At 38.4% G+C, this 144,179-nt stretch overlaps 4 protein-coding genes, 4 long non-coding RNA genes and 1 other non-coding gene across 11 annotated transcripts; 5 read left to right on the top strand and 4 right to left on the bottom strand.

Annotated features, from left to right (window-relative positions):
* Positions 1-54,786: 54,786 nt before the first annotated feature.
* Positions 54,787-65,323, bottom strand: LOC110866375. 3 transcript variants are annotated; one of them, XR_004875876.1, is made up of 4 exons: positions 65,186-65,323; positions 64,639-64,704; positions 55,567-55,632; positions 54,787-54,934 (listed from the first exon to the last, which is right to left on the bottom strand). It is a non-coding gene; the product is annotated as an uncharacterized LOC110866375 (long non-coding RNA). The 3 variants fall into 3 exon arrangements; XR_002551379.2 differs by lacking the exons at positions 64,639-64,704; positions 65,186-65,323 and adding an exon at positions 56,114-56,251; XR_002551380.2 differs by lacking the exons at positions 54,787-54,934; positions 55,567-55,632 and adding an exon at positions 63,859-64,006.
* Positions 65,324-65,575: 252 nt separating this feature from the next.
* On the top strand, positions 65,576-66,457 carry LOC110866744 (fibrous sheath CABYR-binding protein-like). Its single transcript, XM_022115887.1, has one exon. The coding sequence runs from the start codon at positions 65,576-65,578 to the stop codon at positions 66,455-66,457; it is 882 nt and encodes a 293-aa protein (XP_021971579.1).
* Positions 66,458-71,834: 5,377 nt separating this feature from the next.
* LOC110866745 (protein FAR1-RELATED SEQUENCE 5-like) lies at positions 71,835-72,969 on the top strand. The gene is made up of 3 exons (XM_022115888.1): positions 71,835-72,169; positions 72,254-72,512; positions 72,709-72,969. The coding sequence occupies exons 1-3, from the start codon at positions 71,835-71,837 to the stop codon at positions 72,967-72,969; spliced, it is 855 nt and encodes a 284-aa protein (XP_021971580.1).
* Positions 72,970-77,091: 4,122 nt separating this feature from the next.
* On the top strand, positions 77,092-78,422 carry LOC110866376. The gene is made up of 2 exons (XR_002551381.1): positions 77,092-77,596; positions 78,015-78,422. It is a non-coding gene; the product is annotated as an uncharacterized LOC110866376 (long non-coding RNA).
* Positions 78,423-88,920: 10,498 nt separating this feature from the next.
* TRNAR-ACG lies at positions 88,921-88,994 on the bottom strand. The gene has a single exon. It is a non-coding gene; the product is annotated as a tRNA-Arg (tRNA).
* Positions 88,995-90,721: 1,727 nt separating this feature from the next.
* LOC110866377 lies at positions 90,722-91,775 on the bottom strand. The gene is made up of 3 exons (XR_002551382.2): positions 91,424-91,775; positions 91,006-91,069; positions 90,722-90,905 (listed from the first exon to the last, which is right to left on the bottom strand). It is a non-coding gene; the product is annotated as an uncharacterized LOC110866377 (long non-coding RNA).
* Positions 91,776-100,909: 9,134 nt separating this feature from the next.
* On the bottom strand, positions 100,910-102,583 carry LOC110868182 (gibberellin 20 oxidase 1). Its single transcript, XM_022117290.2, has 3 exons — positions 101,889-102,583; positions 101,472-101,793; positions 100,910-101,394 (listed from the first exon to the last, which is right to left on the bottom strand). The coding sequence occupies exons 1-3, from the start codon at positions 102,431-102,433 to the stop codon at positions 101,131-101,133; spliced, it is 1,131 nt and encodes a 376-aa protein (XP_021972982.1). The 5' UTR covers positions 102,434-102,583; the 3' UTR covers positions 100,910-101,130.
* Positions 102,584-110,044: 7,461 nt separating this feature from the next.
* LOC110866746 (uncharacterized mitochondrial protein AtMg00810-like) lies at positions 110,045-110,992 on the top strand. The gene has a single exon (XM_022115889.1). The coding sequence runs from the start codon at positions 110,045-110,047 to the stop codon at positions 110,990-110,992; it is 948 nt and encodes a 315-aa protein (XP_021971581.1).
* A 3,886-nt stretch (positions 110,993-114,878) lies between these two features.
* LOC110866378 lies at positions 114,879-117,217 on the top strand. Its single transcript, XR_002551383.2, has 3 exons — positions 114,879-114,989; positions 116,159-116,248; positions 117,073-117,217. It is a non-coding gene; the product is annotated as an uncharacterized LOC110866378 (long non-coding RNA).
* Positions 117,218-144,179: the final 26,962 nt, after the last annotated feature.

The following is a 144,179-nucleotide window of genomic DNA, read 5'->3' as shown; positions in this document are numbered from 1 at the left end:
GTGCTTGCTAGTCAGTGGGATCGATGTAATTCTATTGTTCTTACCTGGATTTTGAACTCTGTTTCTGATGAGTTATATGTTGGTCAAGTTTACTCTAAACTTGCCTCAGAAGTATGGGATGATTTAAAGGACACCTATGATAAGGTTGATGGGTCAGTTGTGTTTAGCTTATATCAAAAAATCAATTCAGTAAGTCAAAATGGCTCTAGTGTCTCTGAGTATTATCATAAAATAAACACTATGTGGAAGCAATTTGATGCTATGTTACAACTGCCTTCTTGTACTTGCAATGCGTCGTCTAAGTTCAATGAGTTTAATCAGTTAATCAAACTTATGCAGTTTTTGATGGGCCTTGATGACATTTACCAACCTGTTAGAACTAATCTCTTGACTAGGGATCCTCTACCTACTATTAAAACTGCCTTCTCTGTTATCTCTAGAGAAGAGTCCCATAGAGGATCAAATAGTGGGTCTAAAATTCCTAATGTTGGTTTTGCTGCTAAGTCAAGCAATTTTAATGACAAAAAGAGATTTAACAAAGGTCCAAATCCTAATCTTAAATGTACTCATTGCAATAAAGTTGGGCATACTGTTGACAAATGTTTTGAACTACATGGCTATCCCTCTAACTATAGACAAAAACCAAACAGTCAGTGGTCTAAGACAAATAATTCTGTCAGTAATGGGATTAGTCCTTCTGTGAATAATTCTGTGGGTGATAAAGGTGGTAGTTCCTTAAACACTCTATCTGCTGATCAATTTTCTAAGTTGTTAGGGCTGCTGAATGAAAATAAAACTGAAGATTCTAGTAAGTCCAATGTGGGAGGTAAATGCTTTAACTCCTTCTCTAATTTCAAAAACCTTTTCTGCTTTAACTCCATGAACTCCTCTGCCCAGAATCTGAACCGGATCATAGACTCTGGTGCAAAGCAACACATGGTCATGTCCAGTAAAAATATGTTCAATTTGATTGATGTCACTGAATATAATATAACCATTAAGCACCCTAATGGAACAGATGCTAAAGTTACTAAAATTGGATGTTTTAAACTATCTAATTCTATGATTCTAAAGGATGTTTTTGTTGTGCCTGAATATTATGTGAATCTCATCTGTCTATATGTTAGCTAAAGATAATAAGCTTAGAGTTATATTTGATGAGAATACTTGCTACATTCAGGATTCCTGCACCAAGAAAACCTTGGTGACTGGTAGACAAACTGAGGGTTTGTATTTTTGTGGTAACCCTCTAGGCACTATTTTTTCTTGCTTAAGTAAAACTGAAAGCATAAAGCTCTGGCACTCAAGGCTGGGTCACCCAGCTGAGCAAGTGTTAAAAGTCTTACAAATTAAAACTGAATCAAATGATGCAAATCCCTGTGACATTTGTCACAGGGCCAAACAACATAGGGCACCATTTCCTCTAAGTGACCATAGGTCAACTAAAGTAGGGGATCTGGTGCACTTAGACGTTTGGGGTCCCTACAATGTCACCAGCATAGATGGGTACAAATATTTTCTCACTGTTGTCAATGATTTCACCAGATCTGTGTGGGTGTATCTAATGAAATCCAAATCCGAAGTTTTTGAAAACATACAAAGTTTTTACAACTTAGTCAAAACCCAATTTGAAGTTAATATCAAGGTTCTTCGAAGTGATAATGGGTCTGAATTCATTAACTCTCAAATGTCATCTTTTGTTAAATCTAAATGGATCATTCATCAAACCTCATGCACCTATACCCCACAACAAAATGGGGTTGTTGAAAGAAAACATAGACACTTGGGGGGGGGGGATATTCCACGGTCCTCCCAACCGCCGAGGTGATCCCACCTCGCAGACCGCCACCCAGCAAGCCTGAGTCTGGGGGTAAATCCGCTACCGTAGGGGCATTGGGAACGAGCAAGACTCGAACCCGCCTCCTCTGGGTTAGAATGCGGGCTGGTGGCCATTGGGCTGACACCCAATGGTTAGAAAACATAGACACTTGTTAAATGTTGCAAGAGCTTTATTATTTCAGTCTAAAGTCCCTCTTAAATACTGGTCTGAATGTGTTCTTATTGCTTCTTACTTAATCAACAGGCTTCCTTCCTCTGTGCTACATAGTTGTTCTCCTTATGAAATGCTTTTTGGTTTTAAACCTTCTCTTGATCACTTGAAAGTGTTGGGTTGCCTTTGTTTCTACACCACTTTAGACATTTCTGATAAACTTGAGGAACGTGCTGAAAAATGTGTTTTTATGGGGTATTCTAATTTTAAAAAGGGGTATAAGGTCTGGAGCTTGGACCAAAGAAAATTTATTTTTTCCAGAGATGTCAGTTTTCATGAAATTGTTTTCCCTTTTAAAAATAAGTCTCCTGATCCAATTAATACAAACTTGTTAAACCAACTAAATTTTTTTGACAACCTTGATCCTTCAAGTGATACAAATACCAATGATGAAGAAAAGGGTGTCACTGACTCAACTACTGTGACTCAGCAACACAGTGATGCAGTTGAGTCAACTATTGATAGTGACACTCAACATTCATCAGGCATTGATGATGTGTCTGGGCATAATGAGTCTATAGGTGTTACAACTGAACCTGTGAGGGCTGAGTCTAGTAGTGTTCATGATGAGTCAAACCTTCCTAAGGGTACTCAAAACATTAGAAGATCTTCTAGATTTGCCTCGGCCCCTAAAAGATTTGATGACTTTATTGTTGGGAATGCTAAATATAGTTATGATAAAGTTGTTGATTATTCCAACCTACCCACAGAAAATGTTTGTCTTGCTGCCAATATAAATAAAATTATTGAACCACAAACTTATAAGAAGCCTTGAAAGATAAAAGGTGGATTGATGCCATGAATGATGAATTATCTGCTCTTTATAAGAACAATACCTGGGATATTGTGGATATTCCTAGTGGTACTAATCCTATTGGTTGTAAGTGGGTGTTTAAAGTAAAGTACAAATCAACAGGTGAAATAGATAGATTTAAAGCTAGGCTTGTAGCTAAGGGATTTAACCAACGTGAAGGGAATGATTTTGAGGAAACATTCTCCCCTGTTGTCAAAATGGTCACTGTTCGATGTGTTATTAGCCTATCTGTTCAAAATAACTGGCCCCTATACCAACTCGATGTTAACAATGCCTTTCTTTATGGCAATCTTAGGGAAGATGTCTATGTGACCCTTCCAGATGGTTTAAATATTAATCAACAAAGTAAAGTGTGTAAGTTGAACAAATCTTTATATGGGTTAAAACAAGCCCCTCGAATGTGGAATGAGCAGCTTGTTCAAACCTTAGTCAAAATTGGGTTTGTGTAATCTAAATGCGATCATTCCATGTTCATTAAATCCGAAAAATCTGTCTTTATTGCTCTCTTAGTGTATGTTGATGATATTGTGTTAACAGGAAATTGTGAACATGAGATAAATAAAATCAAAAGTCTTTTAAAAAATGAATTCTTGATCAAAGATCTTGGTTTACTAAAATACTATCTTGGAATACAAGTAATCAAATCTAACAACGGTATTTGTCTTTCTCAAAGAAAGTATTGCATGGACTTGTTAAATGAATATGGGATGAGTGGTAGTAAGCCCAATAGTTGTCCTATTGATCAAAACCATGTTTTGACCAATCTGACACTCAATAATTCAAAACCTGTTGATACCACACAGTATCAAAAACTGATAGGTAAACTCATTTACCTATCTCACACTAGACCAGATATTGCTTACTCTGTTCATTACTTATCTCAGTTTATGCATAAGCCTACTGTTTTGGTCAAAAATCACACAAGGATAATACAACCAAACTTTATGTAAACGGGGTATGATGCTTGGTTTATAGAAAAAGTAAAGGATCACTTCAGTGTGAAATATGCAAAGACACAATGATTTATACGAGGAAAAAGCCCTTGATCAATGTATGATCTCCGGCATAAAAAACCTCGGGTGATGGCAACTACCGATCACCAAACTTCAATATATCAAAATATGGTTACAACTTTGGATGATAATGAGCTGAGTACAAGGATCACTATAGTTTCGAGTGTCTAAGCGTGTGAGAATTGTGTTGTGTCCCCTTCCGAATGGGGAAGAGTGTTATATATACAAGTGTAGGTGACCTATTTTAGGTAAAAAGACTAATAATCAGCTCATTACCCCTTTAGAAACAAAAGTAAATCTAGCCTAAATTATCGCCCTTAAATCATGCCAAGTTTCCATATCCTTCACAGCGTCCATCTCCGATTAAGCACATGCTATAGTTGTAAAGACGCGTCCTTTGATTGTGATGCTTAAGAGCGGATCCTGCTAGATATCCTGCAAAACAACATTAAATTCAACGAAAGCAACTGTTAACATGAGGATCCTATGATGGTCCGTGATCCTGATCCTGGAACTCTGCTGAGGATCACTATCTGCCAAAGAAACAAGGATCACTGGTTTGGATCACATGTGAGGATCATGTATTATAAAAATCCAGCCCTAACAATTGCCCCCAAAATATAAGGAGTTTATTGTAAATTAATGAGTTATATTTTGTTCTGATCTTATCTGCAACAAACAACTCGGATAACTAGCTGTTAATCTCGAACTAGCCGTTGCAACCTTTTCGTCATTGAGGTGACATCCCTGCAAATCATGATTATAAATAGGAGATAGGGTTAGGATCAATCTGCATTTAAATTCAAGATATACTCCCTTTATAATCTCAACCGAAGATCAATCAGGTATTCTCTTCTTTTCTTTTCCTCTCTATTGCTCTGTTTTTCTGCTTTTACTCTGCCAAGAGTATGTTGCTTCGAAATTCCCCTCACAAGGATCACAAGAAGAGCAGTCCCCTGAAAAGCCAAGGGATCGTCAAAGACTCTCCTACGGAGAGGTGCTGCTTTACTGATGCTCATGTTGATAGGATCCGTCACTGTTTTCCGGCGGATACCGTCTTCAAGTCTTTTACTTCCACCGCTCTGAGTGATTTCGTTTCCGATGCCTGGGTGGCCTTTCCTGCAACTCCGTTTACCATAGGATATTCATATCCTTTTCCAGCCTTCACCCAATCCTTCTTTTCTCTGACCGGCATGTCCTATATCCAAGCCATGCCGATGGTCTGGAGGGTTCTGTGTACCCTTGAGAGGATCATTGAGCAGGAGGGGATTGACTTAGGGATGTCGGAGCTGGCCGAGCTATATGATCTTACCACGTTTGGTTCTTATCGGTACTTGTTGAAACGGAAAGCTGGAGAGGATCACCCTGTTTTTAAGGTCACAAAAAATGATACCAACTGGAAGCGACGATTCTTCTTTGTTAGGAGAGATACCATTCCTAACGGGGAGGATCTGCCCAAGGAGTGGGCTACTCATGGTAGGATAGAGGATCCTGGAAGGATCACCATCAGACTTGTCTCTCATGATGAGGATCACTAATGTTTTCTTTGTCTTTTGTGCAGCCATATCCGTTGCTCATCTCAAGTTAACTCCTGCTGCAAGAGAGAGAGTTTTAGCTTTCAAAAAGCTTGATCCTGAGACCAGAAGTTTTCAAGTCACCGTCCAAGATTCACAAGAAGTATCCTCCGCATCTGCCACTATGTCAAGTAAGTATCCTTATTAAAAAGTAAGTAATATGTAAGACTGTTTAGTTAGTAAGGGAACTTATCTTGTTTTGATTGTGTAGGCACTGGGAAACCTGCTAAGTCTGCCAAGTCTGCCTCCAAGTTCGGGATTGATGAACTTGCCAATGTCAAGTCTTCAAGAAAGAAGACCCCTGCTGCTAGTCCCTCTGCTTCTGCCCCTAAAGCTCCTATTAGGGGTAAGGGAAAGAAGAGAAAGGCTTCTGAGGATCTTCAAGGATTTCCCTTGATTCGCCAGCAGTTTCTTGATTCTGTCAACGAGGTTAGGATCACTGGCCCTGTTGGTTATCCTGATGGTTTTTGAGGATCACCTGTGTCTGACGTCATATCTTGTTGTTTTTGCAGAAACTTACTGAAATAGAGACTTATGTTAACCACGTTGAAGATCAAGATCGCCAAATTGCCGACCTTCAACAGATGGGTGTGCTGAAGGATCTCAAGATAGCTGATCTTGAGAAGGAACTCCAGGCTACCAAGGATGAAGCTGTCAAAGCATTGATCAAGTTTGACTACGAGAAGCATGATATCACCCAGGATGCTAAGGTCTCTGCTGCGATAACCATGTATAAGATCCAGCTGCAAATGGCTGCAGAGGCTCAGGATCCTTCTTTTGACAAAGGCACATGGGACGTGAAAGGTTGGAAGGCAAGGCTGGCAGAGTTGGAGGATGATGATGATGCTGAGGATATCCCTATGCTTGAAGGCGGTGATGCTGGCAAGGATCCGGGAGAAGCAAGTGGAGCTGGTGGTGATGGTGCAGCGAAGGTTTGAGCTGCTGGATTGGGCGATGATGGATATTTCGAGACTAGGCCGGAGCCCAATTTTTTGAGTTTGGTAGTGGTTTGTTTGTGGTTGTTGATGTTTGAAACAATTATGGTTTGTAACTTGAACAATAGTTTTTAGGGTTAAGGATCATGGATCCTTTGGACAATAGGTAGGATTACAAAAGGTGGAGGGATCCTCTGTTTGGGGGATGAAGCCTTTGTGATCCTGCCGCCTTTACTTTCCTGCACCTGCTAAGACCGCATAAACAATGGACACCCTTTGCCAACCCATGTGGACGGGCCACGTTTTGCTGGTAGAAACGTGGGTTGGCAATTTTGACAACTTTTTGAAAGGGTTTAAGATCCTTTTTGTTAATAAAATAACTTTAATCTTTCTGGCTTATCTCGTGTTGTTATCCTTTATTTATCCTCTTTATTTTCCAGTTGTTTTAGAAATATATTTGTTAGAGTAACAAGAGTTGAGCAAACCATGTTTAATAATTTTAGGATATGATCCTAGGTCAAATATTTTAACACTGAAAATCAATTTCAAGGATCATAGGTTTAGTTGTCAAAGTGTAAGGGTTGTTTAGTATAATCAAAATAGTCAAGGATCATACCTGAGGATCCAAGTTAGGATCCTAACCTTTAATCAAGATAACCGTAGATGAGATTTTGATGGATAATAAGGATTAAGGATCCTTATGTGTCTAACTTTAAAAACCTGAAAAATGAAACATAACTTGGGACTAAGCCAATGTAAAAGATAAGTTAGTAGCTGGGGACATGCCCAAAGGATAACTGGGGATGATCCCAAAGGATCACTGGGGACAAGCCCAAAGGATAACTGGGGACAAGCCCAAAGGATAACTGGGGACAAGCCCAAAGGATAACTGGGGACAAGCCCAAAGGATCGTATGTAAACTGGAGTATGGCCCTGACTGGCGACTATCCAAACTTTAGTGACATGAAAATGTCAAAACCTTAGCTAACGTGAAAACGTTAGAAACCTTAGGAACGGATGTATGGTACGTCTACCATTATACGGAGGATCCTGGGTATAGCCAGTACGATGAGGTTGTCAGCCCCGGAAGTGGGTACTGGTCCCAAAGACGTGAACTATATCAGGATCATCGTGCGCTGCTGGCGGAAACTGGGGATAATCCCAAGGATAACTGGGGTTGAACCCAAGGATCTGTGGTGCTTTTGAAGATCTTTAACGATATGCTGAAGATACCTGAACTATCATAACTCAAATGGTTCGTGAGAAGAGGATGAAGGATACATGATCCTTATCCTTAGGTAAAAAGTAAGGAAATGTAATAGTTTTAGGATAAGGACATTACCAGAGTAAGGATCACTGACATCACCGGGATCCTTCGAGGATACTTCAATGTAAGGATCACCTGCTTGAAGGATCATGTTCACATAAAGTATCTCTTTAAGTGAACAGCATTCCAGGCTCTTGGTAACAGGTTTCCTTCCATGGTTAGCAATCTGTATGCCCCCTTTCTTGCTTCAGCTTCAATCAAGTAAGGGCCTTCCCACTTTGGTGCTAACTTCCCGTCAGCAGGATTAATAGTGTTTTGGAATGCTTTTCTCAACACCATATCTCCGACTTGAAACTTCCTTATCTTAACATTTTTGTTGTAAGCACCAGCCATTCTTTGTTGGTAGCTTGCCATCCTTATCCTAGCCAGATCCCTGATTTCCTCAATAGTATCCAAATCCTGAGCCAGGATTGTAGCATTCTCTTCAGGATCACGAGCACTTGTTCTAACAGTTGGGATCACCATCTCTGTTGGGATCACTGCTTCTGCCCCAAATACTAAAGAGAAAGGTGTTTGACCAGTGGCATTCTTGGGAGTTGTCCTATCAGCCTATAGCACATAAGGTAACTCCTCTGCCCATTTTCCCTTCTTGGATCCTAGCTTCTTCTTCAGATTGTTGATGATGATCTTGTTGGATGATTCTGCTTGGCCATTGGCTTGTGGATGAACTGGTGTTGATGTTATCATCTTAATTCCCCAACTGTCACAAAAGTTAGTGGTTCTGCTTCCAATGAATTGGGAACCATTATCACATACAATTTCGGAGGGAATGCCAAATCTAGTTATAATATTTCTTTTGATAAAGGATATAACTTCCTTTTCTCTGACTTGAGCAAAGGCTTCAGCTTCTATCCACTTAGAGAAGTAGTCAGTCATGGCAAGCATAAATACTTTTCCACCAGGTGCTTTAGGGAGCTTGCCAACTATATCCATCCCCCATCTCATGAATTGCCAAGAGGATGGTATAGGGTGTAGCAATTCAGCTGGTTGATGAAGGATATTGCTGTGTCTTTGACAAGGATCACATTTCCTAGCATATTCTACAGCATCCCTTTTCATGGTTGGCCAGTAGTATCCTGTTCTAAGGATCCTTGAGAACAATGCCCTGCCCCCAGTGTGGTTTCCACAATCTCCTTCATAGAAGTCTCTCAACACTTCTTCAATTTCAGGATCCTCGATACATCTTAAATATGGTCCTGCAAGAGATCATTTATATAGCACATTATTTAAGATTGTAAATTGAGATACCTTAATCTTGAAAGCTCTAGGATTTTCTCCTATCGGAATCTCCCCGTATTGCAAGTATCTCATGATTGGTGAGATCCATGATCCTGCATAAGATTGAGCTTCTTCACTAGGGATTACTGCAGTATCCTCTTCTATTTCCATGGCCACCTGATTTTCAATAGCAGGAGCCAGGATATGGATGATAGGGATACTTATATCTTCTGGAATCTTTAAGGATGATCCTAAGTTGGCCAATGCATCAGCTTCCGTGTTATCCTCCCTTGGTACCTGTGTTAAGCTGAAAGAAACAAAAGAGAGTGCTAATTCTTTGACTATCTCTAAATATTTGGTTAGTTTTTCACCTTTAACAGCATAGGATCCATTAAAGTGATTGGTGATCAATAATGAGTCTACATATACTTTAAGATATTTCACCCCCATATCCTTAGCAATTTGCAAGCCAACAATTAAGGCTTCATATTCAGCCTCATTGTTAGTTGCTTGGAACTCACAGGCTATGGAGTGGGGTATTATGTCCCCCTGTGGCGATTTTAGTAGTATCCCGAGCCCTGTGCCCTTGACATTTGAGGATCCATCAGTGTGTAGTATCCAAGGATCCTTGGTCTCATCCAGCTGCTGGACCTCCAATTCTGCTTCTTTTTGTAGATCAGTACTGAAATCAGCCACAAAGTCAGCTAGTGCTTGGGATTTAATGGCTGTTCTTGGCTCATATTTTATATCATGGGCACTAAGCTTTACTGCCCACTTAGCCATTCTTCCGGACATCTCTGGTTTCCTGAGGACATTCTTGATTGGAAAATTAGTTCTAACAACAATAGTATGAGTTTCAAAATAATGCCTTAACTTAGTTGATGCCATAATTAATGCAAGAATAAGTTTTTCGAGGTGTGAGTACCTGGATTCGGCATCAAGTAAACTCTTACTTACATAGTAGATATGATATTGTGTACCTTCATGATCCTTAACAAGGACAACACTTACAGCGGTTGAGGATACCGCCAAATATAAGGATAACACATCTCCTTTTTCGGGCTTTGTTAATGCTGGTGCTGAGGACATATATTCTTTAAGGGCTTGTAAAGCATTCTCGTGTTTCTCAGTCCATTCAAACTTCTTGTTCTTCCTTAGGATATCGTAAAATTCTTTACATTTTTCTGAGGATTTTGATATGAACCTGTTCAGAGCTGCTATCCTGCCTGTTAGCCTTTGCACATCCTTAGCATTGGCAGGGGACTTGATGTTCACTAGTGCTTTAATTTGCTCCGGACTTGCTTCAATGCCTCTCTGAGTTACCATATATCCTAGGAACTTTCCTGCCTTAACACCAAAGTGGCATTTTGAAGGATTAAGCTTCATGTTATATTTATCAAGGATATCAAATGCTTCTTCCAAATCCCTTAGGTGGGGTAATGGGAAAGGATCCTTGGGACATGCCTTATGGAGTCCTTGGAACTTTCCTGCCCCGCTGTTGCATCCACCATGGAGTCAATGTGGGGTAATGGGAAAGGATCCTTGCGACATGCCTTATTTAGATCAGTGAAATCGACACATACCCTCCACTTTCCGTTTTTCTTTTGGACAACGACCACATTGGCTAACCATTTTGGATATTTTACCTCTCTGATCATACCTGCTCGAAGTAGTCTCTCTACTTCTTCTTGGATAATGGCATTCCTTTCTGGTGCAAACTTCCTCCTCTTTTGATGGATTGGTTTGATAGACCTGTCAATGCCAAGTTTATGAGTTATGATATCCTTAGATATACCTGTCATATCTTCGTGCTTCCATGCAAAGGTAGACTTTCTTCTTTTGAGGAAGGATATCATGTCTTCTTTCATCTTGCCAAGGATCCCTGATCCGATATAGATTTTAGATTCAGGATCACTAGGATCCAAGAGGATTTCATCCACATCTTGTTCCCTTGCCTCCAAGACATTCCTCGGAGGATACTGTAATTGCTATTGCTCCCTTGGCTTCGAGGTTGGCTTCATGGATGATGTATAACAATCCTTAGCCTCCTGCTGATCACTGTCGATCTTGATTATCCCCCATGGGCTAGGGAGTTTCACACATTGATGATAGGTGGATGGGACTGCTTTCATATCATGTATCCAGGGCCTGCCAAGGATAACATTGCAACAAGATAAACAGTCAATAACACAAAATTTTTGATAATTATGTAATCCTTCCACGTAGATTGGGAGTTTGATGTCCCCCAGAGTTTTCTTCGTTTCTCCACTGAATCCTACAAGCACGGAGGATCTTGGCGTGATGTCTGATTCTGGAATACCCATTTTCTTCAGAACATCAAGCTGGATAATGTTCACTGAGCTTCCTCCATCGATAAGGATCCTGCGGACAAAATGGTTAGAGATAAAGAGAGTAATAACTAAACTGTCATGATGAGGATCCTGAATGTTAATGCGATCATCCTCATCAAACGTTATCATCTTCCCTTCTGAGACACTTGATGTTCTAATAGGTCTTTCTCCATTATCCATTTTTGACTCCTTTGCATGCCTTTTGGCCGCCGAGAAGGATGTACCACAGATGTCTGATCCTCCAGAAATAAAGTTGATCACTTGTGCATTTGCCGGAGGTGCTGGAGCCTTTTCAGGGATCCTTTCACGATCCTGAGTCTTTTGCTTTTTTCTTCCCAACAATTCTTTTAGGTGCCCCTTGCTTAACAGATATCCAATCTCTTTTCTTAAAGCTATGCATTCTTCAGTTAGATGCCCGAAATCCTCATGGTATGCACACCATTTTGACTTGTCTTTAGTCCCGAATGGTTTATCATTCTTCCTGGGCCACCTAGCTTTTTCTCCTAGATTCTGCATTGCAAGGATTAGATCATGATTATCAACGGAAAAACAATATTCTGAGATTGGAGGATAATCTTCATCATCCTTGTAACATTTGTGCTTGTAATCATTGTGAACAGTTCAATTATCAATAAAACAATGTTATTTTATCCCAATGATTATTTGATTATGTTTTACATTTTTCATGTTTTGACTTTCGTTCAATTTCAAACTCTACATCGCTTTCTGGAGCATTATACGCAAACTGGTGCGTAAACGTACTCAGTTTAATGCGACAAATACTCCGGAACATCAACATATACTCAACATACCTTAAATAACCTTTACATAACTTAGAAATAAGTTTTGAAGGCTTTGGTATAGCGAAAACAAGTTAATTCGCTTACAGGGACTAAACTTGACAAACTGCGAAAGTATGCCAATTTGAACTGTAACGGACATTCCGGAACATGTCCATAAGTTAAACATACCATAAATATCCTTTACATAGCTTAGAAATAGGCTTTGAGGGGTTTGGTATGCTAAAACAAACTTTTGGATCATTCAGGGACTAAAAGTGTCAAAAAGTGCATAAGTTTGCACTTTCGCGCATAACTTACGTTCTGAGTACATCCGGACATCCAAAAATTTATGTAAGCATCCTTATATTATGCCTTAGTGTTTGGCATGAGAAAAATCCATTCGTCGCGTCATTTGGATCGTCTTTCACGCTTATGCGCATTCCGTCGTAATTAAGCGAACATCGCGATCGTACGGCCAAACGAACCGACATCCGACATATTTTTGGGCATGTTTCATGTCCACAATGTTTAGGCATCATTTTAGGGCCTTAAAGATGGCTTTACAGGTCTTAGAAGGGCTGGAAATAGCTTAAACACGCAACAGGGACCAAAAGTGTAAATTCTGCAAGTGGTGCAGATCAGAGAGGGCCAGGCGGCCCGCGTGAGTTTTGCCCAAATGTGAGGCGGGCCGCGTGGGGATGTCTGACAGAAAGATTTCGCATTTAATGCAGAATCTGGCCTTTCGTTCGATCAAGGGGCAATGCCTTTTCACCCAATGAAGAGCCAAGGGTCAAGTTCACTGAACTTATCCACTAGACACATGTACGCCCGTGATCAAGGCTCGATATTCGATAAAACGATCCTAACGGTTCCACTTTTCCTATAAATACCCCCCCCCTTTAGTGTAAAAATCACAAAATCAGATCCTAAAGCTCTAAGTTGAAACCATTGTTTCATACCTGAGTTGTTTGATCTTGATTTGCACTCGGGGACCCTCCGTAAGTCTTCTTTCGCTCTTTTATTCGCTTTTCGAGTCCGAAAGTCAACGTTTAGTTGACTTTCTGCATTGACCAGCTTATGGTCGATGCGAAGTTCATGGAACTTCATAACGTGAGCGTGATCACGATGGTAATGGTCCGTAGTGACCATACCTACTGATTACCCCGTTATCTAGGCTCAGTGACGAGTCGTAGTTTCGGCCAAAATGTGCATTCTTGCATATTTTGTAACCAAACTACTCGTGAGCATCAAAGCGTTTGTTTTGATGTCAAACCTGTTTTCAAACTTAGTTAAGCATGTTCTAACATGCTTAGCTCGTCACTTTTAGTTTAGTGCTTATATAGGGTCGTAAGGTAAGCGATCTAAACCATCGCTTATGCTTTCGAACCCGACCCATTTGGTCGGTCATTAGGACCTGACCAAACACATTAGGTGACCATAGCTATAACCTTCCGAGGTTATACCTTGTGGTCACGATGTTAGGCGTTCCAGACGCGTTCTACGCAAACGACGCGTAAGGTGGCATAAGCTACCTAAACGGGTCGTGATGGACCGTAAGCACTTAGGTTAAGTTTCATTTTAGTATGTAGGCTTTGTTAAACCATATTACACGAGTCTCCATACTCGTTTGGTTTTCGAACCCGCGTACTGTCCGATCCTTCCGATTTGGTCCGGTATATTAACATAAGCTACCTATTAGGTGCCGTTGATATTCCGTGATCTTTAGCATTATCTGGTTATTATACAAGGAACCCAAAGCAATCTCAGGTGAGTACATAGAACCCCATCTATTACTGTTTTCTAAACTGTTTTGGGGTGAAACACGTGTGCCTATCTGTTACATTCATGCTTTTCATGTTTTCACATCATATGCCTGCTATGTTGTTAGTACATTATAGTACACGTTTTCATTACATTTTATGCTATGTATGCCCATTGTGTGCGTACTTAGTACATTGATTTACACAACATTATTTGTTGCATATGTTTACTCAGCATATGGGCACATCGATTTACATGAACATTTCTGTTGCATATGTTTACTCAGCATATGGACACATTGATTTACATGAACATTTTGTTGCGTATGTTTACTCAGCATATGGACACATTGATTTACATAAACATTTCTGTTGCATATGTTTACTCAGCATATGGACACATTGATTTACATAAACATTTCTGTTGTATATGTTTACTCAGCATATGGACACATTGATTTACATGAACATTTATGCTTTGTATGTTTACTTAGCATACTTAGTACAATTGTTTACATCACATGCCTTCATTTTGCTATGACATTTGGTTTGTTTAACATGGGACAATACATTCATTAACATTAGCTACGCCGTTCGTTAGTAGGTAGTGGTACCATAGGAATTGACAACTCCCATTCCTGAAGTCCTGGGTTTGATAGGACTGGAAGGAGTGACCGAATTCGATATACATAACTTAGATAAACCTTTAATTTGTTTAAGGGTTTATCGCCACAGTCTCAAGGCTTGGATGTATGCATAGTTTACAATACCACATAAATGTTAATATCAATAGAGCATGCATTTCCCGCAGAACATAACGCTGATTTAAATCACGTTTTACTTCAACGACTTGTTTTGTGCATATGGTTCAAGTTGATACATTTCGCTTACCATACATGATACATTTTGGGATTACACATTACATGATTTACATTGAACATAAACACGTCGACATTGACATATACATTTGGTGGTTTACATTTGAACATAAACATTTGACATGGTTTACAATAACACTTGACATTTGGGTTACACATGAGCAATTTACATGGTGGATTGGTTTGGGTAAATGATTTAAGTAACGTGGCGTATGTAATATGATACAAACATGGTGGATACGCCGCTGGTACTTCCTATATATAAATGTTTGTATAATATTACATATCGTGGCGTTATCTAAGTCATTTCAGTTTAGACACACTACACTTTACATAAGTAACATATTCTTCACAAGACATTATTTTCACAAACAACTTATCTTATTCAACTCATTTTACTTGGTTATTCGTTTAACCTTGCACTTATCTATACACATCGTTTGATGTTATCGTTTTTCAAATGATTTACAAAGCAAAACAAATTACAAGGTTCATGACTGACTGTTATTCAACATTCTTTAAAACTCAAGTCATGAATCCCATTTTCACAAAACCTATGTATCTCACAGGCATTTTTATGCTGACGTACCTACTTTCACATGTGTTTTCAGGAGCTATTCCATAGGACGATGATCATGATTCTAGGGCGGACCTGTGCCTTAGAGCCTAAAAATGAAGTTTGAACTAGCTTAATTATGTTTTGATTTCCGTACTCTCCTTCCAAGACAATGTAACACCTTTGTTTATAAATAAAATACAACTTGTATGCCATGGTTATGAAACAATTAAATTCTGTCCACAACACTCCCCGGCGTTTCCGCCGCGGTTGCATGTTATATGCGGCCGGGGTGTGACAGAAGAGTTGGTATCAGAGCCATTGGTTATAGGGAATTAGGTTATTAGTAATGCTTTGACCTAGACTATAACTTTCTAGGACCCTAACACAAGTTATCTTGTGTTTAGAGTTTAAAACATGCACATCACCTATCCTTAGGTGATAACCACAACGGGAACTTCGGTTCCGAATCCGCTTTGAAAATTAATCATCTGTTCTAGGATGATTAATTACTAGGTTTTGAACCCTCTGTTATAAGGTTTTGAACCCTCTGTTATATGGTTTTGAACCTCTTTGGATTTCAAAAATCCCGTCAAAGTTTTGGGTTAATAGTGTGAACACGTGCGAACTGGAAGAGTGAATGCCTGTACCCTGGGTTTTCTGTCTAAGGCTAGAGTGTTCGTACAAATCCACATAAACGGACCAGTCACTCTTACCTGGGAACTCTTGGGGTGAGTGTTCACTTATAGGCGAGCATGTCTTCGCGATACACTAATCCTGACCCATTTACTTTGACTAGACATTTCATGTCGCTTATTTGCTTTGCGATGCATAACCGCCATCTTTGCTTTTGTTGATTTTGCTTCATCTCATTCTCTTCATCCAATCATCTCACTCGTTTCATTTCATGTTTTTCTCTTCTAGAATGCCTCCTCGACGCGACAACCAGATAGCTACTGCCGAACTGGCGGAGATTATTGCGCAGCAGATGGCTGCTCAATTTCCGAATCTCTTTGCTCAATGGAACCAGGCCAACAACAACAACAATGGTACATGCAAATACAAGGATTTTAGCTCGGCTAAGCCACTCAAGTTTAGTGGTTCTGAGGGAGCAACTGGGCTTCTTCAGTGGTTCGAGAGCATCGAGAACACTTTCCGTCATGTGCAATGTCCTGACAATCGCAAAGTCGAGTTTTCTTCAAGCGTGTTTCAGAAGAGGGCTCTTACATGGTGGAATGGGGTTATGAGAGATCAAGGTGCAGAAGTTGCTCTAGCTCAAACATGGGCTGAACTGAGAGCTCTTATGATGAGGGAGTTTTGTCCTCGTCATGAGCAACGAGCGTTGGAGAAAGAATTTGATGTGTTGAAGCAAGATAGTGGCGAGCACAGGGCTTATACAGATAGGTTTGAGGAGTTGAGTCTTCTTTGCCCGACTATGGTTACCCCACTCGATAAGGCCATCGAAAGGTACATCGACGGCCTACCTGACTCAGTACAAGACATCCTTACTGGTAGCAACCCTACCACACTCCGTCAGGCAATCGAGTTATCAGCGACACTGACTGAGTCGCAGATTCGGAAGAATAAGCTACACAGGAAGGGCGACAAGGGCAAGAAACAGTCGGCTGACAAGGAAGATAGCAAGAAAGGTCAAAACAAGAAGGGGAGGGATTCTGGTTCCTCAAGGGGGTCAAGGAAGCGTAAGGCTTCCCAAAATTTTGCTGTGACTGCCCAAGCTAACCAGGCAGCTCCCAACCAGCCTCCAGCAAAGAAACCCTATTCAGGAAGTGCACCATTGTGCAATCAATGCAACAGTCACCATCAGCCGCAATATCAATGCCGTTTCTGTACTAACTGTGGGAAATCAGGTCATCTTGCCAATGTTTGTCGGTTTGCTCAGAATCACGCAGTCCAGAACCCTGCTCAACAGGTTGCTCAACAACAGGGTCAGGCTGCACGACCAAACTACCCACCAGGTGCATGTTATAATTGTGGGGATCTGACCCACTACAGAAATCGGTGTCCAAGACTAGTCAACCAGAACCAGAATGCAAACCAGAATCCGGCACCGGCTCGAGGTCGAGTCTTTAACATGAATGCACAAGAAGCACAAGCAGACAACGAGGTGGTGAACGGTACGTTCTTTATTAACAATCAGCCAGCATCTGTTCTTTTTGATTCGGGTGCCGACAAGAGCTTTGTGTCATTGTCTTTTGAGACAATGCTTCGCGTGTCTAGAACGAAACTAGGTAAACCTTTGACAGTAGAGGTTGCCAGTGGTGAACCCATTGTTCTAAATTCTGTTCTGCGCAACTGTCAGTTGAACCTTAACGACCATATTTTTCCTATTGACCTCACGCCAATGCAACTTGGAAGCTTCGATGTTATTGTGGGAATGGATTGGTTATCTAAGCATCGCGCAGAGATAGTATGTTCTGAGAAGATTGTTCGTATACCGCTGTCGACAGGCGAGATCCTACAAGTTCGTGGTGAGAAGCCTGCCGGTGGTCTCAAACTCATGTCTTGTTTTAAAGCACGGAAGTATCTGCGAAAGCACTGTGTGGCTTTCTTAGCACATGTTACAGCAGATAAAGGCAAGGGTAAGTCTATTTCAGATATTCCTGTCGTTCGGGATTATTCCGAAGTATTCCCTGAAGACTTACCTGGTCTACCTCCAGCACGCCAAGTCGAGTTCCGTATTGATCTCGTACCTGGTGCAAATCCCGTTGCCAGAGCTCCATATCGTCTTGCACCGTCCGAGATGCAAGAATTGTCTAAACAGCTGCAGGAACTCTCCGACAAAGGTTTTATCCGTCCTAGCTTTTCACCTTGGGGTGCTCCCGTTCTCTTTGTAAAGAAGAAGGATGGATCCTTTAGGATGTGTATCGATTATCGTGAGCTTAACAAGCTTACCATCAAAAATCGATATCCCCTACCTCGCATTGATGATCTCTTCGATCAATTACAAGGCGCATCTTACTTTTCAAAGATTGATCTACGATCTGGATATCATCAGCTTCGTGTACATGAAGAAGACATTCCCAAGACAGCGTTCCGTACTCGTTATGGACATTATGAGTTCACAGTCATGCCATTCGGTTTGACTAATGCTCCTGCTGTTTTCATGGACTTAATGAATAGGGTCTGCAAGCCTTATTTAGATAAGTTCATCATCGTTTTCATTGACGACATTTTGATATATTCTAAGACGCGAGCTGATCATGAGCAACATCTTCGTCTTACATTGGAACTCCTAAAGAAAGAACAACTTTTCGCCAAATTCTCCAAGTGTGAATTCTGGCTTAAAGAGGTTCAATTCTTAGGACATATTGTCAACAAACAAGGTATTCATGTAGATCCCTCCAAGATCAGTGCGATTAAGGATTGGGATACACCTACTACCCCTACTGAAGTTCGTTCTTTTCTTGGTCTAGCGGGTTATTACCGCCGCTTCATAGAAAATTTTTCAAAGATTGCAGTTCCTCTAACTGCTCTAACTCAGAAGAACAAGCCATTTGATTGGGGAGTCAAACAAGAGGAAGCGTTTCAGACTTTGAAACAAAAGCTTTGCGACGCGCCTGTCCTAACATTGCCTGAGGGCAACGATGATTTCGTCGTTTATTGCGACGCATCTAAATTAGGACTTGGCTGCGTCCTAATGCAAAGAAACAAAGTCATAGCATACGCATCAAGGCAGTTGAAGATACATGAGAAGAACTACACCACTCATGATCTTGAGTTGGGTGCAGTTGTCTTCGCTCTCAAAATCTGGAGACACTATTTGTACGACACAAAATGTGTGGTTTTCACAGACCACAAAAGTCTTCAACATATCTTCAACCAGAAAGAACTCAACATGAGACAACGACGTTGGGTTGAACTTCTAAACGACTACGACTGCGAGATTCGCTACCATCCTGGTAAGGCGAATGTCGTAGCCGATGCATTGAGTCACAAGGAACGTACTAAGCTTCATTGTGTACGTGTCCAATCTGTTATTCAAACCGATATCCAAGCCCGTATATCTCAGGCTCAACAAGCTTGTGTTTCACAAGGTTTGATGGATAAAGAATTTCCTTATCACGTAACACCTGCTCTTGAATTAAAAGACAATGGATCGTACTATTTCATGGACCGTTTGTGGGTCCCGAGCCAAGATAATCTTCGTACCTTGCTTATGGATGAAGCCCATAAGTCTCGTTATTCCATTCATCCTGGCTCAGATAAGATGTATAAGGATCTTCGTATTCAGTATTGGTGGCCTGGTATGAAGAAAGACATTGCCTTATACGTATCCAAATGCCTTACTTGTCTCAAGGTTAAGGCTGAACATCAGCGTCCTTCCGGATTATTAGAGCAACCGGAGATCCCAGTTTGGAAATGGGAAAACATTACTATGGATCTCATTACTAAACTTCCGCGCACAAAGAAAGGTCACGATGCCATCTGGGTAGTCGTGGATCGTCTTACTAAATCAGCGCATTTCTTGCCAATCCGTGAGGATTATTCGGCTGACAAACTTGCTCAAATTTACGTGGATGAAATTGTAGCTAGACATGGTGTTCCTTTGAGCATCATTTCTGACAGAGATGCTCGTTTCACTTCTCATTTTTGGAGAACCATGCAATCTGCTATGGGGTCTCAACTTAATCTGAGCACAGCTTATCATCCGCAAACGGATGGTCAATCTGAAAGAACAATCCAGACACTGGAGGATATGCTTAGAGCTTGTGTGATAGACTTTGGTGGTAGTTGGGATTCACATCTTCCATTGATTGAATTCTCCTACAACAACAGTTATCACTCCAGCATCAACATGGCTCCTTTCGAGGCTCTCTATGGTCGAAAATGTCGTTCACCAGTCTGCTGGAATGAGATCGGTGAGGCTCAACTTACTGGACCTGCCCTCATTTTAGAGACAACAGAAAAGGTAAAGAAAGTTCGTGATAACCTTCAGACAGCTAGAAGCCGTCAAAAGAGTTACGCGGACCTAAAACGCAAGCCCTTGGATTTTCAAGTCGGTGATCGTGTATTACTTAAGGTCTCACCTTGGAAAGGTGTGATCAGATTTGGAAAGAAAGGAAAACTTGCACCTAGATATGTTGGACCATTCAAGATCGTCGAAAGAATCAGTAAGGTAGCCTACAGACTTGAGTTGCCTCCTGAACTTGGAAATGTTCATCCAACTTTTCACGTGTCCAATCTCAAGAGGTGTTTAGCTGATGAGAACCTCCACATACCGCTTGACGAAATTCGTGTTGATAAAACACTGAAGTTTGTTGAGAAACCGGTAGAAATCATGGAACGTGAAGTCAAGTGGCTTAAACGCAAGCGCATTCCTTTGGTCAAGGTTCGTTGGGAATCTAAGCGTGGACCCGAGTTTACTTGGGAACGTGAGGATCAAATGAAAGCAAAATATCCGCATCTTTTTCAATCAGTTTCCTCTAAATAAATTTCGGGACGAAATTTCCACAAGTAGGGGAGACTGTAACATTTGTGCTTGTAATCATTGTGAACAGTTCAATTATCAATAAAACAATGTTATTTTATCCCAATGATTGTTTGATTATGTTTTACATTTTTCATGTTTTGACTTTCGTTCAATTTCAAACTCTACATCGCTTTCTGGAGCATTATACGCAAACTGGTGCGTAAACGTACTCAGTTTAATGCGACAAATACTCCGGAACATCAACATATACTCAACATACCTTAAATAACCTTTACATAACTTAGAAATAAGTTTTGAAGGCTTTGGTATAGCGAAAACAAGTTAATTCGCTTACAGGGACTAAACTTGACAAACTGCGAAAGTATGCCAATTTGAACTGTAACGGACATTCCGGAACATGTCCATAAGTTAAACATACCATAAATATCCTTTACATAGCTTAGAAATAGGCTTTGAGGGGTTTGGTATGCTAAAACAAACTTTTGGATCATTCAGGGACTAAAAGTGTCAAAAAGTGCATAAGTTTGCACTTTCGCGCATAACTTACGTTCTGAGTACATCCGGACATCCAAAAATTTATGTAAGCATCCTTATATTATGCCTTAGTGTTTGGCATGAGAAAAATCCATTCGTCGCGTCATTTGGATCGTCTTTCACGCTTATGCGCATTCCGTCGTAATTAAGCGAACATCGCGATCGTACGGCCAAACGAACCGACATCCGACATATTTTTGGGCATGTTTCATGTCCACAATGTTTAGGCATCATTTTAGGGCCTTAAAGATGGCTTTACAGGTCTTAGAAGGGCTGGAAATAGCTTAAACACGCAACAGGGACCAAAAGTGTAAATTCTGCAAGTGGTGCAGATCAGAGAGGGCCAGGCGGCCCGCGTGAGTTTTGCCCAAATGTGAGGCGGGCCGCGTGGGGATGTCTGACAGAAAGATTTCGCATTTAATGCAGAATCTGGCCTTTCGTTCGATCAAGGGGCAATGCCTTTTCACCCAATGAAGAGCCAAGGGTCAAGTTCACTGAACTTATCCACTGGACACATGTACGCACGTGATCAAGGCTCGATATTCGATAAAACGATCCTAACGGTTCCACTTTTCCTATAAATACCCCCCCTTTAGTGTAAAAATCACAAAATCAGATCCTAAAGCTCTAAGTTGAAACCATTGTTTCATACCTGAGTTGTTTGATCTTGATTTGCACTCGGGGACCCTCCGTAAGTCTTCTTTCGCTCTTTTATTCGCTTTTCGAGTCCGAAAGTCAACGTTTAGTTGACTTTCTGCATTGACCAGCTTATGGTCGATGCGAAGTTCATGGAACTTCATAACGTGAGCGTGATCACGATGGTTATGGTCCGTAGTGACCATACCTACTGATTACCCCGTTATCTAGGCTCAGTGACGAGTCGTAGTTTCGGCCAAAATGTGCATTCTTGCATATTTTGTAACCAAACTACTCGTGAGCATCAAAGCCGTTTGTTTTGATGTCAATCCTGTTTTCAAACTTAGTTAAGCATGTTCTAACATGCTTAGCTCGTCACTTTTAGTTTAGTGCTTATATAGGGTCGTAAGGTAAGCGATCTAAACCATCGCTTATGCTTTCGAACCCGACCCATTTGGTCGGTCATTAGGACCTGACCAAACACATTAGGTGACCATAGCTATAACCTTCCGAGGTTATACCTTGTGGTCACGATGTTAGGCGTTCCAGACGCGTTCTACGCAAACGACGCGTAAGGTGGCATAAGCTACCTAAACGGGTCGTGATGGACCGTAAGCACTTAGGTTAAGTTTCATTTTAGTATGTAGGCTTTGTTAAACCATATTACACGAGTCTCCATACTCGTTTGGTTTTCGAACCCGCGTACTGTCCGATCCTTCCGATTTGGTCCGGTATATTAACATAAGCTACCTATTAGGTGCCGTTGATATTCCGTGATCTTTAGCATTATCTGGTTATTATACAAGGAACCCAAAGCAATCTCAGATGAGTACATAGAACCCCATCTTTTACTGTTTTCTAAACTGTTTTGGGGTGAAACACGTGTGCCTATCTGTTACATTCATGCTTTTCATGTTTTCACATCATATGCCTGCTATGTTGTTAGTACATTATAGTACACGTTTTCATTACATTTTATGCTATGTATGCCCATTGTGTGCGTACTTAGTACATTGATTTACACAACATTTTTTGTTGCATATGTTTACTCAGCATATGGGCACATCGATTTACATGAACATTTCTGTTGCATATGTTTACTCAGCATATGGACACATTGATTTACATGAACATTTTGTTGCGTATGTTTACTCAGCATATGGACACATTGATTTACATAAACATTTCTGTTGCATATGTTTACTCAGCATATGGACACATTGATTTACATAAACATTTCTGTTGCATATGTTTACTCAGCATATGGACACATTGATTTACATGAACATTTATGCTTTGTATGTTTACTTAGCATACTTAGTACAATTGTTTACATCACATGCCTTCATTTTGCTATGACATTTGGTTTGTTTAACATGGGACAATACATTCATTAACATTAGCTACGCCGTTCGTTAGTAGGTAGTGGTACCATAGGAATTGACAACTCCCATTCCTGAAGTCCTGGGTTTGATAGGACTGGAAGGAGTGACCGAATTCGATATACATAACTTAGATAAACCTTTAATTTGTTTAAGGGTTTATCGCCACAGTCTCAAGGCTTGGATGTATGCATAGTTTACAATACCACATAAATGTTAATATCAATAGAGCATGCATTTCCCGCAGAACATAACGCTGATTTAAATCACGTTTTACTTCAACGACTTGTTTTGTGCATATGGTTCAAGTTGATACATTTCGCTTACCATACATGATACATTTTGGGATTACACATTACATGATTTACATTGAACATAAACACGTCGACATTGACATATACATTTGGTGGTTTACATTTGAACATAAACATTTGACATGGTTTACAATAACACTTGACATTTGGGTTACACATGAGCAATTTACATGGTGGATTGGTTTGGGTAAATGATTTAAGTAACGTGGCGTATGTAATATGATACAAACATGGTGGATACGCCGCTGGTACTTCCTATATATAAATGTTTGTATAATATTACATATCGTGGCGTTATCTAAGTCATTTCAGTTTAGACACACTACACTTTACATAAGTAACATATTCTTCACAAGATATTATTTTCACAAACAACTTATCTTATTCAACTCATTTTACTTGGTTATTCGTTTAACCTTGCACTTATCTATACACATCGTTTGATGTTATCGTTTTTCAAATGATTTACAAAGCAAAACAAATTACAAGGTTCATGACTGACTGTTATTCAACATTCTTTAAAACTCAAGTCATGAATCCCATTTTCACAAAACCTATGTATCTCACAGGCATTTTTATGCTGACGTACCTACTTTCACATGTGTTTTCAGGAGCTATTCCATAGGACGATGATCATGATTCTAGGGCGGACCTGTGCCTTAGAGCCTAAAAATGAAGTTTGAACTAGCTTAATTATGTTTTGATTTCCGTACTCTCCTTCCAAGACAATGTAACACCTTTGTTTATAAATAAAATACAACTTGTATGCCATGGTTATGAAACAATTAAATTCTGTCCACAACACTCCCCGGCGTTTCCGCCGCGGTTGCATGTTATACGCGGCCGGGGTGTGACAATCCTCTTCTTGGTCAACAGCATGCACATTCTGGTTGTCGTTTCTATGGTAGGATTTAAACTTATTGCTCTAGAAGGAGGATCCATGCTTCTCCTGTTTTGAGGATCCTACTTGTCTCTCCTGGATCCTTTTGTCATCCTCTAGCCGGATGAACCTGAGTGCCCGAGTTCTTACTTCATCTAGATTCCTGCATGGTGTCATAACAAGATCATCATAGAACAATGAATCCTTAAGCAGTCCCATTTTGAAGGCTTTAACAGCCGTAGCCATATCCAAGTTGGGAATGTCCAAGGATTCTTTACTAAATTTAGTTATATAATCCCTTAATGATTCATTATGATTTTGAGTTATCCTGTACAAATCACTAGTTAATCTTTCAAATTTTCTACTACAAGAAAATTGGTTATTGAATAAATTAACTAAATTAGCAAATGAAGTAATAGAGTAAGGGGGAAGACTTAGTAGCCATTTAAGAGCTGATCCAGTAAGAGTGGATCCAAATCCTTTACATAGGCATGCTTCCTTTAGCTTTTCCGGGATTGGATTGATCTCCATCCTTTCCCTGTATTGTGCTATGTGCTCCTCAGGATCCGTTGTACCATCATACAGCTTCATAGTAGGGATATGGAACCTTTTGGGTACCTCTGCATCACAAATTGGTGGTGCAAAGCGAGATACCTTATGGCTTCCATCTGCAATCTCTGGGATAGGCTTGACTACCCCTGGAACACTTGAGATCATATCTTTTAGCTTCTGCAACTCCCTGGCCATAGCATGATTGATACCTGTATCCTGCATGAATCCATGGTTAGTGGTAAGATAATTATTTAAAGTGTTACCTCCCATTGGGTTCAAGTTAGTGAATCCATATTGCTGGGATTCTGGAATAACGGAGGGACCAGTGGAAGCAATGGTCTGCATTGGAATGAAGTCCCCTTGATGGACATCTAGACTTCCTGTTTGCAAACTTTTTAGGGATCCTGGCATCTGGAAGGATCCTGGTATCTAGGATGATCCTGGACCGAAGGAGGATCCTTGAACCTGGGATGATCCTGGAACAAAGTAGGATCCTTGAAACTGCTGCGCTCCCGGATAGGCTCCTGATTTCATGAAGGATCCCATATGCTGGGGATAGGATCCTGCCGGCTGAAAGTGTGAGCCTGATGTCTGAGTCATTGCTGTTGATCCGAGGTGCAATCCTCTTGATTCTCCCATAATTTGCACGTCTGGAATTTCCGATGGCTGAGAAGTGATCATTGGAGTGTCAAATCTCAAGGATTTGGGCATCAGTGGGGAATGATCCTCTGCCGTTCTCCGTTGTCTTTTGAGATCTCCAATTTCCCTGAGGATCCTTTCATTAGTTTCATCCTGCCGCTGCATACGATCCTTCATCTGCAAAATCAAAGTAAATACATCACTAGTACTGGGAATATAAGAATTCATAGCAGAAGAAGATGGAGGTTTAGAATTAGTAGGAGTTTGTCTCTTCTCAGCATTCTTCTGGGATCCTGCCGGTGGAGGAGGCAGAGTGTTCTGAGACGAGGTGACTGCAGACATCGCCGTGGACATGTTTTTCAATGATGAAGCCATGTAATTCTTTGAAATGATTTCGAACAGAAAGTTTTCTTATGAATGAAGCACCAATGGCCCCACGGTGGGCGCCAAACTGTTTTGGTCAAAAATCACACAAGGATAATACAACCAAACTTTATGTAAACGGGGTATGATGCTTGGTTTATAGAAAAAGTAAAGGATCACTTCAGTGTGAAATATGCAAAGACACAATGATTTATACGAGGAAAAAGCCCTTGATCAATGTATGATCTCCGGCATAAAAAACCTCGGGTGATGGCAACTACCGATCACCAAACTTCAATATATCAAAATATGGTTACAACTTTGGATGATAATGAGCTGAGTACAAGGATCACTATAGTTTCGAGTGTCTAAGCGTGTGAGAATTGTGTTGTGTCCCTTCCGAATGGGGAAGAGTGTTATATATACAAGTGTAGGTGACCTATTTTAGGTAAAAAGACTAATAATCAGCTCATTACCCCTTTAGAAACAAAAGCAAATCTAGCCTAAATTATCGCCCTTAAATCATGCCAAGTTTCCATATCCTTCACAACGTCCATCTCCGATTAAGCACATGCTATAGTTGTAAAGACGCGTCCTTTGATTGTGATGCTTAAGAGCGGATCCTGCTAGATATCCTGCAAAACAACATTAAATTCAACGAAAGCAACTGTTAACATGAGGATCCTATGATGGTCCGTGATCCTGATCCTGGAACTCTGCTGAGGATCACTATCTGCCAAAGAAACAAGGATCACTGGTTAGGATCACATGTGAGGATCATGTATTGTAAAAATCCAGCCCTAACACCTACTGAGGCTCACACTCAAATCACTTTCAAAGTGTTAAGATACCTAAAAGGTGCTCCTGGCACTGGGATTCTGTTTACAAAAAGCAACACCTTCCAGTTAATTGCGTTTGCAGATTCGGACTGGGCTAAATGTGTGGACAGCCGAAGGTCTGTCACAGGTTTTTGCATCTTTCTTGGTGGATCATTGGTTTCATGGAAAAGCAAAAAACAAAGTGTAGTTTCTCGGTCCTCTGCTGAGGCCGAATACAGGTCTATGTGCAGTGCCACATATGAAGTATTGTGGCTGCTGAATATTTTAAGAGAACTTCATGTTGATATGAATATCCCGGTTGTTCTGAAGTGCGATAACACTGCAGCACTGTCCATTGCTGCTAATCCTGTCTTTCATGACCGAACTAAGCATTTTGAAGTTGATTTATTCTTTCTAAGAGAGAAAATTGCATCTGGGCTGATCAAAACTCAAGGTGTTAAGATTGAGCATCAGCTAGTTGACATATTCACTAAAGGTTTACTCCCAAAAACTCATTCTGAAATATGTAAGTCACTAGGTCTGACCAATCTTTTTGCACGTTTAAACTGAGGGGGGATGTTAAAAATACTTAAATTTATCCAGTATAAATGTGCATTTTATATATTTTGATTCCTTTTATTTTTAACCTTTTATTTATTTTTGGTTGTTTATTTATTTTGGTTGTGAGGTTTTGGAGTATCAAGGTGTGATAACCCTCACAAATCCAGGTATCCGTACAAATTAATTAATATTTAATTAGTGCTTAATTACTCTGCTTGATCTCAATGATGATTAAACTGCTTTCTGTTTTCTGATACATACATACTTGTTAGGGCTGGATTTTTACAATACATGATCCTCACGTGTGATCCTAACCAGTGATCCTTGTTTCTTTGGCAGATAGTGATCCTCAGCAGAGTTCCAGGATCAGGATCACGGACCATCATAGGATCCTCATGCTAACAGTTGCTTTCGTTGAACTTAATGTCATTTTGCAGGAATGTCTAGCAGGACCCGCTCTTAGCATCACGATCAAAGGACGCGTATTTACAATTATAGCATGTGCTTAATCCAAGATGAACGTTGCAAAGGATATGGAAACTTGGCATGATTTAAGGGCGACAATTTAGGCTAGATTTACTTTTATTTCTAAAGGGGTAATGAGCTGATTATTAGTCTTTTTACCTAAAATAGGTCACCTACACTTGTATATATAACACTCTTCCCCATTCGGAAGAACACACGACACAATTCTCACACGCTTAGACACACATTACGATAGTGATCCTTGTACTCAGCTCATTATCATCCGAAGTTGTAACTATTTTTCTTATATTAAAGTTTGGTGATCGGTAGTTGCCATCACCCGAGGTTTTTTATGCCGGAGATCATACATTGATCAAGGGCTTTTTCCTCGTATAAATCATTGTGTCTTTGCATATTTCATAGTAAAAGTGATCCTTTACTTTTTCAACAAACCAAGCATCATACCCCGTTTACATAGAGTTTGGTTGCATTATCCTTTGTGTGATTTTTGACCAAAACAGTTTGGCGCCCACCGTGGGGCAATTGGTGCTTCATTCATAAGAAAACCTTTTGTTCGAAATCATCTCAAAGAATTACATGGCCTCATCATTGAAAAACACGTCCACGGCGATGTCTGCAGTCAACTCGTCTCAGAACACTCTGCCTCCTCCACCGGCAGGATCCCAGAAGAATGCTGAGAAGAGACCAACTCCTACTAACTCTAAACCTCCATCTTCTTCTGCTATGAATTCTTATACTCCCAGTACTAGTGACGTATTTACTTTGATTTTGCAGATAAAGGATCGTATGCAGCGGCAGGATGAAACTAATGAAAGGATCCTCAGGGAAATTGGAGATCTCAAAAGACAAAAGAAAACGGCAGAGGATCATTCCCCACCGATGCCCAAATCCTTGAGCTTTGATACTCCAATGATCACTTCTCAGCCATCGGGAATTCCAGACGTGCAAATTATGGGAGAATCAAGAGGATTGCACCTCGGATCGACAGCAATGACTCAGGCATCAGGCTCACACTTTCAGCCGGCAGGATCCTATCCCCAGCATATGGGATCCTTCATGAATTCGGGAGCCTATCCGGGAGCACAGCAGTTTCAAGGATCCTACTTTGTTCCAGGATCATCCCAGGGTCAAGGATCCTCCTTTGTTCCAGGATCATCCCACGTTCAAGGATCCTCCTTCGTTCCAGGATCATCCCAGATACCAGGATCCTTCCAGATACCAGGATCCTTCCAGATGCCAGGATCCCTAAAAAGTTTGCAAACAGGAAGTCTAGATGTCCATCAAGGGGACTTCATTCCAATGCATACCATTGCTTCCACTGGTCCCTCCGTTATCCCAGAATCCCAGCAATATGGATTCACTAACTTGAACTCAATGGGAGGTAACACTTTAAATAATTATCTTACCACTAACCATGGATTCATGCAGGATACAGGTATCAATCATGCTATGGCCAGGGAGTTGCAGAAGCTAAAAGATATGATCTCAAGTGTTCCAGGGGTAGTCAAGCCTATCCCAGAAATTGCAGATGGAAGCCATAAGGTATCTCGCTTTGCACCACCAATTTGTGATGCAGAGGTACCCAAAAGGTTCCATATCCCTACTATGAAGCTGTATGATGGTACAACGAATCCTGAGGAGCACATAGCACAATACAGGGAAAGGATGGAGATCAATCCAATCCCGGAAAAGCTAAAGGAAGCATGCCTATGTAAAGGATTTGGATCCACTCTTACTGGATCAGCTCTTAAATGGCTGCTAAGTCTTCCCCCTTACTCTATTACTTCATTTGCTAATTTAATTAATTTATTCAATAACCAATTCTCTTGTAGTAGAAAATTTGAAAGATTAACTAGTGATTTATATAGGGTAACTCAAAGTCATAATGAATCATTAAGGGATTATATAACTAAATTCAGTAAAGAATCCTTGGACATTCCCAACTTGGATATGGCTACGGCAGTTGAAGCCTTCAAAATGGGACTGCTTAAGGATTCATTATTCTATGATGATCTTGTTATGACACCATGCAGGAATCTAGATGAAGTAAGAACTCGGGCACTCAGGTTCATCCGGCTAGAGGATGACAAGAGGATCCAGGAGAGACAAGTAGGATCCTCAAAACCGGAGAAGCAAGGATCCTCCTTCAAGAACAATAAATTCAAATCCTACCATAGAAATGACAACCAGAATGTGCATACTGTTGGTCAAGAAGAGGATGATGAAGATTATCCTCCAATCTCCGAATATTGTTTCTCCGTTGATAATCATGAACTAATCCTTGCAATGCAGAATCTAGGAGAAAAAGCTAGGTGGCCCAGGAAGAATGATAAACCATCCGGGACTAAAGACAAGTCAAAATGGTGTGCATACCATGAGGATTTCGGGCATCTAACTGAAGAATGCATAGCTTTTAGAAAAGAAATTGGATATCTGTTAAGCAAGGGGCATCTAAAAGAATTGTTGGGAAGAAAAAAACAAAGGACTCAGGATCCTGAGAGGATCCCTGAAAAAGGCTCCAGCCCCTCCGGCGAATGCACAAGTGATCAACTTTATTTCCGGAGGATCAGACATCTGTGGTACATCCTTCTCGGCGGCCAAAAGGCATGCAAAGGAAGCAAAAATGGATAATGGAGAGAGACCTATTCGAACATCAAGTGTCTCGGAAGGAAAGACGATAACGTTTGATGAGGATGATCGCATTAACATCCAGGATCCTCATCATGATAGTTTAGTTATTACTCTCTTTATCTCTAACCATTTTTGTCCGCAGGATCCTTATCGACGGAGGAAGCTCAGTGAACATTATCCAGCTTGATGTTCTGAAGAAAATGGGTATCCCAGAATCAGACATCACACCAAGATCCTCCGTGCTTGTGGGATTCAGTGGAGAAACGAAGAAAACTCTGGGGGACATCAAACTCCCAATCTACGTGGAAGGATTACATAATTATCAAAAATTTTGTGTTATTGATTGTTTATCTTGTTGCAATGTTATCCTTGGCAGGCCCTGGATACATGATATGAAAGCAGTCCCATCCACCTATCATCAATGTGTGAAACTCCCTAGCCCATGGGGGATAATCAAGATCGACAGTGATCAGCAGGAGGCTAAGGATTGTTATACCTCATCCATGAAGCCAACCTCAAAGCCAAGGGAGCAATAGCAATTACAGTATCCTCCGAGGAATGTCTTGGAGGCAAGGGAACAAGATGTGGATGAAATCCTCTTGGATCCTAGTGATCCTGAATTAAAAATCTATATCGGATCAGGGATCCTTGGCAAGATGAAAGAAGACATGATATCCTTCCTCAAAAGAAGAAAGTCTACCTTTGCATGGAAGCACGAAGATATGACAGGTATATCTAAGGATGTCATAACTCATAAACTTGGCATTGACAGGTCTATCAAACCAATCCATCAAAAAAGGAGGAAGTTTGCACCAGAAAGGAATGCCATTATCCAAGAAGAAGTAGAGAGACTACTTCGAGCAGGTATGATGAGAGAGGTAAAATATCCAAAATGGTTAGCCAATGTGGTCGTTGTCCAAAAGAAAAACGGAAAGTGGAGGGTATGTGTCGATTTCACTGATCTAAATAAGGCATGTCCCAAGGATCCTTTCCCATTACCCCACATTGACTCCATGGTGGATGCAACAACGGGGCATGAACTGTTGACCTTTATGGATGCATCATCTGGATTCCAACAAATTCAGATGGAACCATCTGACCAAGAGGATACAGCCTTTATGACCCCAACCGGTTTATATTGTTATATTGCCATGCCTTTTGGATTAAGAAATGCAGGTGCAACATATCAAAGGCTGGTGAATATGATGTTCAAAGATCAAATTGGACAAACTATGGAAGTATACATAGATGATATGGTAGTCAAATCAAAGAAAGCTGAGGATCACCTAAGGGATTTGGAAGAAGCATTTGATATCCTTGATAATTATAACATGAAGCTTAATCCTTCAAAATGCCACTTTGGCGTTAAGGCAGGTAAATTCCTAGGATATATGGTAACTCAGAGGGGCATTGAAGCAAGCCCGGAGCAAATTAAAGCACTAGTGAATATCAAGTCCCCTGCCAATGCTAAGGATGTGCAAAGGCTAATAGGCAGGATAGCAGCTCTAAACAGGTTCATATCAAAATCCTCAGAAAAATGTAAAGAATTTTACGATATCCTAAGGAAGAACAAGAAGTTTGAATGGACTGAGAAACATGAGAATGCTTTACAAGCCCTTAAAGAATATATGTCCTCAGCACCAGCATTATCAAAACCCGAAAAAGGAGATGTGTTATCCTTATACCTGGCGGTATCCTCAACCGCTGTAAGTGCTGTCCTTGTTAAGGATCACGAAGGTACACAATATCCTATCTACTATGTAAGTAAGAGTTTACTTGATGCCGAATCTAGGAAACCAGGGATGTCCGGAAGAATGGCTAAGTGGGCAGTAAAGCTTAGTGCCCATGATATAAGATACGAGCCTAGAACAGCCATCAAATCCCAAGCACTAGCTGACTTTGTGGCTGATTTCAGTAGTGATCTACAAAAGGAAGCAGAATTGGAAGTCCAGCAGCTGGATGAGACCAAGGATCCTTGGATACTACACACTGATGGATCCTCAAATGTCAAGGGCACAGGGCTCGGGATACTACTAAAATCGCCACAGGGGGACATAATACCCCACTCCATAGCCTGTGAGTTCCAAGCAACTAACAATGAGGCTGAATATGAAGCCTTAATTGCTGGCTTGCAAATTGCTAAGGATATGGGGGTGAAGTATCTTAAAGTATATGTAGACTCATTATTGATCACCAATCACTTTAATGGATCCTATGCTGTTAAAGGTGAAAAACTAACCAAATATTTAGAGATAGTCAAGGAATTGGCACTCTCTTTTGTCTCTTTCAGCTTAACACAGGTACCAAGGGAGGATAACACGGAAGCTGATGCATTGGCCAACCTAGGATCATCTTTAAAGATTCCAAAAGATATAAGTATCCCTATCATCCATATCCTGGCCCCTGCCATTGAAAATCAGGTGGCCATGGAAATAGAAGAGGATACTGCAGTGATCCCTAGTGAAGAAGCTCAATCTTATTCAGGATCATGGATCTCACCAATTATGAGATACTTGCAATACGGGGAGATTCCGATAGGAGAAAATCCTAGAGCTTTCAGGATTAAGGTATCTCAATTCACAATCTTAAATAATGTGCTATATAAACGATCTCTTGCAGGACCATATTTAAGATGTATCGAGGATCCTGAAATCGAAGAAGTGTTGAGAGACTTCCATGAAGGAGATTGTGGAAACCACACTGGGGGCAGAGCATTATTCTCAAGGATCCTTAGAACAGGATACTACTGGCCAACTATGAAAAGGGATGCTGTAGAATATGCTAAGAAGTGTGATCCTTGTCAAAGACACAGCAATATCCTCCATCAGCCAGCCGAATTGCTACACCCTATACCATCCTCTTGGCCATTCATGAGATGGGGGATGGATATAGTTGGCAAGCTCCCTAAAGCACCTGGTGGAAAAATATTTATGCTTGCCATGACTGACTACTTCTCTAAGTGGATAGAAGCTGAAGCCTTTGCTCAAGTCAGAGAAAAAGAAGTTATATCCTTTATCAAAAGAAACATTATAACTAGATTTGGCATTCCCTCTGAAATTGTATGTGATAATGGTTCCCAATTCATTGGAAGCAGAACCACTAACTTTTGTGACAGTTGGGGAATTAAGATGATAACATCAACACCAGTTCATCCACAAGCCAATGGCCAAGCAGAATCATCCAACAAGATCATCATCAACAATCTGAAGAAGAAGCTAGGATCCAAGAAGGGAAAATGGGCAGAGGAGTTACCTTATGTGCTATGGGCTGATAGGACAACTCCCAACTGCTAGAACAAGCGCTCGTGATCCTGAAGAGAATGCCACAAACCTGGCTCAGGATTTACATACTATTGAGGAAATCAGGGATCTGGCTAGGATAAGGATGGCGAGCTACCAACAAAGAATGGCTGGTGCTTACAACAAAAATGTTAGGATAAGGAAGTTTCAAGTCGGAGATATGGTGTTGAGAAAAGCATTCCAAAACACTATTAATCCTGCTGACGGGAAGTTAGCACCAAAGTGGGAAGGCCCTTACTTGATTGAAGCTGAAGCAGGAAATGGGGCATACAGATTGCTAACCATGGAAGGAAACTTGTTACCAAGAGCCTGGAATGCTGTTCACTTAAAGAGATACTTTATGTGAACACGATCCTTCAAGCATGTGATCCTTACAATAAAGTATCCTCGAAGGATCCCAGTGATGTCAGTGATCCTTACTCTGGTAATGTCCTTATCTTAAAACTATTACATTTCCTTACTTTTTACCTAAGGATAAGGATCATGTATCCTTCATCCTCTTCTCACGAACCATTTGAGTTATGATAGTTCAGGTATCTACAGCATATCGTCAAAGATCTTCAAAAGCAACGCAGATCCTTGGGTTCAACCCCAGTTATCCTTGGGATTATCCCCAGTTTCCGCCAGCAACGCATGATGATCCTGATATAGTTCACGTCTTTGGGACCAGTACCCACTTCCGGGGCTGACAACCTCATCGTACTGGCTATACCCAGGATCCTACGTATAATGGTAGACGTACCATACATCCGTTCATAAGGTTTCTAACGTTTTCACGTTAGCTAAGGTTTTGACATTTTCATATCACTAAGTTTGGATAGTCGCCAGTAAGGGCCATACTCCAGTTTACATACGATCCTTTGGGCTTGTCCCCAGTTATCCTTTGGGCTTGTCCCCAGTTATCCTTTGGGCTTGTCCCCAGTTATCCTTTGGGCTTGTCCCCAGTGATCCTTTGGGATCATCCCCAGTTATCCTTTGGGCATGTCCCCAGCTACTAATTTATCTTTTACATTGGCTTAGTCCCAAGTTATGTTCCATTTTTCAGGTTCTCGAAGTTAAATAAGGATCCTTAACCCTTATTATCCGTTAAAATTTCACTTATGGTTGTCTTGATTAAAGGTTAGGATCCTAACTTGGATCCTCAGGTATGATCCTTGACTATTTTGATTATACTAAACAACCCTTACACTTTGACAACTAAACCTATGATCCTTGAAATTGGTTGCTTCAAAAATTTTCAGTGTCAGGATATTTGATCTAGGATCATATCCTAAATTTATTAAACATGGTTTGCTCAACTCTTGTTACTCTAACAAATATGTTTCTAAAACAAACTGGAAAATAAGAAGATAAATAAAGGATAACAACACGAGATAAGCTAGAAAGATTAAAGTTATATTATTAACAAAAGGATCTTAAACCCTTTCAAAAAGTTGTCAAAATTGCCAACCCACATTTCTACCAGCAAAACGTGGCCCGTCCACATGGGTTGGCAAAGGGTGTCCATTGTCTATGCGGTCTTAGCAGGTGCAGGAAATTAAAGACGGCAGGATCACAAAGGCTTCATCCCCCAAACAGAGGATCCCTCCACCATTTGCGATCCTACCTATTGTCCAAAGGATCCAGGATCCTTAACCCTAAAAACTATTGTTTAAGTACAGACCATCAATTGTTTCAAACATCAACCATGAAAACCACTACCAAACCTAAAAAAATTGGGCTCCGGCCTAGTCTCGAAATATCCATCATTGCCCAATCCTGCAGCTCAAACCTTCGCTGCTCCATCACCACCGGCTCCACTAGCTTCTCCACCCTGATCCTTGCCAGCATCACCACCCTCCAGCATTGGGATATCCTCAGCATCATCATCATCCTCCAACTCTGCCAGCCTTGCCTTCCAACCTTCCACGTCCCATGTGCCTTTGTCAAAGGAAGGATCCTGAGCCTCCGCAGCCATTTGCAGCTGGATCTTATACATGGTTATCGCAGCAGAGACCTTAGCATCCTGGGTGATATCATGCTTCTAGTAGTCAAACTTGATCAGTGCTTTGACAGCTTCATCCTTGGTAGCCCGGAGCTCCTTCTCAAGATCAGCTATCTTGAGATCCTTCAGCACACCCATCTGTTGGAGGTCGGCAATTTGGCGATCTTGATCTTCAACGTGGTTAACATAAGTCTTTATTTCAGTAAATTTCTGCAAGAACAACAAGATATGACGTCAGACACAAGTGATCCTCAAAACAGTCAGGATAACCAACAGGGGCAGTGATCCTAACCTCGTTGAAGTAATCAAGAAACTGTTGGCGGAGCAGAGGAAATCCTTGGAGATCCTCAGAAGTCTTTCTCTTCTTCCCCTTACCCCTAACAGGTGCTTTAGGGGCCGAAGCAGAGGGACTGGCAACAGAAGTCTTCTTTCTTGAAGACTTGACATTGGCAAGCTCGTCAATACCAAACTTGGAGGCAGACTTGACAGATTTCCCAGCGCCTACACAATCAAAACAAGATAAGTACCCTAACTAATTTAAAATCTTACATAGAACTGCTTTTTAAATAAAGATACTTACTTGACATAGTGGCAGATGCGGAGGATACTTCCTGTGAATCTTGGACGGTGACTTGAAAACTTCTGATTTCAGGATCAAGCTTTCTGAAGGCTAGAACTCTCTCTCTTGCAGCAGGGGTCAACTTGAGATAAGCAATGGATATAGCTGCATAACAAACAAAAAAGACATTAGTGATCCTCATCATAAGGAACAAGTCTAATGGTGATCCTTCCAGGACCCTCTATCCTACCATGAGTAGCCCACTCCTTGGGCAGATCCTTCCCATTAGGGATGGTATCCCTCCTAACAAAGAAAAATCGCCGCTTCCAATTTGTATCATTCTTGGTGACCCTAAGAACAGGGTGATCCTCCCCAGCTTTCCGTTTCAACAAGTACCGACAGGAACCAAATGTGGTAAGATCATATAGCTCAGCCAGCTCTGCCATTCCCAAATCAATCCCCTCCTGCTCGATGATCCTTTCGAAGGTATACAACACCCTCCAGATCATCGGCATGGCTTGGATATAAGATATGCCGGTCAAGGAAAAGAAGGATTGGGTAAAGGCTGGAAAAGGATACGAATATCCTATGGTGAACGGAGTTGCAGGAAAAACCACCCAGGTCTCGGAAACAAAATCGCTTAAAGCGGTGGAGGTGAATGACTTGAAGATAGCATCCGCCGGAAAACAATGACGGATCCTATCAACATGAGCGTCGGTGAAGCAGCATCTCTCCGTAGGAGAGTCTTTAATGATCCCTTGGCCTTTTAGGGGACTGCTCTTCTTGTGATCCTTGTGAGGAGAATTGCGGAGCAACATACTTACAGCAGAATGAAAATAGGAAGCAGAAAAACAGGGCAAGAGAAGGAAGAAAGAGAAGAGAATACCTGATCGACCTTCGGTAGAGATTATAAAGGGAGAATATCTTGAATTTAAATGCAGATTAATCCTAACTCTATCTCCTATTTATAATCATGATTTGCAGGGATGTCACCTCAGTAACGTAAGGATTGCAACGGCTAGTTCGAGATTAACGGCTAGTTATCCGAGTTGTTCGTTGCAGATAAGATCAAAGCAAAATATAACTCATTTATTTACAAAATCACTCCTTATATTTTGGGGGCAATTGTTAGGGCTGGATTTTTACAATACATGATCCTCACGTGTGATCCTAACCAGTGATCCTTGTTTCTTTGGCAGATAGTGATCCTCAGCAGAGTTCCAGGATCAGGATCACGGACCATCATAGGATCCTCATGCTAACAGTTGCTTTCGTTGAACTTAATGTCATTTTGCAGGAATGTCTAGCAGGACCCGCTCTTAGCATCACGATCAAAGGACGCGTATTTACAATTATAGCATGTGCTTAATCCAAGATGAACGTTGCAAAGGATATGGAAACTTGGCATGATTTAAGGGCGACAATTTAGGCTAGATTTACTTTTATTTCTAAAGGGGTAATGAGCTGATTATTAGTCTTTTTACCTAAAATAGGTCACCTACACTTGTATATATAACACTCTTCCCCATTCGGAAGAACACACGACACAATTCTCACACGCTTAGACACACATTACGATAGTGATCCTTGTACTCAGCTCATTATCATCCGAAGTTGTAACTATTTTTCTTATATTAAAGTTTGGTGATCGGTAGTTGCCATCACCCGAGGTTTTTTATGCCGGAGATCATACATTGATCAAGGGCTTTTTCCTCGTATAAATCATTGTGTCTTTGCATATTTCATAGTAAAAGTGATCCTTTACTTTTTCAACAAACCAAGCATCATACCCCGTTTACATAGAGTTTGGTTGCATTATCCTTTGTGTGATTTTTGACCAAAACAATACTCATGCATCATACCTTATTACTGTCACTCCATTAATTATACACAAATATTAGTGACAAACTTGATGCACAAAGCACAGTTAGCACAGAGAGCGGATAACCCAGTAAACATGCTGACAATGCCAGCACTAGACAGACATTGTTTTTGAGCCCAGTATGAGCCAAGAATGGAATACTACACAAGTAGGGAGTGTAGGGAGGTGAGGATCCTAAAACTGCGTCACTAGGTGATAGTTATAGTGACCGGAAGTGCCTAAAACATACTTTAAGTGCAAAATTATGCACTAAATACCAAAATTCAGCATTTAACAATGCTAGTAAAGTGCAAAAACTTGGCAAAATAATTCTAGACATTTTCCAAAGTGTTGGGAATTTAATGTGGCACTAAAAACAATATAAACGACACTTTAAAGCTTTATTTAGCACTTTAACGGATCAATATCCAACCGAACAACCGGACTTTACCCGAGACATAAAAATATTGCCAAATACATTATTTTTTACTTTCCTGAGCTAGTTAGGGTCCCCGAACACCCGAACACCCTAACACACCTTATACCATATAACACACTAATACACTAACTAGATATCATTAGATCTTAACTAAATCCTAACTAAATCATCACAACCCAACCCTATACCCCCCCCCACACTTCGATGGATAGAAGGGGTGGGACACCCCCTTGCTTCTTTTGATTATTTTATTGTAAATGTTGGACAATGAGGGACAAGTTACATGTTGGTTAATGAAGGTTTTGGGTTATAAATAAGCACATTAGACAACCATTCTCTTACTTCCAAACTCAACATCAACAAAGCTCTCCTCTCCCCTCTTCACTACCTACGGCCGCCACCACCTTCAAGCCATTTCCAAGCCATCCATACATACACAAAGGTGCAAGAGGTCATACAAACAATCTTGGTGCACTCGGAAGTTCAAGAACCACTCTAGTTTTTTTTTATCCACCACTTTTACGCCTTGTTTCTCCCCTAGCCTTGTGCTAGTAGTAAGTGTTCTAAAACATCATCTTGTTCTTGATTTTAGTGGTTAATAGATGGTTGAATGATGAAATGATAAGAAACACTAATGAACATAATCTAAAGTCTTGAACATAAGTGTTAAAGGGTGGATAAAGAGAAGATATATGGGTAAATCATGTAGACCTTGTGTAGTTATGATTATTTGATGTTGTTTGTTAGTAAAAGTAGGATGGATCATCATCTAGACAAACTAGATCATGTTCAAGAACATGAACTAGTAAGATGTAAATACTAGAAATATGAAGGATGATGAAACCATCCACCCATGAACTTGAAACTTGAACAAATATAATTTTTCTTGAAAAATAAGGTTATAAACTTGTAGATCTAAAGATCTACAAGTGGTTTTTCGAAGAACCAAGCGAAAAATATTAGTTTTGCTAAAACCCGGATATTTTATGAACTAAAAGCATTTTTGGTAGATAAACAAGTGTATGAACACTTGTGTAACAAGAAAATTTAACAAGGAAATATTTTAGTAAATCATGACTAGAAGTTGTGAAACTTCAAATTCTTTAAAAATAAAGTTTTCAAGAAACTAATCTTATTTTTAAAGATAACAAGACCTACTAAGTGTGTTAGTGATTTACTACATATTTTTACAAACTCTCAAGTTCATGAGTTATGACTTAGTCTTATTTTGTCAAGATTAAAGATTGTATGTTGCTGATTGATGATTGTTGATTGATTTTTTCAAAAGAAAATGATATGCTAAAAGCATGGGCACCTCCATTTACAGAGGAAACTCTGGCGAAACTTTTCTAGAAATATAACACTTAGAAATATTTTTCTAACAAATGTTTACAAATATATTTTTAACTTGGTTTTCAAAATAAACTTCGCCATGATTTTTATTACAAAAATACCAAATACCGGAGCTGGATTTTCGTAAATAAAACTTGATAAATATATATTTTATAGTAAAACGCTTGTGTGATTATGTGATTATTTTGTGAACTAGATATATATTATTTTTAAGGTAAAAATATTATAACTTGAAAATACCATAAAATTTCTACTCCAAAACAATACCAACGCTCTCACAAAATAATTATTTAAGATGTACAAGTATTGTTATTACAACGCGACACGTTAAAAATGTAACTTATGTATTTTTCAGAAAATACTCCTATTTGTACATTTTTGGTGAAATATTATTTTGGAAAAATTTATGAAATAAAATATAATATTTTTGGGAAAACTATATATATTTTGGAATTAAAGTATTTTTGACAAGTGATTAAAATATATTTTCAAGTGAGACTTAAAAATATATTTTCGGAATTCTAAATCACACATGTATTATTACCCCATCCTTGGGAAGGAAATACGAATATAAATTAATTAAGAAGTGTGAATAAGAAATAGTTACCTAACTATTTCTCCAAAAACGTTAAACCTTAAGCCAAGCACGGCCGTCCGTCTAATAGGAATTAGTACGTGTAGGTTGTCACGCAGCAGGTTGAGTTGGGATCGACTATTTCACAAGACGCACTTCTGTGAGTTCATGTCCCCCTTTTCTCTTAACTGTTTTCAGTTTTATAACTTCGGGGGTGAAATACATGTTACAATTATTTAGAACATTTTTATACATGGTATGGGTAGCTTAAGGAGGGTAGGGACTGTTGGTGCACGAATGTCTAAAGCCTGCGTCTTAGTCTTAGTCAAGCTTGTATATGGTCTAGGGGTCAGAAATGCTAATTATGTATAGTATATGGGGCTGTTTGAAAGTTTAGTGGTTTAATGTCCTGATTTCGCTCCTAATGACATTATGTCATTTGGAGCGAAATCACTTCTTACTGATTTCGCCCGAAATGACAAAATGTCATTTGGAGCGAAATCAGACACCTATATATAGTGGTTTGTGTTTTTTCATTTGTATCTGAATGTCGACCGTGTAGCCGAACTGCTGCCGAATTTTTCTGAGAAGTATTAATGAGAAAACGTGTTTAAAGTAATCTGCATTCTGTTTCTACTCCATTCTACTTTGATTCAAGCTGTTTGTGTATTTCCGCTGCATAAACAGTGGTGTTTAGCTCTGATTGACTCATTTGATCATCAATAACGATCCTACAATTGGTATCAGAGCCAGTTATGAGCTAGAATACTAGAATCAAAGCTTTTTTACTACATTTTTTGAGTTTCTGGACATTGCCACGGACAAAATGGACTAAAATTTGGACATATTGTGTAAAATTGATAATTAACAAACCCTTGAGAGTTTCAGCATAAAATACGGCTTAAAATTGGTAAAAAATGTCTCGAAACCTGATTTCGCTCCAAAAGTTCTAATTCCGCTCGAGCAGTAGAAGCGGAATTAGTGATTCCGCTCGTGAATTCTGATTTCGCTCGAGATTCAATCACTGATTTCGCTTCAAAGGTGATTCCGCACGGAATTACTTGTTGATTTCGCTCCAAAGTTTTCAAGTTCTGATTTCGCTCGAGATAACATTCTGATTTTGCTCCAAAAGTCACTTTCTGATTTCGCTCCAGAGAGTAACTTTTGATTTCGCTCCAAATCTTAAAATTTTGATTCGCTCTAAAATTCAGTCTAAGTGTGAAAACATGGTTTGAGGGTTTAAGTCCGTTTCGTTCGTGATATCGTGTTAGGAATTCAGTCTGTGTAGAAAGTTTTTCAGTAAAAATAATCTGTTTTTCAAAAAAGTTAAAAATTTTCAGAATTTGTCACCTAAAATGGAAAATCAAGATTTTTACAATCTTTTTGCGGGTAGCGGCATGACAGCAACACAAAGTCCGGCAAGCATTGTTCAAAATGTCAACATGGAGAACGAGCTAGGAACAATGCAGAAACCGCCAAAGCTTATGAACTTAGATGAGTATGCCGGATGGTCGGGTCGTTTCAAGAATTGGGTACATGCCAACCATTTTGAGTGTTGGATGAAGATAGAGAAAAGATATGTTCCACCTGTTGATGGAATGGGATTAGAGAAAGGCATTGGAAATTTGACTGAAACCGAACAGAATGATATTAAGGTGGAGAAGAAGATGGTCAGTATTCTCCAACAGGCCATAAAAGAAGATATTCTTGTGCTGTTACAACATGATGACAACTCGCAATCGATGTGGCAAGCATTAAAGTTGAAGTTCCAAGGCAGTGTCTCTATGATCAAAAGCAAGAAAGCCCTGATCAAGAAAGAGTTCGACATCTTTACCGGGATGAAGGGTGAAATAACGAAGCAGTTGATTGAACGTTATTGCCATCTTGTAGTAGAGATGAAAAGATTGGAGATTACAAAGACAAACGAGGAATGGATCGACAAGTTGTCCGACGCATTACCTTATGATGAATGGGGGACATACTTGATGATGTTGAAAAACAACTCGGATTTCGTGAATTTGAATCGTAGTTCATTTATCGAAAAGATAGAGGCTCATTAGTTGGAGTTGTTGAAGATAAAGAAGATGAATTCAGCAAATGTGCAACAAGACGTATCTCTTTACTACAAAGGAAGCACTCCTGTTGCAACAAATCAAAGTCCAAAGATACAAACGAGTTTTAGTGCTGATACAAATTCAAATGCTTCTACAAACACTCCACAATCAAACAAGCCCTCACCGTTTGTGAACTATGATCCAAACTTTAAAGCTCAAGAGCAGCCTTCACCTCAAAGCTCTACAAGTTCCAACAATCAAGCTTACGTTTCTGGGGTGCAATGCAACATCACGGTGAATATTAAGAATGGAAATGAAATTACTGAAACAGCCGTGAAACAACACATTGCTTTACTGGCTTCCGTTTTAGAGGCGTATGAAGGTTTAGTGGCGGGAAGGATCGGTAATCCTGATATGACAAAAGAGGATTACGACCAGATCGACCCCGAGGAGCTTGAATTGATTGATATAAAATGGTGCATGGCAAGTTTGGTTAGAAGGGCACAACGCTTTATGGAGATCACAGGCCGAAACAGTCTCTTAGGTCCTGATCAGAAGCTAGGGTTCGACAAATCAAAAGTTACCTGCTTCAAGTGTAAGGAACGTGGTCATTTCAAAAGAGAATGCCCAAACCGTGAAGTGAACAACCATCAGAACCCATTCACAAACGATTATTACGGGCAGGCGATCTATCATCGACCTCACCTACAACCTGCTGTTCAGAGGCCGCAAATCGAAAACAAACCGGAAAAGGCTCTTATCGTGAATCAAGATGATGAAAGAGTAGCTGAAGGTTTCACTTGGGATAAATACATCCCTGGAAGCGATGGGCAGGCCATGATGGCAGAAATTGTTGAAGTATCGGAGATGGTGACTGAGCCAGAAATGATTGTTGAAGATGTTTCGGTTGAGAATGTGGTTGACATTGAAGAAATCGCTGCAGAAGTTTACTATTACCAGTCAGAACAGGAGGTATTGGCAAGTTCTATGAAATCCATAATGCCTCCTAAAGTGTTTGAATCTTTTGCAGGTTATTTCGAAGAACCGACGACTGGATCGTGTCCAAGATACGAAGAAAAGAAAGAAGTTGTCGAGGAAATAATAGACGTGACAAAAGAGTTGACTGGAGAGACATTGAAAGATATCGCTGACAAAGCTCTCATGGGAAAGCCAATAGAGGTAGACACAGAACTCGAGAAGTCAGAGTCTGTCAGTACCGTGTCTGTCAAACAGGAGTCAGATCAGAAATCTGGAGTTCAGGAGGTCAAAGTGTCTGAGTCTGAGTTGAAAAATTTCGGTAAACAAGATGTGAAAATTGTGTGTGATGAATAGGTTATTGTTAGGCCTGAAACACCATGCCAGAAGTGTTTACGACCGTGCATGGAGTGTCTTGAGAAAGACACTAAGTACCAGGAATTGAAACATCATGCTGATATGCTTAAATTTGACCTTGGACAAGTCAAAGAGGCTTATGATACTCTTGCCAGGTCAATTAAAATGATCCAAAAAGAGAGTGTTGAAAATGACAAAGCAACAAAATTGGCTAAAGCAACACTTTTTGATAAACAAGTTGAGGTTAACTTTCATCTTGACATGATCGCTTCACTAAAGAAAGAGCTTGAATTAGCTAAAATTGAAAATGAAAGGATTGATAAAAAATTGATGAGTTATGTGGCTTCATTTTATGTTCTTGAACAAATTGTCCCACAGCAGCCACATGTTGCACCAGTCTTTAAGAGCGTTCCACCCCCAATATGGAATCATTATACGCAAAAATATCCAGATGGGGTGGAAGGTGCTTTGAATCTCAAGTTGAGATCAATTGAGGATGATTTTCCTGAAAGCATTGATGTTACATTCTCTGCATCAGACACCGACAACGAATCACATGTCATTAAAACCGTTGTCGATCAGGTGTTAGATGAAGAGAGTGATAACTCTGAGAAGTCTCAATCTGAGAAAGCTGTTAGTGAGTCTGAAGATGAGGGTAATTTCTTGGATCGGTTCATACCGAAATCGGACAAGAGTGCGAATGATGATCCGATTATGGTGGTATACACTATGATTGGAACGGACAAACTTTACTCCGATTTCGAGTATCCTCTTCAGAACGTGAAGTTTGAGAATGTTGAGAAAGTTTTTAAGTTGGTTGAAATGAACATTGAAGAGGTTAATAACAAAGAATTCTTTTCAAAACCTAAAAAATCGTTTGTTACATCAAGTCCTACCAGTTCGGGAAAGAAAGAGTGGGAAGGAAAGGGTAATAACAAGAAAAACAATCTTAAAAACAAAGGGATTGGTTTTGAGAAGAGGACGGCTAAACAGGTGGTTAAGCCAAAAGAGAAGATGAATGATATCTTTGTCGCTGGACCGAGTGTAGATGATGAAAAGGACTACATTTTTAGTCAAAAAACCGTGGACGATTTCAATGCAGCGAAAAAGTTGAAAGAGGAGACATCCAAATCAACTTTTGTCGAGTATGACAAAAGAGTCTGTTATCGCTGTAATGAAATCAGACACATGGCTAAACAGTGCAAGAAAGTGTTTGAGAAACCTGTTTTTGTAAAACCAGTTGTTCAAAAACAAACTGTTCAAAAACCTCAACCAAAATCACCGATTGATACAAAAGGTAAAAACCCAATGGTTTCTTCGATTCGCATTCTAAAAATAGGAGAATCTTTGAAGTCCGAGGATAAGCCAAAATCGACCTTCGAGGTTGGCGAATCTTCCAAGTCTCGCAAGACTTCAAAAATTTATCCTAATACAAAAATTTTTGAGAACCAATCATGGGTTGCGAACTCGAAACCATCTGTCGAGGTCAAAAAGATGGAAAATGCTTTAAAAAATGAAACAAAGGTTTTAAAAGATGATGTTGTAGAGTTTGAAAATGAAATTGACAAATTTCTTGCTGAGTTTCCCCCGATTAACAACAAAGTAAAACCAATTGTGAAAGATGATGTTCCTAATGTCACATTTAACTTTCCTAAAACAGATGAGAAGTGTGTTGTAGTGTTTGGTACTGTTTCTGAGGTTAAGAAATCATGGGCGTCATTGTTTGAATAAGTTTGATTTGATGTTTGCAGGGGCTGCTCAAGTCTATTCTGTCAAAGTGGATCATGGACAGTGGTGCATCGAGACATATGACAGGGACGCTAGCTCTTCTTTACGACGTCAAATCAATAAATGGAAGTTATGTGGGATTCGCCGGAAATCAAGGCGGGAGAATTATTGGACAGGGGACGTTGACGAATGGTGTCATCTCATTCGAGAAAGTGAACTATATCGTAGAGTTAGAAAACAATTTACTTAGCATTTCGCAAATATGTGATAAATCTTTCAGTGTACATTTCACAAAGAACGAGTGTGTGATTTTAAAACCGGGGTTTAAAATTCCTGATGAGATGGTGTTGTTGCACGCTCCAAGGGAGAACGACATTTATATTCTTGATATGAGCGTTGCAACACCAACAACTAATCAAAAACAATGTTTTGTGTCAAAATCAAAAGCAACGGAAAAAGAAACAATTATGTGGCATCGAAAGATGTGCCACATACATGTTCGTAAAATGAATTTTTTAGTGCACAATGATTTGGTAGAAGGTGTAAACTTAAAGAATTTTCACTTGTCTGATGATTGTGTAGCTTGTAAAAAAGGGAAGCAGACTCGGAAGTCACACACACCGAAGATACTTAATTCGATCAGGTTACCTCTTGAGAGATTACACATGGATCTCTTCGGGCCTGTCAATGTAAAGAGCATCAGTGGAGATTTGTACTGCTTGGTGGTGACTGATGACTTTACAAGATTCTTGTGGGTCGTGTGCTTAGAAAGAAAAGATCAAACTTTTGAGTCGTTGATGGTGTTGTTCAAGAAGATGGAAACGGTGTACAAACTGCCGATCCGGAGAATTCGTAGTGACAACGGAACGGAATTCAAAAACATCAAAAACAACAAAATGTACGAGTTTTGCAATGAGAAGGGAATTCTTCATGAATTCAGTGCGCCGTACACACCACAACAGAATGGCGTTGCTGAAAGAAAGAACCGGACCCTAATAGGGACAGCTCGCACATTGTTGGCCGATTCCAAACTACCAATCTTCTTCTGGAGCGAAGCAGTATCTGCAGCCTGCTACACATTGAATCGTGTACTCACTGTCAAAAAGTACAAAAAGACATGCTTTGAGCTGCTGCACCGATATAAGCCGAATCTTGAATTTCTGGAGCCATTTGGGTCTCCGTGTACGTTTATTGAGGAGAATGGAAAATTTGGTGCTAAATCAAATGAGGGTTTCTTTGTAGGTTACGCAAGCCCGCTGAAGAGGGTGTTCGTACCGTGCCTGGGGAAAGTGATACAAGTTCAGCATGTGGATTGTCAGAAGCATACTCCATCACCACAACTTCCCAGACAAAGATTGTTGTTCGATTACGACAAGCTCTGGGAGTCGTTTCAATTACCGGTTCAGCCGAGTGACGAGGAACTAGCACTTCTGTACCAGTACCAGCAATATACGTCATAGGAGCAAGTGCCTAGACCGCTAGTGGTTCCTCCACCCACCAAGGGTACTCACAATGATGAAGCAGGACCATGTGGAACAGCTCACGAACCACCAGAGGAACCAGCTCCAACATTTGACGATTCTGACGACTCAGAGGTGGAACCCACTCCAACCTTTGACGAGGAACCAAATGATACTTCGATGGAAGCTGAGGATCAAACCGTTGATCTTGATATATCGAACTTGCAATCGGAAGTAAATGTGCCCGACACCATGATGCCTAGAACTTTGTCTTATCATCCATCAGAGCAAATAATTGGTGACCTGCAAAGTGGTGTCAAAACCCGAGATCAAATAAACTGAGCTCTTACATGTTTCTATTCTTCTGTTGCTCATTTACAAGAAGAATTCTCATTAAAGTGTTTTATTTCGCTGATCGAGCCCAGAATTTACAAAGAGGCGTTGACTGAGGATAGCTGGGTAAATGCGATGCAGGAGGAGCTGTTACAGTTTGAAAAGCTGGGTGTCTGGAGACTAGTTGATCTGCCACAGAATCAAAAGTTAATCAAAACAAAGTGGGTTTTCAAGTGCAAAAGGGATGACAGAGGAGTCGTGGTGAGAAACAAAGCACGACTGGTGGTACAAGGCTTTAGTCATCAAGAAGGCATCGACTACGATGAAGTTTACGCGCCTGTTGCTCGACTCGAGGCAATTCGGATCTTCCTGGCGTTCGCATCATGGAAAGACTTTAAAGTGTACCAGTTGGACGTCAAATCTGCCTTCCTTTACGGAAAAATCAAAGAAGAGGTGTATGTGGGACAACCGCCGGGGTTCACAGATCCACTGCACAAAAACAAGGTCTATCTGCTGGACAAAGCGCTTTACGGATTACACCAGGCCCCGAGAGCCTGGTATGAGACGCTTTCCCAATATTTGTTGGCCAACGAGTTCACAAGAGGGACAGTAGATAGTACTTTATTCATAAAGGAAGTGGCAGGCCATTTGTTGATCGTGCAGATTTATGTTGACGATATCATTTTCGGTTCCACCAACGACGATCTGTGTAAAGAGTTTGAGAAAGTGATGAAGAAAAAGTTTGAGATGAGTTCGATGGGGGAGATGAAGTTCTTCCTCGGGCTGCAGGTGGAGCAGATGCCCGATGGAATATTCATTCACCAAACGAAATACGTAAAGGATGTGTTTGATAAGTTCGACATGACTGAATGCAGTCCTGCAGCAACCCCCTTGCACAGAACCACGGGATTTGTCCAGACGAAAGTGGAGTGAAAGTGGACGAGACACTGTACCGGTCAATCATTGGATCTCTAATGTATCTCACTGCTTCCCGTCCAGACATCATGTACCCGACATGTCTCTGTGCCAGATATCAGTCGAGCCCGAAGCAGTCATACCTGACGATTGTCAAACGTATCTTACGGTATTTGAAATGCTGCCCGAGCATCAGTTTGTGGTATCCTCGCTCGGGTGACTTCTCCCTATCAGGTTTCGCTGACTTTGACTTTGGAAACTGTAAGCAGAATGCAAAGTCCACCACTGTTGGGTGTTAGTTCTTCGGAACTCGACTCGTTACCTGGCAGTGCAAGAAACAAACCGCAGTGGCGCTTTCTACATGTGAGGCTGAATACTTTTCAGCCTCCAGCTGTTGCTCACAGATCCTATGGATCCAACAGCAAATGCGCGACTTCGGTTTGCAATTCTTGAATACTTCGATTTATGTGGACAACGAAGCAGCTATAAAATCACTAAAAACCCGGTTCACCATTCAAAAACGAAACATATTGAAATCCGTCATCACTTCATCCGTGATTGTCACGAGAAGAAGTTAATCCGGATTGAGCACATACACACCGATGATCAGAAAGCTGATTTTTATACAAAACTCTTTGACAAAAAGAGATTTTACTATCTTTTAAAATTGAACGGAATGAAAAATCTGCGATCTGGGAGGGTAATAGAATGTGAAGCCGAGGAGGGCGGCGATCAAACGTGAACCATGTCATGTTGTCAATTTTCTGTATAGTTTGTTTTCTGCTTTTTGATAAAAACAAAAACACAAAAATATGTTTTAGTTTTAGGGGGAGAATGTCGCAGAAAAATACAAAAACATGATAAAATTACAAAAATCCAAAAACATGATAAAATACAAAAATCCAAAAACATTAGAAATCTTGAAAAAGAGTTTGTGTAAAATAGGGGAAATGATAGTATGTAACACCCCCAAAATTCCACCTGCGGAAACCCCGCGAGGCGTGTTACGCATCAGAGTACGAGCCACCAATCACATTGAACCAATGGTAAATACTTAATAAAACATGCCATTAATTAACGATAGAAAATGTCAAACATGATATCAATTCTCAAGATGTTGTGTAGCAGAAGCATGTAGTAAATTATTTAGCAAATGTTTCGTAATAACACTTAAACCAATGTATCAATATAAGATAATCCGAAAGCCTCGATCCATGACCACTCCAGCACTCCCAGATAGCAAGTCCATGTTCCAAGGTTAACGACCTACAAGCATGCAAACAAGTGTGTCAGACTATGCTGGTGAGTTCAAGGTTTTGTTAACGTGTTTTGTTACCAGATGTATGTTAATGCGATTCAACATTGCGACACAATGTTGCTCATGCTAGATACCCTAGGGAGTGTGCCCATATGTATCCGGGGAGTGTGCCCCTTAACAACCCTAATGCTCCTAACCGAGCATTGGTAATGATCGACCCCATGTACAATAACCAAGACCCACTTTAATTGTTTACCCAAAGTTTCCCTTCCAAATGTTTACCATTTGTCCCAAACCACCGGGACGCATGCTAGAGAAATGCAATGAACTCACCTGGGTTTGCTCGGTAAGGTACACAAAAGGTTCTTGAATTAAAGGTGGTCTCCACGTCCTAACAGGGTTACCATACGAGTCAGGTTTGGTTCAAGTAAAGCACGTATGTTCCACACAAGTTAACACGTTACTAGCACGTATAGATCATGGCACACTTAACAATCAGGTAATGCATCAAGAAGCCCAAATAATATTGGCCCAGCCCGTTGTGCGATCCGCCTACTTGTGCGTTCCACAATGGGTTGTGCGGTTCAACTAACGTAGCCCAACCAGTACCCGGCCCAGCATGGCAGTCCAATTGTATACGGCCCAAATACTAAACAAATAAGCCAACTTGTACGGTTCATACATCTTGTGCGACTGGAGTTCATATTGTGCGATCCGGACCTCTTGTACGGTTGGACTGGGTTGTGTGAGCTTGTGACTTGGGCTTTAAGGCCCAACGGTTTAACAATATTAAGCAGGTGTGTGTGTGGCCCAACATCTTGTGCGATCAGCACCAGCTTGTGCGATCCACAAGATGTTGTGCGATCATGCATAACTAACACCTTGTGCGTCTGGCTTGTGTGACCAAATCAGGTCTTGTATGACCTGGTCTTGTACGATTGAGGGAAGCCTTGTGCGATCGGTTAATAATCCGAATATTATGCATATCAGTTACAATCATTCAAATTCCCAAATATGTGATATCAATTAACAGTTAATCGGTTTCCAAATTTATAACAGCCAATCAACACAATCAAAGATTCTATCCAACTCTTAAACGATCAAACAAGCATTTTCTAAGCGAATTCTTATGAACCCTAGCATGATCATCATCATAAACAATAGCTTATCAACACATATGGTTCGGTCCGATTACTTCAACATACAACCGATTACAATCATTCCATCCTAAATCGTTATGCAGACAATTCCGTGGAGGAGATATGATAACCGGTTAACATCATCATACAATTCCGATTTCATAATCATGTAGCCGATTAACAAGAATATTGTCATTAAACATCATTAACAATCATGTAACTTATTATCATCGATTCCACTAGCATGAACCCTAATGAATTTACTCAATCATATACAATCAAAACATCATCTAACAAAGTAAATAACACCAACACTAACCGGTTGAGAGGATGATCCGAACAAATGTCCTCGAAGGAACGGTTGTGCTTGCCGTCGGGTTTGAGGGAGAATGAGAGAACTAGGATTCTTGTGTGTGAGAATGTTATGGTAAAAGTGTAGAATGGTTACAACACATCATGTGTTAATCGACTAGAAGGATGGGCCGAACCCAACTTGGGCCGCCCATTGCTTCCGGTTACAAGCAATGCGGCCTAAATGGCCTTGTGCGTTCAAGTAGGTGTTGTGCGTTCGTGAGTCTTGTGTGGTCGTGTCACTTGTATAAACACACATTTACATATAAATAAACATAACATTCAATTAACATAGTTCACGTAAGCACGTAACGTTACAGAAAGTAGGTTCAAATTACGAGTTGTCATATAGTACATCAGCTAGACAGACACAGTACGCTAGAGATATGTAAAGTTTAAAATGCACTTAAGCAGTCTCGCTAAAGATGTGCCGATAGGTTTTTGCAAAATCAGTAGATCAGTTTGGGATATAAACCTAAAATTTACTTGCGTTTACGTGGGGAACACCTCCAGGATATATGGGTAACCCCCGAAATCTCGTTTGAAAGGTCCCTTATTCTGAGATACTAGGTCTTTATGCTTAGTGATAACTGGGGTATTATCCCGGGACTTCTGCTGTATGGAAATACTGACCTAGTCCCCGGATAATACTTTACGCATTGCTTGTAAAGCCTCCCCTCAGCATAAAAAATGATTAAACATTGCAAAATGATAATCATGTGCTGTTGAAAAGAAGATCCCCAACGGGGACCCACCAAAAGTCGAATCCGTTATCTCTCTGCGTATACGGATGTATCGACCTGAGCTCTCACGGCCCTTGCAATTCACCCCATTACAAATATCATCTAGGTATACTCACCTGTACGACTGAATATTGGGATCTGGATACGGGAGTATATACTGAAGTGGGACACATGTAAATGTTTAAGTCTTAAAACATTAATTCCGTATCCCGGACAGATTGAAAGTTTTGTGAAAATTTAAGAGGATCAGTATATCGGCAATCTACGCGAATTGTTTAAGGCTTGGTATGAAATAATAGCTTAACGGTGCTTGTGTCGTGTCAAATGCTGATATGATCCCCTAACACGCTCATAAAAAGATTGTGTGTACATATTTCAGTTTATTCTGTTAAAAATCCAAAAAGATTTTATTTTTTTTTTTCATCTTATTTTCGACAACCGATGTTGGGAATCAGACGATCAAAGCTTTGTGCAGATCATGTCTGTTTGATGAGGTTTGGGTAAGCAGGAGATATTTAACTATGATTGGTACATGTGTGACAGATTGTAAATGTGTTTGAAGGTTCAAAATGTTCGAAAGTTCATTAATTTGAACTATTTTCAGACTTGAAAAGTCTGCGTACTTCATAATTCAGTCAACCAAGGTCATTAACTTGAACTTGGTAGGCCAAACAGTTGACCAAGGTCATTAACTTGGACTTGGTTAACTCAGTGTGTCGGTGAACAATCAGAAATTGCTAAAAAGTTAAAAAATCTTGAAAATAATGTTCTGATTTTGCTCCTAAATGCATTAAAGTTGATTTCGCTCATGGATGCTTCATGTTCTGATTCCACTCGTAGCTAAAAGCTGATTTCGCTCGTAATTACCTTAAAAGTGATTCCGCTCCTAGCTGCTTCTTAGCTGATTCCGCTTATAGCTTCTAAGTGATTTCGCTCGAGAGACACATTGGGCAATTTCGAGCGGAATCAGACCGACTATAAAAGGTCTCTTGATTCCGCCCCAACTGTTCTCTCTCCGGCGATCTTGAGCGAAACCCACAAACCTTTGTGTTCTAAATGAATTGCTGCCTGATTTTTCATAGATTTGCTGTTATTAGTTGGTTTGCTCAACTATTAACATGGGCAAGGTTGTTTTACTGACCGATTTGATCATGTTTTGTTTTATTTTGAACTGTCGGCATTTGTTATGAACTAAAGCTTAGATTTAGGGTTATTCACTGTTAAAATTGAACAAAGATCATATGGGTGTTGTCGGTTTAGGGTATAGATCATATATTTGTGTGATAATTGTTCCAGATCTGAACAAATTGCATGTTGTCGATGAATTGTTGATACAGACTTAGATCTAGACTGTTTTAGTGGGTAAAAATGAAATCAAAACAAACCCTTTGGTCGGAATTAACAGATTAACGATTTAACATAGCCAATTTCATGATATGATCAATTTTGAGAGTTTATGTTTGATTCCGCTTGAAGATGAGAAGGTTAGGAGATTTCGCTTCTAAGTTTAACCTGATTTCGCTCCTGAGTGCATTTGTTGTGATTCCGCTTCTATGTATTTGTACCGATTCCGCTTTTGAGGTGTCATGTGATTTCGCCCCAAACATTCTTGGGTGATTTCGCCTGAAATGATTAGTCATTTCATGTGATTTCGCTTGTGACTGTTTGTTGGTGAAATTTTTCTAAGTATTGTCTCATGTTGTGTTGTTGATGATTTGCAGGGTTCAAGTGTAATTTTTGATCCACTTCACAACAGCTGTTGTGACTTGGATGTGAAGAAAAATATTGAATTAGCTAAGTTTAGCAGTATCTTGGAGTTCATGGGTAGAATCCCTATTCAAAAGGCTTTGACTGATCAACGTCCATTGTACAAGTCACATATTAAATGTTTCTGGAAGCATTCAAAGTATGATGAGGAAAACAAAGCAATTCATTCAATTGTGAAGGTGTATAATGAAAAGAAGGAAATTGTTGTTACTGAGGCACTCATTCGTGAGGTTTTGAATTTTCCGGACAATGTAGAGTCGCCAACAAAGTTTCCAGAACGGATGGTAAAGGGTTGTATGCTCAGGATGGGTTACCAGGGTGCTCTAAATGTTGGAAATTATTTGAAGTCAAAATTCCAGAAACCTTACAAGTTTATTATTCATTGTATATTGATGTCACTTAGCCATACCAAGGGAAGTTACGATACAATGCACGATTATCAGATGAACATGGTCACTTCATTGGTGTTGAACAAGAAATATAATTTCTCGCACATTATCTTTCATTATATGGCCGAAAATATTACTACAACGAGTCAAACTTGGACTTATCCAAGATTTGTGCAGATGCTGATTGATCATGCATATCCAGAGATTGAACGTGATTTGAAGAATGATTTGTTAGTCCAATCACACATGAGCAACGATTCTCTCAAGCAGCTTGCGAGATATCACCCAAATAACCCTGAACCAAAAGTAGTAGCTGAATTCTTTGGATATATCAAAGATGTGAACTATGTTGATCCTGATCCAGTTGATCATCAAAACTGGAGAAATGAAGAAGAGATGAAGGAAGCAGCTTACGGTGATGAGCTAAAGACTTTTGAGGAGTTTAAAACCACAAGAAATGATTGGTTTGTCAAAGAAACGAGGAGGAGAGGCAAAAAGGCCACCTCTAAATCACAGGAGGGTGAGGGGTCATCATCACAGCCGAATAAGAAACAAAAGAAAGGTGCAAAAACTTTATTGATTGATGAGCCTGAGGTGGATGAGCCGGTGGTTACTGCGGAAGAAGATCCATATGCTGATATTGTAACACTCAACTTAAAACAAGTCATATTTTAACCAACTAGATAAGAAAGACCATAGTCATTTAAAACGTTTAGTACATAAGTATTTGAAAACTACCACTAAACTTTAAGGACACATAAGTAATTCTTTCATTACAAAAGTTTTCACAAAATGAACTCCTAAAACAAAAGTGAAGATCATCTTCTTGAAAGTGTTCGGTTCATAAGCCTTGAGTTGATCACCATCCGCTTGATTGACTTACTTGGAATCTGGAAATTTAACAAAATACCAAGGTTAGAATCCCTCAAATTTCACATAATTAAATGTGCGTTTAAATCGGGTTTAAAATATGAACCTAAACAAAACTTAACATTTCTAGCCGGTCTCCACCGTAAATTACGGTGGTCACCGTAATTTACGGTGAGAGCTGGATGTTTAAGGTTCTACCGTAAGGCAGTAGAAAACTGCCGTAATGAATTGGCCTCCACCGTAAATTACGGTGGTACCGTAATTTACGGTGGCTTCTGCATTTTCCTCCTACTTGCTGTTTTGACCCGTTTGTACCGATTCCTGCACTTTTCGGCCATCTAAGTGCAGCACGGAGTATTCCTTCGCAACAAGTACGACCCATTTCGGATCCCTTGCTTCAACACACACGCTCCCATTACCGGTTTGCGTGATTCTACTATTCTTCCCATTACCCCATACCCGGGTTTATGGACTACGGATGAGGTACTTCCGTTACCCGGTTTGTACCCATCAATTATTTACTCGTTTGGGGTTGCCATTATGAAATCCATCATTTTAGACAACCAAACCAACACGATTCTAAATTGTTTAAACTAGCAACCAATAATAAGAAATCTATATCATCATCATTATAGTAGCGTCAACTACGTACCTTAAAGCTTTCCCTTTAAGCGAGCGTCCGTACCGGCTTGACTCCCCGACGCCTCACTCGTATTGCCTAAAAACATACAAGCCAATTATCATTAGAACCATTCGGCTCATAACTAAGCTTGTTACTTTACCAACACCACATTAGTGTCGATTAGTGTCTTCTAGGCATTTTATCAAACATCTTGTGTGCATGTTTCCTTACAATTTGTAACTAAGCTTAACATTCATCATTTAACCATGATAAACATCAACATAGGCAATTTTGCTAAATCATTACACCAAATATCTCTGAATTTTGTTCATAAAGCTTGAATTACTCTAGGACACATCCAAATCCTAATGTTTCATACCTTTCTACAAAACCCACATATCACCTCTAATGGTGATCATGAATTTTGCAATAATTAAACCAAATTTCAGCAAGGAATCTACTAGAGTTCATCCTTATACACTATTTCAATTAAAACAAACATCATGCATGACCAGATTTGAATCCTATGATTTTATCCAAAATCTAAGGTAGAACCAAGTCATGAAATTTTACATACCTTACGATCCCTTAGTCAAGGTGATCACAAATCTATATTCAGATTTCAATTTGGACTCGATTTGCACCTTCAATTGATGAATTTTGGTGAATTTTAGGGTTTGAGGGAAATCCCCTCTTGTTTCCTGGTTCTGGTCGATCAAACACACACTTAGGTGTGTGTTTGGTGTGTTATTTTACTAGTAATAAATTAAGTTCCAGAATTGACACATTTGGTCCCTCAATTTAACTTGGGTTATAAAACAAGGGTTTTTGGTCATGTTATGTTAAGACCTCTACTAACTAGGTTATCTTTCCTAGTCTTTTACCTTAACTTACTACTAGTATTATTTTTTTTATTAAAGTATAGCATTAATATTTTTCGGGGTGTTACAAGTCCACCCCCCTTAAAGAGGGTTTCGTCCCCGAAACCTGTTTATGTATATGACAGAAGTTCTTATACGTACCGAAAAGTGTAGGGTGTAGTCGTTTCATTTCCTCTTCAGACTCCCAAGTGGTGTCCGATCCTTTTCGGTGTTCCCATTTGACTTTTACTTGATAGACCATCTTGTTCCTTAAGCTTTTCACCTTACGGTCTAGAATCGCAATAGGTTTCACCGCATAGTTGAGACTATTATCTATCTCGATGTCGTCATAACGAATATACGCGGTTTCGTCAGCTAGACATTTCCGGAGATGTGATACATAGAACGTACTATGTATCCCACTCAATTCTGGGGGCAATTCGAGACGGTAAGCCACCCTACCGACTCGCTCGATGATTTTGAAGGGCCCGATAAACCTTGGGCTTAACTTCCCCCTTTTTCTAAACCGGATTATTCCTTTCCATGGTGATACCTTCAACATAACCTTATCACCAACTTGGAACTCAATCGGTCTTTTTCGTTTGTCCGCATACGCCTTTTGTCGATTTTGGGCCGCCCTTAGGTGGGCTCGGACTACATCGATCTTTTGGTTCGTGAGTCCGATTACATCTTTATGTTCAAATTCACGCGGACCAACCTCACCCCAACATACCGGAGTTCGACACTTCCTTCCGTATAGCAATTCATACGGAGCCATGCCGATGCTTGCGTGGTAACTGTTATTATATGAGAATTCAACCAACGGTAGGTGAATATCCCAACTACCCCCGAAGTCAATTATGCACGCCCGTAACATATCTCCCAACGTTTGTATTGTTCTTTCACTTTGACCATCCGTTTGAGGATGGTACGCGGTGCTAAGAAACAATTTGGTTCCCATTTGTTTTTGGAAATCGCGCCAAAAATTTGAAGTGAACCGGGTATCCCTATCGGACACGATGGATATCGGCACTCCGTGGCGTGCTATTATCTCATTAGTGTACACTTCTGACATCTTCTCTGACGTATAAGTTTCTCGGATAGGGATGAAATGGGCACTTTTGGTTAGTCTATCCACAACTACCCAAATGGCATCGAAACCACGGCTAGTTCTGGGCAGCTTGGTTAGCAGGTCCATTGTAATTTGTTCCCACTTCCAAACCGGAATATCTAATGGTTGCAACTTGCCGTAAGGTTTTTGATGCTCCGCTTTGACTTGTAAGCAAGTCAAACATTTCTCCACGTATTTAGCCACATCCCTTTTCATCCCCGGCCACCAATAGTTTTGCTTCAAGTCCCTATACATCTTAGTTGCCCCGGGATGGATCGAATAGCGAGACTTATGTGCCTCGTCAAGCAAAAGACTCTTAACACCACATGTGTTTGGGACCCAAATCCGATCATTTCGGCATTTCATCCCATTACTTCCTTCCGTAAGGTCTTTTACCATCCCTTTTATGCGTTCTTTCTTCCAATTTTCTTCCCTTAACGCTTCGGTTTGGGCTTCTCGAATTCGGTCGAGCAGGCCTGAAGTTACTACTAACTGCATAGATCGTATTCGTATTGGAACGCATTCGTCCTTTCGGCTAAGGGCATCCGCCACCACATTAGCCTTTCCGGGGTGGTAGTGGATCTCGCAGTCGTAGTCCTTCACCACTTCTAACCAGCGTCTCTGCCTCATATTTAACTCTTTTTGATCGAAAAAGTACTTCAAACTTTTATGGTCAGTGAAAATAGTACTTTTCACACCATACAAGTAATGCCTCCAGATTTTCAAGGCAAAGACCACGGCTGCCAACTCGAGATCATGAGTTGGGTACTTTGTTTCATGCGGCTTAAGTTGCCTAGAGGCGTAGGCGATCACCCTTCCCCTTTGCATTAGTACGCACCCAAGGCCTAGGTGCGATGCATCCGAGTAAACTACCATATCCTCCGTACCATCCGGTAAAGTCAACACCGGTGCACAGGTTAATTTTTCCTTTAATGTCTGAAATGCCTTTTCTTGGTCGCTTCCCCAGACGAACTTCTCATTCTTGCGGGTCAATTTGGTCAACGGCGTTGCGATCTTGGAGAAATCCTGAATGAATCTCCGATAGTAACCTGCCAACCCCAAGAAACTCCTAATCTCGGATGGATTCTTTGGAGGGTTCCATTTTGACACCGCTTCCACCTTCGACGGATCCACCAATATTCCTTTGGCACTTATGACGTGCCCTAGGAATTGCACCTCTCGTAACCAGAAGGCGCATTTTGAGAATTTAGCATACAATCTTTCCCGCCTTAATACTTCCAATACTTCCCGTAAATGGTCAGCGTGCTCCGCCTCGTTTCTTGAATAAACGAGGATGTCGTCTATGAAAACAATCACCGATCTATCGAGCATCGGCTTGCATACCCGGTTCATGAGATCCATGAAGGCCGCGGGCGCATTCGTTAATCCGAACGACATTACGAGAAACTTGAAGTGTCCGTATCGTGTCCGGAATGCCGTTTTTGGTACATCACTCTCCTTCACCCTCAATTGGTGGTAACCCGATCTCAAATCAATTTTTGAAAACCAGCTAGCGCCTTGTAATTGATCGAATAAATCGTCAATTCTCGGGAGTGGGTATCGATTCTTTACCGTGAGTTTGTTTAACTCCCGGTAATCAATACACATCCGCATGCTCCCGTCTTTCTTCTTTACAAATAGCACGGGAGCCCCCCAAGGAGACACGCTAGGCCGGATGAATCCCTTCTCTAGTAAATCTTGCAACTGAGACATTAACTCTTGCAGTTCTGAAGGTGCCAACCTATACGGTGCCTTAGCAACCGGTTTAGCACCCAGGGTTAGTTCAATCCCGAACTCTATTTCTCGCTCTGATGGTATTCCCGGGAGATCCTCGGGAAAGACATCTTTAAAATCACACACCACAGGTACGTCTTCAATTTTGGGCATTTCTTTTTCGACGTCCCGCACATAAGTTAGATATGCCTTACAGCCGTGTAATATACACTTGCGGGCTTCTACTATTGAGCATATCACGGGATTACAAGCCTTCTCCCCATAAATGATGACACGCCTTCCGCTCGGAGACGTTAGGTGTATCTCCTTACGTAAGCATATCACCTTAGCATGGTAGCGGGATAGCCAATCCATTCCGACGACCACTTGAAATTCACCCATGGACATGGGTATTAAATCAATGGAGTATTCCTCATCATCGATATTCAATTTGCATTCCCGACATACATCACAAACAAGAAAACATTTGTTATTACCTACTTCTACTTCCATTGGCATAGGTAATTTTGTTAATGTAAACATGGGGTTTTGAATAAATCTATGTGAAACAAAAGACTTATTCGCACCTGTATCAAATAAAACACGTGCGGGGATCGAATTTATAGTAAATATACCTGTAACCACGTCGGGTTCCATTTTTGCTTCCGCAGCAGTGATTTGGAACGACCTTGCCTTAGCCTTTAGGGTCTCATCCCTAGAGTCGGCACTCTCCTTCTTTCCCACCAATTCCGGACATTCTGACTTTTTATGACCCGGTTGGTAACATTTATAGCACACCGTTACTTTGTCGGGGCAATTTGCAACCCCATGCCCTATCTTGCCACATGCCACGCAAGGTTTGTTCTTGAAATAGCATTCACCTTTATGAGTGCGTCCACATGTTTTGCAACTCGGAGATCCTCCTTTTGCACTTCCTTTCTTCGAAGATTCAGCTACCTTCGGCTTCTTTGTGGGACTCGGGTTTTCATCCAAGGCCCTCCTTTCACCTCTTTCAACTTGCCTTTTCAGTTCAATCTCGCGTTCCCGCGCCGCATTGATTATATCGGTAAGGCTTTCATAATGTGAGGGAGTCATGAACTCCCTATATTCAGCCCTAAGCATGGTGTGATAATAATAAATTTTCTGTTCTTCAGTTTTGACCAAGTCATCACAAAACTTGAGCTTATCCATGAACATTCCCGTAATCTTATCGACGGTTTCACCCTTTTGCCTCAATTGCATGAATTCTTCCTTTATCTTATTTATCACCGCCTTGGGGCTGTGATGTTTGAGGAATGGTACTTTGAAAGCTTCCCAAGTCATCGCCCTTATTGTTTCAACACCCCTTTCGTTTCTGAGGTTGTCCCACCAATCCTTGGCTTGGCCTCTAAGTTGGCCAGTTCCATACGCCACGAAGTCACTTTCATCACAATGCGTTCGTTCGAAAACACCTTCAATATCGCTTATCCACCTTTGACAAGCAATTGGATCTACCTCTCCATTGAAAACCGGGGGCTTGCACGCCATAAACTTGTTGTAAGAACAACCCTTCTTTTCCTTAGCCTTGCCCCTATCACTGGTAAGATCTTCTCTTAGTTCACCAATTCTTTCTTCCATAGTCGAAAGTAAGGTGTTTTGCATTCTTTCCACAAATCTTGGTAGACTGACTTCGATGGCCCTACCAACTTCCTCGGCAATCTTCTCTTTCAACTCGTCGGTAGTGAGGGATAGAACATTGTTACTAGCACCTCCCGACATCTTCTTACTGAAATGTTAAAATGATCCGTTAAATAATCTTGTTCAATCGCTCTCATGCTCTTACATGAGACTTCGTACTTATTTTCCGGCCAAGTATATAACTTTGCCTTATCATCTATACTAAGTGTACTTCCCGGGTTCGAGTATATCACTATACTCCTCCCATACACAATAAATCGTTACCCTTTTTAATCTTTTTAAATTTAATTTACTTTAAGTAAATTCTTACCGGATGTTGATCAAGCCTTGAACCGAACACAATTCTCTTTAACCTTAGCTCTGAATACCAACATGTAACACTCTACTTAAAACAAGTCATATTTTAACCAACTAGATAAGAAAGACCATAGTCATTTAAAACGTTTAGTACATAAGTATTTGAAAACTACCACTAAACTTTAAAGACACATAAGTAATTCTTTCATTACAAAAGTTTTCACAAAATGAACTCCTAAAACAAAAGTGAAGATCATCTTCTTGAAAGTGTTCGGTTCATAAGCCTTGAGTTGATCACCATCCGCTTGATTGACTTACTTGGAATCTGGAAATTTAACAAAATACCAAGGTTAGAATCCCTCAAATTTCACATAATTAAATGTGCGTTTAAATCGGGTTTAAAATATGAACCTAAACAAAACTTAACATTTCTAGCCGGTCTCCACCGTAAATTACGGTGGTCACCGTAATTTACGGTGAGAGCTGGATGTTTAAGGTTCTACCGTAAGGCAGTAGAAAACTGCCGTAATGAATTAGCCTCCACCGTAAATTACGGTGGTACCGTAATTTACGGTGGCTTCTGCATTTTCCTCCTACTTGCTGTTTTGACCCGTTTGTACCGATTCCTGCACTTTTCGGCCATCTAAGTGCAGCACGGAGTATTCCTTCGCAACAAGTACGACCCATTTCGGATCCCTTGCTTCAACACACACGCTCCCATTACCGGTTTGCGTGATTCTACTATAAAAGGTCTCTTGATTCCGCCCCAACTGTTCTCTCTCCGGCGATCTTGAGCAAAACCCACAAACCTTTGTGTTCTAAATGAATTGCTGCCTGATTTTTCATAGATTTGCTGTTATTAGTTGGTCTGCTCAACTATTAACATGGGCAAGGTTGTTTTACTGACCGATTTGATCATGTTTTGTTTTATTTTGAACTGTTGGCATTTGTTATGATCTAAAGCTTAGATTTAGGGTTATTCACTGTTAAAATTGAACAAAGATCATATGGGTGTTGTCGGTTTAGGGTATAGATCATATATTTGTGTGATAATTGTTCCAGATCTGAACAAATTGCATGTTGTCGATGAATTGTTGATACAGACTTAGATCTAGACTGTTTTAGTGGGTAAAAATGAAATCAAAACAAACCCTTTGGTCGGAATTAACAGATTAACGATTTAACATAGCCAATTTCATGATATGATCAATTTTGAGAGTTTATGTTTGATTCCGCTTGAAGATGAGAAGGTTAGGAGATTTCGCTTCTAAGTTTAACCTGATTTCGCTCCTGAGTGCATTTGTTGTGATTCCGCTTCTATGTATTTGTACCGATTCCGCTTCTGAGGTGTCATGTGATTTCGCCCCAAACATTCTTGGGTGATTTCGCCTGAAATGATTAGTCATTTCATGTGATTTCTCTTGTGACTGTTTGTTGGTGAAATTTTTCTAAGTATTGTCTCATGTTGTGTTGTTGATGATTTGCAGGGTTCAAGTGTAATTTTTGATCCACTTCACAACAGCTGTTGTGACTTGGATGTGAAGAAAAATATTGAATTAGCTAAGTTTAGCAGTATCTTGGAGTTCATGGGTAGAATCCCTATTCAAAAGGCTTTGACTGATCAACGTCCATTGTACAAGTCACATATTAAATGTTTCTGGAAGCATTCAAAGTATGATGAGGAAAACAAAGCAATTCATTCAATTGTGAAGGTGCATAATGAAAAGAAGGAAATTGTTGTTACTGAGGCACTCATTCGTGAGGTTTTGAATTTTCCGGACAATGTAGAGTCGCCAACAAAGTTTCCAGAACGGATGGTAAAGGGTTGTATGCTCAGGATGGGTTACCAGGGTGCTCTAAATGTTGGAAATTATTTGAAGTCAAAATTCCAGAAACCTTACAAGTTTATTATTCATTGTATATTGATGTCACTTAGCCATACCAAGGGAAGTTACGATACAATGCACGATTATCAGATGAACATGGTCACTTCATTGGTGTTGAACAAGAAATATAATTTCTCGCACATTATCTTTCATTATATGGCCGAAAATATTACTACAACGAGTCAAACTTGGACTTATCCAAGATTTGTGCAGATGCTGATTGATCATGCATATCCAGAGATTGAACGTGATTTGAAGAATGATTTGTTAGTCCAATCACACATGAGCAACGATTCTCTCAAGCAGCTTGCGAGATATCACCCAAATAACCCTGAACCAAAAGTAGTAGCTGAATTCTTTGGATATATCAAAGATGTGAACTATGTTGATCCTGATCCAGTTGATCATCAAAACTGGAGAAATGAAGAAGAGATGAAGGAAGCAGCTTACGGTGATGAGCTAAAGACTTTTGAGGAGTTTAAAACCACAAGAAATGATTGGTTTGTCAAAGAAACGAGGAGGAGAGGCAAAAAGGCCACCTCTAAATCACAGGAGGGTGAGGGGTCATCATCACAGCCGAATAAGAAACAAAAGAAAGGTGCAAAAACTTTATTGATTGATGAGCCTGAGGTGGATGAGCCGGTGGTTACTGCGGAAGAAGATCCATATGCTGATATTGTAACACTCTACTTAAAACAAGTCATATTTTAACCAACTAGATAAGAAAGACCATAGTCATTTAAAACGTTTAGTACATAAGTATTTGAAAACTACCACTAAACTTTAAGGACACATAAGTAATTCTTTCATTACAAAAGTTTTCACAAAATGAACTCCTAAAACAAAAGTGAAGATCATCTTCTTGAAAGTGTTCGGTTCATAAGCCTTGAGTTGATCACCATCCGCTTGATTGACTTACTTGGAATCTGGAAATTTAACAAAATACCAAGGTTAGAATCCCTCAAATTTCACATAATTAAATGTGCGTTTAAATCGGGTTTAAAATATGAACCTAAACAAAACTTAACATTTCTAGCCGGTCTCCACCGTAAATTACGGTGGTCACCGTAATTTACGGTGAGAGCTGGATGTTTAAGGTTCTACCGTAAGGCAGTAGAAAACTGCCGTAATGAATTGGCCTCCACCGTAAATTACGGTGGTACCGTAATTTACGGTGGCTTCTGCATTTTCCTCCTACTTGCTGTTTTGACCCGTTTGTACCGATTCCTGCACTTTTCGGCCATCTAAGTGCAGCACGGAGTATTCCTTCGCAACAAGTACGACCCATTTCGGATCCCTTGCTTCAACACACACGCTCCCATTACCGGTTTGCGTGATTCTACTATTCTTCCCATTACCCCATACCCGGGTTTATGGACTACGGATGAGGTACTTCCGTTACCCGGTTTGTACCCATCAATTATTTACTCGTTTGGGGTTGCCATTATGAAATCCATCATTTTAGACAACCAAACCAACACGATTCTAAATTGTTTAAACTAGCAACCAATAATAAGAAATCTATATCATCATCATTATAGTAGCGTCAACTACGTACCTTAAAGCTTTCCCTTTAAGCGAGCGTCCGTACCGGCTTGACTCCCCGACGCCTCACTCGTATTGCCTAAAAACATACAAGCCAATTATCATTAGAACCATTCGGCTCATAACTAAGCTTGTTACTTTACCAACACCACATTAGTGTCGATTAGTGTCTTCTAGGCATTTTATCAAACATCTTGTGTGCATGTTTCCTTACAATTTGTAACTAAGCTTAACATTCATCATTTAACCATGATAAACATCAACATAGGCAATTTTGCTAAATCATTACACCAAATATCTCTGAATTTTGTTCATAAAGCTTGAATTACTCTAGGACACATCCAAATCCTAATGTTTCATACCTTTCTACAAAACCCACATATCACCTCTAATGGTGATCATGAATTTTGCAATAATTAAACCAAATTTCAGCAAGGAATCTACTAGAGTTCATCCTTATACACTATTTCAATTAAAACAAACATCATGCATGACCAGATTTGAATCCTATGATTTTATCCAAAATCTAAGGTAGAACCAAGTCATGAAATTTTACATACCTTACGATCCCTTAGTCAAGGTGATCACAAATCTATATTCAGATTTCAATTTGGACTCGATTTGCACCTTCAATTGATGAATTTTGGTGAATTTTAGGGTTTGAGGGAAATCCCCTCTTGTTTCCTGGTTCTGGTCGATCAAACACACACTTAGGTGTGTGTTTGGTGTGTTATTTTACTAGTAATAAATTAAGTTCCAGAATTGACACATTTGGTCCCTCAATTTAACTTGGGTTATAAAACAAGGGTTTTTGGTCATGTTATGTTAAGACCTCTACTAACTAGGTTATCTTTCCTAGTCTTTTACCTTAACTTACTACTAGTATTATTTTTTTTTTATTAAAGTATAGCATTAATATTTTTCGGGGTGTTACAGATATTGATCAAGTGATGCTTAATGTTGATGATTTAGTGTCTGAGCAAGCAGTTAATGTGGAAGCTGAGAAAGAGAAGGTTCTTGATGACGTTGAAGGTGATGATGTCAATAAAAGTACAACAAGCTCTTTGAGTTCTTCAGATGATGAAATAGATGAGACTGGACGTCTAAGAAGAATTCAAGAGGCTACAGAAAAAGAGAAACAATTACGAAAGAGGAAGAGACAGGAGAAAGATGATGCTGCCTATGTTCCATCTCCAGAGCACGTTTCCGAATCACAATCACCTTCAAGCGGCAAAAAGAAAGCAGGTGCAAAGAAAAGGATTGTATCTCCAAAAATCAAGAAATTTACTACAAAGATTACAAAGCTGAAGATTGTGTTGAAGAAGAAACCAGCCAAAGAACCCAGTAAACCATCAACTCTACCACCTGAACCTACACCAATACAGTCACCACCACATCAAACACCTCCACGACAACCAACATCTCCAAAACAACCTTCACCTCCAAAACAACCAACACCACCAAGACAAGCATTACCATTACATTTTTCACCACTACATCTCTCACCACCACAACAACAAACCTTGCTCACATCTCAAGAAATATTTCAAACTCCACCACTCACCCAAATTCAACTAACTCCTGATTCTTCTGGACACAAGACGTTTCCAGTCATTCCAGAAAATCTTGAAGATATCGGAGATTTTGGCTTTGCAAACGATGAACAAGTAAAGAAATTAGAAAAGAAGATGGATGACGTGTTGAATGAAAGCAAAGTAGTTGCGGCTGAAAGCAAGAAAGATGCTGAACGTGAAAAGATTCTCGAAATGCGCGTAAAGAAATTAGAGTCTGATAACAAAGCCTTGTTAAAGAAGATTGATACGAATCATTGATTTCCTGAAGGTGCGAGTGGCTGAACTTGAAGAAGAAAAAGCTCGCAGAGATGAACAGAACAAATATTTCGAGATGAAAAACAAAGAGCTTGAGGCTGCAAAGGCTTTGAAAGAGCACGAGTTTTATATGTTGAACAAAGTTGATGAGGATATGCTTGGAACGTCAATTGAACAAAAGTTCGAAGAGATACAAGTTGAAGAGCTTAGGGCAAAACGCCAAGCTGAAATTGATGAACAGATGAAAGATAAGGGAAAGGGTGCTGAAAGCAGTGTGGCAGCTGTTGAGAGATCAATCGTTCCATCCTTAGTCATTGAGAATCCAGTTCCCATATCTTCCGTATCAGCAATCTTCGAAGAACCTGTAACACTGGAAGATCTTGCTGCTGATGACGATGAAGAAGAGGATGATGACGATGATGAGAAAGTCATTTCAGCTAGCAGTCATGGTTCTGATAATGACGATGACGATGCTCAAGGTGGTATGGGAATTAAAGTAACTGAAGCATCCAATGAAAGAACTGTTGATGATTTTCTGAATGATTCTGTGAATGAAGAGTCAGGGGGAGCTGAAGGAAAGGGGGAGTCTGGTGATGCTCAAAATGTTGAACATGTTGAAATTAGTTTTGAGATTGGATACTTATGGGGAAGAAGGTGAACACTTTCATACGTATACATTGGAAAAGATTAAAGAAATGACACGTATAGTGGATCCTGACTTCAAGTTTGATTTTAAAGAGGAATTAAATGCATTCGACATCAACTACCAACCAGAATATGAGTATAAGTATGTAGAGGATGCTGATATGTACGACAGGGTTGAAGTTGAGGATTGCACTGATGATGAAAGTGTAAGTGAAGATACTTCTCGATATCCTAAGCTGATGGAGTTCTTTACTAAAGAGAATAGAGACGAGTTAAGAAGGAAAGTCGCTGAGATCTTAAAAGACAAAAATCTCGATGGTACTCATAAGGATATGCAGAAGGAAGAACGGCAGAAATGGTTTAAAGATAGTCACGAGAGAAAATTCAAAAGGCCGTTGAAGTTCTGTCAGAGAGATCGAAGCATTTCACTTGGTGACATCATTAGCTGGGGTTTCCTGCCTCATGTTAATGCATATGCAATCAGAAGGGAGTTTGGAGTGCAATACTTTGAACGTCTATATGATATAATGTCATTACCATGGTGGGATGTTGAGGAGCTGTCGAATGTAAGAACTTTAGAGTATTCAGTACGGAAAAATGATGTCGCAATGTGGGGGTACATAAAGTTTGAATCGTTGAAAGATTTTCGACACTGGAAGCCCATTACCCAAAGAGAGTGCAGAGGGTAGATACGGTAACAGGGGTTGAAGAAAGGATACTTAACATTAAAAAGCCAAAGACGATGAAGAATATACCAATGCCGAAGATGGAGCAGGAATTTTATAAAGGCTTCATGGGCTGGGTGTACAGTTGTATCTCTACAGAAGCTGTGATTACGTATAGAGCTGGAAGGGAGATAAGAGAGATACATGTCTATGACCCGATGTGGTTAGTGAACTGCTCAGCGAAAGATATTGAATGTTTATTCATTAACAAGATTCACTATCAGGCTGAAGATAAAGAGCAGGCGATGCAGTTTCAAAGAGTTGCTACTCTTTGCTTTCAGAACGGCATAAATTCTGAAAGTAAATGGAAGTCAACCTGGTGGTCGCTCGAGGAGAAAGTAAAGAGGAAAGCTGAACGTGAAAGTAGAAAGCTTGAAGAAAAAAGAGGAAAGTGGATGAACATACAAGCTAAGGAAGAGAAGAAAAGGAAGAAAGATAATGACAGGCTTAGGAACTTGCTGAGAAAAAAGCCTAAGCAGCGTGAAGAAACGTTCAAGTCACTCTGAAGACCCGAAGACAAGACTGAAGACTGCGGCTGTATCCAAGGGGGAGTTTGTTGGTGCACGAATGTCAAAAGCCTGCGTCTTAGTCTTAGTCAAGCTTGTACAGGGTCTAGGGGTCAGAAATGCTAATTATATATAGTATAGGGGGCTGTTTGAAAGTTTTGTGGTTTAAGGTCCTGATTCCGCTCCTAATGACATTATGTCATTTGGAGCGAAATCACTTGTTCCTGATTTCGCCCGAAATGACACAATGTCATTTGGAGCGAAATCAGACACCTATATATAGTGGTTTGTGTTTTCTCATTTGTATCTGAATGTCGACCGTGTAGCCGAAGTGCTGCCGAATTTTTCTGAGAAGTATTAATGAGAAAACGTGTTTAAAGTAATCTGCATTCTGTTTCTACTCCATTCTACTTTGATTCAAGCTATTTGTGTATTTCCGCTGCATAAATAGTGGTCTTTAGCTCTGATTGACTCATTTGATCGTCAATAACAATCCTACAGGGACGTTCAGATCATGTGAGTGGCGGGTACAACACTTAAAGCCGTTAATCCTCGTTGTTAGGACCGAGGGACACAAGAGTGATAGATCTATTTGGGTGTAGCGAGCCCACACCCGTGAGGTCAGGGTGACCCATAGAGGTGACTGTGTCTTGCAGCCGAGGCCCGGTACAAATTTGCTTGGTTTGAGTTTTCCTGCATCACTTCACACATACCAGTGGCTTTGCAACCCAGTGGTGATCTCTTTTCCTTAATTGCTACATACCAGGAACATTTAAACATTGGGACGTACTTTAATGATTTATAAACATACTCACTTTTACATGAACTCGCTCAACTTTTTGTTGATTTTTCAAACTGCATGTATTTCAGGGAATTAGTGGATCTGGCAAGGTATGCTATGTCGTCAAGCTGCGTAGGAGAAATGATGTCATCCGAGTTTAGGGATTGTGACTTTTGCCTGGACGAGTCACAAGTCTTAAACTGTGTTTTTAATTCATGTCGTTCGTTATCTCGTTGAACATGTTGTCTTTATGTCATGGTTGTATTCAGTTTGTTGTGTCAACTTTTTAAAACAATGTTGTCGTATTTTACTTTTTAAAACTTGTTGAATGGATGAACATCATGGTTTTATTTCCATATAGAATTGTTGTGATTATGCTAAGGTATTAAGAAGTCACACCAAATAAACCCACGCTTTCGCAAAGCCAGGGTGTGACACAAGGATGGGTTGCTGGTTCTATTTAAGTGGATTGCTATTGCTGACTTGGGCTTATGACTTGGGCTTATAGCCGTTGCATCCAGTTGTTTGCCAGCCTGGGCTCCGGTGATGTCGCTTAGGGTTCGACAAGATAAAAGAGGGACTTGGTACCTTGGTTGATTCATTCGAGCATCTCATTCTCCTGTTGATCATTTGCTGCTCTCTTGTTTGTTCCTTATTCTCACACGTACATTCGTGAGTCTAGGGCTTGTCTATTACTTATACTGATCATCCTGTTAGAGATCTTTTGACTCTTTGTTCGTTGTTAATCTGTGATGACAGATTCATTCAATCATTGTATTTGATACTGAGTATTCATAATAAAAGCATTTGATTCTTGAGTTCTGACAGTTCCAAAGGTGGGAACTCATAAGGACATATAAACGCTATCTAGGGTTATGAACAAGTCGAGCTACAATGACTCACGCATGAGCTGAAACTTAAACAATTCAGTTCGCCCAACTTGTTCTATTATCGAGCTGAAAAGTCATGCTCAGGTTCAGCTCGTAAAAAGGTTGAGCCGACATGTTAATATATAATATTGTTTTTTGAATAAAAAGTATCTCTGATCGTTTAAAGGATCCTGTTGTTTTATAAATGAATAAAAAACATAATTATTCAAAAAACAATATTAAGTATTAGCAGAGCAGCTCGAGCTCTCTTTTAGTTTTCAAAGAGAATTTAAGAACCAATAGAACCGATTCTATTCCACTAATTATTTTTTGATCTTAAAGATTAAAAACAAATAAAAAGGGCATGATGATAAACTATTAATTCTTTCTCTTTTCAACTTAATGACTAATTACATTAGACCATCCGTAATGGGCGTGTTTTTTTTCAAAAAAAAGCCACCAAAAATGCCCAATACTACCCACCCACCGCCCCCTGGGCGTGTTTCAGCATTTTTTGGTTTTGGCGTGTTTTGAATCACGCGGTTGGGATGAGAATTTGACCAATCAGACTGTTGCAACGGTCAAAAGCAAAGGTTAGTAATATATATATATATATATATATATATATATATAGAGAAAGAGAGAGAGAGAGAGGGAGAGAAAGTATAATGTACAAAAGCCCTAATCATACTTCATGTACGCGACAAGGAGATCTTAACGCGTGGCACCGATTAATATTTCTCATTAAGTGCAAATTAGACATTTTCATTCTTGAGGCAGGGTAATTCAGACATTTACTAACATCAAGAGAATTATGCGAGTTCGTTATCTCCTACATCCCGGTAATTACGATTCGAATCAGTTTCAAATATTTTCCATTATTTAAAGTATCAAATTAGCGGTTATAGGTGTGCGATTAGGGTTACTATCACTTATTGTTTGAAATGGATCCACAGAGCAGTAACGCACGAAACACATATGATATTGAATTTGAAGATGTTGAAGTCCATGTCGTTCATGATGCTGCAGAGCATTTGAGGAATCTGACATCAAACAACCACGTTCTATTAGACGATCAGACCAGTAAGTTGTCAAATAATCATTTTAATTTTCCAGAAATCAACCAAATTATTGTTGTCTGATGTTTTTTATTTGATCGTGCATCATTGTTTGATAATTAGTTTTTTTGAAATGAATGTGTCATAAATCACGCATGTTTATAAGCTATATAGTGTAGGAGACCTATGTAATTCCACCAAACATGCGTTATTATTATGAAGTATACAGTACTGGCTGGTTTTTTGTCTACCTGCGTTATTATTGAGGCAACTTGCGTGATTTTTTCTTTGCGTGATATCTTTTTTTTTTTATTTCCCTGTGTGTCTTGTTTTAGAGCTCATGTTTTTTTTTGTCATTTCAAAATGTGCAGATGAAAGATTCTATATTCCTAAGGTAGCTTCATCATGTGTTCCTATTATAGGAATGGAATTCACTTCCATAGAGCAAGCATATATTTTTTATCAGACATATGCCAAGAAGGCAGGGTTCTCTGCTCGAAAAGGAGGTGAACATCATAGTGGTGGTATTATCAAGACTAAATACTTTGTGTGTTCAAAGGAGGGTCATAAACCACAGGCATTTGATGGTCCTTATTCGAAGTTGTCTAAGCCATATAAAAGTAGGAACAGACCGACTATTCGAACCGGGTGTAAAGCACAAATTAAGCTTTGTTTGACGGATGGGGTGTTGTATAAGGTTGATAAGTTTGTTCAATCACATAATCATTCATTCGTGTGCCCCAAAGATATGCATTTATCACCGGTTTATTGGCATCTGTCCGAAACACAATAAAAGATGATATGGGAGCTTGGTACATTGAATCTTGGGCCAGTGAAAGCCTTCAATATAATGAGACAAAGATACGGAGGTTTTGAAAATGTTGGCGCAACAAAAGACGACTGCAAGAATTTTAGAGCTAGGATACATAGCTATATAGGAGAGTATGATGCAGATATGGTTATCAATAGGTTGACCGATAAAAAGCAGTTTCTGGTTGATTATTCATTTGTTCATTCAGTCGATGAAAACAAACGATTAACTGGCTTGTTCTGGGCTGATGGTTTGTGCAAACATAACTATGCTGAGTTTGGAGATGTCATATCGTTTGATGCTACATTCAAAACCAACAAGTTAGTCTTCACTTTAATGTTTTATCTGTTATTTTTTTGTATATTTTTTTTGTTTTTTATGCTTTTTATTTCATCATTTTAAAGGTATAAAATGGTTTTTGTACCCTTTACTGGTATTGATAACCACTGTCGGAATGTGACGCTTGGAGCCGGGTTGCTAGCATCCGAAAGCATTGAATCATGCAAATGGTTGTTACAATCATTTTTGGACTCATTTGGTAAGCAGCCGAAGGTGGTCGTTACTGATCAGGACCCCGCGATGAAACAATCTATCGAAGCAGTGTTCGATAAGAGTAGGCACAGATTATGTATGTGGCACATAATGAAGAAAGTTGCCGATAAGGTTAGGCTCAACTACAACATGCTTTATTACTATTACAACCGGCGTAATAACTATAAAGATTTTTTATTTTTATATGCACTTGTACAAAAAGTTCATCATGCGTTATTATTTCCTACACTCATTTTTTTTTAACAAAAAGCATGAATAATTATAAATATTTCTGATTTTTGTTCATTCCAATGCTTTGTTTTAATAGGTGGGACATGAGTTGTGTAACAACGAAGACTTCAAAAGACGTATGTGTGACATTGTATGGACTGATTCGATTGCGCCAGAAACGTTCGAGAGAGAATGGAAACTGATAATGATTGAATTCGGTCTAACCGAGAATAAATGGATTGACGATATGTTTGGCATAAGATCTTCGTGGATTCCAGCTTTCTATCATCATGAGCCTATGTCTGGGCTCATGCGGACCACCTCCAGATCAGAGAGCGAAAACCATTTTTTCTGTTAGGTGGCGAATTCTCAACTTACCCTTGTTGAGTTTTTTAACCATTTTGATGGTGCAATGGACGTGCAAAGATTCAACCATCGGAAAAATGACCATATTTCTAGAAATACAACCCCAGATAACTGGTCTGAAATTACCTTAGAGGATGATGCTATGAAAATTTACACCAGGTCCATTTTTGCTGATCAAGAGGCAGAGTTATATGGAACATTGTCCGAGTGCCTTCCTATGGAGACTAAAATTGAGGAACCGTTCTTGAAAATAAGTATAAAGGATTGGAAAGCCCTCGGTGACGGTTTATTAGAGGTAACACTATCTAGACTAGCTAATGATTGGTTGGTAAAATTCCATAGCTTAATGGTTTTAATTTCGGTTAATTACACAAAGTTACTTTCTAGAATACACTACTTTGACATGGTTTGTGTTTTGTAGGCATTGACTGGTTTAAGGTGCATTTTGGAGATTTAGCGAAGCTTTGGGAGGATAATAGAGAGAACATAATTGAAGAAAATGCAAAAAGAGGCAAAACTGAGCTGAACTCTGCGCCAGAAACAATCCAAACTTCATTTTGGCTTATCCTGAGCTAGAAAATGAGTTTCAGGACTTATAATATATGCATTTGGGGTAGCTCGACGAGACAAATCAAAATATAAGGTTTTGAAGGGCCAGAAATTGACGCATTATCTGATGCACACCGGCTGATTAGTAAAAACAGGATTTTTTGAGAGAAAAAATCAATTTTGGAAAAGGGAGTTAAAAAACACTAGAGGGGATCATTCCTAATGATCTAACCTATTCCCAATCATCTCTAACACCAACTACCGTTCACCTCTAACCTAGAACCCTAATCCATTCTACAATCACCATTTCCATCATCTTCAATCATTCTCATCAAACCTTCAAACCCTAACCTCCACCACTCCTCAAGGCTCAAGGTAATGGCTCCGTGTTCGTGTTCGTCGGCCGGTGATCGCGTCCACCCAACCATGAGCGGCTAGTATCTTCGTTTTCACCCCAGTTTGTTGCTCGTCTACCTGCTATCCTTATGTAATTTGCCCTGATGTTTGGAATGGAATATTTTGAAATTTGATACCAAAAAAAAAAATTTTTGATTTGATTTTGTGACAAATTGTTTAGTATTTGAACCTTGGATAATTGTCTTGCATTTGTTCCGAATTCGTGAATTGTCGAACGATGATAAAGTTATAACTTTGCAAAATGGTTATGTACAATTATGCCTTATCTTAGGTTGGGATTTACATGTCCGAGGTAATGAAGTGCATTGTGGTCCGTTGTCTATGACGTAGATAGCAATTGGCACCTAAGCTTCGTGATAGTAGTCCGTTAATCACTATATGCAATTGAATCAAGTTAAAACATGTAGGAACCCTTGGTCTTGCAATTATCGAACCGGGTGTGATCCGTATTCCTAATTCTTGTTTCAAGTTTTTAGTTTAGATTACAATTTCAATTAATAACACATTGTTTTAAGAATAACATCAAATTGTCAGTTCACTCCGATTTATTTTCAAAACCAAATAAACAAATAAAATTAGCAATCTTCATAATCACTTTGTACATTATTTGTAAATAGTCTAACTAATCAAACGGGTCGTGCGATACTGACCACATACTGTTCGTGGATACGATACCCGACTTACCCTAGCTACCTAGATTTAATTGGGTTTTTGACTGATCGAGACGACACGGTCACGTCAAAATGGCGTTGTTGCCGGGGAGCTAGTGCGGTTAGTATTTCATTGCAAGTTTGATTTTTGTTTAGTTTTTTTTCTTTCTTGTATATTCATGATTTTACTTTGGGTGGTCGAGCTTGTGTGTGCAGGTACATGTTTTGCAGGAGTTACTTTTCAATATGAATTGGGTGGATGATGATCCCTGTGAGTGTTGCGGAAGTGGAGAGCATTATTTAGAGGATTGCTCTGTTTTCCACGAAAAAGTTCAAGCCTACAAGGATCGGGAAGACTACCTCAGCGGACTGTATGAATATAGGAGGGCGGATTATGAAGATTTCAATGGTCCATCTTCATATTATCCATACGATAATCCACCACCACTTCATTATCAAGAATACAACTATGAACCCGAATTGCCAAATTTCTCAAGTTACCGGGAGGAGTATGATGACTATTATAATGAATACCCTCAACCGGCATCTGAGGAACCTCAAGATTTAATAAGTTCCAAGCTCGATGCAATCATGAATGCCATGAATGCCATCATCACTTCAAATCAAGAGATTAAAATGGAACTGAAAAAGGAATTTGAGGTGAGAGATAAAGTTCATGAAGCCTTGGCAAAGAAAGTGGGTCAACTCGCCGAAGAACTGGCTCAACTTAGACAAGACCAAGAGGTGTTGGCTAATGGTACCATGTTGATGGTGATGTGGTGGAAGAGGTTATGGAACTTCCGGAGCAAGTAATTGAGTGTTTTAACCAAGCGGAGACATGACACCGCAAGACGGGTCAGAGTCAAAAGAAGCTCAAAGTCATATCTCTCCTTCTCCCAAACTTATCACTCCAACCAACAAAGTTGGGGATTCTTGTTTCAACTTTTTAGTTTAGATTACAATTTCAATTAATCACACATTGTTTTAAGAATAACATCAAATTGTCGGTTCACTCCGATTTATTTTCAAAACCAAATAAACAAATAAAATTAGCAATCTTCATAATCACTTTGCACATTATTTGTAAATAGTCTAACTAATCGAACGGGCCACATGCTCTTCGTGGATACGATACCCGACTTACCCTAGCTACCTAGGTTTAATTAGGTTTTTGACTGATCAAGACGACACGGTCACGTCAGCTAACATGCCTTATTACATAACAACGTGCGTTTTTTCCTTGATTTTTAATTTTCAATTTTTTTGTTTAGGTTTGTTTCAAGAAGGGGGAGGATGTAATTGCATCATGCAGTTTTCGCAGGTTTGAACAATATGGATTGTTGTGCAAACATATATACTTTGTGTTCAAGATGTTCAAAGTGAAAGAAATTCCCAACAAGTACGTTATGAGAAGATAGACCAAAGACGTGGTACCGAATGATCTAAATAACATATTTGATTTAAGTGTTGATGATAATGATGGGCATAAAAAGGCCAAAGAGGTTGCATATGAGATAATGCAGACCGGAGAGTATCTTATTGGTAACTTGATGAGAGATTTTGATCATCTAGTTATAGTCAGGAATCGGATGAGGGAGATGAAAGAAATGGTTGATGAACTTCGCATAACCAAGCCGATCGACCCTAAGTTTGATCGATATTCAAGGTTAATCGGTTACGAGAAACCAAACACTGATGCTCCACCTATAGTCCGTGTGCCAACCGGTATTGAAAACAAAAGACGCGGTTCACATTAGCGGATTAAATCAAAAAGAGAAGATTATTAGTCTAAAAGGCAAGAGAAGTCGGACATGCAGTGTTTGCAATACCAAAGGTCATGATATCCGAACTTGCGAGGTTTTAAAGGGTCAAGGTAGTGCTGCCGATAAGAAGGGGAAGAAAAGAAGAGTAATTCAGTTAGAGACTGATCCTGGTTTAGTAGACGAAGAGAACGAGGAGGCAGAACTGGTGAGGGAGAGGAGGAGTATGAGGAGGTTGACGAAGCAGATGATAGTGATTCTGAATGGGAAGAGCTAAACGACGATGACGAGCAATTTTTAAACCACAATTGCATACATTTAAACATTGGTTTTTTCATGCCTTTTTTAAGAAACAACTTTATGTGATCTGTGATCTTGACATTATAACATGCGTGATTTTAATACAACTTTTATATGTTTACCATGCCATGCGTGATTAACTATACCAACTCAACTGATTCTTTTTTACCCCTTTTGAATATGCAGATGCGTTATTGTACTATATTGGTCCTTATCCTAAAATCATAAATATACAAGACTATCTCAAATGGAGATCTCAAATGACCATTAAACCCCTCTCTAACATTTTGTATAACCTGCCTTAACCCCTGTTCACAGCTATTTCAACCAAAAACATACCCAAACACAAATATTTTGTTTTCATAACTAGCTTATAAAAATGTAACATGCGTGAAATATATCCACATATTAGTTCCTATTTCCAAAAACCACCATAGTTGTAAGTTTTCAAAATACCAACATTATAACATCCCCAAAAATCAACAAAAAACGTTGGTTAATCAGATATACCACCTAGTTCGATGTGAATATCTTCCCAAGCTCCTTGTCAATGGTCTCCATCTTCTCTTGCACCGTCTCCACTGCATCCTTGAGATATGAGTAAACCAAGTGATCAGCAGATGCTTGATCCTTCATGAGCTTTATGCCGTTGTCCCTCAACGAAAATTTTGGTTCTTCTAGTAGTTTCCCCCAGACTTCCTGGTTCATCTTCTGTTGTTATAAGACCTTCCTCTGCGCATCAAAAATACTGTTAGTAGAATTTACATCAGACGCAAGCTCTGTCAACGTGCGGCTGGAGAGGAGCTCCTTGATGGCTTTGCTTGCCGGATCAGTAGACATTCTTGTTTCTTGATGAGAGTTGTTATTTTTTTGCAAAAATCTAATATGGGGAATCATATATGTATGAAGATTGTGATTTCATATAGTAGTTGTGGGAGATTTGGTAAGTAAAATTAAATATCTCACATAATTACTAGTCATGTCGATTTGGAAGGCTATTTGTAGGTTTCATTATTATTAGGATTAATTATATTTTATATCAACTTGCATCTTGCATATTGCTTAATATTTTTAACAAAGTTCAGTAGCTTACATAATTCACAAGCAGGTCGTGCGTGATTATCAATACATGCGTGATAATCTATACATGCATGATTATCTTACATAATATCTGTACTGGACCAAGAAAACTCCAAAAAACAGCTAGAATGATTTCTGAACCATACAGCTGTCATGCTTAATAATTTTAGATGTCCTCTTGTTTGGTATTTCCTTTTATATATCATTGAAAGAGCATTCAAATATTACCTTAAAGATGGCAGATTCTTGTAATTCATCTTGTGGTTCTTCTTCATCATCAGGTATGAGTGTTTATCTCAAAAAGAGAATCGAGGAACAAATTGCTGAAGATAAGTCTTGTAATGACTTGTTGGAAACTAAAATTTATAGGGTCAGAGAGAACATGAAGAGGTAAGGAGATTTTAAATTTGTTGTCTGGTATGAAAGAGTCAAGTGTCCGAGAGGTGGCTATGATGTTTATGGTTGATCTAGGAGAGCGGGATGAGAAACAGTTAAAGGAGCTTGCGGATGCAATAACCGTCTTAAGATGCTCTATGGACATGAAGATCAAGTTTTTGGAGTCCTTTTTCTGATGGGTATTATGTATCATTTTCATATGGGTAGTGAAATCATGTGTTTTTTATGTTTGTCTAAGTGTTTTTCTTGTATCGAAATTGTGTTTGAATAAGGAAATTTTCCCATTGTTTTTACATTTTTCATGTTATCTGATATCATAGTTTATGAGTAATCAGCAAATTTAAGAATTAAAAATAAAATTAAAAAACGAACATGTCAAATATGTTTGCACAAAGTAGTTCTACGACGTAGCATTTTGTTTCACTTTGTCAAGGTTGAAAAACTGATCCAATCGGTCCCTAATTTTGTTATCAAGATCGCGCAAAACATCTACGGTGCTTGAGTTCTTTGTAAATTCCTTAGCTTTGTCGTACACTTCTTTCCTTATAAGATTGTATTCGGACAATACAATCTTACTAAATACCGGTACCGCAAGAATCTTGAATGGTCTTTTTATCTTCGTTCACAAACCCTGGATTCCATGGTGATTTGCCTTTGTACATCTCCATATGTCTCATCCGTTTTGAAGAGTTCTCCAATCCATTTCCTTTCGAATTATGCTTGTTGTTTCCAAGTTTGTTATCCACTCTTTTCGTCGTATCTTGCCTTTTACGTATAGAACTAGAACTCTTCGCTATAATAAACGATAAAAAATCATATTAGTACCTAGTCATTATAATATACAGTCGTTTTGTATATAAAGCTAAGTATTCAAGAATTACCAGCTTTTCGGGGCGCCCACGGTAGCGTTTGCTAAACGATTCGTCAAACCTAGAGTTGTCAATTAACTCAATTTCGCTATTTTTCAAGTGAAAGCATAGGCACCAGAAATGATCAGATAGTAGTACTGGAATGAAGATAAGATCCACTGTGTCAACTTTCTTGACCTGATACTTACACAGTATATCGTCTAGGCTTGGTGCAAATACTTTCAATCGATCATTATCTGTGTATTTTGGCCCAAACATTTCGTCAGGCTGCAAAAATTATGGTGATTTTTTTCATTAAACTCCATCTGTCCATTAAGCTTAAACAGGCGTGATTATCATATACCATGCTTGGTTAACCTTAAACATGTGTGCATTAACTTTCAACATGCGTGATTATCATATAACATGCTTGGTTAACCTTAAACATGTGTGCATTAACTTCCAACAGGCGTGATTATCATATAGCATGCTTGGTTAACCTTAAATATGTGTGCATTAACTTTCATCATGCGTGATTATCATATAACTTGCGTGATTACAATTCAATATGTGTGATTTAACATAGTAAAATACATACATGCGTGATTAACTAAGTAAAATACATACATACGTGATTATTATGGAAAAACTTACAATCATTGTACTTGGCAAGAACAGCCTGTAGGGTGATGATTTTTTGTCCCTTTTTTTCTCTTAAAAGTTTAACACATCTACAAACGTGTCCACTCCATTTGAAGCTTTGTATTGCGATGGGTGAAAGCTTTCAAAAAATATTTTTAGTGTTTCGACTCCACTTTCAGATTTGTATATCAATGAGCTGTTGTTTAAAACCAAAAATGACAGTTTAAAAAGAGATCAAGATTTTTAGTGTTTCGACTCCACTTTCCGACCGGAGCTAAGAGGTAACATATGATCGTTTGGTCACGTTACAGAAGTGGCTCATATAAGCTGGTTATCATGTTGCAGTAAGGTGATCTGTATGCGTCACCTAATTCTGCCATTCGTTTTGCGTTCTTTTCCCTCAACATTTTGATACGCGTTCTCACTAGTTCTGTCTGTCTCTCTTCATCCATTTTCTTTTTGTTAGCAGACACGGGAGTTTTTTGCTTACTTTCATTTGATGTTTGTAGGATGGGAGCCAATCTTAAAAGCGTCTCCACCGAGTGCATTTCTGCATCCGTCACTTTATCTGTTTCTTTAGCGGATGTGGTGGGAAGCATTTCTTTACCATAGACGTCAGGGTTTATCTTTTCAAGCTCATTCAACATCGACTCGGTTATTGTATTCTGACTTTGTGCTTTTTGCTGACTGCACTCTGCTAAATTTACAGCTTGGTCCATTTGGTGTACCACATCTGCTTGTGTCACTGTTTGTATGTTCAAGTAGGTTATTTTTTGTAAACACAAGTTAGAATACGGTTAATAATTTAGCAATGATCGTATTTGTTACCTTCTGTCGTCTGCTTGTATACACCTGGTTCGATGGTTTATAATGCAGCCAGGCATGAGTCTGAAATACCCCCATCGTCATATGTCAAATTATCAACATCATGACATCCTATAAAATTACAAACGTTTTGTCATTATTGAACTTAAATTACCGTTAATCTTAAGAAATAACACAAATTCTTATCTACCTTTTGTTTTTCCTATGTTTTCATCTTCCACGGTTGCATCTCCATCCCCTCCTAACTCTTGAATTGTATCGCCACCCTCTCCAACTTTTGTTTTTACTTGATCAGTCGTCACGGTATTTTTAACTGCATCATCCCATCTTTTACACATTCTCATTATATCTGGATCCCAGAAACACTTTTCCTTTGCATCTGTAACGATATTGTTCATTTCCGTAACCAGAGAAATATATTTATTTATATTCTTGTCCATTGTTTTCAACAACAGCTGCAGAATTGGAGTTTTATCAATATCATAGGTTATTATCTATCTATGTAGCGTAATTTTCATTTTTAGCAATATCATGCGTCATTGTCTATGTAACTTGCGTAATTTTTATTTTTATTTATGTTCTTATCCATTTTGTTAATCATGGGCTTTATTTTAAACCAAATTTAGTTTAATTTTTTCCTTTTCAGAAGAACACAGCCCAATGTTACTCCTAATAAATTGGCCCAAATAGCCCAATGTTTCTCCTAATAAATTGGCCCAACAGCTTAATCTCCTGGGTAGTCTATATCATTCGAAGCCCATTCCACTATTTATGAAATCAAGACTTATGCTAACGGGCCTCTTGTTCCAGTGATCTAAATTTGGGCTTAGTTATAGGCTAAACACCACAGATAACAATCGGGCCTCTATAGCATGCCATGCAAACAACAATATGGTCTTCACTAACTGGACCCAGTTATAGTAATACAAAAGCCTGACTCAAATCATGCGTTATTAATTTCTTAAAGTAACACGCGTTATTATTTTTTTTAAACTAGCGTGATTTTTAGTATTGTACAGGCGTTATTTTTCTAATATCCTAAACAAACATTTTACTGTAATATGAGGTTCTTATAGCATGCGTTATTAATAATATCATAAACAAAAATCCAAAACAGTGTACCTTCTTATTTTTGTTTGAGGCTTCCCGCGCAGCATCATCATAGATCACCCTGATCTGACGGTCAGGATAGTCACGTACGTAATGTACGATTACTCGTAATGTATGTAATGTATGATAACCTCTCTCTCTCTCTCTATATATATATAAACAAGATCAGGAGAAAACGGTTGGAAGTGTGCAAACGGTGAGAACAAATCCTGGTCGAACACGTGGCGCACGATATAATCAAGGCGGAGAGGCTTTTTTGTCCTTTTATTTTCTTTTCCAATGCATCTCTCACACACCGTTGTCATTTGTGGCATGTAGGATTTTTTTGGCGTGTAGTTAAAAAAAACTCCCTTGCGTTTTATTGTTTTTTAGATATGCCGAGATGAATAAATCGTTTTTGTCTTACAAAGTAAATATCTTGGCATTTATGGCGTTCCCAAATTCATTATAATCGATTAATAACTCAAACATTGGAATTTTTTGGCGTTTTCCTTTTTTTTGTAGATCTGTCCAGTTGAAATTAATCATTTTTGTCTTATACAATTAATTAACTTTTGTACGGAAAAATAAAATAGGTGAGGATAAACTCAATAAGATTTTACTCAATGAGATGGACAATATTCTCACTTAAGAATTTTGTCCAGCATATTGAATGAAACTTTATTGAGAACAAAACTGAATCTCGAAGAACCATTGCCATGGGGCGGTTTTTAAACTTTCTGGCATTTTATGATATGGCATTTGCTTTTAGTGTGATCAATGAAAGGTCCTGAGACGTTTATATAAGATGTTTTTGGCGCGTAGTTTAGGCGGTATTTTAATATAATAAATGTTAGTAATAAAGTTTCAATCGTTTCAGTTATTGTTTGTTCAGCTTTATCTGTTAAGGCTGTTACGTGTCCCATAATTAAGTTTGCCGTTTTGTATGAATGATGTTTTAGATAAAGATTGCAAAACACAACTTTTGTAAGACACCCTTTATTCTATTCTCTTGCACCTTGTTTTATACAATTCAATAATTTTTAGAGTTTTCTTTTAATAATACGTGATTAAAGGGAAATTATTATAGTTTTGGTGTTTGGGGTTTGTGGCATTTTGGCGTTTTATAAGTAATTAGAGAAACAATGTATTTTATTAGCGGAAAATTAAATAACAAACCACAGAAAATGACACAAAAAAATAAAAAAGAAAAAAAATAAAAATCTTAATCCAATTTCTCATCCAAATCTTCACAGTCATCAGTCTCTTCTTCTTGAAGTTTTTGTCCCCGGTACCTTTGAAATCCTTAGATAGATGCCAATTTCCTACACAGCTGAAACGCCCGGCTCTAGATGAAGCTAATATTTCAGTAAAATATGGCATTTTGTTTTTTAGTGTGATATATTGTTATTGATTGTTGAAGTGGTTTTGTGGATGGTTGGAGACATAGATCGATGTCGTATGTGTGGATGCTTTTATCTGGGTGTGAATGTGAGTGATATTTTCGCTTGGTTAATCTTTGGTCGTCATCATCATATTCATTCCACCCTTCATGATTAATAATGGAGTCCAAAATAACATTTACATTGTCATCGGTCTGTTCTTCTCATCCAAACCTTCTTCAAGAAGAAAGCACACAAAATGACATATCACTAACATCAGTCTCTTTTTCTTGAAGATTGTCCATCTCATTCAGCAAAATCTTATTGAGTTAACCGCTCACTTGAGAATCCATTCAGTGAAACTTTATGGAGAACAAAATTGAATTATCCAAGAAACGACGTTTGCCATCTGTGTTTTTTTTAACTTTTCTGGTCTTTTAAAGTGAATGGTATTTAGTAAAACATGGCGTTTGTTTTTTGGTGTGATTAATTGAAGGTCCTGAGACATTGTTTATATAAGATGTTTTTGGCGAGTAGTTTAGGCGGGAATTTATTACAATAAATGTTAGTGATAAAGTATCTGTCATTTTAGTTACTATTTGCAGTTACTGTTTGTTCAGCTTTATCTGTTAAGGTTGTAAGAAGTCTCATCTTTAAATTTGGCATTTTGTATATAATGGCATTTTAGATAAAGATGATAAAATACAATTAATTAACTTTTGGTGTTTGGCGTTTGTGGCATTTTGGTGTTTTACAACTAATTAGAGAAATAAAGTATTTTATTATTGGAAAAGTACATAACAAAGCACAAAAAATATTACACAAAAGAAAAAAAAAGAAAAGAAAAAAAATAAAACTCCTCGTCAGAAGGGATTTAGTACCAATCACTCCCCTTGTCTACTTCTTCTTCAGATTCTTGTTCTAGTTTCTCATCTAGGGCATCACTTTCACTTTAATCGGCCTCTTGTTCTTGAAAATTTTGAACCCTCCATTTGAACATGTCATGCAACAACGCCAATTTTCATGTCATGTATGTATTCAAACATGTTGCTTTGTATAACTCCTCTAAGAACCCAAGACTCTGCTTGGTCATAATGTTTTCAAGCACGTAGTTTTCTGCTCCCCGTAGTCACATACAATAGTCACCATGTCAGTGTCTTCATCAAAACGCCATGATGACTGGGTCCATTTTTGCATTTGCCTTATTCGATCCAAATTTATCACAATGGTTATCAAGAGGGACGCCAAGTGCTACGATCCCTCTTTGTACTTCTTCTTCCAAGTTCAATATGGCTTTGATTGTTTTAACAAACACTCTTCTTCTGTTGTCAAAACAGATTACGAATCTTCTGATTCTAAGGGTGTATCTCCATGAAACGATGTTTTCCATTTTTCTTCTTTTCAAAGTTTTTTTTTTGAAATTTGGCGTTTTGGTTAAAGATGGTTATTTTAGTATGATCAATAGAAGTGATGTTAATGTCGTTAATATAATGATGTTTTTGGCATGTAGTTTAGGAGGGAATTTTTTATAATAAATGTTAATAATAAACTTTCAGTTACTGTTTGTTCACCTCTATCTGTTAAATCTGCAACGCCTTTCATCATTAAGTTTTGGCATTTTGTATTAATGGTGTTTTAGATAAATACGGTGTTTCATCTGAAAGTGACTGATGTGTGTGGCTTGTAGGTTAAGGCGGGAATTTTGAATGACGTTTTGCTCATTAGTTTGGCGTTTTGTATTCGAGCAGTAAAAAAACCCTTTTATCCTTAATGAAGCACGTCCAAGTAATAAAGTTGATGTTATTTACGAAAACGTCACCGCGCCATTCTAATTCATAGATTGTTTTGATCTAACGGATGAGGGGTGTTCTCACCGTTTTCACACTTTTATCCATTTTCCCTAAATCCTGCCACACACACACACACACACACATATATATAGGAGATGGATCATGAGAAACTACTTTAAATGAGAAAACCAAAAAACTAACTAAAAAAGCCTGAAAAACATACCAAAATTGTTTTTTTTTTTTTTACATTTTTTCTTATAAATTTTCGCTAGTTTTTATGTTAAAAAAAACTTTTTTTCAAAAAAAAAAAAACTTGTACTGCACATGTGTAATAATACGGAAAAGCCTAAACCACCGAACCCACCTGCACCGACACCCCCCATAAACCTAAACCCCCACCCCCTCCCCCCAACAAATAAAAATAAAACCTAAAACTAAACCCTAAACATAAACCCGAAAAAAACCTAAACTCCCCACCCCCCCCCCCAAACCTAAACCCTGCTCCCCCTACACCCAAAAACATAATCCTAAGCCTAAATCTCCAAAAATACAAATTCTAAACGCTAAACTAAAATCAAAAGCTAACTTTAAGCATATGCACATGTGCAATACACATATAATGCACATGTGCAGTACAAGTTTTTTTTTTTTGATAAAAAGTTTTTTTATATATAAAAAGTAGCGAAGAATTGAAAAAAAATTGTAAAAAATAATTTGGCATGTTTTTTAGACTTTTTTAGTTTTCCCATTTATATGTAATTTTCTCGTGATCCTCTATATATATATATAGGTGAAGGATCCGTTAGGAACCACCCTTTATTGCGAGAACCGCGAGAACCAGTGTGAACACAAACAGTAATACCTAAAAAATCTAAAAAACACCCAATTTTTTTTACTATTTTTTTTTTGTAAAAATCGCTATATTTCGTTGATAATAAAAAAATTTCAAAAAAAAAAATCGAGTAACAGTTTCTCCATGCACATGTGCATGTGTATCATTTCGTTGACAAATTCCGTAATTCATTACAAATATTTGACAATTGCACTTTCATTTACACTGCTAAGTGTAATACACTACTTTTTACGTTAACAATATTAGAAATGCACATGTGCATCTATATGTATCAACATGAAATAAGGTGTTTTGGTACACTACTTTGAATACACTTTCTCTTTCATCTATCATTCCATCCCTAATACACAAACATACACATGTGCATTTTTGTCATTTCTTTGACAAATTCCGTAATTCATTACAAATATTAGACAATTGCACTTTCATTTACACTACCATATGTAATACACTACTTTTTAAATAAACAATATTAGAAATGCACATGTGCATCTATATGTATCAACATGAAATAAAGTTTTTTGGTACACTACTTTGAATACACTTTCTCTTTCATCTATCATACCATCCATAATACACTATAATTACCTCATACCATCCAAAATACAATACCATTACCTCCTACCATCCATAATACAATACCATTACCAATATTTTTACTTTATTACATGATCCAATTAATATATTACATCATAAATTGACAACTATAACCAACCATCAACCACTAGATATAACTAACCAAAAAAAACATGTATATGGGCCTACTTCTCCATTTAAAATCACAAACTTTTTGTACCAAAACACGTTATATCATGGTTATACCTAATGATGCACATGTGCATTTTGAATATTGGTAATGTAAAAAGTAGTGTATTACGGATGGTATTGTAAATTAAAGTGCAATTGTCTATTATTGATAACATATTACGGAATTTGTCAAAATAATGAAACATAGGCACACGTGCATGGATAACTGTTACTAAAAAAAAGTTTTTTTTATAACGAAATATAGCGATTTTTTTTAAATATTAAAAAAAATTTAAGGGCTTTTTTGATTTTTTTTAGATTTTATTTTGTGTTCACATTGGTTCTCGCAATAAGGGTGTTTCTCAAATGAACCTTACCATATATATATATATATATATATATATATATATATATATATATATATATATATATATATATATATATAGGGCAATGCTACACAAGAAACCTTAGATTTTTAAAAAACTTTGAAAACCCATCACATGGTCTAGAATTGCCCACATGTCCCAGCCACCTTTATATATAGATGACAAAACAGAGGGTATTTTGGTCTTTTTACATTGCTCTTTCTCTCTCTTCCTGACATGTTATACCATCTCCTCTTTCTTCTTTATATCATCTCCTCTCACACACACACTTATTCACATTCATATCCAGATCTATACACCTCTCTCCCTCGTCGTTATCTTTTTTTCCCACCACACCACCATCACCACCGCACCACCACCACTATCACCACCGCACCACCATCAGTATTTTACCTCCGACACCATCGTAAACACCTCCGACCCTGTTGCACAACCCCCACTACCGTTGAACCTTTACCACCGTTGGCCGACCCCCGCTGCACAACCCCCACCACTGCCACCACTGCCCCTCCACCACCGCCATCCCCCAACCCCAACCCATATATTCAGATGTGGAACTGAATATATTCAACCCAAATCGCTATACTTTATTCCTTGAAGAACCATGTGGGTCCGTAGCATCCTCAAAATGGCACCAGATCGGAATGTTGCCATCATCAACTACTGCCCAAAGGTCACCGATGTCGACGAGCTCTTGAGATCATATAAAATATGATTTGTATATGTTGTTTCAGATCTGAATATTTGTGAGTTTTTTTTACACTTTTTTAGTTTATATAAAATATGATTTGTATATGTTGTTTCAGATTTTGGTTATTGTTTTGTATGTGATTTGTTTGAAATAATTTGTTGAAATTGTAAGGTGTTAAGAGTTGTTAAATCTGTGAGGGTTTTTTTTTTTTGTTAATGTTGTGTAAGATTAATTTTACTAAACATGTGATTAATTTTACTAATTGTTGATTAGGTGTTGCTGAATTAATTGCTGAAATTGTAAGGTATTATTGATTATATGTTAAAGAGTTTTTAGTTCTGTGTACTTTGTTAGTTGTTGTTTCAGTTGTGTAAGATTAATTTTATTAAACAGGTGTTATTGATTAATTTTATTAAACATGTGATTAGTTTTACTAATTAATTTTACCTCGTCATACCCTAATACATGTTACACTTTATCCTATTAGACATAGCCATACAGTTTAAATTATTATAGTTATGACGTGTTTAACACATGCCCGATTTTTTTATTTTTAGACGTCTAATAATCGGCACATCTGCTTTTAGAAACGAAAAGCCAAGTTTGTCTTACAGGACAACCAACGTAACACGTGTTATAGTCTGAACTTCTGTTTCACAGCTAAGCCAAGTTTGTCTTACAGCACAACCAACGTAACATGTGTTATAGTCTGAACTCATGTTTCACAGCTAAACCATAGTAACATGTTATAGAGACATGTATTAGGGTATGAAGATGTATTATAGACATGTATGACAAATTAATTGCAGGTTTTTAGTTCTGTGTACTTTGTTAGTTGTTGTTTCAGTTGTGTAAGATTAATTTGCAGGTTTTTATTTTTGTGTTAAAAAGTTATGCTTGGTTTGGTTGCTTCTTTGGGCTTTTGATCTGAATAGTAACTGTTTTTTGTTGGTTTGGTTGCTTTGTTTGGGGCTTTTGATCTGAATAGTAACTGTTTTTATGATGTTATTTGAGAAAAAAGATTTTCTGGCTATGAATGTGTTAATATTTATGTCTGGTTAACGACTTAACGGTTATCTTATCTTTTTGTTTATTAGGACGGTGATGGATACAAGGGATATAAGATCCAATTCTCGGGACCGTTGGTTTCGTCAAACGTGGATCAGATACTCAAGGATCATGACCATGTTTATGTTGCAGCACAACACAACTAACACGTGTTATAGTTTGAACTTCTCGGACATGCATGTGTTACATGTGACATGAAACCCATGTACAACATCACACGTGTACTTGCTCTGCTATTCTGCCCCATCCTGGCTGAGGAAGAGTTACGGGCGCGTAAAACAAAAAAATACGCTGATGGGGGACGGGCATACTATGTGTAATGCTTCACTCATTTACGATAAATAATAAAGAAAAAGGCCATTCCATTTCGACAAAAGACCCACACCCAAGTTCCATAGCTTTTGGTCCGCTATCCCGATCATGATTTTCCTACCCCCAGAGGGAAAGGCCCTTCCCTTTTGGGCCGGTTGTGGGCGAGGAGGGATTCGAACCCCCGACACCGTGGTTCGTAGCCACGTGCTCTAATCCTCTGAGCTACAGGCCCCACTGCGTCTCCACTGGATCTGTTCCCGGAAGTACCCTCAAAAAAAGGAACCTTTGCTCTCCTCAGCCATTTCGGGTTAAGGAGATCTTTCGTATCTTTCGAGATCCACCAGGTGGTCTTCGTAATAGAAGAGCTATTAGTTCTTGAGTCAATATTCTTAGTCTTTATTGGCTCGAACTCAGATTCCAAATGAACCACCGCCGTATGGCTGACCGGCGATTACTAGCGATTCCGTGATCTATATTTGTATAAGTTTATCGCCATGCTATTAAGTATTTTGATTTAAGTTCTTTTCTTTCTAAGAGGTGGAGCCAAATCACGAGGAATAGCCTCTCATCATATTGCAGCAGGGACTTTGGGCATATTAGCAGGTCTATTTTGTAAAAACATAAGATATGATTTCGAAAAGAATCATTCATTAAGATATGATTTCGAAAAGAATACGTGTGACATGAAAACACATTTTTATAACTTCCCTGGCATACGCACACCCACATGTTTACAAAGCGTTTCAAGACCGACCCAAACAATAAAGCAAGGGTAGCCGCTGAAAAGCTAAGGCAGCAAAGGTAGCCGCTGAAAAGCTAAGGCAGACTGTCAAAGGAAGCTCCGCTATTTTCTTAGTGCTATGTATTTTCGTTTACTAGTAATATGTAATGTGAGACTCTTATTGTTTTGTCTAGTACATGATGTTAAAACGGTATGGACTTAACACATTCTGGAAGTCTTAACACACGTTATAAAAGAGGCTTAACACACGTTATATCAGGTATACTATGTTGTTATTAAGTTACTATTGGAGTTTATGCATCCATGCTGGAAGTCTTAACACACATTATAATAGAGGCTTAACACACGTTATACAATATTAACTTGTATGTTCCATATTAACTTGTATGTTCCATATACGGTGTTGCAATATTAACTTGTATGTTCCATATTAACTTGTACACATATTAACTTGCAAACCACTTTCATATACATGAATACAAGTCGGGTTATAATGGATGCTTACATGTTATCATATGTATACAAGTGGGGTTACAACAAGATTACGATATTAACTAAGCTAACCATTAAACTCATCGCCCCCATCGACTGTTTTCACCATTGTCACATGTTAAGCAATTACATGTTCCGAACAGACAAATTGTAACACCTGTTAGATCAGTATATACACATCATGGTGTTTTGTATACCCCTAGCTTATACATGAATATATGTCAGGTTACAAAAACATTATAACGGAGGCTTAACACATGTTATACATTCTAAACTGTGCAAAACAAACACATGTTATAAATGAACGAAGAGTTCTTTCCCACGTTATATATCATTCTAACAGGGGCTTAACACATGTTATACATGAACACATGTCAGGTTACATCATGGTGTTCTGTTACAGCTTGAACCACCAACACATGTATAAATGGATGCTTACATGTTATCATATGTATACAAGTGGGGTTACAACAAGATTACGATATTAACTAAGCTCACCATTAAACTCATCGCCCCCGTCGACTGTTTTCACCCTTGTCACATGTTAATCAATTACATGTTCCGAACAGACAAATTGTAACACCTGTTAGATTAGTATATACACATCATGGTGTCAATTGAATATCTTTATGGACGAAAACTTGTTATAAACGAACGAAAACTTGTTACAGCATGAAAACTTCTTTATGGATCTGTTACAGCATGAACCACTAACACATTTTATAAACGAACGAAAACTTGTTACAACATGAAAACTTGTTTATGGATCTGTTACAACATGAACCACTAACACATGTTATAAACGAACGAAAACTTCTTTCCTAAAAGATTTGACTTATTCAATGTCCCCACATTAACGTCGCCTACATCCATCCAGCTTGTCAATTGAATATCTTTATGGATCTGTTTCTGTAAATTAACACACGTTATATATCATTCTAACAGGTGCTTAACACATGTTATGGGTCTGTTTCTGTAAATCAAACAACCCAACAAAAAAAACACTTACTATTCAGATCAAAAGCCCAAACAGCAACCAAACCAACAAAATCGTCAACCGTATATCATTATTTCTGTAACAGTTATTCCAACAGTTTCAATAATTTTTCAGACCTTATGTATATATAAACAAACAAATCGGTAACCGTATATCATTATTTCTGTAAAATCCCTATATAGTTAACAATCAACATTTTTCAAGCATAATCCATCCAAACAGTACACAGCTATATATATATATACATATACCCATATCCAAGATTCACGAAATGTAAGGAAACAAGATACACATCCTAAAATCAATCAAACAAACAGCAATTCGAACAAATACTCAGCTAAAAATTACAAGGATGTAGGGAATTTCAAAGACAATCATGTACCGACCAAAATAAATCTGGAGTGAATCCCGAACTAAAATAGAACCGAACCTGAACATGAATCTGACCCGAGTCGTCTGTATGTGTGTTCAAACTTCCTCTCTCTCTCTTACACTTGTATGTGTGTTCTTGGTGTTATAGATGAACATGATGAAGATTGTTGTCATCGTTCTCTCTCTAAAACAACATTCAGACCCTTCATTTGCTTCTAAAGATTGAGGAGAGAGAGAGCCGGAGAAGAAGCCCGGTGAGTTTCGCCGGAGGAGGTGGTTGCTGGTGGTGGTTATTGTTTATTTCTCCTGATTTTGAAGAGTGTTCATTCTTTGTCTTCAAGATTGGGTTGAAGAAATGGGAAAGAGGAAGAGGTAAGAGAAAAAGAAAGTGATATGATGATTTGATGGTTCTGGAAAGTCAAAAAGCCCCTTTTTCACTACCGAAAATGCCCCTCCCACTTGTACTAATGTATTATATCATTTCTTTTAAATCTAATTCTTACCAAAAAATAGGAGAGCCATCGATCAAGTTAGATGAGAGATAATCAATGGCTCACATTGGGTTTGCATAGTTTTTTAAAAAGGATGAGGTTTCCTATAGAGCCATCCCCTATATATATATATATATATATATATATATATATATATATATATATATATATATATATATATATATATATATAGGGTTAGTGTAAAATGAAGATTTATACGAGTTGTGAGAACTTAGAGAACTCAGCCTTACGAAAAGTTTTTTTCAAATTTTTTTTACCAAAAATCTTAAAAACTTCAACTTTTCGAGAAAAAAATAAAAAAAAACATTTTTTTCATTTACGGCAGCTGTAAATACTGTGAAATGTGATGTCATGCTTATGTTATCAACTTTTTACAACTGCTGTAATGGGACGAAAAACACCACTTCGAAATTTTTTTACTATTTTTATGGCAATCTTTTCTAACATTTTCATCTAGGAGTGTGAAAAAAATGGCGGCAAAACTCGCATCCGAGTTCTCTAAGTTCTCACAACTCGGAAGGGTTTTCCCTTGATCTGGATCATATATATATATATATATATATATATATATATATATATATATATATATATATATATATATATATATATATATATATATATATATGGGATGGTTCAAATGACACCACTTTTTTATTGCGAAAACTCGAAAACTAACTAAAAAACCCTAAAAACACACAAAATTTTATTTTTTTCAGTTTTTTTATAAAAATCAATAGTTTTTTTTATATAAAAAAATTTCAAAAAAAAATTGTAGTGAACATGTGTAATAATTCACATGTGTAGTACACATACACATGTGCACTACAAAAAAAAAATTTTGAAAAATTTATTTTTATCTAATATAAATAGCGAAAGTTGGTATGAAAAAAAAAGAGTAAATTGCCATTTTAGTCCCTGAGTTTTGTCCAAAGAGTAAATTTATTTTTATCTAAATTGCCTTTTAAGGCTTTTTTAGTTAGTTTTCGAGTTTTCGCGATAACTAGTGGTTTTCATTTGAATCTTCCCCTATATATATATATAAAAGAAACCCATAGTTAGCGCAGAAACCTAGGAAACTCTAACCCATAGTTACAGCCAAAAAAAGCGGCAAACTAATTTTAAAATAAACAAGTTTCGGTGTAACATATGTAACAATCCTATGCAACACATGTAACAGTCATGTTACACAAAACTTGTTTATTTTTTTTTTCAAAACTCTTAAAAACATGTATGTTACATGTTATATTTTTTTCAAAAAGAATGTTGGGAAGTAACTATGAGTTTTCTCCCAATACTTTGGCTCATTTACAAAACGATCCTGCTCGGCTAAAAATAAACACGATTTTTTCAAGTAAGCGACAAACTTTTTGAATAACTCTAAGCCTGTGCGTTGTGTCCATTTATGTGTCTGTGTTCGCAGGCCATGGGCTTAATGTGTCGTTTTGAGAATGCACTTGCATCACTCATAATTTATAGTTAGTAATAACTTGCTGTTGAAGGGTTACCACTTAGTGGCTGCGACTAGGATGCAACTATACTACTCCAAAAAATCTTGGTACTATTGTTCGTGGTTGTTGCTGACGAGAAACACCATGGTTGCTACCACTTGATTGCAACTTGGTATTTTTGTGTGGTTCCTACTAATTGTTCATTTCCAGTTGCTCGTAGGTTGCTGGCAATGAGCTCGATAGGAAGTTGTACTATTGCAAAGTTCCCAGCAACAAGTTATTGTTGAGCTCAGTAACCATTGATGGTTCCTATGCTCACTGCTATCCAATAACAACTCAGTTACTACGAAATAAGTTGAAACATTAGGCCTTACACTTTCCGTAAGTGATGACTGAATGAGTGGAGTTGTTGCGCATACTCTTATATGTTTATGATCGATTAACAAATGGTGGGATTTTAAATTTTTTGAATATTAGAATAATTATAGGTTAGGGCATCCTATAGATGGTAAGTCTTCATTGTGTTTTTAGCCTTATCAATTATGGACAAAAAGACAAAAAAAATAAAGTGGTAAAATCTTTTGGTAAAGAAATCTAACTATTCATGAGAAGACCAAAGTGATTCATTGGAACTTAAAAATCTAGTGCATGTATGTGTAGAAGGTGTTGGAGGCTTGAACCAAACGTGAAACAACATTTAAATAGCTATAGGCTATAAAATAGCCTTTTTAGATGACCTAAGGTCGATGGATCAATCGTGGAATTGATCACATATCAGACAAACTATTTCCTCTTTGTGTCTGTAAATAGAGGACAACCCCAACCTTTCTCATTCACCCATTTTGCACATAACACTTCGAAATACACATCTAATTATCATCTCTCTAGTTCCCTTGATATTCATACAACAAATCAAGGAGGGTTTGAAGATCTAAGGTCAAAGAGTATGAAGAAGAGTTGTTCTTGGACTATTAATATTTCTAGTCTTGTGTTGAAAGGTTATCACTACCATTGTTAGAAGTTTGTAAGCGAAATCACTAGGATTAGTGAATTATGAGAGAGGTTAACGCTACCTCTTGATATTAGTGTAATGAAGACGGGTATTACTACCTTTGTATAATGAGATGTTGTAAGGTACCTTGGCTTAGTTAAACGCTTGTGTATCAGTGATCTCTTTTGTTCAAGCAACCGCATTTTAATGTGGAGTATATGACACGCTAAATTCATGACGAATACCCTTTTCATTATAGAAATCATTTATTCTTCCATTCTTAAATCCTATGTCGTTATTAGTGTGAATTCTTCCAACCGGCAGATGATACAAATTTCCTATCGTCAATATTAACATCTTCAAATATTCGAACGTCTCATCTTTAGATTCCAAGAACATCACCCATGTGAAACGAGAATACTCATCGGATGAAAACAACCAGGTAATAAAGATCACCACGATACTTCTGACATTTATAGGAACGAATAAATCCCTATGTAGTCTATACATTTTGAGCGTATGAGATTTATGTCTCTACTTTCCCTTCTTGCAACTGATACGGTTGTCGTTCATGTGAAAGCGACAAACATTTACCCATTCCACCAACTTACTCTTTTTCATATAATTCATTTTTCTTAGATGAATATGCCCCATTCTCCACTGCCATAAAATCGATTCTTCAACCATTACCATTGTTAAGAAACATTGTGCCTTTGTTGAAGTAGTGTATGCAATGCTCATGTTGAGAACGTAGAGATCATTCTCTCGATGACTTCGCATGAGAATCCACTATTCTAGTTTTTTTTAAACCAGGTTTTAAATCATACACTCTTTTTCGTTAAAATGTGTTGAAAACTAATTATCCCAAATATGTGAAACACTCAATAGATTGTTCTCCAACTTGGCGATGTAGTTAACTTTATCAAGAGGAACCTTTCATTCGTCAATATTCCTTCTCCTGTAATTCTCCCTCCTTGTTTACTCACAAATCCTACGTACCCACCATTTATCGGTCTGACATGGTATAGCAAGGGGAGCATACCCGTAATGTTCCTGGAAGCTCCACTGTGCATAATCCACTTAGAAAACATGGACCTATGTGGTAGCCCTTGCACATGCAAGTAAATAAATAGTTGTCGAGGGAAACCCAAGCCTTTATGGTCTTGGGTTTACCAGTTTCATTGAAAATTGTTAAACTTTCCCATTTCCATGTTGGTTCCAATGAACCTCCCCCCTAAAGTTTCGACCTCTTTTGGTTTCCAACCCTGATTTTTTGAAAGCATTTGTTTAATATAGAGAATAGAATTAGCACTTTCTTTTATCACATTTTCATTACCGGATTGTTTAGAATTTTAACCACTTGACATTTTTCTTTTGTTGTTCACAACTTGTTCTTTGTTAACATTCTTATGTGGTTGTTAAACACGTGGTTTCGGAACTTCAATTTCTAGTGTTTTCACTTTGAGTTCATGCTCCAGACAATAATAAGACACATGTTTGACTTCCTTATAACGAAAGTAAGTTCTTCGGTCGGCGTGATTTCTTATAAATCTAACTTTGAGCATGTTCAGTCTCATGATAATACTGACGTCTGTTCTTGTAAAAATTAAGTATTTGGCTTATTCTCAAAAAGAACCTTCTCATCAACGGTGTTTGGTCCAGGTGTAAACTTATATGTTTTTGCTACTCAACCTAGGTTAGCAACTATTGTTCCCAAGTTGGTTATAGTGAACTTGATACCGATTATACTCTGAAAACCCTGTTGATTCCTATTGTAGGGTGGGAGTTGGCTACAAAGTTCATTTTTCCTACAAAGTGTAAAAAGTCATAAAACACCACAATTTGAGCCATAAAACACACTCAAAATGCACAAATAACAAAGTGGAGATTACTAAAACACCATATTTGTGGGTTTTGTGTTGTCTTTTGGATGATAAGGCTTTGATTATCGAATGACTAATATTAGTGTGTTTTATGTTGATTATCATGTTGTGTTTTATATTCATAATTCTACGATGGTGTGCTTGAAGTTTTTATGGACTGTTAAGGTTTGGATATTAAATTTTAGTTATCTTCATTCTGTTAATTGTGGGTTTTGAGTGTGTTTTATGGCTGAAATTATAGTGTATTATGACTTTATATACTTTGTAGGAAAAATGGACTTTGTAGCCGAACCCCACCCCCTATTGTAAACCCTCTGATTACCCATACCCTGTTAACCCTTTTGTTGGTCACCTTGAGTGTTGTAATCTCTAGCTTGATTTTGTTTAGCTTTCTAATTAAACCTTGGCTGATTTTTCTAAGCATTCTCTGATTGGTAATAGCTAGTCATAGGAAACCTCTTTGAATGGGTATTCCTATTGTTCGAGGAAATTGGTTTTGACACTTCTTTCTTTACCTCAGCCTTAGGTTTTAAGTGTATCTCTTGAATAACTTTGAACATTCTAAAATTTTTATCACAGTGTACGTTAGAAATGGGAAATTCTAGATCTAGGTAAATCTTATCCGACCCTTTAAGCTAATACATCACCATTATGTTCTCAGGATCACACATGATGTGATTGGCTAAAGGTATGTTAACTTTCTTCTCAAAATTTTAATTACCTATCCTCACAATCTGAAGCATCTTCTATCTCAACTACCTCAGAATTAATCACTTTCTTCATAACATAATTACAAACTGACTCATCACAATTTTTAAAATTATTACCAGATTTCTCAAAAGTGGCTTCAATGGTTTTAGGTAACACCTCAATTGGGTAAACCACCGTGGATAGATTGACTAAGTCTGCACATTTCTTACCAATGAAAGAACCCTTCAGTATGGAATGTTTAGCTAAACTGTATGTGGATGAAATAGTCTAATTACATGGAATCCCTTTATCTATTGTATCCGACAGAGCTAGTCGTTTACTTCTCATTTTTGGGCAAGTTTCTAAAAGGCCATGGAAACCCGACTAAATTTAAGTACAACTTATCACCCTCAAATAGATGGGCAAAGTAAAAGGATGATTCAGACTTTGGAACACATGCTTAGAGCCTATGTAATAGATTTTGGAGGAAATTGGGATGAACATTTGCCATTAATAGAATTCTCTTATAACAATAGTTAACATACAAGCATTAATGTTGCTCCATTTGAAGCACTCTATAGACGAAAATGTTGAACACCTGTGTGTTGGGCAGAGATAGAAGAAAGGCAATTGTCAGGACCTGAGATTGTACAAGAAACAACTAACAAAATAATTCAAGTCAAGGAAAGACTGAAAATAACCCGAGATCGTCAAAAGAGTTATGCAGATAATCGAAGAAAGCCATTAGAATTTCAACTTGGAGACAAAGTGTTGTTAAAAGTTTCACCCTGGAGAGGAATCATCAGATTTGGTAAGAGAGGAAAGTTAAGACCAAGGTATTTTGGACCATTTAAAATTCTTAAGCGTATTGGCCTAGTAGCTTATCAGGTACAGTTACCCGAGGAAATGGCCGGTGTACATGATGTATTTCATGTATGTAATCTAAATAAATGTTTAAATGATGAATCATTGATAGTACCTCTTCAAGATTAAGAGGTAAGTGAAAAATTAAATTTGTTGAGAAGCCTCTACAAATTGAAGATAGAGAGATTAAGAATCTCAAGCACAAGAGATTAGTTCTAGTCAAAGTGATATGGGATTCGAAAAGAGAACCAGAATATACTTGGGAACTATATTCAGAAATGAGACGAAAGTATCCTTACATATTCCAGTAAATCTCGAGGACGAGATTTAAAACAAAGTAGGGAGGATGTAACAACCCTCAAAAAGGACATGAATCATAACCAAGACCCCGAACGTGTAACACAGGAACCAACACGAAAAACAAGAAAAATCAAGTTTAAGCCTCGTCGCTCTACGCGACGGTGTTTGGTGTGTATGGTCGCGTGACGCGACACTTCATGGTACGACAGAAGACACGTGGCAGCTACGTGGTAGACCTATAGTATTGACTTATACCACCTAAGCCCTAGCTCACCTGGTCGCGCTACGCTACGCGATGGTGATGGAATAATTTGGTCGCGTGACGCGATGTTGTCAATGTCTGCCTATAAATTGGACGTGAATATGCATTTAGAAGTTGCTCAAAGTTTTCATTTCTTTCACTCTCTCTCGCTCTGTGCTACTCGGTTATTATACCCAAAACCCTAAACTCAGCTCCGTAGGCGGTGTTTTAACCATGATCACTGGTACGATACCCTGTCTGATTGATCGATAACCCATCAATGGATGCCAAAGTGTTTCATGTATAAGGCTATACTTTGTTAACTACGTTGTGGTTTTGATCTTGTGATTATTGTTAATGTTTGAATTGGGTTAATACACTAATACATGTTGCATTGTATGTTTATTAGGAACCCAAGCTTAATACCAGGAGGTTATAATAATCAAAACCCAAAATCTACAAAGTGAGTCATTCTCGTTTTCTCAAATGATTTGCAAAACCCTAAATTTTTTTCAGTTATACTATCAGTGATTAAGTTTTTGTATTTTGAAGTTATACTATCAGTGATTAAGTTTTTGTATTTTGAAATTACTGCTGGTATGTGGGGTTTTGTGTACACTACTTGATAATCTTCACTATCGGGACTGGCAAATGAATGACATAACCATGGTCACAGGAACTGCCACCGGGTGACAAATACTAATTTGAGTAATTGAAAGATATAAACAAATGTAAAAACCCTTAATGTTGTAATTATAACATTTGTCTTTTTATACAAGAGAATGAACTCACCAGTATTTTTCGCTGATAAAATGTTTTTAAACGCGTTTCAGGTAACTTACTGTGTAAGTAAAAGAAGCATGTTATTAAGCACTGAAGGCTTAAATAAAGTGGCTATGTTACCAGAATAAAGAAAAGAAATTATGTTTTGTCAAAATAAGGTTTATCCCTATAAAAACCTTTGTTTGTAATTTAGGTTTTATTCCAGCTGTTTAATATTAAACTTTGGTGTTGTACAATTCTTAAATTTTCCTAACTACGGTCCTGATGAAATTTTGTGCTGGAATTTAATAAACACCGGTACCACTACCTGCCGTTATCTGCTCACGGCTCCCGCCGAGGCTGGGATCGAGGGTTGTGACACAAACATATACGCACAAAACATCAATACACACATCCACACATATATATATATATATGCACACACATGTATACATGGATACATACAATTACAAATACATGTATATATACATAGACAAAGAGATATAGATATTGATAAACTCACGTTCATATATGTATACATACACATACATATATAAATACACACACGTGCATATACACATACACACATACACTTATACATAAATACATATGATACATAGACACATAATTATATAAATACACACATATATACTCATATACATACATACACACATTTACATGCGTTTAATATTTAAAATACGAATAATTATATAGGTTGATTCCGATACATTTATGTCAAATACTACACGAAATGTGTCATAACTTGACATGGATTTCTAATATGGATTTCTAATGGGATAATTAAGTTTATTAAAAAAACATTTTGTCATAAACGTGTAGGAAACTACAATCGTACATGGATATTTTGCTACGCTTTTGTGACAATCTAATGAAAAATAAGCATTTTGTTTCAAATATGTATAAAATATATTTATTTTTTATTATCATACTAGATTTATTATTATTTATAAATATGATCGTATATATCTTGTTGTATTTACGTTTGATAAAATTATGCACAATAACTTTTTTGACGTAAATGTGTTGCAAGTTGTGAAGCAAGTTGAACGGACCGTTTGACTTAACTAAAAACAAATATTTTGTCACAAATGTGTACGAAAAGTTATTACCTTCTCTATTTTTTTGCTTGCATTAGTATTTATTATTATTATTTGTTTCTTGTTGGTTACAAATATGTCGTAAATAATGTAAGTTTTTTCTAAATTTATTCGGTAAACAATAATAATTAACCTTTTGTAGATTATTTCTGACAGATTTGTAACGCAACTATCAATTGATTTGGGTTTTCTTAATTTCGGTCGCTGTTGCGTCGAAATTTTGTCATAAAATCTTGAAGTTTTTTCCGTAGGAAATTTGTCACAATTGTGTCGGAGTTTGTGACAAAAAAAGTGTAGGAAATTTCCGTAAGAAATTATTCAGTGGATGTGCAAAATAGGGACTTGCCACCTCACTTGAAGACTCACCATTCGACTATTGTGTTGCTATACCTTAGCTCCAATCCGAAGGACTGCATGCAAACAACGAATTGTACCTCTTTCCTCCATCGGATCAGAATAAAACATGTTGGAAGATGACCAAACCCATGTGAACGGCTCTATAAGCTTATCAAGAACTTGGTATTTTGTCATCTTTAAGTCTGGAACTTGGTGTGGCCAAGTTGCCGCATACCTTTCAGCCAATTAGGCAGGTAATTATGGCTGTCATGATTTACCATACAAAAACTTACATAAAATCAGAAAAAAACAAAACAAAAGGAATTAGTAAAGCATAGGATTCTCATGAATTATAAAATTTATTAATACGTTTCTTTTTTTTTTTCCTTCCATTTTGCATTTTTACATAAACAAGACATTTCATAAATAAATACGTAGATGGAACTTAAAATTATCCATTTTGTATTTTTACATAAACAACACATTTCATAAATAAATACCTAGATGGAACTGAAAAGTACGAAATCGCCTAACTTCTTACATGCTAAAAATGAAAATTACAAAATTGCCTGATGTATTTCCATACTCAATATGAAATTTCCTAATGAAAATGATGAAATTCATATATTTTTCTGTTGAATCCAGTGGGTGAAAGCTTGGAGGGTATTCATGTCGGCTCGGTAATGCTTCTGAGTGAATTCAAGAAAGGTAGACCATGTAAAATCTGGATATATTCTAGGGTTGTTTTCGTCCACTAGTTCATCTGGTGGGCTCACCACCTTATCCTTCTTTGGGCATAGAAAAAAGGCAAGTGATTTCCTATGACTTACGTTGTTAACCACAGCCCTATGTAAGCAGCTTTTGTATCTCCCATTTGAAAGTGCCTGAAAATGACAAACAGGTTACCGAAAAGATCCAAAAAAGGGAAAGAAAACAAAGACTTATATAGGGAAAAGCCTACCATGAATGTATCGCCGATGTTAACGATGAAAGCATTTTGCTTTGGCGCTATGGAACGCCACTCGTTGTCTATAAACACCTCTAGACCACCAACAGAATCTTGGTGAAGGATTGTTAAGGATGTTGGATCGCAGTGAGGGCCGGTACCTAAAGTGAGGTCTGGTTTTTGGCATCTCGGGTAGTAGTTTAGCCTCATTATCGAATCATTGTCTTCGAATAGTTCCTTGAAGTGAAATTGGCTTACACCAAGACTCATCCCTAATAATTCCATGATCTGAAGTGAAAGTGTATTCATTGCATTGCAATATTCTTGGTACACTTTCCTATAAGGATCACAAGAAGGAAAATGTGTCGAGTTAGAATATTTTCCGACGAATATACACATACTAACATACACAAGTATATATAAATTACATACCCAAGTCGAGTATATTCTTTTCCCATTGTGTTCTCAAAATAGTCCTTCACCATGTTGGATGAGTTATTTTCCGATGAGAATTGAAAAGAAAGTGTTTCTTTCCATGGTAGTTTAGAGGAGAATCGCCCGGTGAAGCTGCTGGCATATCCACAGCTCTCACCGGCTTTTCTTTGTGCTCTTTGTTTCTCCGGAAATGGGAGATCAAAGAACAAGTCCATGTACCTATGAGCATCTTCTATGAGGTTTACATTGACTCCATGGTTGGTTACTAGAAAGAAACCATGTTTCTTGCAAGCCTCACCAACGACCTTGGAGGTTTCCTTGGCTGAGCAAGATTGTCCAGAAAGGAAACCTCCTAGGTCCACTACATGAACCGCGAGTTCCTTGACTTTTTCGGAGTTGGGTTTCTCATTGTCGGGCCATATGAACTGTTGGGGTATGTTGGTTTCATGTTGTAGGATCAAAGAATCAAAAACTAGTGGTTTTTGTTGGTAATTCATGTATTCTTTTTGCAATGAAGGCATGGAAGATTTATTTTTGATCATGCAAAATCTATTCCTCTTGCATAGAGAGAACAGATGAGAGAGTTTGTAGCAAGATTTTTGCGATGTATGATAAAAGAAAAACCAAGGCCGTTTATAGGGGCAATGGGTGAACCCCACATATTTGGAACGTTGTAGGCACACAGCAAAAAATAGATAAAAAAATTGTATGTTTGCAAACAAGGGATTCATTATATTTGCAAGTGAGGAATCAATTTATTGACAAATTAAGAATATGTTCAAAGTCTAATTGTCTTTTGGAATGTTGCCAGGAAGTTGTTCCCGATGGAGTTTGGCTTTTCCTTTGGGAGCCCACCATTTTTAAATTTCCTCTCTGTCCACTAATAATAAGATCGCATGTTACTCCTTTTTTGGCTATAGTAAAAAAATAGTCTTTTTTTTTTCAGGATGGTGTTCTTAAATCTATAATGATTCGTTACTAGAAAATGTGTGATACATATTTATTATATTTTGCTACATGGTTATAAGATATGTGAATTTTGGGTTCACGTATTATTTTTCTCGTCAATACACGAGTGATGTTATTCTATAAAACTCACCTGTGTATCACCTTTTGTTCGCATATAATCAATCACAACTCGGGCTGGCCATAGATGGAGGTGTACGGAAAACAACAAGCCCTTTGCCTAGTTTGGTGCTTCTTAACAAACCGTTGAGTTTTATTGCATTGTTTCACTATAGTTCTCATGCATCCTCTTCATAGTATATGTTGGTTTGATAGGGTTTGCAGGTCGCTGAATGCCTACACATAGAGAGCCAAAGATGGTGGGACCGATGGCCACATGTTTATTTGCATTTTGTCCTAATGATGACAAATTGTATTAGGGGTGTGTACGGTTTGGTTTGGGTTTTGGTAAAACCAAAACCGAAATGTAGGTTTTTCGGTTTTTTAAAACTCTTTGGTTTCGGTTTTCTCAGGTTATTTCAGTTACGGTTCGGTTTTTTCGGTTTTCTGCTTACTCTAAATTGTATCACACCAATTCAACCACCATATATATTGAACACTTTGTACATCTTCAATAATTTTTAAGTTGAACTTGTTGTTAGCTTTGTTACCTTCTCACTATTTGTAAATTGAACTTGTTTTCATCTAATTAATTTAGTGATCGACTCCATTTTATCCAAGTAAAAAAGAGACGTTGAGAAGAAGGCTAAAATTGATTAGGGGTTTATAACTTGTCAAAATAGGTATCTAACTAAACAAACATGAACGTCATGTTCGTGTTTGTTTGCTTAGCTTTAACAAAACAAACGATTGAACACGAACAACTAAACGAATCGGGTTTAATTGTGAACGTGTTTGTGTTGTTTATATTTGTTCGTACATAATGTAAACAAACACTTGACGAACATAATCGAACAACAACCGAACATGATTGAGCATAGATGAACCTAAATGAGCGAAAACCATTTAAAGGTAACATAAAAGTTAATAAAACCATACCAAATTGCAATGGGTGGTATTTTAATTACATAAAACTAGTATAAATTGTAATGGGCCTAAAATTTTCTAAAGAACATACTTATACACGCATACACGAAAATAAACAAACTAACTTAAACAAATATAAACTAATAAACATATATGAATGTAACCAAATGAATTAAATGAGTGAACGTAAATGGACGTTCACGAACTTAAATGAACGAACGAGACATGTGTTAATGTTCGCTCGTATAACTAAATGACCCAAAAAATTTATTTTTGTTTATTCATTTGTTAAATAAAGGAACAAAAATGATTTTTTCATAGAGCGATTAATTGAATATCAGGTTTGTTTATACAAACCTGATATTCCCTAAACGTTGTATTACCATTATGTATCGTAATTGTAATACTCATAACAATATATTTTAGAAAATCAAAGGATAATAAATATACAATCGATGTAACTCATCATTTAGAGTTATTAGCTTCATTTAACATTTTTTATTGTATTAACTATAGTGAACATAATAAAATTATGTGTTACACATCGATCTTCAATAGCACTGAAAAACTACGTTACATGGTCAAAGTGGGGAAGAAAAATATATATTTGATTCGTGTATGATAAATGTAACTAAAACTGATTCTCCGCGTTGCTAGGGTCGGTTTTTAATGTGATTAAAGTGTACAGATTTTTTTTGGCGTATGTCCTTGAAGAGAAAACAATGAGCGATTAAATTTCCAGCCCTTTAGATACCTCCAACGTTGTTTTAGAAATTAATTGTAGTCGAATTTCATTGTGTGTTAATGTGGTTGAACACACATCTTACCGCAATCTTGTATTTATTAATCGTAGTTAGATCATATGAACTGTTTCAAATCAAACTTTTCAATTAGTTATAGACTTTTAGTTGATATATACACGACACAAATACTAAACTCATATGACTTCATAAAAATTAATTCTGCTTATTATTCATTTTTATTATATAATAAGGATGTTACCTCAAAAAATAAAATTAATTAAATAAATATAAAAATGATGAAAATTACAAGACTATTAATTTAGATTTTTAGTTAAGATATGTATGAATTTATTAGATGAGATCATATTCCACATGATTAGATATGATTATACATGTGAGCATGGTTGTAAAACAAGGTTTCCAAGGCCGAGTACTCTCCGAGTAGTCGCTACAAGGTAGGCTGCCGATGCGACTTTCTTTGACTCCGCCTAATTACTCAGAATCGGTCAAACGTGGTCAACCTTGGCCAAAATCGTATCTAGTAGGTCAACTTGGGCGGAGTTTAACTTAAAAAATAATAAAACATAATTTCTATGCTTATAATATTAAAGAATGAATATTATTTTCATGTATTTTGTTATATATATTAGTAAATTTATGTTATTTGACATATATTTAATTTCCAAAAACTAATTTCTTTATAATTTTACATGTCCGAGTACTCCCCGAGTACTCTCCGCCTAGGCCGAGTACTCTCAACTCCTCGGTCGACCGACTAGAGAGCGCCTAACGACTTTTGCAACCATGCATGTGAGTGAGTGACCGATGTATGTCACTATAATATTTACTATAGCTAAGCAATTTGTGAAGAGGGCGTGAGCTCCTTCCATCATGACATATCAGGCGCGAACAACATAGCATAGTGAAAGGGGGAGTCGGACATAGATGCGGGCAACATCACAATCGTAACATGTTTTCTGATTTTTTTTAAATTAATATATAAAACCAATCGTTTAGAATTATCTCAAACACACCTAGGTGACTGTGATATTATTTAGCCAAAATTGGTGTGTTGTCAACAAAATATATATCGGACTATGTAAAGGGTTAAAAAAAAATTAAAGGGTATCGGCACTAAAGAAAAACACAATGTTTTTTTTACAACTCCGTTGTTAACAAAATTTATACCAAACTAAATACATCCGTGTATTCGCTTTTTTTAAGGAACACAAATTATCAAAAGAAAGTTAAATTAAATGAATGGATACATCTATTATTAGGGGGTCAAACAATTTAAGAGTAGCTAAAGGGAGGGTAAGTAAATTGGTTAATAATAATTAAAATTAATACAATAAAAAGTTAATCTTTTTAAGTTGGTTAATACAATATATAATATTTTAATTAAGTTGGAAATTTTAGTTAAGTCGGCACATTATTTCTCCAATATGTATTTTCCAAATATATACATACATATAATATTGAAATTTTAGTTTGTTACTTTTTTTCTAACGATCGTATTTTGTTAAAAAAACACCAACTAGCAAGATACTAAATGAGAAAAAAAAAAAAAAAAAAAAGACTATATGAATAGAAGAGAGATTTTTAACCACTTTGTCCAAGTTAATTTACATTTATTCTTTGTACTCGTACACCAATAGAACGAGACACAAACCATGTCATCAAAAAGTGACACTGTCATAGGATGACTCTTCAAGAAAATAGTGTCATTCTGTAACTTTTAAATAGCCTACTAAATTACAAATATAATAGCTCGCACCAATTCTTCCTTAGCCAAACCAAATTATGGACGCAAAACACATTGAATATGATCTTCTATTTTCGTTTATTATCATTGATTGTTATTCTTTCCATATTTAGAGGATTTATTTCAAGAATGTTTGCTATTGGCTTTCCTATTTATTTTGTACCTTTGATTGAGAAATGATCAGAAAATTAATTTCCTCTTATCTTTGAATGAAGTTCTTTATGGTATCACAGCAAGGTTCGTAAACCTAGCTCTTGATCTCGATTCAGAAAGATGGCAGGAAATGACAATCAAAACAAAAATAAGGATGGAGAAGGTTCTAGTGGTGGGATCATGTATGACTCACCCTATTATCTTCATCCATCGGATTACCCCAAACAACTTCATGTTAATGAAGTCCTTATCGATAACAATTTTGCATATTGGAGTCAAGAGATGACAAACTTTCTGTTTGCCAAGAACAAAATAGAGTTCGTCGATGGGATGATCAAGGAACCCGAGAAGTCTTCAAAGGACTACATGCTGTGGATGAGGGTTGATGCAATGATAAAAGGTTGGTTGACAACCGCCATGGAGAAGAACATACGAAACAGTGTAAATTATGCATATACAGCATCAGAAATATGGACGGATCTGAACGAGCGTTTTGGGAAGGAGAGTGCTCCCAGGGCGTATGAATTAAAACAGAAGACCGCATCAACTCGACAAACGGTGCCTCCGTCTCAACCTACTTTACCCAGCTACGGTCCGTGTGGGACGAGGCAGAATCCATACACCCTTTCCCACGATGTACATGTGACAAGTTTGAATGTGATATGGGCAAAAGGATAACCGAACATCAGGAAAAGGAACATCTCTATGAATTTTTGATGGGCCTAGATCCCGAGTTCACGGTTATTAGGACGCAAATCTTAGCCACAAAACTGATTCCATCACTTGGAAACGCGTACCACATGGTGGCTGAGGATGTGAGACAAAGAGCTATTTCGGCCGAGGGAAGAACACCATCAGAATCCGCTGCGTTCAAGGCTGCACAAAGACGTGATTTTTCTTCAGGTCAAAACAGAGAAAAGGGCGATTCAAGGGCTGTGAAAGAAAACAACGAACACTGCACTTTCTGTGATAGAGATGGGCATAAGCGTGAGGGCTATTTCAAGTTGATTGGGTACCCAGAATGGTGGCCTGGGAAGAAAGGAGAAAGGTCGAAAGCCAAAGTCGGTTGTGTCGAGACCGAAGCAAGTCCCATCCCAGGTTTGACAAAAGAACACTATGAACTTTTCTTGAGGCACTTTTCTTGAACAAGTAAAGGCGAGGGTACAAAACCCGTAACTAATATGGCTCATAAGGAAGACGACGAAGGTGAGTTGATCTTTGATTCGGGTTGCAGGGAATATATTACTTTCTTATTAAACACCCTTACAAACATGATGCCCACTCCTTTCGAACCCCCTTGTTGTTATTCCTAATGAAGAGTCCATCCCGGTTAAGGGAAAAGGGGATTATACTCTTCCAGGCGGAGCAAAAGTGAAAGGCGTTCTTTATGTTCCAGAGTTCAAATGCAATCTTCTTTCTGTTAGTCGCCTTACTCACGACGCATTACCTTCTTTCCTAAATTTTGTATCATGCAGGGACTGCAGAGGAGGAACTTGATTGGTGTGGGTAGATGCTAAGGGGGACTGTACCGAATGAAGATGGCTCAAGTAAGAAAAGCTATGGCTACCACTAATGAGAGGTGGCATAGAAGACTTGGACATGCTTCTAAAGGAAAGCTTGCTAAAATGGATTTTCTCAAAACTAGTGTTATTGATTTGGGTAATTTTTGTGACTCATGTCCTAGAGCAAAACATACTAGACTGCCTTTTCCTTCCAGTTTTATTAAAACTTGTGCTCCCTTTGATTTGGTTCATTGTGATATTTGGGGGGGTTATCGAGTACCGTCATATACAAGGGCCAACTTTTTCCTTACGATAGTTGATGACTTTAGTAGAGCGGTGTGGACATTTCTCCTTAAATACAAAAGTGAAGCAAGTCAATGTCTTAAAAATTTTCACAAAATGGTTGAGGTAAAGTTTAAGAAACAAATTAAACGGGTTAGGTGTGACAATGGTGGGGAGTTTACATCTAACAACATGCAAGAATTCTATAACGAAAAGAGAATTTTGTTAGAAACCACGTGTCCTCGTACTCCCCAACAAAACGGTGTTGTAGAAAGGAAGCATAGACACCTGCTTAAAACCGCTCGCGCCCTAAGGTTCGGTGCAAATCTTCCAAAAAGATTTTGGGGAGAATGCATTCTAACCGCGGCATATGCAACTAATCGCCTCCCATCCAAGGTTATTAAAATAAAACTCCTTTTGAGCTAATATGGAATGAAAAACCAGATTATGATCTTTTAAGGGTTTTTGGGTGTCTCGCTTACTTCAAAAATACTGACACAAACGGAGACAAGTTTGATGAAAGGGGGAAGCCAGGAGTCTTTCTTGGATATCCTCCTAGAACTAAGGGTTATAAAATCCTTGATCTCGAGACTTGGAAAAGAGTGGTTAGTAGGGATGTTATTTTTCATGAAGAGCATTTCCCTTTCAAAAATGTCGAAAAGGAAGGTGACAATGGAAACGAGGAACCAATCGTTATCCATGATTGTCACTTTTGTGATGAACCGGTTGTCACACAAACTGAAGCCCAAAATCCCACTACACAAGTGGACCATGACCAAACAAACAATGCTGAGCCCGGTTACAGCCCAAATGCCACAAATGAAAGTGACAACCTTAATGAAATGGGCCACTTAGCTGAAGAGGGGCAGCCCAATATCAATGAACCTGAAGTGAACGAGAATCATGAGGAAGCCGAAGATCAAAATGAAGGTAAACCCACTCGATCAAGAACCCAGCCTTCAAAATTCAAAGACTTCATCGTACAGGTTCCCCCTTCAGTCAAACACTCGGCTTCGACTTCCACTCAGGTTACCTCCACGGTACACTACCCTATCTCTAATTTTGTCTCTTACGGTAAATTTTCCACTAACCACAAAGCTTTCTTGACGGCTATCACTAAAAATGATGAGCCAAAGAATTTTAAGCAAGCTGCACAAGATGCTCGCTGGCGTGAAGCCATGCAAAATGAGATCAAAGCTCTTGAAGAGAATGGAACTTGGACCTTTGAAAGCTTGCCAAAGGGTAAACGGGCAATATACTCAAAGTGGGTGTACAAAATCAAGTTTAAGCCTAATGGTAAGGTCGATAGGTACAAGGCTCCTTTGGTGGCAAAGGGATTCACATAAATAGAAGGGGTGGATTATCACTGTACGTGCGCATCGGTGGCTAAGTTAGTCATGGTTCAAACCTTGCTTGCAGTTGCTGTAAAGAAAGATTGGTTTATCCACCAGCTCGATGTAAACAACGCCTTTCTACACGGAGATCTAGATGAGGAAGTTTACATGAAGATTCCTCGAGGCTTTTCCAATAACGGCGAAACTCGAGTTTGTCGCTTAAAAAAATCTTTATATGGATTGAAGCAAGCTTCTCGTAACTAGTACCACAAGTTCACTACTTTTCTCTTGCACTTGAATTTTAGACAGTCCAAGGCCGATCACTCCTTATTCATTTACGAGACCAAAAGCATCATGGTGGTCATACTCATCTATGTGGACGATGTCATTATTACCGGTAATTGTCTCAAGAAAATTCAAGAAACCAAAGCGCAACTTGTTTGAAGAATTTAGTGTGAAAGACCTTGGTCCATTAAAATACTTTCTTGGCATAGAGGTGGCCAAGACAAAAGATGGTCTAGTCCTAAGCCAATGCAAGTACACATTGGACATCTTGAAGGATTGTGGAAAATTGGGTTGCAAACCGAGTTCCTTCCCGATTGAGCACGGCTTGAAACTTGACAAAGGTGAAAATGAACCAAGTATTGACGGGAACCAGTACCGCCGCTTAGTTGGTCGTCTTCGATATCATCAAGCCACCCGACCAGATATAACCTACTATGTAAATGTCTTAAGCCAGTTCGTGGCCGACCCAAGAAGCAACCACCTAGAAGCAGTAAATCGTGTTTTAAGATACTTAAAGGCTACACCAGGTCAAGGAATTCTCCTTTCCCATGTAGGAGATCCTGTTTTGACCGCTTATTGTGACTCGGACTGGTTGGGTTGTTCATTCACAAGACGGTCACGCACTAGATACTTCTTATTGCTAGATGGGACTCCCATTTCTTGGAAAACTAAGAAACAATCCGTTATCTCACGTTCTTCAGCGGAAGCCGAATACAGAGCTATGGCGTCCACGGTCAGTGAAGTCATTTGGGTTCGTTGGTTACTTGGTGAGCTTCAAGTTCACATTTCATCGCCCACGCCTCTGTTTTGTGATAATCAGGCAGCCCGTGACATCGCCAACAACCCGGTATTCCACGAAAGAACGAACCATGTTGAGATGGACTGCTATTTTGTGCGAGAACGTGTTGAATCCAAAGAAATAATTCCCATGAAGATCAGTAGCACAATGCAGGTTGCAGACTTGCTCACGAAGGGGCTCACATCCCAACAACTTCTTTTCCTTCTTGACAAGATTGGCATTGCAAATTTGCACGCTTCATCTTGAGGGCGAATATTGAATATGATCTTCTATTTTCGTTTATTATCATTGATTGTTATCCTCTCCATATTTAGAGGATTTATTTCAGGAATGTTTGTTATTGGCTTTCTTATTTATTTTGAACATTTGATTGAGAAATGATCAGAAAAATAATTTCCTCTCATCTTTGAATGAAGTTCTTTAAAACATAAGATCATAAGGGAATTTCAATACCGGGAGACTCAAATAAAACCACCTTTCAAGAAAATCTCAAATCTTACTCACCAAGCTACACTCTCCAAGCACATGAAGATTTGATTTTGACCCACCATTACACAAGGTACATAAAGAAGGTGGAACATCAACACCCTTAGCCATCAAGTTCATCCTAGTTGGAAGATGATTACCCAACACCTACAAATGTTTGTATTCCAAGGTAAAAATGAAAACCAAACTGTTTTTCCAGGGGCACTAGGAAGCATAAAATCGTCCATTCGCTCTTTCACCCCCCTAACTGAGAATTCAGACATACCTTGCAACAACCATACCCACCTTTCTTTACAATGCGAAAGAGAGGTGCCTTCCATCAACTTTAGTAAATCGAAAAAAAAATTGAGTCATTTCTACACCCCTCAGGGCTCCTGATGCCATGCCCACGAATTAGCTGACACCCTTTGAACCACTAAACAATCTTTAGACAACTCTAAAGCATATCACATTTAGAATGTTTCATTTGAATGTAGATTTTGGCACCAAGAGTTCTTCCGAAACATAGTCTCATTACCACAACCAATTGGTTATTTAATCGAATTTAATGGTACCATGCCCAACTCATAGTACTTCCAAAAATCCTTCAACGTTTTTTGTCGTACACTATTTCCTTTAATCGGAGAGAAAAAACCCGCCTCAGGACCACACAAAGACGACATAATTTTCACCCAAATAGCACTCTGGTCATCCACAAACCTCCATCTCCAAGAGATTTATTAAATCCTTTCAATGACCCAACACTTAAGCCGCCTTTCTCCTTCAAAACCAAAACCAATTCCAAAGGTGCCCAGTACCTTTTTATTTCCATCTTATTTCCACCCCCAAGAAAACCTAGACCGAATTTGCTCCAAGACCTTCAAAACACCCACTGGATTCCAAATAACATACATATAACATATCCCTAAAGCACTAAGGACCAATTTAATCAGCGAAGTTCTAAGGACTGAATTCTTTTTTATTATAGTTAGCTATTTCTAACCACATTTTGTATATATAAAATATTTCCCGTCCATAATAAAAGAACAGGACCAAATCCAAAAACCCATCTGAAATAAAAACCGATCAAGTTTACTAAATTTCTTTCCCACTATGTCAACCCTAGTGACTTGAACCCCACAAAAGGTAAATCCACCACATCCCACACGACAAATAAAGTCATTAAATTTGTAACATTCAAACGAGAATATGACAACCCCAAGCTTTCATCCGGATATCAAGCTGAATTACAAAAATATAATCCCAGATTCTAAGACACGAATGAATCTATAACATTAACCATGAAGCATTTTGCCTTTAAATTATTCCAATCCCCTTTGACAATAATCAAAATATCGAAACATAATGACTAACAAACACCACCAAGTTCCAAATAGACAAAATACCACCCGATTTTCCCCTAGCTAAATTCAAAGCAAAATCAAACTGAGAATTCCCCTAAACTGATCGAATACAAGACAAATCCACCACTGACATTGTAGTTTCTTAGAATCCTGAAATTTAGTTCCATGTCTAATACCTAAAGAAGCAATCCTTCTACAGATCAAATGTATATGAATGAAAAGTGAAAATGAAAAGAATTGAATCCATAAACCAAACACGTAAGTATTAAAGGTTGGATCCATAAACAAATAACGATCGGATGAGGGTGGAGGAGGGAATGTGTTTCTCTCCCCAACTAAGGTAAGTATAAACATTGTAAGCAAGTGGTGCTGGTAGCCTTGTTGGGTTAAGTATGTTGCTCCACTAAAGGAGTGAATATATATATATATATATATATATATATATATATATATATGATGCATATATATGAACATGCGTGGGATAGGTTGTAGCTAGTTGTTGAAACCTATAAAAGGATGTTTTGACAGTTTGACCTTGTTAGAGTTAAACGGGTTATATGAGTAGGTATAAAGCAAATTTCAATAAGATAACAAGAAGGGTGATTGAAATTAGCACGTAAACAGAAAGTTTTGCTGAAAGAAATAAATATTGAATAAAGTTACGTGATGGACATATTAGAAATCGACTCAGGAGAGTTGGGGTGAATGACGGGCTAAGACCCGGACGAATGGCTTAAGTATGGACGGGGAGGGAAAGTTTTTTGAAAGAAAATGCTAAAATGATGAAATGGCGTTTTTGTAAGTATGTTCGAACTGAAAGCAAGTACAAACGCGTACTTCAATATGTATATACAATAAGTAATATGTGGCAATTTGACCTTGAAATGTCGAACTGTAGAAGTTGGCAAATAATTAATGAATTTAAAGAATAATACATAAGAAACGAAATGTGTAATATATTGTTGCATGTAAGTGAGATTTGTGAAAGAAAAATAGTTAAGTAAACACTGAATAGAATGAATAGTGAATGAAATGTGCTAACCATATAAATTTGTAAATGAGAATGGTAGAATGTTTGAAGTGATGAAACTAGTAGAGTTGGCGGAAGGATGCTCACGAGAGGAAGCTCATCACATGGAAGGAAGTGATCAACCCAGAGATGGTATGGACTCATGATGTAGTGGGCCGATCTATTTGCGGGTTATGGTATTGCGCCAAAACAGTAAGGTTAGTGAATTGTTTAATATGTGAATGTTCGATAGAAAGTTTTAGGTTGAATAAGTACTTCCATATGAGCTAATGGTAGCACAAGCATGATATATGATATGGTAAGGAAGCTTTGACTTTTAGGGCTCAACCAAGGAATCAATTCAGCTCAGACTTAATGTCATTTAGCAGTGCGCACGTGAGCGTTTGGTAAGTAATGCGTGAAGCAAACTAACTAGCAAATCGAAGTACATGAATGAAATGAAGCAGAATATAACCTAAGGGGGTACATAGTACATGTAATTGTAATAAACATAGAATGACACTTAACTCTCGAGTTAAGTACAAAAAAGTAAGTATGAAATAGTAGTTATGTTGTGGGAGCAAGGTCTTAGCTGAATGTTTATGATATACGTGTGATCATATTACGACTAATTGTGTGGGTATGAAAAATAAAAAGGAATGTTAATAATGGAATATTGCGATAAGCTCATGATGAGTACCGACGCAACTAACATATGAATGAAAGTATTTTTGCCTAATTTAGGAAGGTAGGGACAAAACATATGACTATGTTTGTTCAATGACCAAACCTACCTTTGAATAAACCACAAGTGCATTCTTTGTATAGTATGCATCTTGAATTTATTGAATAAATGAACCTGTAGTGATGATGTTTTCTAGGAACTAGCATTATGCAAGGATACGAAATCTAAAGGTATGCATTCTGTGAGTGCGTTCTTTTTTTATCGGTTGTAAGAATAATAATGACTGGGAAGAAAAGGTAGTTATTGTTTAGTGGAAATGAATAAGGTATCAGGGATAAAACCACCTTTAAGGGGGTAGACTTGTAATGCCCCAATACCCGAATTTTTATATTCGCTGGCATGTTTTCATATGTTATAGCATAAAATAAAATAACTAGGCTATTTAACCTAGTTAGTTACTTAGTTAAACAAGTAAGGTATAAAAGTTGTGACATTTGTGACCAAGTAGCAAACAACGGGGACAAAAGGTGGAGAATTGGGTTGAAATTTTACTAAATAGAAAGTTCAGGAGATTGATGTGTGTATATGTCGATGTATAGATAGAGAAAGGTGGAACTCTCTCTAGTTCATTCCATCGCAAAATTCAGCCAAAGGTCAAATTGGCTAATGATACCTTGCATAAAGGAAGAATTCTCATCATCTCATCCTAACGAACATCCGGTAAGTTGTAAATTGTGATTTGGTGGTTTTGCTAGATGTGGGTTTATGATCAATCCATGAACTAAGCATGAATATGTGTTAGAGTCACCAAATAGACCTAAAATATGAATGGTTTTAAGTAATTTGATGTTTAAAGGTAAAACCCACTTGAAATGGTGAAAATGGTGACATGGGTGTGTCACCCATGTCCAATTTTTGTGTAAATTTGATGTGTTATGTAGTATGTGATGGCTACTTGTTAGTTAGGTTGAGTATGGTTTGGAATTTACTTTATGTTTAGTTGTGTTGATGAATGAAAGCAAGAAGTGTGAAGTAAAGCATGAAATACTTGTACATTATACTTGATTAGTTGTACGCACACCAAGTGTTTGATGAAATGTCTATGTGAAGTTAAAAGGTGAAATTGTATGCAACAACTTGGTAAATAGGTATAGAATGTGCTAATAATTTAATTTTTAGAAACCTACCTGAGGAAGGTGTCTTTGGTTCAATCCATATGAAGGTTTTGTTTGATTTCATGATTTGGTAGAAGTTTACACTAGTGGCTTACACTATATGCTTGAATGGTGGTGCACACCATGTGTCGGACTAGTTGCTTAATGTTACTCTATAAATGGATGTGTACTAAAGGTATAAGTTGTGGACTTACTAGTAAAGGATGATGTTGAGATTATGTTAATTTTCTAACTTTGAATATGGTTGTAAATTTTAGGATCATGAAAGCATTAGTTTGTGTTGAATTGATTATATATGTGTATGTATGTTATTAATTGATTATGTGGTTGTATGTGTCCTATAACATGAGTATGAAGTGCAAATGGTATCATTAGTATGGTTGACTATATTAAGATAGGTTCATGTTCATAAGCTGAAAATGTATAAGTAGGATAGTTGACACTATGAAAGTCAACAATATATGAATATCATGGTTAGGCTATTGGACGCAATTGTAAGAATAGAGAAATCATGTGGTACAAGTTAGATCAATTATGTGTTACACATGAGTATGAATGAAATTGCGTGAATTTGGAATGATACGATTGTTTATGTAAGTCTTATGCATGTTAGTAATTGACTAATGAAAGTCAAAGCAACCATTGGGTTAGAACTAAATGTTAGTGTGAATGAACTTACATACTAACAATGTTGTGGGTATGATGGCATGAAAGGATAGGAAATTACATTAGCATGGACTCAAGCACGGAAGGCTAACGGGTCAAGAGGAGACAAGGAGGCAAGCACGAACACGGACGCTTAAGGTAAGTGATTCCGGAACTTAGTTTCTTATTATATAATGAAGTCTTGAAAGTAAGGAGATTGGGAATCATGAGAAGGGTGGTAACTTATGGTAGGACCAAGGTAAGTAAGGTCGTATTGGACTGTATGTAGTTTAGTCATGACTGAAAAGTAAAGTGCACACTTCAAGAATGTGCACACAGGTAAAGGGCACACTTCATCAAAGTGCAAACGGGTAAAGCGCACACGGGTAAAATGTATACTTCAACAAAGTGCACACATCAACAAAGTACACATGGGTAAAGTGCACATTTTAGTAAAGTGCACACTTCAACAATGCTTCAGCAAAGTGCACACTTCAGCAAAGGGCACCCGAGTAAAGTGCACACTATAGCAAAGTGTACGTATTAGCGAAGTGCACGCTTCAATAGAATGCACGTATGACCGACGTGCACACTTAAGCAAAGTACACACAGGTAAAGTGCACACGAGTATAATGCACACTTCGGTAAAATGCCTGTGTTAGAGAAGAGCACACTTCGGTAGAATGCAAGTATTGGAAATCAATATACACGAATGAATTAGACTTGTACATATGTATACATGGTCTTAAATGTACAAGTATTTTTGGTTCTACCCAGGTTTCTTTGAGAATGAAATGAAGTGCACGTACATTTTAGTTGCTCATTGAAGGTTAGACATGGAGATGAAATGCTTGGATTTAGAAAGATAACCGAATGGAATGTATAAGGAGAATAAAGCGTGACGTAACCGTTTAGTTACGTATATTTAGATTATGAATAATGTTGCCAAGTACTAATGATGTGAATGTATGTGGTGATTGCAGGTTGTACAGAATCACATATGATCATCATGGAGTGTGAGCGGTTGAAGATCGAGTCATATCACAGATTGTACGGGAATGCGTAGTCGTGCAGTTTAGTAAACGTATGTTATGTTTTATATATATTAAATGAGAACGAAGAATGTAATTATTGTTAAAGAGTTATTTTAAGTATTTTCGAGTACGTTAGAATGTTCATAATGAAAGAAATTTTAAGGTTCGTATTTCCGTTGCGTCTTTTTGGTTAAAATGTATTAGGGCCTTACGTCATCTGAGTTTGTATTACTCACACCTACAAAACCCAGAATACGAAAGGGGATCTGAATGGAAAGATTCCAACTGTTTAGCCTCTTCACGTGACTCTTTATCTGACTACAATTTGTATCGAGTTGCCCTTTTACCACCATAATACTGATTCAATCAAATTTATTTCTTCCTCAAAGTATTGTTCAACAATGTAATCCACTTAGAAATTTACCATCGTCAAATAGATCCTCGTTCTTATTAACCAAGTAACCCTAGACAATTATGGAGTTTGTAACAATGCACATGCAAGATTAAGATTGAAATCATCCATCGTATGGGTGGAAAATATAAGATATAGGAAAAGTCTAACATGTTTTTTTAACTCTGGGAAGTTTGACAATGTTATTGGAAAGAATAGGAGCTTCAAGAACCCTAATTTAAAGTAGTGGAGGGTTTATCAATATCATTTTTTCCACTAATTTTAATCCATCTCTTACGGTGAAAGATATTTGGAGAAGATGCTAGGAATTGGGAATGGTGTCTGATGTATTCATAATGAATAGACTCTCAAAATCTTGTAAGAAGTTTGGTTTTGTTTGGTTTCTAAATGGATAATACCGAAAAGATGGTTCAAATTTATGTTCCACATGGTTTGGGTCTTAACATTTATCTGCAGATGTTGCAAAGTTCAACAGAGATGTTCCTATCGTGACTTAAATGAATATCTATGCTAGTGTAATGAAGGGGATAATAAAATTCTGGCTAACAGGACGTTGAGGATGTTTTATGCAAAGGTTGTTAGGGATGGACCCTGATGGGTTGGTAAATTTCCAAAGCTTTACTAATTTGTGTGAAATTGAGTTTTAGAATACAGTACTTTGAGATGGTTTGTATTTTGCAGGCCTTGACATGTTTAAGGTGTATTTTGAAAGCTTAACGGAGCTTGGGAATGAAGTTAGGAAGAATGGGAGCGAAAAAACAGAGCTAAACGGCGAAAACCGGACAAAGACTTCAGAGACCAGCGTCCCAGACGCTGGTCCCAGCGTGAATTTGGGGAAATTTCTTCTTTTGATTTTTTTTGAACCCATTTTCGACCAGGAAGTTACACACACTCTATTCTAGACCTCCATACGTGATTTTGAGAGATTTTTGAAGGTTCCATTGGATCCATCATCATATTCCATCAAGTTTTGAAGATTAATCATCAACCATGAGTGGCTAATTTCTTCAAGATCATCCCCAGGTGAAAGGTTGTGAGTTTTCTAGGGTTTGCTTTTTCATGTTTTGGTTTGATATAAACATTTTGTAATCTTTTGATTGAAATTGTGCGGATTGATTGTTAGTAATGTTTTGAACTCGAAATTGTTAAGATTTTCTTGCATCATTGACATTGAGAGATGATTACTACTATGAGTTTTGATTCGTGCTAGGGTTTGTTCATTGTTCTTGATTTATATAAAACATACAATTGTCTTTAGAAGGTTTTCTTGCACCATTTGCATATGTTAGATGATTGTTGATGTCTACAATTAGGTTTTCAATTTACAAACTCAAGAAATCATTGGTGTTCATAAAATAATCAAATCGTTCATGCTAAATAACTCTAGATACTTATTAATCTGAAACCCGGGTGTGATTCATGTTCACGTATCTTGTTTTAAACCATCAATTACAATTCCGTGCATTTGTTTATGTTTTGTTAGCTAGTAATTAAAACCAAATTGTCGGTTCATTCCGACCCATTTTCTTAACAAACAATATTCATAAAAACAATCTAGTAAGCTTCATAATTATGACAAACCTTTAAAATCAATCAAGTCCATTCGCAAACCACAAACTCTTCGTGGTTCGACCCCTTACTACCACTAACACATTGTTAAGGGTAATTCGGGTTTATAAATATTATCATTGACCGGCGCGCGACACTCCGATCAAATTTTAGCGCCGCTACCGGGGAATTCGTGCTGTTGGTGCATCCGTCTGTCGACTACGTCTTGTATCGAGTCTTGCGTTGTATAGGATAGAACTGGGCACGAAAATCAAGAAACTTGTATTAGAGGAGATTTCGCCCCAAATGACATGTGGTCATTTGGAGCGAAACCCCCATAGTTCTGATTTCGCCCATGTGTCATTATAGAGCTGATTTCGCTCATGTGACGACTACCTGATTTTGCTCATATGAACATGTATGTAGGAGCGAAATCAGAATGCTATATATAGGGTTGTAGGAGCGAAATCATAAGCATAGTTCTAGGTGTTTTCTTCCGGTGAGCCACGAAGTGCTGCCGAAGTGTTGTCAGAGCTTGTAAACGTTATCAAGATCAATACAACAACAGTTAAAAGTGAATCTAGCTGAAATTGCACCAAGACATTAGTTTCCGCCTCTTGTTTTGGATAGGAATTCTTCTGATCGACTCATTCAGGGCCGAAAACGATCCTACAAGTGGTATCAGAGCTCAGGAGGAAGAGTTCTTGCCATTTCAGCTGCATATTCTGTTTTTCTACACCTTCCTTTCAAAATTGTAAAAAACTTTTCTTGGTAAAACCAGCTCAATTTCACACACAGCACTCGTAATCATGTATTAATAAACCCTTGAAAGTTTCAAAGCTAAAATCGACCAAAAACCTAGGATTTTAAGGGTTTCGCTCCAAGCAGTTCGTGCATATAGTGACATCATGCTGATTTCGCTCATAGTTGACACTTGATTTCGCTCATACAGTCATCTAGATCTAATTTCGCTCCAGAGATCAAGCTAATTTCGCTCTTGTGGACATAAAAATATAATTTCGTTTATAGTTACCACTTAATTTCGCTCCAAGGGTACAAGAATTGATTTCGCTCAAAAGGTATAGTGTGATTTCGCTCCAGTTGCACACTACATCTGATTTCGCTCCAAGTTTCATTGGTGATTTCGCTCATAAGATCAATTGTTGATTTCGCTCAAACAGCACTTGGGATTTCGCTCCAAACCCTAATTTTGCCTAAACTTGGAATTTGTGAACTGTTTGACAATTTGAACAATGGATAACGAATTTTACAATGCCTTTGCTAGTCCAATGAACATAACTCAGAGTTCCTTGCTTGAAAATGAAACCGGGACGTCTCAAAAACCACCTAAGCTCATGGATATTGATGATTACAATGCGTGGTCTGAACGGTTTGGAAACTGGGTTGAGGCATATCATTTGGATGCTTGGGAACACACTGAAGAGCCATATGAAAGGCCCACAAGGAATAATAAGGAGTTAACAATTAGAGAAATGAGTACTGAAGATAAAAAGAAATATAGAGATGAGAAATTGATGGTGAGTCTGCTTCAGCAAGCGATAAAAGAAGATATTTTGATACTGCTTCAACATGATGGAACTGCTTATTCAATTTGGACAGAATTGGAAGCAAAATTTGTTGGAAGTGATGATATGCTCAAAAACAAAATGTCTCTCATGAAGAATTTGATTTGTTTCGTGGTTTGAAGTCTGAGAACACCAAGCAAATTATCGAGAGATATTGTAACTTGGTGAGAAATATATCGAAACTTGGTATTAAAAAGGATACTGATGAATTGATTGAAAAACTTGCAGATGCGCTACCTCATGAAATCTGGGGAACGTTTCTGATGATGCTGAGATCCAACAGAAAAGATTATAAAAATATGACACTGGGAGATTTCATCAAACATCTGGAAGCTCAAGAGATGGAGTAGAGAAAGATCGCCAGGATGAAGAATTATGATGGAGAACAGGACATCAGCCTGTATTACAAGAGTGGTGTTACTGGAACGACAAATCTTTCTCCAAAAGTTGAAACTGCTTTCAGTGTGAAAGAATCTTCTGAAAAGAAATCCCAGGGATCAAGCAGCGCAAGATTTTCATCATTCGATCCAAACATTTCTGCAACAAAGAACGGAAGAAAACTTCAATGCAATATTGTTTTAAATCTTGAGAGTGATCAAGATTATTCTGAGGAAGTTGCTAAAAATCAAATGTCTTTGTTGGGAATAGTGTTGGAATCCTATAGTAGTTTTTGTGGCCGGAAAGATCGGTAATCCAATGCTCACGAAAGAGGATTAGATCAAATCGATGCCGAGGAAATGGAATTGATGGATATTAAATGGTGCATGGCCAGTGTGTTGAGACGAGCCGAAAAGTTTAAACAAATTACAAGCCGATATGATTTTCGTGAGGCTCATGTTTCACCTTTAGGTTTTGATAAGACTAAAGTTACTTGTTTCCGTTGCAGGGAAAAGGGGCATTTCAAGAGGGAGTGCACAAATCGTGAAGCGAGTGGAGCTCAGAACCCTTTCGGAAACAACGACTATCACAAAAAGGCGATTTATCATCAAATCACACCACCAGCACCGCATCAGGCACAAACTGCTCATGGAAGAAGTATTGAAGATTCAAAAAGAGCATGTCTAGTTAATCAGGGCAAATATGATAGTTTTAGCTGGGATAAATATCTTCCAACAAAAAGCAAAGTGTGTTTGGCAGAACAAGATGATGAAAAATTGGCTGAAGGTTTTTGTTGGGACAATTTTTGCCCAGATCAAGAACTCATGGCCAAAGAGATGTCCAAAGACACTTCAAATGTTAAAGCTTTCATTGCAAATGCCTACGATCTGAAATGGGCAGAAAAATACAGAAAAGTCAGAGAAGCTGCTGAAGAAAGACAGAGAAAGATTGAAGAAGAGGAAGAAGAGGAAGAGAGATTAAAAGCTGAAGCTGAAGCCGAGAGAAAGAGAAGGAATAAATTTTTCCAGTCAAACAGAACAGTCAAAGACGCTCCAGAATTTGAGATCAAAGTTGATGCTGAACCAGTCAAAGTTCCAGAAAAGTGTCAGAATTGTGATTCTTTAATCAAACAGAACAATGAATTGTTGCACAACATAAACAGATTAAAAGAATCATATGATACAATGAACAGAGAGATCAACAAGTACACTGATTCAAACTGCGAACAAGCTATAGCTATGAATACACTCAAAGGAGCATATATCGGACAGCTTGATAATGTCAACTTTCACATAAAGAAGTGTGCTGAGCTGGAATTAAAACTGGAAACACAAAGAATCGAAACTGAAAGAGTCAACAAGTTATTAGAAGCATACTCATGTTCTACTTTTGTTGTTGACAGGATTTATCCGATCGTGGAGGAATTAAAGACGTTTGAAGGAGTGACGACTTCAGAAGAGAAGAAATCTGTGACAGAAGAGGAAGATAAAGTGGAGTTTTCTGGTAAGAAACCGAGTGTTATCTATCACAGATATCTGCCCTCGGTTGAAAATGGATATTCACCTCAAAATCCAAATTCCAAGAGAGTCAAAAAGGCAATTAACTTACAATGGGAGTCTGGGTCGTCGGATAACTTGCCAGAAAATATTGATATCACATACACGTCATCCGACACTGATCATGAGTCAAAGTTGATAAAAAGTGTGGTCGATCAGGTGTTGGACAAAGATGACATAGAGGAGTCAAAACTGGAGTCCAAATCCAAGTCAAAGTCTGAGTCCGATGCGTCAAAGTCAACAGTCAAAAAGGACAAACGGGTTTATGATAAAGAGTTTTTGTTATCAAAATCTAATTTGAATGATGAATCAATCAAAGTGGCATATACTTTGAAAGATTCTGACAAATTATATTCTGAAGAAGCTTTTCCAATAAGAAGTGTCAGCTTTGAAATGATTCAAAAGGTTTTCAAAATTACGGAAATTAATATTTCTGAAATAAAAAAAATCTTATCGGAAAACCTAAACAATACACTTCAAGAGACCAACAAAGAATTAACAAGAAAATGGGTTACAATTGTGGTTATAGTTTCCAAAAGAAACCAAACCATAATCGTAATTTCAAAAAGAAAGGTCTTAGTTTTATTCAATCGAAAAACTATAAAAATGAAAAAGTTTATAAACCAAAAACTGTGTTTGTTTCAGGAAAAACATCAGAAGCTGAGAAAGAACAAGCATTCAGAAAGCAGACAAATCAGGAATTCCTTGCCAAAAAGCAAGAAGAGTTGATGAAGAATGATGCTCAGAAAAAGATTGAAAAGAGAACCTGTTTTCAGTGTAAAACTGTTGGTCATGTTGCGAGAAATTGTCCGAAGACATTCAAACCAAAACAGGAAGTATCTGGTAAATTGAAAGAGAAAGTTGTCGAGAAAACTGAACTTTCAACCCGAAAATTTACAGGCTTTGAAAATTCAATCTTTGAGAAGGGAGAATGTTCAAAGAGTGCTTTGAAAAGAATAGAAAATGCGAAAAATCAAAAATGGGTTGTGAAAGGTTCAGGTAACAATTCTGGTGATGAATCTGATTCCACAAAATCAGAGGAGCCGCGTGTTGATAGAAAAGTTGAAAAATCAGTTCCAACTATGAACGATGAAAATTTTCCACCTTTGCGTGCTGAAAATTTTATGAAGAAAGTTGGAAAAGTAGAAATTTCAAATCAATTTTATTCTGACAAGAAGAAATTTGATGTTGAAAAGACTTTCAACGGAAACGTGAAACGTATCTTTGGACAAATGGTCAATGGTAAGGCCAAAAGTGTTAAAGAATTTTATGCTTCTAAAAGACGTGTTCACAAGTCTGTTGAAAGAAAAGATGAAGAAGAAGAGGTTGTTACACCCAAGGAAGGTCAGGCTTGGATGGATATATTTTTCAAATAATAGAAACCTGACTTGCCGGAGCTCCCAAGTTGGTAATCGTGGAGCATGAATCGGCATCATTCTTTAAAATGCTTATAAAATTTGTTTTTGAAAATCAGGACTTGCCGGAACTCCCAGGTTTGTAAGCGTGGAGTAGGAATCGGCACTTTGAGAATTCAACCAACAGAGGGTAATTGGTTGAAAAACAGGTTTGATGTGTTTGTTTGTTGTTTAAACAAGTGGTTCAGAATTTGAATCAGGTTGATCCTACAAGTGGTTAATCAAGGTCATTAAATTGAACTTGAATTAACTATCATTCAAAATATTGGCAAACAAAGTGATGATTTGGTCCCCAAACTTTACAAGTGGTAAAATCAACAAAACTTATTTTCCGGAAAAACCATTCTGATTAAAACAAACTTAAGTGTTTTGAAATCTTAATGGGAAAATAGTTTGTTGTGAGGGGGAGTTCTGATTGTTTATGACAAGCGAATGGAGAATTGAGGCAATTCGATATCAGTTGTCATTTTCTGTACAGTTTGTTTTCATTTTCGTTAAATGTTTTTGAATTTTAGGGGGAGTAAGAAATTTTCAGAAAATCCAAAAACATTAGAAAATATGAAAAAGCCAAAAACATGATAAATTTGCAAAATGAGTTTTTGTTGCATAAAAGAGGAAATGATAGTACATCAGTGGACTATCACAACACGCTAAAGAAATGTAAAGTCAAAATGTCATAAACAATCTCACTGTGGATGTGTCAGTAGGTTTTTACACATTTAGTAAACTGTAACGAGATATAAACCTAAATTCAAACTTGCTTATTCTGTGGGTTAACAACTGCTTGGATATATAGGTAACCCCTAAAATCTTGTTTGAAAGGTCCCGTATTCTAAGATACTAGGTCTTTATGCTCAGTGATATCTGGGGTATTATCCCGGGACTGCTGCTGTATGGAAATGCTGACCTAGTCTCCGGATAATACTTTTTGTAAAAGCTTTGAAATATAAGCTGGCCCTCAGCAAGTTGATGAAACAATTAAAATTGATAATCACTGCTGTTGTAACAAAAGATCCTCTAAAGGGGACACACCGAAAGTCGAAGCCGTCATCTCTCTGCGTATACGGAAGTATCGACCTGAGCTCTCACGGCCCTCGCAACCTAACCCCTTTACAGATATCAGCTGTGGTATACTCACCTGTAAGACTGAATATTGGGATCTGGATACGGGAGTATATTCAAGTGGTGGGACACACGAATAAGTTTAAGTGATTAAGACACTAATTGCGTATCTCGAAACAGTTGAAATGTGTGTGAAAATTTAAGTGGACAAACATACTGACAATCTAGGTGAATTGTTTAGAACTTAAAATGTAATCAAGCTTAACGGTGTTGGTGATATGTCTCAAAACTGATATGATCCTCTTGCACGAACTCACAAAAATATTGTCTGTAAATATTTCGTTTCTGCATTTACTTTCTTTCAGAAAATCCAAAAAGATTTTAGTGTGTTTTAGCATAAATTTTGAAAAATTCAAAAAGATTTTCGACAACTGGTGTTGAGAAGCTGATTTTCGAAATTCCAATTGCTAAACAAGAAGAACAGGTTTGGGAGAGAGTATGTGAAGTTGTTAAGTTTGCATGATAAGAGCCAAGAAAAGATCCTGAATGAAAAATTATTATTAAATGCTTCTTACGATAGTTTCTAAAAGTTTAAAGGTTTAATTTTTAAAAAGAAACTTATGTGTTGGGTAGAGATTGTGCAGGTAAATTTGAACCAGGTAATGATCCTGAATCAAAAGAGAGCCTGGTAACGATCTTGAAATGAATCTTGAAGCTGTGAATTCCAGACTACGATCCCAGCAGATTGAGAGGGGGAGTCTGAAGACACCGTGATAAAACAGGGAAAGCCAGTGTTGATTCTGGATTTGCTGATGCTGATGAAGTTTAAATGATTCACCATCCGAGGGAGAGAAGTTTGTTGATGATAAAGATAGAGAATGAGGATTCTTGCAATGACAAATACTTCAGAGGAAGATTGAAGACTGATAAAGACTAAAGGTTGACAACTGAAGACTCGACACTGAAGACTCCGTCAACATCCGAGGGGGAGTTTGTTGGTGCATCCGTCTGTCGACTACGTCTTGTATCGAGTCTTGCGTTGTATAGGATAGAACTGGGCACGAAAATCAAGAAACTTGTATTAGAGGAGATTTCGCCCCAAATGACATGTGGTCATTTGGAGCGAAACCCCCATTGTTCTGATTTCGCCCATGTGTCATTATAGAGCTGATTTCGCTCATGTGACAACTACCTGATTTCGCTTATATGAACATGTATGTAGGAGCGAAATCAGAATGCTATACATAGTGTTGTAGGAGCGAAATCATAAGCATAGTTCTAGGTGTTTTCTTCCGGTGAGCCACGAAGTGCTGCCGAAGTGTTGTCAGAGCTTGTAAACGTTATCAAGATCAATACAACAATAGTTAAAAGTGAATCCAACTGAAATTGCACCAAGACATTAGTTTCCGCCTCTTGTTTTGGATAGGAATTCTTCTGATCGACTCATTCAGGGCCGAAAACGATCCTACACGTGCGCTTTGTGTTTGGATACTTGTTTGTTCTTTTGTGATTAACTGTTTAAATTGCTTAGCTCTTTTTGTACTTTGTCTTTTTCCTTGTTACGCGGGTTGTGTTACTTGTGCAGATTACAGGTAGTGCATGCGTACACGGAATTCCCGGAGGACTTCACCGTTAGTCTAATAACCGGAAATCGAGCGAGTTGCAAGAAGGAAGTTAGCAAGCTGGTTAGAAGCAACCATTGTTTCTAACCAATTCACCCAAAATCCACAATCCACACCATCCATTGAATCCAATTCAATGGCAAACCAAAATTCCAATCACCCAAACCTCAATCAAAACCAATTTCAATCCCGAGGAACCTTCCATCCCGCCCAAAATATCCAACATATACCTCCAGATCAACCGGGTGGTGGTAACAATTCAAGACCACCCACACCACCTTTTCAAAACTGAGGCCCAAATAATAACCAAATAACACCCCAACAACAAAACCTTCACCGGCACAACTCCTTTCCCACTAACCTTGATGACCGGAATGTTAATTCCGATCATAGAGGCACCCGAGACCGCGGCAATCCCGCGAACAAAGCGGAGCGACGTTTACAATGCAAGGGGGTTTGATGATGATGAATTTGGCTATCAAAATGCCAACTTTATGGGGAAAGAAAACTATGGCTATGGGAATGTCAGAAACGACGGTTACGGAAACAATCGAAACCCACGAAACAACAACCAAAGGAACCGGAATGATGGGTATTACAATAATAACAACAATGTGAATCATAACCGGATTCCTCATTTTGTGGGAGGGGGATCAAGGTGGTAATCAAGGTGGGAATCGAGGGGGTAATCGAAGAGATAACCGAAGACCAATGGATCAAGAAGTTGACGGTCCACGTCATCGTCAACAACCTCCAAGGGGCGTTAATGACCGTTTTAGGCCGGTGGTCACCGACAATGACTCACCGATTGTTTGCGAGAGAAGAATGTTCGATTGCAAGCCCCATTATATCAACTTCCTCCCGCACTTCAATGGGAGGACTAATGATGAAGCGTCCCAAACATGTAACTCATCTCATTCCACATTAACATAATGGTTCTTACCCACAAATATCCCCATCCTTTTTCAATTCATATCTCAAATTCATATCAATATGCAATAAACCCATCAAATAATGCTAATTTAACTCATCATATATCAAAACCCACATATATTCAAACATTCATGTTCAAAATTTTAGTGAATAATAACATAATCTGTAATAATGTAGCAAAAGAGGGTGAACACATACCTTAGATGATGAGTAAACAAGAGATAGACAAGAAATATCTTTAAAACTTGAAACCTAGCAAAACCCCAAATTTTCGCACCCAATGTGTCCACAAATCTCCCCAAACCGTGAAGATTTTCGAGAAAACAATCGATGCAATGTAATCCTCTTGAAAATTAGTGAGGTTAAACCCAAGAACGGCTTGATTTGGTGTAGAAATGAGTGAGTTACCAGAGATAAAAGAGTTAGGGTTCTTGAAGGTTTTAGGGAAGAGGATGAAGAAAGATGAAAGAGAATGACGTTTTTAATGAATTTTCGCTGAGATTTTGTTTGAAAAATTGAATTTTTTTGGTTTTAATTGTGTTGCAAACAGGTTTGGATTGGGTTTAGAAAGTTGAATCGGGTGTGAATTCATTTTGATCAGGTCAGACTTAGTTATGCGGGTCGGGTTTTGGCTGGGTTTCAAAGTCAGCGTCCGGGACAGATTGATAGAAGAAGAGATGGAGGATGTAGAAGAGGAAGAGGAAGAAAGTGAAGAAAGTGATGGTGACAAGATTGATAGGAAGACGGGATAATATAAGAAAGAGATTGAGGTGTTGGTAGTGAAGAGGAGGCCACCCGAATACAATAGCTGGGAAAGACATGTGCAGATGATATGGGACAGAGATACCCGACATCAAGGGTCATAGAGGAGAATGATGAAGGATTTGATAGAGAGACTGGATCAGCATGCACTTGCTCAGGCCATGATGATTCAAGAGGAGTTCAATGCTCGCCATATAGATGCATAACAGAGAAGGAAATATGAAGAGTGGTATGCTGGCAGAACATTCGTACCCAACCTATGACCAGTTCCATGGGAACAACTTCCTCCTTATCAAGGAGGCAAAGCCCCATACCCCGTTCCTAAAACACATTCATCTAGATGGATACCTTTGCAGCAACCTGGGCATTCAACTAACCTGGTCGATCCTGAAGGCACACTCAAGGAGGTCAAAGCTGTGATGCGGGAGTACTTTGGGATGAGGTGCCGCTTCCACCATATGATCGTCAGTATGGCCAAGATGACTACCAGTCGGGTGGTCTGTCAGGCACTCTCTGATCATACCTGTGCATTGATTAGGTCCATGTGCTTGTTCTCTCATCTTTTATTTTTGCATGGTCTGATACTATATGTGTGGTTGCGAACTATTTGTACTTTGTTTTGCTTATTTTATTTGTTTTGGTGTGTTTCATCTTTGGTGGTGTTAAAAAAAAAATTGTGTTGGGAATGTTAATTTTTGTGTTGGTTAACGGGTGTTGGGGGTGAATCTTGGAATCCAAATGGCGCTTGATTGGTTAAAATCTTTCTTTTCACATACATTGGGGACAATGTATCGTAAGTGTGGGGATGGGGAGAAATTTTGCTGATAATTTTTGAAAAAAATGAAAAATTTTGCAAATGCCGCCCTTAAGCAACTCAATCAAAAACTTGAAAACCAACGAGCACCATTAACTGTTTACCTTCCGGAGTATAGATGTTGGTCTTTAGTCATGGTCATAAACTCTTTAAGTTCCTTGATAAAGCCTTTTCAGAGAGATTTTTTGAGAAAAATTTATAGAATTGCCTAGCTAGGAATAACAAGTTGTAAAGTAACACATGTGTCACATCGGTAACCCAATCCTTTTTGTTTGTGAGATCTTGAGCCTTTTCTTGAATATTTATACATATTAGCTTATTTGCATTTATTGATTGTTTGAGAGTAGGCCTATACATTGCTTTGTTTGAAAACTTGACTGATTTGATGCATGTGGAAGCCACGAATTGAATGTTTGCACATAGATAATAAAGGCTTTTAGGACACCTTCCCACCTTACCCTCTTATAATTATCATTTTACCTGAAAATCTACCCGTACTAGCCATTTTTCAACCACCCATCCATTCATTTGCTAAACCCACTCGTCACTATATCACCACAACCCACAATCCTTGTATGCTATACGTGTTAAAAAAAAAAGAAAAGAAAAACGCAACCAAATGAAAGGTTGTGAAAAGCAATAAAGTTATGAGTCACATTTACCCACTTTTAGTCGTTTTGTAGAAATAAATAAGGATTTGTATCCGGATTCGTGTTTCTTACCTCTAACCACCCTTATACCACCATAATTCTGCACCTTATTCAAAAAAAAGAACATCCAAAAGCCCCTAAGTCCTTTAGATATGTGCATTGTTCGTATTCATTGGTGAAAGCATGATTGTCAGTCAAGCATATTAAAACAAGTTTTGTATTTTGGTCTTTAAGTGTATTTATACTAGTGCATCCTTGCTAGTTTTTGATTTCAAACCGAGATGAGAGAACCATTGTGAGGGGTGTGAATACATGTGAAACTTGAAGATTAGTTAGACTTGGTTGGGCAATTTCTTTATTTAATAAATGTTGCATCATTGTACTCACTGAAATTGAGATCTATTGATAGGTTATAAGTCTTGTGAGTTAGGGTATGACTATTGACCGCATTTGAGAACTGGTAAGGGAAAGGAAAATGTGATGTTTTTAATGGTTAGATGGTAATGAATGAGTTTGCTTGGGGGCAAGCAAATGATAAGTGTGGGGATGTGATGGGTTGGTAAATTTCCAAAGCTTAACGTGTTTACTCTTACCGATTTGTGTGAAATTGAGTTTTAGAATACACTACTTTGAGATGGTTTGTATTTTGCAGGCCTTGACATGTTTAAGATGTATTTTGAAAGCTTAACGGAGCTTGGGAATGAAGTTAGGAAGAATGGGAGCGAAAAAACAGAGCTAAATGGCGTAAACCGGACAAAGACTTCAGAGACCAGCGTCTGGGACGCTGGTCCCAACGTGAATTTGGGGAAACTTCTTCTTTTGATTAGTTTTGAAGCCATTTTCGACCAGGAAGTTACACACACTCTATTCTAGACCTCCATAGACGATTTTGAGAGATTTTTGAAGGTTCCATTGGATCCATCATCATATTCCATCAAGTGTTGAAGATTAATCGTCAACCATGAGTGGCTAATTTCTTCAAGATCATCCCCGGGTGAAAGGTTGTGAGTTTTCTAGGGTTTGCTTTTTCATGTTTTGGTTTGCTATAAACTATTATGGGTGGTTTTCTGCTTATATATCCTCAATAATATTCTGGCTATGTTTCTTTTGTTATGATCAGGATACCGGATCAGGATATTGGTAACATCCTGATACAGTATCCTGGTAGTGACTAATTAATTCACGTGCAGATTAATGGTGCAAGTCTATAACGTTTAAGTGGACTTCTTCTCCCAAAGACTCGGGCCAATCTGTTGGAATAAGAACGTTGAAGCTGGAAGACGTGGACTTCAACGTTCACAAAGGGAATATTCGTTTTATCCCGGATTTGTAGGCTAGTTAGTTAGCTTTGTTTTACTATAAATAGGATTGATCGGATCAAGATAAGGACACACAATCTCTCGAACTCTCTTGCTCTCTTGCTGCTATCACTCACAATACACTTACACTTGTATTCAAATCACATTGTAACACTTAGTTGATCCGCATCATATCCTGCACCGTATCCTAGTATTTGAAGTAATAAGAAGAACAAGGCAGCTGCGATTGTCAGCTCCCGAGGTTTTGTGCCGGCGATCCAGATTGATCAAGGGCTTTCCTCGTACATCCCGTGTCACCCTTTACATTTTTGCTCATTGTTTGATTGTAGATACAGCTCGATATCCTGAGCCGTATCCTGAAAACAGTTTTTGCAAACAACTAAATCAGCATATTTTCGATACACATTCTTAGCACACTACCTCACTTAACTAATTTGATCACTTAATTGCTTCGGTAATTTTTGACCAAAACAATTTGGCGCCCACTATGGGGCAAGTGGTGCTATTTCTACTAAAAGCTTTTGCAAAATCATTACTTGTTTTCTATTTTCAAAACTTTTTGCTACACTATTTTCTGTGGCCTCCAGATCAAACATGAGCTCTTCTACCGTGTCTGCCACCACCTCTGCAACAATTGGTTCGGTGCTTCCACCAGCTCCTCCGAGGACACAAGCCTCTTCACAGCCTCAGGATGTTATCCCCGCTCGGAATATTCTGGGATCTGCTCCTGTTTTTGCCTCTAATGATGAAATTCTAACTTGGTTTGGTAGTATACAGGATCAGATGAAGCAACAACAGGAGACCAACCAAATGCTGATGAGAGAGATACAACTCTTGAAATCCAGCTCAAGCAGGCCCGCTGAGGATGTTGTCACCCCCTTGAAGCCCAGAGCTTTGAACTTCAGTTCGGCAGTATATACTGAGGATAACAGGGGGAATTTTGTGCCTAGCCATTCCCAGAGTCATATTCCTGAGATACCCCTCGGTTACGGTGTCAACTGTGAGAAGTTCAAGATATGCTTCAGGATATGGCCAGATCCTCAGACTGGTAACGTATCTAATAATAATACTCTTGCTACTAATGGTATTGGATCTTTGCAGGATGCAGGTATGACATCAGCACTTTCCAGGGAGCTTTAGAAGTTAAAGGACATGATATCCAGTGTACCTGGGGTAGTCCAACCGATCCCAGAAGTATCCCAGGATAGCCACAAGATATCACGGTTTGCATATCCTATATGTGATGCTGAAATCCCAAAGAGATTTCAAACCCCCAACATGAAGCTCTATGACGGAACCACGGATCCTGAAGAGCATATTGCCCAGTATAGGCAAAGGATGAAAATCAACCCTATCCCTCCAGATCTCAAAGAAGCATGCCTCTGCAAGGGTTTTGGTTCTACCTTAACAGGATCAGCCTTAAAATGGCTCTTAAACGTTCCTCCTCATTCGATTACATCATTTGCTCATTTAGTCAATTTATTTAATAGTCAATTTTCTTGCAGTCGAAGTTTTGAAAAACTAACTAGTGATCTCTACAGGATAACTCAAGGACCTCAGGAATCCTTGAGAGATTATGTGAACAAGTTTAGCAGGGAATCTCTTGATATCCCAGATCTTGATGTTGCAACAGCTGTGTAGGCTTTCAAAATGGGATTGCAAAAAGATTCTCAATTCTACCAAGATCTTGTAATGAATCCCTGCAGGAATCTGGATGAAGCTCGGAACAGAGCTTTAAGATATATTCGACTGGAGGATGACAAAAAGATTCAAGAGAGGACGAATTCATCCACAACCTATGAATCAACCAATTGGAAGTCGGAATCCTCGTACAAACCATATCGCTCTGAGCCATATGGCAGGAATGACAACAAGAAAGTGAATGTTGTTGAAGACGAGGATCCTGAGGAGTATCCTGAGTTGTCAGAATATTGTTTTTCTGTTAATATACCTGAACTGATGTATGCTATGCAGGGTTTAGGAGACAAGGCGAGGTGACCTAGGAAGAACCAACAGAAAGCTGATTGGAAGGATAAGTCCAAGTGGTGTGCCTTCCATGAAGATTTTGGACATGTTACGGAGGATTGCGTTACTCTGAGGAAGGAAATAAGCTATCTCCTAAGCAAAGGATATCTGAAGGATCTTCTGGGAAGAAAGAAGAATAAGGGTTAGGATACTGAGAAGGATCCTGAACATGCAGCATCACCTCCTGCAGATGCCAAGATAATTAACTTTATTTCAGGAGGATCCGACATTTGTGGAACTTCATACTTTGCTGCAAAAAGACATGCGAAAGAGGCTAAGGCAGAAAGGGGAGATAAGCCAACCAGAATGTCAACCCTCACGACTGATAAAGTGATCACGTTCGATAGTGATGACAGGGATACTGTCCAGGATCCTCATCATGATGCTTTGGTAATAACTTTATATGTTGCTAATCACTTTGTGCGCAGGATACTGGTGGATAATGGCAGCTCCGTCAACATAATTCAACTGGAAACTTTGAAGAGGATGAATGTATCCCCGAGGGATATCACTTCAAAATCCACTGTGGTGGTTAGGTTCAGTGGAGAGGCCAGGAATACTATGGGAGAAATAAAGTTGCCGGCATATGTTGAAGGGGTCAACTCAATGCGACGCTTCTGTGTCATCGACTCCCTATCCTGCTACAATATCATATTGGGTAGGCCATGGATCCATGATATGAAAGTTGTGCCATCTACCTATCACCAGTGCATCAAGATCCCTACCACTTGGGGGGTTGTCAAAGTGGAAAATGATCAACAGGAAGCGAAGGATTGTTATTCATCCTTAATGAAATCCTCAACCAAGCCCAATGCAGCATAGCAATTAAAGATACGAGCCCAGGATATCATGGACGCTTCGGAGAAGGATGTTAAGAAAGCTATCCTGGATCAGGATAATCCAGATATCTCGATGCTCGTAGGGACCAATATCCCTCAGGATATTGAGAATCAATTGACTAACTTTTTGAAATGAAGGATGTCCACATTCGCATGGAAACATGAGGATATGACAGGTATTTCCAAGGATATCATAACTCACAAGCTCGGAATTGACAGGTCTTTTAAGCCCGTCCAACGAAAACGAAGGAAGTTTGCTCCGGAACGAAACGCGATTATTCAGGAAGAGGTCGAAAGATTATTAAAAAGCAAGATGATTAGGGAAGTGAAATTTCCCAAATGGCTAGCAAATGTAGTTGTGGTGCAAAAGAAAAATGGGAAATGGAGAGTTTGTGTAGATTACACAGACTTGAACAAAGCTTGTCCCAAAGACCCATTTCCTCTACCTCATATTGACTCAATGGTGGATGCTACTGCCGGACGTGAGATGTTAACCTTCATGGATGCATCATCAGGATTCCAGCAGATTCAAATGGAACCTTCGGACCAGGAGGATACTGCTTTCATGACACCAACAAGTATTTATTGTTATACTGCTATACTTTTTGGTTTGAAAAATGCAGGTGGAACATACTAGAGATTGGTGAACATGATGTTCAAAGACAAACTGGGGGACACCATGGAGGTATACATTGATGATATGGTAGTAAAATCCAAGAAGGCTGAGGATCATCTCTGGGATATTGAAGAAGCATTCGACATCCTGGACCAATACAACATGAAGCTAAGTCCTGCTAAATGCCATTTTGGAGTAGGACCAGGAAAGTTTCTAGGATACATGGTGACTAAAAGGGGGATCGAAGCAAGCCCGGAACAGATTAAAGCTATCCTGGACATCAAGTCACCTTCAAACATGAAAAACGTACAAAGATTAACAGGGCGAGTAGCAGCGTTAAACAGGTTTATATCAAGATCCTTGGAAAAATGCAAGGAATTCTATGATATCCTAAAGAAGAATAAGAAATTCGAGTGGGGAGAGAAGCATGAAGCAGCCTTGCAGGAATTAAAGCAGTATCTCTCAACTGCACCTCTATTGATGAAGCCCGAGGATGGTGAACCATTATCCCTGTATCTTGCAGTATCAGGGAATGCAGTAAGTGTTGTCCTGGTAAAGGATCACGAAGGTCAGTGATGTGTGCGAGGTCTTATATATATTAGGTGTATATTTTAAGCCCTTTTACACTTTTTAGCCAAGTTTTAAATTTATAAAACACGATATTTACTAACACTAAACACACATATGGGCAAGTGCACCCGTCGTGGACGTAGTATAGTGTTGGTAAGATACCGAGGTCGTCCAAGGACACAAGAGCTTTTAGTACCGGTTTATCCTCAACGTCTAACCAAATCAAAATGTTAGAAAAAGGTTTTAAACTAAGAAAATAAAACTAACTAAAATGCTGAAAAATAAAATAAAAATAAAAACAGATAGACAAGATGAATCACTTGGATCCGACACGTGTGTTAGTGTAACCTTTGATTATTTTCGCACTTTTGCACTTGTTTAAGAGATTATCTTAGTTATTGTAGCAGGCCCCTCTTTTGAAGGCGACATTACCCTCAACCCAGTAGTTTGAGTCAGCAAGGATACAATCCTAAAGGGTCGGATTATTGAAAGATAATTAATTAAGTTATTAATGCATAATTTGGTAGGCCCCTCTTTTGAAGGCGACGTTACCCTCAACTAAGTAGTCTGAGTCAGCAGGGATACAGTCCTAAGTAGCTGGGTTAAAGTTTTAATAGTAGTTTAACTTATGAGGGGATCAAAGAGTTTGGACCCCGCCATCCAATACCTTTGGGTATTGAAGGAGGTCCTACTAAATTTGACCCAGGTCCTTTGCAGGATCTATACACTGAACAATGGCAAGACTCTTACCAAACCGTTCCCTTAACCCCCGACCAGGTAGCCAACATACCTCCATATAGACCGTGGAGATATGAATGGTGAAAATCTTTTATTTTATATAGACAGTAAAATAATACCAAGACACCAGGGACAAACGATAAGGAAGAATCACCTTCAACATAAGAAACTAGTAATTAAAGTCATTAATACAAAACCAATTAAAAAGTGCAAAAGATTAAAAATAAAAAGTATTACACTAAACACTTGTCTTCACCAAGTGATGTAAGAGACTTAGGCAAACATGGCCTTTGATTGTCAAGAACTCTTACGATCAATCTTGGATCCCGAGACGACTCACACACTCTATGATGGACAATGGATGATGGTGTTATGGTGGTGGTGGATGGTGGGTGAAGTGTGAGAGAGGTGGTGTGCCAAGGGATGAGTTGAAATGGCTCCAAGCACTCCTATTTATAGGCTGAACAGAAGCCCGGGCACGGCCCCATGCCCGCTGGGCACGGCCCCGTGTCCATCTGACACTCTCTCTCTTCATTAATTGTAATTCGCAATTACAATAAATGCGCCTGCAGCAACTTGACCACGCCCCCGTGTCCACTGGGCACGGCCCCGTGGTGGGCAATAGAAGCTTCTATAGGTTTGTCTTTTCTGCTGCTTCTTGGGCACGGCCCCGTGCTCGCTGAGCACGGGGCGTGTTCAGTCTTCTGTGTTCTTAGTTTTGCTTGGGAAGATGCTGTCGAGGGGTCGGGCAATCCACTTTTGTTCCTTTTCTTGTATTTATGTTAGATTTTGCTGTCTTTTTGCTTCTTTTGTTAATTTGAGCTCATTTAATCCTGAAAATACAAAAGGAAGAGAAAAGCACACTTTTTCCAACATTAGTACTAAAAAAAGGGTTAGTTTTATGCCACAATTGATATAATTTATATGTTGCATTTTGCGCATATCAGTCAGCATTACCCTGTCTGTTATGTTAGCAAAAGTTTATTAGATGCGAGTCAGCAATACCCTATCTATTATGTTAGCAAAAGTTTATTAGATGCTGAAACTAGATATTTTCATTTAGAAAAATTGATATTGGCCCTAGTTATGGCATCGACGAAGCTTAGACACTATTTTGAGACACATAGGATTCATGTTAAAACTAATTATCCTGTTAAAAGGGTGCTTAGGAAAACCGAGATGTCAAGTAGAATGGCTAAGTGGTCAGTAAAATTGAGTGCCTATGATCTAGTATATGAACCTAGAAATGCCAAAAAGTCTCAAGCTCTAGCTGACTTTGTGGCTGATTTCAGTAGTGATATCCAAAATGAAGTAGACCTAGAAGTGCAACAACTAGGAGAAAACTTAGAATCCTGGACGTTATATACTGATGGTGCATCTAATGTGAGAGGAGTAGGATTGGGTATACTACTAAAATCGCCACAGGGGGACATACTACCCCAGGCCATTAGGTGTGAATTTCCTGCCACTAATAATGAAGCAGAATATGAAGCTTTGATTGCAGGATTAGAGTTAGCCAGGAATATGAATGTTAAAAGTTTACAAGTATTTGTTGATTCCTTGTTAATTACTAATCATTTTAAGGGGACCTATGCAGTTAAAGGTGAGAAGTTAATCGAGTATCTCGAAATTCTCAAAAAATTAGCAGGATATTTCGATGTTTTTACACTTGAACAGGTACCAAGAGAAAATAATGTTGAAGCACATGCCTTAGCAAATTTAGGATCATCAGTCAGGATACCGGAGGGAACCCAAATACCTATACTACATATCCTATATCCCGTAGTGGATCTTCTCATATCTCAGGATAAGGAAATAGTAAGTATCCAGGATCCTAATGATGAATATCCTGAGGAGGATCCTAACTCATGGACAGCTCCAATCATAAGATATCTCAAGGAATGACACATCCCGAAGGATGAGAACCCCAAGGCCTTTAGAATGAAGGTATCACGATTCACTATTATAAATAATGTTTTGTATAAGAAATCTCTTGCAGGACCATATCTGAGGTGCTTGGAGGATCCTGAAACTAAAGAAGTGCTTCAGGATATACACGAAGAGGATTGTGGTAACCATACTGGGCGCAGATCACTATTCTCAAAGGTAGTAAGAACAGGATACTATTGGCCAATGATGAGGAAAGATGCTGCAGAATATGCTTGAAGTGATGCATGTCAGAGGCACAGTAATATACTACATCAACCTGCTGAGCCACTATATCCTATTACTTCCCCTTGGCCATTCATGAAGTGGGGAATGGACATGGTGGGAAAATTGCCAAAAGCTCCAGGAGGAAAAGTCTTTATGCTGCTCTAAATGGGTTGAAGCTGAAGCATTTGTTCAAGTCAGAGACCAAGAAGTAGTATCCTTCATAAAAAGGAATATCCTGACTAGGTTTGGGGTACCAGCTGAGATAATTTGTGACAATGGTTCTCAGTTTATAAGTAAGAGGACTACTGACTTTTGCAAGAGTTGGGGAATTAAAATGATCACATCCACACCAGTACATCCTCAAGAAAATGGACAATCAGAATTCTCGAACAAGATAATTGTCAACAATTTGAAGAAAAGACTAAGCTAAGAAAGGAAGGTGGGTAGAAGAATTACCCTTTGTTTTATGGGCTGATAGAACGACAGTAAAAAGTGCAACCGGGCAAACCCCGTTTTCCTTAGTATTTGGAGGGGAGGCAGTAATCCCGACAGAAATGGTGATACCTACAGCAAGATCCAGTCTCAAGGATCCTGAGAAGAATCCTGAAGCCCTATGTCAGGAATTGGATACCGTGGATAAAACAAGGGATGCGGCAAAGTTAAGGATGGCAGCATATCAACAGAGGATATCCAGAGCATATAACAAGAATATAAGGACTAGAAGGTTTCAAGTTTGAGATTGGGTGTTAAGAAAAGCTTTTCAGAATACTACTAATCCTGTCGATGGAAAGTTAGCTCCAAAATGGGAAGGACCATATGAGGTTGAATCAGAATCTGGAAAAGGAGCATACCGACTCAAGAATATGGAAGGGGATATGCTACCAAGATCCTGGAATGCTATACACCTAAAGCTCGATTTCAAGTGAGTTTAGAATTTAATTTCTAACTTAGGATGGTATGAATTCTATCTCTTTTAATATGTTTGAATTTATTTATTCTTTTGAACCCAATACTGACTTAAGCATCGGAGAGGTGTTAGCACCCACCTTAGTTTACGGTTGTTTTGCAGAAAATGCTTAGGGATATAGCTCCAGGATATACACTCAGGATAATTCGAAAGATTAGAGGATTGGCCCCCTCTCTCACGTTTAAAGGATCCTGATCCCTTCACAGGTTTAAAGGTATTCACCTTTCTCTCGAATTGGATTTAAACACCCTGCCTGGAACGCAAGTTATCCAGGGATAGTTCAAGAAAGCGGGACCAGTCCATGTAAAAGTGGCTGACAATTTCATTATTGTTGGCTATATCCTGGATCCCAAAGGTATATGAGGATTGATCACCCTATCTCGCGAAAGGGTATTTTCATACTCTCTAAGGTTTAAAGGTTTTCATCTTTCTAAGTCTTGGAGTTTAAACACTCCCGCCTGTAGCGTATGAAAACTTGGGATTTTCCCCAGAATATATATTGGTTCATCCCCAGAACACTAAGGATTTATCTCCAGGATTGTTTTGGTCAAGAATCTAATGAGGATAATGCAACCAAACTCTTAGTTACGGGGAATGATGCTTGAAATGAAGAACAATAATAAGGATCACTTCGATATAAATTGCACAAACAACACAAGGATTTATACGAGGAAAAAGCCCTTGATCAATGAATGATCTCCGGCGTAAAAAACCTCGGGTGATGGAAACTACCGATCACCAAGCTCAAATAAATCAATAAAAGTTTACAACTTCGGATAGTGACGAGCTAAGTACAAGGATCACTATGGTTAATTGTGTAAAAGTGTGAGAATTGTTAAGTGTTTGCTGAGAGCTTTGAGACTGCAATTGCACGAGAGTGTGTGTGTAACCGAAAATGGCTAAGTGTTCTAAATTTAGCTCGTCACCCCTTTAAAAATGAAAGCTAACTAAGCTAACTAACTGTCCGACTTTTGTGCCATGCTCCCACGTTCTCCACAACGTCCATTTCTATTCAAATGTGTGCGAAATACCCGTGGAATATTCCATAGTAACGTTGCCAAGACCAAGTCAAGCTCAATACTCCTGCAAAACAATACGAAACACAAACAGCCAATCGTTAGTATGAGGATCCTTAGGGTGATCCATGATCCTGATCCTGAAGCTCTTCTGAGGATCACTATCTGTCACAGAAGTAAGGATCACTTATTAGGATAGCAAATAAGGATCACTAATTGTTAGAAAATCCTCCCCTAACAATTGCCCCCAAAACATAAGGAGTAAAATGTAAAATTAACGAGTTATGTTTTCTTGATCTTATCCGCAACAAACTCAACGGATATATAGCCGTTGATCTCGAACTATCCGTTGCATTATGACGTCACAGAAGTGACACCCCTGCAAAATCATGATTATAAATAGGGATATAGATATGATCGTTTGCATTTAAATTCCAGAGCTACTCCCTTTATAACCGCATTTAGAAGATCAAACAGGTATTCTCCCCTTCATCTTCTCTCTTTGCTTGCTCTGTTTTTCTTCTCTTTTCAACTATTCCGTTCAAAATGTTGCTCCGGAACTCCCCTGCTAAGGATCACCAGAAAGAAAGCCCCTTCAAGAGTCAAGGGATCATTACAGATTCCGCTAAAGAACGCTGCCTTTTCACCGATCCTCAGATCGATAGGATCCGGTATTGTTTTCCCGCAAACACCGTATTTAAACCCTATGATCCCACTGCCCTGAGCGATCACACCTCTGAATCATGGGTTGCCTTCCTTGTGACCCCGTTTGCCATAGGCTACACATATCCCTTTCCAGCTTTTACCCAGTCTTTCTTCTCCTTAACCGGCATCTCTTATATCCAAGCCATGCCGATGATCTGGAGGGTTTTGTATACCATTGAAAGGATCATCGAGCAGGAGGGGATAGATTTAGGCATGGCTGAGTTGGGAGAACTGTATGATCTCACCACCTTTGGTTCCCATCGCTATCTGTTCAAACGAAAATCTGGGGAGGAGCATCCGATCTTCAAAGCCACCAAGAAGGATACTAACTTGAAACAGCGTTTCTTTTTTGTCAGGAGAGATTCTATCCCTGATGGGAAGGATTTACCCAAGAAATGGGCTACCCAGGGTAGGATGGAGGATCCTGAGAAGGATCACCATAGAACTTATCCTTCAGTATAAGGATCACTGACATTCTTTTGCTTTCTTGTTGTGCAGCTATCTCCGTTTCACACCTCAGATTGACTCCTGCTGCTAAAGAAAGACTCTCTGCCTTCAAGAGACTTGACCCTGAAACAAGAACTTTCAAGACTACCACCCAAGACTCTCAGGAAGTATCCTCTGGTTCTGTCAGGATGTCAAGTAAGTATCCTTGTTTAAAGATTCAATTTTATAATGAAATTCAAGTAAAATTAAGATACTTATTGTTAGGGCTGGATTTTTATAATACATGATCCTTACATGTGATCCTAACCAGTGATCCTTGTTTCTTTGGCAGATAGTGATCCTCAGCAGAGTTCCAGGATCAGGATCACGGACCATCATAGGATCCTCATGCTAACAGTTGCTTTCATTGAACTTAATGTCATTTTGCAGGAATGTCTAGCAGGATCCGCTCTTAGCATCACAATCAAGGGACGCGTCTTTACAACTTTGGCATATGCTTAATCAGAGATGAACGTTGTGAAGGATATGGAAACTTGGCATGATTTAAGGGCGATAATTTAGGCTAGATTTACTTTTATTTCTAAAGGGGTAATGAGCTGATTATTAGTTTGTTTACCTAAAATAGGCCACTCACACTTGTATATATAACACTCTTCCCCATTCGGAAGACACACAACACAATTCTCACACGCTTAGACACTCGAAACTATAGTGATCCTTGTACTCAGCTCATTATCATCCGAAGTTGTAACCATTTTTCTTATATTGAAGTTTGGTGATCGGTAGTTTCCATCACCCGAGGTTTTTTATGCCAGAGATCATACATTGATCAAGGGCTTTTTCCTCGTATAAATCCTCGTGTCACTTGCATATTTCTAACTAAAGTGATCCTTTACTTTTTCAACTAACCAAGCATCATTCCCCGTTTACATAGAGTTTGGTTGTATTATCCTTGTGTGATTTTTGACCAAAACAGTTTGGCGCCCACCGTGGGGCAATTAGTGCTTCATTCATAAGAAAACTTTCTGTTCGAAATCATTTCAAAGAGTTACATGGCTTCATCATTGAAGAATACATCCACAGCGATGTCGGCAGTCAATTCATCTACTGGCATTCCACCTTTGCCTCCACCACCAGCTGGATCTCAGAAAAATGCTGAGAAGAGACCAACTTCTATCTCCTCTAAACCATCATCTTCTGCTCTAACTTCTTCTGTTCCCAGTACTAGTGATATATTTACTTTGATTTTGCAGATGAGGGATCGTATGCAGCAGCAGGATGAAACTAATGACAGGATCCTCAGAGAAATCGGAGATCTCAAAAGGCAAAAGAAAACGGCAGAGGATCATTCCCCACTAATACCCAAATCTTTGAATTTTGATACTCCAATGATTACTTCTCAGCCATCAGAGGTCCCAGACATTCAATATATGGGTGGATCAAGAGGAGTGCATTTCAGCCCAGCAACAATGACTCAGGCATCAGGATCATATTTCCAACCGGCGGGATCCTACGCCCAGCATTTGGGATCCTTCATGAGCTTAGGATCCTCCTTTGTCCCAGGATCATCCCAGGTTCAAGGATCCTCCTTCGTTCCGGGATCATCCCAGGTTCAAGGATCCTCCTTTGTTCCAGGATCATCCCAGGTTCAAGGATCCTCCTTCGTCCCAGGATCATCCCAGATTCAAGAATCCCTACAGATACCAGGATCCTTGAAGAATTTGCAAACAGGAAGCCTAGATGTCCATCAAGCAGATTTTATTCCAATGCAGACCATTGCTTCCACTGGTCCATCCATTATCCCAGAATCCCAGCAATATGGATTCACACCCAATGTTACTAACTTGAACCCGATGGGAGGTAACACCTTAAATAATTATCTTACCACTAACCATGGATTCGTGCAGGATACAGGTATCAATCATGCTATGGCCAGGGAGTTACAGAAGCTGAAGGATATGATCACAAGTGTTCCAGGGGTAGTCAAGCCTATCCCGGAGATTGCAGATGGAAGCCATAAGGTATCTCGTTTTGCACCACCAATTTGTGATGCAGAGGTACCCAAAAGGTTCCATATCCCTACTATGAAGCTGTATGATGGTACAACGGATCCTGAGGAGCACATAGCACAATACAGGGAGAGGATGGAGATCAATCCAATCCCAGAAAAGTTAAAGGAAGCATGCCTATGTAAAGGATTTGGATCCACCCTTACTGGATCAGCTCTTAAATGGCTGCTAAGTCTTCCCCCTTACTCTATCACTTCATTTGCTAATTTAGTTAATTTATTCAATAACCAATTCTCTTGTAGTAGAAAATTTGAAAGATTAACTAGTGATTTATATAGGGTAACTCAAAGTCATAATGAATCATTAAGGGATTATATAACTAAATTCAGTAAAGAATCCTTGGACATTCCCAACTTGGATATGGCCACGGCTGTTGAGGCCTTCAAAATGGGACTGCTTAAGGATTCATTGTTCTATGATGATCTTGTTATGACACCATGCAGGAACCTAGATGAAGTAAGAACTCGGGCACTCAGGTTCATCCGGCTAGAGGATGACAAGAGGATCCAGGAGAGGCAAGTAGGATCCTCAAAACAGGAAAAACAAGGATCCTCTTTCAAGAACAATAAGTTCAAATCCTACCATAGAAATGACAACCAGAACGTGCATGCTGTTGACCAGGAAGAGGATGATGAGGATTATCCTCCGATTTCTGAATATTGTTTTTCTGTTGACAATCATGAACTAATCCTTGCAATGCAGAATCTAGGAGAAAAAGCCAGATGGCCCAGAAAGAATGACAAACCATCCGGGACTAAAGACAAGTCAAAGTGGTGTGCATACCACGAGGATTTCGGGCATCTAACTGAAGAATGCATAGCATTAAGAAAAGAAATTGGATATCTGTTAAGCA

This window comes from Helianthus annuus, chromosome 13 (assembly GCF_002127325.2).
Source record: "Helianthus annuus cultivar XRQ/B chromosome 13, HanXRQr2.0-SUNRISE, whole genome shotgun sequence".
In the NCBI taxonomy this organism is placed as follows: domain Eukaryota; kingdom Viridiplantae; phylum Streptophyta; class Magnoliopsida; order Asterales; family Asteraceae; genus Helianthus; species Helianthus annuus.
The sequence above is the reverse complement of the archived record's forward strand: the minus strand, read 5'-3'. Positions and strand labels throughout refer to the sequence as shown.

Excerpts from the sequence above, each read along its gene's own strand:
- LOC110866744 (XM_022115887.1), top strand. The coding sequence starts at position 65,576 with ATGCTTAATGTTGATGATTTAGTGTCTGAGCAAGCAGTTAATGTGGAA.
- LOC110866745 (XM_022115888.1), top strand. The coding sequence starts at position 71,835 with ATGATATGGGAGCTTGGTACATTGAATCTTGGGCCAGTGAAAGCCTTC. Across the intron at positions 72,170-72,253 it reads GCTACATTCAAAACCAACAA|GTATAAAATGGTTTTTGTAC; the intron begins GTTAGTCTTCAC and ends ATCATTTTAAAG. Across the intron at positions 72,513-72,708 it reads TGAAGAAAGTTGCCGATAAG|GTGGGACATGAGTTGTGTAA; the intron begins GTTAGGCTCAAC and ends TTGTTTTAATAG.
- LOC110868182 (XM_022117290.2), bottom strand. The coding sequence starts at position 102,433 with ATGATCAAAAATAAATCTTCCATGCCTTCATTGCAAAAAGAATACATG. Across the intron at positions 101,794-101,888 it reads AAAGAATATACTCGACTTGG|GAAAGTGTACCAAGAATATT; the intron begins GTATGTAATTTA and ends TGATCCTTATAG. Across the intron at positions 101,395-101,471 it reads ACATCGGCGATACATTCATG|GCACTTTCAAATGGGAGATA; the intron begins GTAGGCTTTTCC and ends TGTCATTTTCAG.
- LOC110866746 (XM_022115889.1), top strand. The coding sequence starts at position 110,045 with ATGTCATTATTACCGGTAATTGTCTCAAGAAAATTCAAGAAACCAAAG.